General features: G+C 45.2%; 4 protein-coding genes and 1 long non-coding RNA gene across 25 annotated transcripts in view; 1 reads left to right on the forward strand and 4 right to left on the reverse strand.

Annotated features, from left to right (window-relative positions):
• Positions 1–4140: 4140 nt before the first annotated feature.
• Ephx3 (epoxide hydrolase 3) lies at positions 4141–9448 on the reverse strand. Its single transcript, NM_001108988.1, has 7 exons — positions 9017–9448; positions 8771–8856; positions 8384–8541; positions 8148–8276; positions 5025–5128; positions 4796–4932; positions 4141–4701 (listed from the first exon to the last, which is right to left on the reverse strand). The coding sequence occupies exons 1-7, from the start codon at positions 9422–9424 to the stop codon at positions 4476–4478; spliced, it is 1248 nt and encodes a 415-aa protein (NP_001102458.1). The 5' UTR covers positions 9425–9448; the 3' UTR covers positions 4141–4475.
• Positions 9449–13770: 4322 nt separating this feature from the next.
• Positions 13771–93349, reverse strand: Brd4 (bromodomain containing 4). 9 transcript variants are annotated; one of them, XM_063263751.1, is made up of 20 exons: positions 92786–92925; positions 47577–47895; positions 44166–44303; positions 42671–42806; positions 40157–40449; positions 39427–39789; positions 38477–38605; positions 33763–33972; positions 32722–32921; positions 31905–32200; positions 30838–30948; positions 22151–22203; positions 21632–21992; positions 20434–21024; positions 17934–18046; positions 17672–17834; positions 17447–17577; positions 17107–17312; positions 16784–17024; positions 14970–16517 (listed from the first exon to the last, which is right to left on the reverse strand). In XM_063263751.1, exons 2-20 carry the CDS (start codon positions 47859–47861, stop codon positions 16449–16451), a joined length of 4089 nt encoding a protein of 1362 aa, XP_063119821.1. In that variant the 5' UTR covers positions 47862–47895; positions 92786–92925; the 3' UTR covers positions 14970–16448. The 9 variants fall into 9 exon arrangements, with proteins under 9 accessions (NP_001094373.1, XP_063119821.1, XP_017450405.1 ...); XM_017594916.3 differs by having other exon boundaries at positions 21632–22016; NM_001100903.1 differs by lacking the exon at positions 92786–92925 and adding an exon at positions 93237–93349 and having other exon boundaries at positions 13771–16517; positions 17672–18046; positions 21632–22016.
• LOC134479823 (uncharacterized) lies at positions 54598–66587 on the forward strand. The gene is made up of 2 exons (XR_010053574.1): positions 54598–54752; positions 61700–66587. It is a non-coding gene; the product is annotated as an uncharacterized LOC134479823 (long non-coding RNA).
• A 20193-nt stretch (positions 93350–113542) lies between the features above and the next one.
• Akap8 (A-kinase anchoring protein 8) lies at positions 113543–129830 on the reverse strand. 4 transcript variants are annotated; one of them, XM_006241047.5, is made up of 14 exons: positions 129119–129395; positions 127644–127682; positions 126719–126751; positions 125778–126057; positions 124914–125397; positions 124406–124535; positions 124187–124233; positions 123034–123067; positions 121115–121202; positions 120064–120205; positions 119500–119593; positions 118431–118561; positions 116320–116415; positions 113543–115310 (listed from the first exon to the last, which is right to left on the reverse strand). In XM_006241047.5, exons 4-14 carry the CDS (start codon positions 125924–125926, stop codon positions 114864–114866), a joined length of 1842 nt encoding a protein of 613 aa, XP_006241109.1. In that variant the 5' UTR covers positions 125927–126057; positions 126719–126751; positions 127644–127682; positions 129119–129395; the 3' UTR covers positions 113543–114863. The 4 variants fall into 4 exon arrangements, with proteins under 4 accessions (XP_006241109.1, XP_017450062.1, NP_446307.1 ...); NM_053855.1 differs by lacking the exon at positions 129119–129395 and adding an exon at positions 129631–129674 and having other exon boundaries at positions 113545–115310; XM_017594573.3 differs by lacking the exons at positions 125778–126057; positions 126719–126751; positions 129119–129395 and adding an exon at positions 129631–129732.
• Positions 129831–129988: 158 nt separating this feature from the next.
• The window catches only part of Akap8l (A-kinase anchoring protein 8 like), a 29629-nt gene continuing 16672 nt past the window's right edge, over positions 129989–142945 (reverse strand). For 3 of the 10 annotated variants that reach the window (XR_010052950.1, XR_010052949.1, XM_039078627.2), the window contains exon 11: positions 142169–142219. Coding sequence is in view for 4 of the 10 variants with exons in the window: in XM_006241054.3 (XP_006241116.1) it covers positions 130057–130347; positions 130457–130552; positions 141550–141680; positions 141884–141989; positions 142078–142219 (766 nt within the window). In the remaining 6 variants the exon portion in view is untranslated. Of the gene's footprint in view, positions 130348–130456; positions 130553–131155; positions 137359–141549; positions 141681–141845; positions 141990–142077; positions 142220–142833 lie in introns of those variants that run through there. The other 7 variants (XM_063263156.1, XM_006241055.4, XM_006241054.3 and 4 more) reach the window with 6 other exon arrangements.

Here is a 142945-nt window from a genome sequence, read left to right on the forward strand (position 1 = left end):
TTTGCAAGTTGTCTTCTGACTTCATAACAAGCAATGTAACACTAGAGCACACAGAATAGACAGACAGACAGATGTAATTTTAAAAACAAAAGGAGGGTAAGTGAGATGGTTCATTGGCTAAAGTTGCCTGTCACCAAGCCTGATCTACATTCTGGTCCCAGGACCACATGGTAGACAGAAAGACCAATTTCTACAAGCTGTCCTCTGACATCCCATCTGTACAACACACACACACACACACACGCGCACACACACACACACACACACACACACACACACACACACACGGGCACATGAGATAAATAAATCAAATGTAATTTTTAAAAGGAGAGAGGGCCAGCGAAATGGCTCGGTGGGTAAAGGTGCTTGGTGCCAAAATTGACAGGCTGAGTTCAATCCCCAGGACCCACAGAGGAATTTTAAAAGTGTAAAACAGGCTGGGCAGGGTGACAAGAGCCTTTAGTCTCAGTACCTGGGAAGCAGAGGCAGAACAATCTCTGAATTCTAGGCCAGCCTGATCTAGAGTTCCAGGACAGCCAGGGCTACAGAGAAAACCCCTGTCATGAAAAACTGTTAAAACCAGAAAAGAACACCAAGTTAAAGGTAGTGCACAGCCATAAACCCAGCACTTAGGAGCACTTCTTGCTCTGGCAGAGGACTTAAGGTCCCAGCGCACACACGAAGACTCACAACCGCCTGTGACTCCAGTTCCAAGAGACCTAATGTCCTCTTCCACGGACACCAGGCATGCATGCATACAGACAAAATAATAGTTGGGCATGGTGGCTGTGTCTTTAATCCCAACACTCAGGAGGAAGTGACAAGTAGGTCCCTGTATATTTGAGGCTAGCCGGGACTACCTAGTGAGATCCTGTCTCAAAATAGATAAATACATCAGTTAATTTATTAACTATAAAGGACTAGACAATAACATTATTTTGACTATTACAATCAGTCTGGAACTGGTGGTCCACCTCATACTTGTTTTGAAAACGTTGTTCTAGTTTTCTTTTTCTTTTTTTTTTTTAAAGATTAAAGTTTTTTTTTTAAGATTTATTCATTTATTATATATAAGTACACTGTCGCTGTCTTCAGACACACCAGAAGAGGGCATCAGATCTCATTACAGATGGTTGTGAGCCACCATGTGGTTGCTGGGAATTGAACTCAGGACCTCTGGAAGAGCAGTCAGTGCTCTAACCACTGAGCCATCTCTCCAGCCCTTGTTCTAGTTTTTTTTTTTTTTTTTTTTTTCCGGAGCTGGGGATTGAACCTAGAGCCTTGCTCTTGCTAGGCAAGCACTCTACCGCTGAGCTAAATCCCCAACCCTTTGTTCTAATTTTCTAAGACTGGGTCTTACATGGTAGTGTAAATTAGCTTCCTTCTTACTGTATAGCTCAGGCTGGCTTCAAACCTGTGGTCATTTTGCCACAACCTCCACTGTCCTGGCCTCACAAGTTTGCACCATCTGCCATGCCCAGCTTTCACTGTCCATTTGTAACCCTACCATTGCAATGCTGAGTATACAGGCCTTTAGACGCACACAGCAGAATCTTGGCTAAGCCAAATATGTTAGCACATGCGTGTAACTCCGGCACTCAAGAGGCTTTGGCAAGAGGATTTCCAGTTCAACACCAGCCTGGCCTACTAAGTAGAAAAAAAAAGGCTTACTTGGAGCAGAAGATTCTAAAAGCTGGAGGCTGGAGGTCTCAAATCCCATTGGTGCCCATTTATTCGTATATACATACATACATACACACACACACACACACACACACACACACACACACACATATATATATATAAACGTGTATGTGTGTGTGTGTGTGTGTGTGTGTGTGCGCAGAAGTAGTATTATGGTGCGCATGCAGAGGTCAGAGAACAAGTTGTGGGAGTCAGTTCTGAGCTGTTGTGTGAGCCTCAGGGATTGAAGCCATCGGGTCCTCAGGCTTAGTGGGGAGCACCTTTACCTGCTGAGCTGGTTTTTTTTTTTTTTTTCTTTTCTTTCTTCTTTTTTTTTCCGGAGCCAGGAACCGAACCCAGGGCCTTGCGCTTGCTAGGCAAGTGCTCTACCACTGAGCTAAATCCCCAACCCCCCTGCTGAGCCGTTTTGCCTGATCTCAGATGTCTATTCAGGAGCTGGCCCTTTCTTGTGCTGATTCCAGCACAGCCAGCTTTCAAACAGAATTCAAAGCTGTTTCCTCGGGCATCTGAGGCAGGCTAAGAAAAGAGCATTTAACTTGACTTGAATCCAGTCATGATAGAGACCGGGATCTTCGGGATCTGCCCTCAGTTTGACTTGAGAGGAGTGGGCTCACTCGCCTGTTTCCTGTGAGGAACCTTACCTCCTGAGGTAATTAGGAAGCAGCAGAGAGGCTCCTCACTCTTGGATTGATTGATTGATTGATTTTTTTTTTTTGAGAAAACGAGGCAAAACTTATTCATTTTTTGCATTTGAAGTACTCTTTCCATAACCATTATTACAACTGCAAATTAGCTGCTTTACCCGGCTTCCCCTCTCCCTCCCTTTTGAGGCCTATCCATTCCCCTAGCTTCTTGTTCTCACCAACCTCAATCAGGTTGGTTTGGTGCCTAACACAAAATACCTCCACTGACTTGACATACGTTGGCTCAACACGGTTGGACGTAAGCACACAGATGGGCTTGGTACCAACAGAGGCCAAGCACTAGGTTATCTCAGAGGAGGGAGGTCTTTTTTTTTTTTTTTAAGATTTATTCATTTATTATATATAAGTACACTGTAGCTGTCTTCAGATACACCAGAAGAGGGAATCGGATCTCTTTACAGATGGTTGTGAGCCACCATGTGGTTGCTGGGAATTGAACTCATGACCTCTGGAAGAGCAGTCGGGTGCTCTTAACCGCTGAGCCATCTCTCCAGCCCTAGGGAGGTCTTTTGTAAAGCAGTATTGACCATTACACCTCAAGCAGCAGTGCCTTCCTTGGCCATGGTAGAGGATTGTAGGTGAGGCTGAATCTTGAATACACCTGAGTTCTTCACAACTCCATCCACAGCATGAGGGACAAGGCCGTTGCTATTTATTAAGACATGGTACTGTCACATGTCCCAGGGTGGCTCTGAATTCAACGGTATTCCTGTCCCAACTTTTCAAGTGCTGAGGTGACAGGGGTGCACCATTGTGACCACCGAGCACCCCCTTTCTTTTTTTTAGTATATGTGCTGCCGAAGCGAGCACACCCCCTTTCTTTTTAAAAGTTGATTTACTTATGTTGTCTATCTGTGGGTACATACACTTGAACCCTGACTGTCAGGTTTGGTGACAAAGTGCCACCATCTTTCTTAATCCAGTGATACCTTCATTGACAGTCCATTGCAACTTTCTGCACTTACGTGATTTAGCAGTCAGTACACAGCCATTGTGACCAAGACACTATTTTTTTTTCAAAGATTTATTTATTTCATGTATGTGAGTACACTGTCGCTGTCTTCAGACACACCAGAAGAGGGCATCAGATCCCATCACAGATGGCTGTGAGCCACCATGTGGTTGCTGGGAATTGAACTCAGGACCTCTGGAAGAGCAGTCCGTGCTCTTAACCACTGAGCCACCTCTCCAGCCCAAGACACTGTATTTTTAAAAAAGATTTATTTCTTACTGGGCAGTGGTGGTGCTCTCCTTTAATTCCAGCATTTGGGAGGCAGAGGCAGGAAGATCTCTAAGTTCGAGGCCAGCCTGGTTTACAGAGTGAGTTCCTGGATGGCCAGGGCTACACAGAGAGAGACCCTGTCTCGAAACACGCATACACAAAAATTCTTTATTGAATGTTTTTATATGTAGGGGTACTTTGCTTGCATGTTTGTGTGTACACTGAATGCCTGCCTATTGCTTAGGGATTCCAGGAGAGGGGGTCAGACCCCCTGGACATGGATTTATGGACGGTCGTGAAACTCCATATAAGGTGCTGAGAATGGAACGCAAATCCTCTACGAGAGAAACAAATGCTTTTAGTCACTAAGCCGTCTTCCAGGCTCCAGAGATGTCATATTTTCCACAGTGGTTCATCTTAGCTCATTAGCATTTCAATTGAAGTATCCCTGCGTGTTAGAAATATAATGGGTGCAATATTGAGGAGGACTCAAACTTCAGACTTGGGGTGGAAAACAAGACAGAAAGGTTAGGATTGATGTTCTGTGTAGCCGTTGGGACAGGCAGGCTTCGAGAAGGAGGAAGACAGTCCCAGCATCTAGCTCCACCGAGGAGAGGCACCCGTGGCTACCAGCATCAAAGTGGCTGCTCGAACAGGGCAGACATCCATGCTATGTGTGAGGCAAGATACCCACAGATGTTTTTGTGTGCAGTTCAGAGTTATCTGCTTCAGGTGATCTGGGAGGCCACCCTGTATGCACACACTGCATGGACTCCCAGGTATACATGGACGGGGATATGTGTTCCAACATATCATATACCTGTTAGGCCGGTGAACAGGAATTTCTAGCCCAGCAGGTCTTGCAAGAAGGCCCACATGTACTGATGCATCTCCTCAGGATGGCTCTGTGGAATCCAGTGCCCACTGCCTGGCAAAATGTGGCTTTCCAGCCGGCCTGGCACGAAATGGCTTTCGATGGCTTCCACCAGCCCCTGCTGCAGGGAGAAGTCTTTTTCCCCCCACAGCAGCAGTGTGGGTTTTGACAGTTCCTTGGGCTCCAGGGGGAAGTTCCTGTGGCCAAGAGAGACAAGTTGACAGAAGAGTGACCACTCTCATTTCCTTTGCCTGGCCCTTTGCTGGGCTTCTCTCCCCGGTAGAGGCTTACCTGAACACATTTCGGTAGTAGTTGATGGGCCCAGAGAGGCCTCCGGGATGGGAGAAGGGATAAAGGAACGCTTCAAGTTCACAAGGACTCAGGCGTGGGATGCCTTTCTTGTGGTGAGTGAATATGGATTTCAGAATCTGGGTGCACACAAAAACGTGCTGGTTTCAGTGCCTCAGTTGCTTACCCCCAATCTGTTATCCCCATTCCTAGGCTGTAACCCTCACTGCACCTGGAAGTCGGACAGAGACAGCAGTTTCTCTGGCAGCCAGGGGAGCTGAAACAGGAATATGTAGTTCGATCGGAATAACTGGCCAATGTGGCGGGTTGAGTATTCTGGGAATAAATAGATAACGGCTGTGAGGTCTGGGATTGGGGCAGTCCTATACGTCTACCCTCCTACACACAGAGTTTGGGCACATGGGCCTCTAGCACAGCACTACTGCCTGTCTGTGAAGGCAATGACCCCACTCTGGCTCCGTACTGCCCTGCCACGTTGTCTTCACAGCTACAGACCGGGCAAACTCAGTGTTTAAAAGTGCTTGCTGGGGCTGGGGATTTAGCTCAGTGGTAGAGCGCTTACCTAGGAAGCACAATGCCCTGGGTGGTTCGGTCCCCAGCTCCAAAAAAAAGAACCAAAAAAAAAAAAAAAAAAAAAAAAGTGCTTGCTGTCCCCAGCTCCGAAAAAAAAAAGAATAGAAAAAAAAAAAAGTGCTTGCTGCTTTCCCAGAAACCTCTGCTTCCCAGCACCTCTGTTGGGTGGTGCTAAGTGATGTGTTACTCTAGTTCTAATGATCTCCTCTGGCCTCCATTATACATGCAGCACAGATGCATACATATAAACATATAACAAAAAGAATTCTTACTGAGTGGTGATGGTGGTCTTTAATCCCAGCACTGAGAAGGCAGAGGCAGGCAGATCTCTGAGTTTAAGGTCAGCCTGGTCTAAAGAGTGAGTTCCAGGACAGCCAGAACTGCACAAAGAAACCCCTTCAAAATAAAATGGGAATCTCTCCCTTTGAAGCTCCCGGATGCCCTCAGGAGGCACCAACAAGCTTCTCCTACTTAGGCCTGCCATACTCCCCCTGCTTCAGGTAATAAACATTTATTGATCACCTACTGTGTACCGGCTCCCGCAGAAAAGGGTAGAAAGAAATGGATTTTGATCATAATGAAGATCACAATGCTATTCAGGTAAGCTATGAAGTGTAGTTCACTGACAGACTATGCGGTTGGCAATCTTGAAGTTCTAGGTTCTATTATCCACCGCTCTCATACCAGCTAACAAAGGTCAAGTGACAAAAGACACTAGATAGCCGGAAAGACCATCTGATTGTACTGTGGTGAGGTTCATTCGTTCCTTATATCTTGCTGTCAGTGCCGAGCGTAGAGGCACTGGATCCCAACATCCAGAAGGCAGAAAGCAGCAGACCTGGTACATAAAACAAGCTCTGGGCCAGCTCAAGTTTCATAGTGAGACTCGTCTCAATCAATCAGTCAATCAATCAATCAATCAGTCAATGGAAGAGGGAAGTAAAAGAAAGAAAACACAGACATCATTTCCTTTGCCTCAGTTTCCCTCAACTAGAACATGAAGCTAAAACTTTCATCAGCCCAAGAGCTCTGGATAATGGCTCACAGGCAAGTTTATTATAGGCAACTTGTAGGCGCAGGTTGACCACCCTCATCCATAAAATTTAAATGTCCAGAAATTTAAATTGTTGGGGTTTTTTTTGTTTGGGTTTTTTGTTTGTTTGGTTTTTTTTGTTTTTTGTTTTTTTGTTTTTGTTTTTTTTTTGTTTTTTTTTTTTTGAGACAGGGTCTCACTGTATTGCCCTGGCTAACTTGGAACTCACCATGTACACCAGACTGGACTTGAACTCACAGATCCATCTAGCTCTGCTTCCCAAGTGCTGGGATCAAAAGTATATGATGGCTGACCTCTGATGGTTCAATGTACACGTCTGTGTGTGTGTGTGTGTGTCTGTGTCTGTGTGTGTGTGTGTCTGTGTGTGTGTGTGTGTGTGTGTCTGTGTCTGTGTCTGTGTGTGATGTTATGTTTCAGACAAGAAACAATATAGCCCAGGCTGGTCTCTAACTCACGATCCTCCTTCCTCGGCTTCCCAAGTGTTGATTTATTTATTTATTTAGACTTAATTCATGTTTTAGTTTGATTTGGTTCAGTTTTTAATGAAGCAGGGTCTCACTATGTAGACCAGGTTAGCCTTAAACTCATGGAAATCTACCTGCCTCTACTTCTCAAGTGCTGGGATTAAAGGCATGTATCACAATACCTGGCTTCTTTTTAGACCTAATTGTTTTTTTTTTTTTTTGGTTCTTTTTTTCGAAGCTGGGGACCGAACCCAAGGCCTTGTGCTTCCTAGGCAAGCACTCTACCACTGAGCTAAATCCCCAACCCCTCGTAATTGTTTTTTTATTGATGTTTAATAGTGTCTACATGTATGTATTCATACCACATGTGTGCCTGGTATCCAGAAGTCAGTTTAGGACATTTAGAGTCTTTAGAACTGGAGTTACAGGCAACTGTGGGCTATTATCTGGGTACTGGGAATCAAACTTGGGTTCTTTGAATAACAAGTGCTTTTCCCTGATGAGCCTTTCCTCCAGTCCCTGCCTCTCAAGTGCTGATATTAATAAGTGTATGCTAGTACAGACAGCTTCCCAAACTTTTCTTCACACACAAAATCACTAAGACTAGGCTAGAGAGATGGCTCAGCGGTTAAGAGCACAGACTGCTCTTCCAGAGGTTCTGAGTTCAAATCCCAGCAACCACATGGTGGCTCACAACCATCTGTAATGGGATTCGATGCCCTCTTCTGGTGTGTCTGAAAACAGCTACAGTGTACACATGTACATAAAATTAATCAATCTTTTAAAGAAATCACTAAGATTATTGTATAAATTTCCTTCAATCTATTCAAATCTAGGTGTAGAAAATATATAGGAAGCACAAATTAGGCTCTAGCAACAAGAGGTCTATTTGATTATGTGTGTAAACACTCTAAAATAAAAGAAAACACAAAATCAGAAACAATCCTGACCCAGTTCTCCTTCTCTCTCTCTCTCTCTCTCTCTCTCTCTCTCTCTCTCTCTCTCTCTCTCTCTCTCTCTCTCTCTGTCAATGCTGGAGATCACATCTAGGCCTTCTAAGATATTAAACAACCACTTAGCTATCCCCTGTCCCCAGCCTGAAGCATTTTGTTATACTCACCTCCAACCTGAAAGTGCTCAAAACAATTTACGTCATTCCTAAGCGTACTATCATTTATCTGGGTCCCTGACACGGTGACAGGTCACAGATGAATACTCGGGCATTTAGCACATCCCAACACACCTTGGAATACTGACATGGGAGGTCCACTGACCACAATCATCCGATCCACTAGGGACGGGAAGTAGACTGAGAAATCCCAGGCAAGGGCGGCCCCCCAGTCGTGGCTCACGAGGATGCACTTGGAGTACCCTGGTGGTGGAAGGCGACAAACACAATGGTGTAATATGTTGTAGGGGTGAGGTAGGCGTGTAGGAGTGGGTACCAAAAGGAGCAAAAGTGAGGAGATGAGCTCATACCCAGGCCTAGGATGATATCCTTGATGTCAGTCAACAGCAAGTCAACGGTGTAACAATCTACATCCTTTGGAGCATCAGAGGGGCTATAACCACGCAAGTCTACAGCTACTACGTGGAAATGGCTCTGAAACTCCCGCAGCTGGTAGCGCCAGCTGAACCTGTCGGATAAGTTGGGAATTTAGTCAGCGTCCGCAGGATGCACCTCCTAAACCCAGCAGATACCTTGGGCCACCCCACATTTATGTTCTGGACTTTTGAGGAAGGAAGTAGTGGGATCCCAGGATTACTCAATCCTATCTATCGGTTCCCATTTCCTAAGTACCTCACAGTCAGAACTCTACCTTTCCCTACTCTAGTGAGCGCCAGGATCCGGGGACCCAGACATACCAGTTCTCTGGGAAGCCATGCAGAAATAGCATGAGGGGCCCATTGCCGCGACCAGCAGAGACGTAGTGCAGACGCAGGCCGGAACTCTGCAGAAGGACACAATCTAAGTAAGAGTTGAAGGGTAAGGAAATAATGGAGCTTCCTCCCTAGGCTTGAGCCCCCAAGGATGGTTCACACTCGACATTTCAACCTCCTTTCTTCATTTTGCATCCACCCTCAAGAAACCTACCTTTGAGGAACACTCACCCTGAGGGTTAGAAAACAATGCTCGCCCAGCGTGGGGTCTCTCAGGCACTCTGGGGCAGACCTCTGGCGGCCGCAGCAGCCCCGGCGAGGGTGGCACAACACATTGGTGAGCGCGACGCAGCTGTAGACAAACGCGGCTACCAAGGCAGCCAAGTACACCAGGATCATCACCAGCGCTCGTAGCAGCTTCAGCGACAGGCGTGAGGGCGCGAGCAGCGCGGTCACCACAAATTCCGGCATATCCTTGCGCTCCGGGACCACTACAGAGCCGTGGTCGGAAGACTGAGCAGGGGGCGCTGGTGCCGGCAGCCCACCACCTTTGTTTTGGGTTTCCACCGTGCTGTCTGGGTCCACTGGACCGGCCGAGGAAACAGATGCGCGACTCGGATAGAGACTGCCACCGCACATGACTCACTCTAAAGTGTCAGCTAAACTACCTGGGCAGAATGAGACACTTAAGCATGAGGAGGTGGGGCCTGCGAGGACCTGTTTTCTGCGGTTGGGGAGGAACTTTAGGGGAAAGAGGGACTGTGGGCGGAGCCCGAGGACATCTTGGATGGAGTTTAAGACAGAGGCAGGCAGGGAATTAAAATGATTTCTGTAGCAGGTGGCGGTGTTCAGGACCTAGAGAATGGCTGGGCAGATAGGAGCACTTGGCACCACGCCTGGCCACCTAACTTTGATCCCAGAGAACGCAGTGGAAGGAGAGGACTGACTCTCACAAGTAGCCCTCTGTTCAACACATAAACCCCTTGATGCTTTACTCTCAGCACTCGAGGGACAGAGGCAAATGGAGTTCAAGGCCAGCTGATTTTATATATAAAGTTCTAGACTAGCCAGAGTTACAAAAAAAAAAAAAAAAGGAACTGGTAAGGCTCGAAGGAGAGTTGAATCTAGAAGGAACGAAGGGAGGAACTCTGTGAGATGGGTGGACCCAGAGGCTGTGCGAGGGTTGAGGGGCGTGGTTTATGGAGGAAGGGGAATTAGGTGGAGTTTGTATTTGAATGAGAAAGACTAAGGCTAGGCTTGTTGGCTTAGGTAGAAGCTAGACCCAAGAACTAGTTTGTTCTGGAGCTGGAAAGGGGCAGGAAACTAACGTGAAAATGAGTGTAACAATCCCCAAAGTGGAAGACCAGGTAACGTTATATAGCTGGAAATTGTAGGTAGTCGTGAGCAGGAGGAGTCTCTTCGTGTGTCTTCCAAGACAGAAGGCTCCATCTAGAAGGCTCTACCATTAAATGAGACCCATTGTCGCTTTTACCCGGTCCTGGTTCCAACCCTGCTTTGTCCTCTCCTCTCGTTGGCTTAGGGGGGTCCATCGGCTCAACCCTACAAAACTGTGATTGGACAGCATCGGGCGCTGGTTTCTAAGGACAGGTGGGACCAAAGTGCTAAATCACGGGAGTTGAAGGCCAGGCTCGGTAGGTGACAGCCAACCTAAGGCAGACCCTGCCTCCTAGAAATCAGGCTGGACTTGAAACCTGGAGCTGGCCTGGGTAGATTGGGTTACTGAGGCTCTGGCTGAAAGAGGGAACATCCTGGGCAGTGCCCAGGATGATGGGGCATCGTGTCAAGCAAGAATCGCGTCTCGGTAAGAAACCAGCTTCTTTTGCAACCTTTGCCAAGATCTTTATTTCAGGGACACCCATTCTTTAATCCTTACAGCAGGTCTGCATTAGCATATCCTCACAGATTATGAACCTGAAATTCGGGGATGAGGTCATTTTGCCTGAAGTCATGCATCTGGCCTAGCAGCAATCCAGAACAACACCGAAGCAGCAATCCGTGCTTCCTCCAACACCGAGGCCACTGGCAAGCTTTCAAAAGCCCTTCTGGTGGTTATTTAGGTATCTAGAGAAATATTAGGCATTTAGAGAGAGACATTTCTGTAGCTGCGTCTGTCTATTTGGTACTAGTGACGGAGCCCGGAGCCTTGCTCATGCAGGGCAAGCACTTCGGCAGGGAGCATCACCCTTAGCCTTAGAACAAAACCATTACCGAGTTTTACCCAGCTGTTTTTAAAAAGTGACATCACAAAATTTGCAGACACATTAGTGGAACTAGGGAAAAAAAATCATCCTAAGGTAACCCAGACCTAGGAAGAAAAATGGGATATCCATTCGCTTACATGTGGATGTTAATAAAGCTCATGCATTCGCTTACATGTGGATGTTAATAAAGCTCATGTATTCACTTACATGTGGATACTAAATAATTCAATGACAATCAATCTACAACCTGTAGACCCAGAGAGGTCAGGTAAAGATGAACACTAGGAGGACACATGGATCTCTTTGGGAGGGATTTTAGAACAGATTTTACTGGACTCAGGGCAAGTAGGAATAGGAATGGGAAGACCAAGTGGGGCGGCAGGGGGAGAAATAGGGTTGAGATAGAAGTGGGGCATTTGAGGATGATATGAAATCCTAGTGCCATGGAAACTCAAACATATGAAGGTGATCCTAATGAGGTCTCCTATAATGGGGGATGTGGAGTCCCAACTGGCCATCTCTTGTCACCAAATGAGGCTTCCAGTACCAGGACTGGGGGTTCCCATGAAAATTCCAAAACCACCCAGGCTGTCGCTAAAACAATGGGTTGCTCTCCACAAACTGGCAGTGGTGGCCCACTGCGGAGGACGACACCCACACAGCTCATTGAACATGGAGAAGTAGAGCTGGTGTCTACTTGCAGCCTTCATCCCTATGTTCGAGTGTCTTCGGTATACGAAGGCACTCAGCAGGATACCAAGAGAAGCATAAACAGCAACTCAGCCACAAAACCTTTGCCCTCCAATCTGCCCTGCCTACGAGATATGCTAGTGCAACGGTGACGCTTGTGAGAATCTCTTACGGCCCACTCCACAAGAGAGAGCATACCCAGTATTGCTTGGGTGACCAAGAACCAGCGATTAGTCAAGACCTAGGGTAAAGTCACACTACTGACCTAAAAATGTATCTAGCAATAATGTGACTCTTAATGACTCTTTCTTTACTCAGCCATCCTCAGAGAAGCTTCCTCCTGCTGCACAGAGGCAGAGACCACACAGCTAGCTATTACATGTAGACTCCTTGGAACGCTCAGTCTATCAAACCCTTCCCCTTAGAGCGCAGGGAACCTGAGGAAGAGGCGGTGGGGAGTGTAAGAGCCTGAGAGAGTTAAGTATGCCAAGAGAACAAGGCCCTTTGAATCAACTCAGTGGGGCTCATTCCAGAGACTGAAGGGTAAATACATGGGTCTGCACTCTCCACACACACTATAGCTTTCAGCCTTTTGTTTCCCTCTTCCTTTTCCTGGTCGACCCCCACCAGTACCCCAGACAAGGTTTCTCTGTGTAGCCCTGGCTGTCCTAGAACTCACTCTGTAGACCAGGCTGCCCTTGAATTCTGGGCTTAAAGCTGTGGGCCACCACTGGCGGGTTTTCAGCTTAGTATTTTTATGGGATTCTTCTGGTGTGAACAAGTGTGTTTCTTGATTTTTGTGCTTGCTTTTGGGGCTCTTTTCCTTCTATTGGGTTGCTTTGTCCAATCTCAATGTGATAGTTTTTTTTTTTTTTTTCCCCTTTTTTCTTGTTTTCGGAGCTGGGGACCGAACCCAGGGCCTTGCGCTTGCTAGGCAAGCGCTCTACCACTGAGCTAAATCCCCAACCCAATGTGATAGTTTTTATCTTGATTGTATTTTGTCTGTTATCTTTTAAAAGCCTGTTATTTTCTCATGATCTAGAGAAGGAAAGAAGTAGGGAGGAAATGAGAGGAAGGGGAAACTATAATCAGGATATATTGTATGAGAAAGTAACCTGCCTTTAATAAAAGGGGGAAGAGAAAAGCAATCCTTATTTATTAGGATTTCCCCCACCAGACTGACTCTTGCAACTATGTAGCTCAGGATGGACTAGAACTAGCCTTCCCTTCTGGTTTGATGGGAACAAAGAAATAGGCCAACTGTATCCACATTTTTGAGACAAGGTTTTACTTGCTAAACTGCTCAGGATCCTCTTGTGCTTCAGCCTCCTGAGAAGCCACGTCGGCTGCCTGGCTGAGTGGCTAATTCTTTGAGACGGGTTCCCATGTATGTACCTTAGGGTTGGTCTCAAACCCTCTCTGTAGGGAATCACTAGCAGCTTTTGATCCTCCTGTTCCCTGAGTGTTAAGGAATGCATTACCATGTCTGGTTTCTGTGATGCTACAATTGAACTCAGAACCTCACACATGCTAGGCAAGCACTCTACCAGCAGGGCCACATCCCTTCCCAAGTAACTAACTATATGCCTTTGTACTACCAAACAGATATTTACTGTTGAAGGACCGTAGTAACACACTCACAGTGAATGGCCACACACATTGTTCTGCCTTAGTTAACTGGGCACTTGAATAGAATTTCACTGCCTTTGTTGTTCTAGGACTTAACCATCTTTCTTGCGTGATTAACCAGTATTGCTTTTCTTTTTTCTTTTTGGTGGGTGGGGCAGGGCTGGCTACCTCCTCAGAATTCTGCTTCCTCCATCCCTCCTGAGTGTTGGGACTGTGAACCACTACACCCGGCTAACTTTATAGTTTTAAGCTCATAAAAATCAGTTCTCTGACAATACAGTTCCCAGGATCTCTCCTGAGCCCCAGCTTGGCTCTTATGACTAAGAGGCATCTAAGACTGCCCTTTTTCAAACTCCACTATGCAATCTTATCTCTAACCCCCAACTCACATCCATTTCCCAATTCTACACTCAGAAAGACATCAGTAATCACAGGAGGGTAACTTTATATTCAGTACAAATGTTTATTTTTGCAATGAGAACTGCACAAAAAAAACCCCCTTTAAGTATATAAGTGAAAAGTCTATGAATTCCCTTCTACAAATGTCTAAAGTATTTTAATACAAGTCTCAGATTCACTGACATAATTATTGGCCGAGCGACCCGTGCATACAGTACAGTGGGGGCTTGTACACACCTCTTACTCTTGTATAGGACTAAGATGTCTAGTACTGCAGGAAGGATTTGAAAATGGTCAGAGAAATTAAATAGATCCCAGTTCTAATTACAACCCAGTTAGAGGAACACCCATGAGGAAGGTGCGGAGGCCATTCAAAACTCCAGCAAGAAGGTACAGCTGAAATGATCTCCCCACCTCAGAAGTGGGGCCCAGCGTGGGGAAGTATCTCAAGAGAAGACTGTGAGGGTCGGATGTGGTAAAAGCCGCCTCAGAGGACTAAACCTGCCATTGCTCCAGCACAGTTATGTACGAATCGCCTGGAGCAGGACAGGACCTTAAGGGAAGGGAGGGAGCATTGGCTGGGTACCTGAACTGTGCCCTGTACTCTGAGGTTCGGCCTTTCTGGTTGAGGGGGGAGATACGGATTAAGAGTGCTAGAAACTTTGAGTCAACGTGTCTCTGCTTATGTAGAATTACTTATCTTACATCACAGAGACTGTTCTTGGGGGCCAGGACATGTGTGAACAAGTGGGCACAAGGTAAGGAAGCCATCTGGGGGCTTTCTCAGTGGAAATGTGTTCATGTGTAGGGATACAGAGATCCTATTTGGAGGGAACGTACATTACCTAAGAGTATGTGGTTAACCCTGAGCTTAAATCAAATTAGGAGTTAGGTAGAGGCAAGCATGGTGGGAAAAGCAGCCCCAAGCCTTTGTGAAGAAGGGACTAGGATGATCAGGACCTTCAGGAAGAATGTGGTCTGGATAAGCCAAGTTTCAGTGAGCCTCATCACCACCCAGTCCAGGCAGTTACAGGGTGTCTGGCTCCCTATTAGAACTTCAGCTTGGGGTGGGGGCACTCTGAGCCCAGGCAGCTCCTGCCCAGGAAAGGCAGGACTGGCCAATGGAGAGTAGCTGTGTCCACTGTTGGTAAATCTTACACAAAGGTGCCTGGGAACCTGGGCCTAGCCTAAACAAACTAGAATACCTAGTTGGTTCACAAAGAAATTTCAGGGAGACACCAGCATTAAAAAAGAGAGATGTGTTTATTCCATGATCAGTACAGACCAAATGCATATTCACCACATGAAAGTCAAACCAGTCAGTGACTCCAGAGTTTGGCCAACACCGAGGCACCAGCACTGTGGTGTAGACTGGGTTCTCATGGCACATGTAACCTCACCAGGGGCTCCAATTTAAAAACAAAACAAAACAAAACAAAAATGCTAATGGGAAGGAAGGAAGGCCCAGCGCACTGGTCTGACCAGGTGCGCATGGGACCTCTGCCTCAGTTTGCAGCCCACCAGGGCCTGGAGCCCTCCCCAGGCTCTCCCTTTCTTGGTAAAAACAAACAGATTTGACATTAAAAAACAAAGAAGCCAACAAACAAGGGGTAGAGGGAAAAGAAATTGCAGCTTTCTGGTTTTATAATTAAAAATAAGACTAATAAAGTTTGAAACTGAATACAAGCAGGACTTTCTGTGTGTGTGTTGGGTGGTTTGTGGGGGTTTTTTGTCTGTTTTTGTTTTTTACACCAGTTTGGTGGAGTCACCAACAAACTTCAAACAAAGATATGCCAACTATGTTCACTATACAGTACAGCCACAGTCATACACTACCCACAGCGGGGGGGGGAGGGAGCTGCCGCTCATGAGGAGACGGTCACACCATTTGGAGATAAGCAGTGCCACTGTGTCTGAGGAGAAGAGAGAGTTAAAAATAAAATAGAATTCAACAACAACAAAAAAATATATATATAGGAAAAAAAATAAAATCAGAAACACAGGTGGGAAGGACTGACTTTGGTTGGTGGCCTTACTCCCCAGGCGAGGCCTATCCACACATGTGAACAGTCACCTCTGTCCAAACTGCCATGGGCACACACACTTCCACGGCACTATTCCCTTTTGCACAAGCGAACACTTATAGAGAGCGGCTCTCAATTAAAGGCTTGTGGGGGGAGGGGAGAGGGTCTGTTCAAGGCAAAGTCAGTGCCAGCAAGGGGTGGGCCAGTGCCTTGCTGCTCCAGTCCACACAGGCTTGCCCTGGCCTCCTGGGAGTGGGCAGCGATGGCTGGGGTGTGAAGGACTCCCAATGGGTAGGACGTCACAAACGTCATGTTCTCAGGGACAGAAAATCAGTCACGGTGGCGGCAGCAACAATGTCCTGTGTATACTGTGTAGACATTTGGCGCAGAGAAGGGCCTCTGCCCCGCACGCGGGGAAGCAGGCCTCAGGTCCAGCCGGCACTTGACTCAATATACTGAGACGTGCTCTGAACTGACGTCCACTGAGCGGGTGGCATGTGGTAGGACGTCTGTCCGGCTGGCTGTAAGGCAGATGGGCTCTGCGATCCTCAGCTGCCCGTCAGGCCTGCCCCGGGCATAGCATGCAGGAGAGCCAGGCCCAGAGACATCCCTGGCTGCTGCTACTGCTTCCACTGCCGCCCCTAACACTATGGAGAGTCAACATTTTTGCCAGAAAAGTCAGAAGTCACCTGGGTGCTCTCAAAAAAGATTTTCTTCAAATATTGACAAAAGATCACTCTGGAAATTCATGTCAATTGTAGCTGCCATCTAGAGGGGGAAGAAGAAGAAGAAAGAATTGAGTTTGGGTACCCTGCTCCACCTGTTCCCCATATTGCTTACGCACAGCTGCAACCCTCCTGGACCTTTTCAAACCCAGTTGTCAGTGAGCTAACTCCTCAGACCAGGCTGGTGGAGAGCAGCAGGCCTGGGCTCACTGCCTGCCCGTCCCTCCCTAAGTCCTAGGACCTTTATCCCCAAATCTTCAAGGTGAACGGACTCCTGCCCAAAAGTTCCCACCAGGTCCCCCTACTCACTGCCTCCCTGCGCCTCCGCTCCTGTTCTCGCTTTCGGGCCAACTCCCTCTGCTGGTCCAGCATAGACTGGGGCTGGGAGCTCTGGGCCTGGGGGGCGGAGGCAGCGGCCACAGCAGCTGCCTGCTGTTGCTGCTGCTGCTGCTGCTCCTGTCTCTGCTGCTGCTGCTGCTGCTCCTGGCGCCGTCGTGCCTCCTCATGGGCTCGACGTGCCTGTTCCAGCGCATCCTCATCCTCTCGGCTCCTGGGCAGAGCGGGGCCCCAGGTCAGCCTGGAGCCCAGTATGGCCCTGGGAGCCCCAGTGCCCTGCATGGACCCCAGCCCACCTCATGCGCTCCTGCCTCAGCCGCTCCTTCTCCTTCTCTGCGTGCTCAGCCTGAGCCTTCAGGGCCTTTTCCCGCTCCTCCTTCTCCCGAGCAGCGCGGCGGAAATGCTCAAAGCTGTCGCTTGAGGACTTGGCTGTGGAGGATGGGGTGGTCGGATGCTTCTGTACCAGGCTGGCCCAGGAGCCCATGTTCTTAATTTTCAGGTCCTATGTAGGCAGAGGTCAAGGGCCAGGTGAGGAGGGCCTGCTGCCCAGCATGTGGCAGGAGGCTTATGCCCACCCACAGGACTCTCAGTGAGATGCGGATGCAGAACACGTAAGCACCTACTATCCTCACTTACCTTTTTGGGCGCCACTGGTGTTTTTGGCTCCTGTTTCTGTTTGTCCTTGTCAGGGGCCCCTGGTGGGGGTGCACTCTGCTCTGGAGGCCGGATCACAGGCCTCCCTACATCTACAGGCTTCATCTCAGGCCCTAGAGTTCATAAACAGTGTGTGAGTCTGGGCACCTGGAAGGTGTGGTTCACGGTGTGTGGGTTACAAGCCAGGTGCAGGCAGAGGACACTCACGCTGAGGCAGGTGGACTGGGGCCTTCATGTTCTCTGGGTGCTTGGGCGGCTCTGGGCGAAGTGAGGTGCTAAAAGGCTCACTGCGGATGATTGGTGAGTGAATCTTCTCCTCCTTCACTACCACCAGGGGCTGGGGCTGGACGACTGACGGTGGGCGCAGCTCCTGGGACAGCATAGGTACGGCAGCCGGTGAGGCAGGTGGGCATCCCTGGCCTCGGCCCATGACTGGCCCTGGGGGCTGTGGCTCAGCCCTGCCCTTTACCTGCTTCTTGGGCTGGACGTTTTGCTGGGGTGGAGACTGATGGGTCAGGCTCTGGAACTGTGGCATTTGAGGGGAATGTATCATAAGCGGAGAAGGGGCTTCACGAAGATGACCTAGGAGATCAGACAAGATCTGTCAGGGAGCTGGTATATAGGCCACTAGGATCTTGAGAAGAGAGTAATTAAAGGTCAGGCTGTACAAGGGATGTCACATGGTCCAAACGAGCTGAAAGAATAGAAACGTATAGTATCTGCTCTTCCTGGTAAGGATGACACGGCCTTTCTTCCTTGAGTGATGTTAGAGAGCCTGTTCAGTTATGCCCCAGGCTGGAAGCGCAGAAGCTTTTGTGTAGTCCTGAGGTGCTGAGCCTCAGATTCGACCCTTCTGCACCTCAGCATTACCCAGGGAGCTTTACTAAACACGCATCGGGACACAGTGCATCTCATGTGGATGCCAGAGCTTTTTAAACAACACCGCTCCCCTGCCCCCACCCTGTGCCCAGAAGACTCTGAAGTTAACCTGGATTATTCCTAGGTTATTCAAGGGATATCAATAAATTCTGAAAACTGAACCAGATAATCCACCTTGTTTCCCTGTAGCCTGGATGGCTCTAGAGGCAATGCGGCTGCTTAGGCTCTGGAGGGAAGGCGGGCTGCTCCCAATGCCGTTTCCTAGCTCAGTCTGCTCATCCTACAGAATGCAGGGAAACCTGGGGCTGACCTCTACCTGGGCAAAGCAAGTCCAACGGGTCCCAGGGTTCACAGTCTCCTACCTGCATCTAAACAACAGGGCTAAGGAAGCTAGGTGGCCACCTACACACCCAGCACATGTTAGAAGAATTCCAGCAAACGAAATACAGAGCAGTCAGTTCTGACACTCAGCTGTACCAATGAGGAAACTGAGTCCTTAGCACAGTGAGTCAGAGCCTCGGCCCGGGGAACTAGAGAATCTGAGTTTGATCCCATGTAGTTTGCTCTCTACTTAAATCCCAGCTAGAAAGGGGTTTTGCCACCTGTTCTATAGCTCAGCTAGCTACAATCCAGGGTAGTCCTCCAGGTTCCACTTCTAGCCACCATGAGAGTATAGGAACTCTTACTCTGACAATATCCCCTCTCCTCCTGTCTAATAGACCTATTTTGGCAGACCCAAAGAAGACCATAATATCTTATGTGGACAGACCTTTGGCTCCACTGTGGGCCAGTATCAAAGTCCAGCAGGGTGAGTTCTGTCAGATTTTCTCTTTTCTTACAATCCAGCTTATCAGGACTCCTTTGGAAGTTATCACCCTGGTTCCATTTGTCGGTAGTTCACAGGAATTATGTCTGTGACAGCCCATTGCCTGGGTCAGTGCCACCAAGAGCACCTGGTAGGCTGATCTGAACCAGAAGACTCTCTGGCCTAGTAGATCAGGGATGGTGCTGGGAATTGGCTGGGTGCCCATCTGAGTCTCGACAACTTGGTTTTTGGCCCCCAGCTGTCAGCTAAGTTTCAACTCATATGACTCCTTACAGGAGCTTAGGTGGAACCCTAAAGACTCTACACATTCAGAGGGAGGTCCTAAGTTGTTGGCCCAGGCTGCCCAAAGCTGGTTCTCTTGCCACCCGTTCACCACCTTCCTTCCAAAGGGTGAGATCAGCATAGCTAGATGGGTGGCCATGTCCAACTCTAGCTTTTCCCAGACAGAACCAACAGCTGCACTTAGCTCAGGGCACGCAACGATTTGTTTGCCACTTGGTCGTTTGTGTTACGCATAGGTGCAGTCACAGCCCTGCTTTGATAATCAATTTGCAGGCAGCTCTCAGTTCAACCCTTGGGCAAACTACATGGCGTATGTACGGTGCTGAGCCCAGGAAGCACACCCTGGCCCTCAAATGCTACTGTAAGATGTTGCTGTAAGCTTTGACTGGGACATTTTCTAGCCAGGGATGGGCAAAGCATTTTGGTTATCAACAGCTGAAAGTCAAATGTGCAATAAAAACCCCAACACACTGTTGAAGAATGGAAGTCTGCACCAGGCTAGAGACAGACATGGCTCCTGAGTGGATTCTGCCTATGAGTCCCAACCATAGTCATCTACATGGTCTAATCAATGCCGCCTGGGTCTTGCAGGGCTCAGTGCGGAGATTGGCTGTTCCCAAACTATCCTCTAATTCCCAACAGGTTTACCAAATTATCTCCTGCTTAACTCATGGTCACCTCCAGGAACCTACCCTGACCCTGAATGTGTAGATATGGTGCCTCGACTGGCTCCTGGCTTCCATTTAGAAGGAGTTAAGGTCAAGGAGGTCTTTTTCTGAACTATTTCTGCTGAGAGCAAGACAAATAACATCACAAATATAAAACAGGGGCATGATACTCCAATTACACAGTGGCCGCCAGGGTTTGGCTCTGAACCCACTGAAGCCTGAAACACAACTGACAGTGTAACAGTCTTAACAGTTGTTAGAATAAACACAAACCCAGCCCAGACTCCCCTGAATACACAAGTAGGATTACTTACCAGCTGAGTAGGGGTCTGACTTGTGGTGCCGGGGTGAAGGGTGATGCTGGATGACTTGCTGAGGCTTGGCAGGCTGTGGTGGGGGTGGCTGCTGTCCTGGGGGTGGGTGGGTGGGTTGCTGTCCTGTGGGTGGTGGGGGCTGCTGAATGTGAGCAGAGAAGGGCATGGATGGCAAGTGAACTGGTCGTGGTGGGGGCTGGTGTTGTTGCTGGGGTGGTGGCTGTGGCTGAGGAGGTGGGGGTGGTGGTGGCTGCTGCTGGAGCTGCTGTTGCTGCACAGAAGGGTGGGGTGGAGGCGGCAAAGGTGGTGGGGGTTGGGACTGCACCTTCACGGAAGGGAGTAGTGGTGTGGGAGGCTGCACCTTCTGCAGCTGCTGTAGGTACAACTGCATCTGCATGGAGGTGAGGGGTGGGGCAGGCGGCTCTTCATCCTCCAGCAGCACTTGGGGGGGCTGAGCCATAGGTGGCTGTGGGAGCAGGGGGGGCTGGGCCAAGGCAGGGGACACAGCTGGGGGTCGGGCAGGCTTTGGGGGCAGAGCAGCAGCTCGGTTGCTGGGCCGAGATGGTTGTTGGGGCAGCGCATTGTGCAAAGCTGGAATTAAAAACAAACAAAACTGACGTGAGGCTTTAGTTACTTTATGATTCTGGACTGGCTTTTTGTTCTACCCTGACCTTGTCTAGACTATAGCGACCACCTTCTCTTCTTCCTCCACTCTATCAGCTTCTACAGCAGTACAATAAAGACAGCTTTCAGAAAGCCCACAGGAGCAGATCCCTTGTCATCTTCCCTAGATTCTGTGTCCCTGCTCTTTCCTCTTGTTTTCTGCAGACCTTCAGGCCTCACTGCAGGTCTTTGCTATCTGCTCATAGACTTTCATTAGCTTGCCAAGCGGGTAAGCATCCCTGTTTCTCTCTCTCTCCCCTCTCCCTCCCATCCGTGTTGCCCAAGTCCCACAGGATTAATTATGAGAATGAGTACGTCTCCTCCATGCCCTAAACCAAGGGCTGCAGACAGATCCAATTTTTTCTGATCTAACATAATGCTTGGCCCCAAAGAACTAAACTACAATCTCCTGACACACCAGTCATGTCCCAGAGAAGCAACTGACAATCAATCACTGAAGCTAGCAGGCTGCTCAGAGTAACTGGTCACGCTGCAGTAGAACAAGGTGACAAAGGGAGAGATAGCCATGGCTCACCTGGAGGAGAGACCACAGCATGCTGGTTGAGATGGGGTGGAGTGCTGTGCTCCGGTGGCTGGGGCAGGTGAGGAGGCAGCTCTGGCTGCGGCAGGTGCAAGATGGGCTGGGTGAAGTGGCCAATAGGGTCAAAGACACTGCCTGGTAGCTGTGGTTCCAGGACGGGTACCTGGGCAGTGATGAAGGGTGGGGGCGAGGACTTCATCGCTGGGGCAGTCTGCTGTGGCATGGAGGGCGGAGGTGGTGGGGGTGGGGGCTGCTGCTGCTGCTGCTGCTGCTGCTGCTGAGGAGGTGGGGGTGGAGGAGGCTGCTGTGGAGGTGGCGGCGGCTGCTGGGGCACAGGAGCTGGGGCTGGCTGCATCTGTGGGTGGTGATGGTGATGATGCTGAGGGCAGAGAGACACCCAGGCTGACGTCAGACAGGAGACAGGCCGATGCCTGCGTCAGACTCACAGTACCCTCTCAGCAGAGGAGAGGGGCCAGCTACCACTGAAGGAGTAGATATCCCTGAAGCACATACCTTTTTCTGGTCCCTCCCAGTGTGCCCCTTCTTTTTTGACTTGGGAGCCATCTCTGCAGAGAAAAGAAAAGGTAGTGAGACTTCAAGGAAGAGATTATGAACTGGCCTTGGATGCAGAAGACAAGGACATAGGGCATTTAGGACAAGGGCTGGTAACACTGAAAATGTCTCTCAACTGGGCCATCACAGGGAGGAGGAGCAGATGTGTGGCGTATCACCTACCCACCTACCTTTCTGTAGCTTTGCTAAGGAACTGCCTGAAAAATGCCTCGGCAAGCTCCAGACCACAGGCACAAGTAAAGGGAAAGGCCCTGGCTATCTATGTCGGCATCTGAGCTCTAGAGACCTTACCACCTCCCCATGTCATGAGTCACACCTGGGATGAGAGTGTCAGCACACTCTGTATTATAACCTGCCATGCTCTGGAGTAACTCGGGATACTTGCAATGATCCCAGGTGAGACTAGCTGAGAACAAGGCTCCAGCCAAAAGTGAGGACAACTATTCAGGACCACAATGCTGAGTCGCAGTTTAGGGCCTCTGTTTACTGAGGCAGTCCTTGCCTGACAGTAAGAAGCTGAGACTGGGACTGAGAAAGATCAGTGATACTGGCTGGCATTGAGCATAACTTTGACCAGCGCCAGAGCGGGAAAGGAGAGGGACTATGAATGAGAACGCAGAAAGGGACACCTTTTGGGAGTAAGGATTGGGCTATCCTCCCCAGAATGACCAGGAACAAACAGGGCAGGTGGTCACTGCCAAGAAAATGGCACTGGCACCCTTTCTCTTCTTTGGGCAAGACAGATGTCAGTCACCCTTCTCTGGACAGTCAATGTGCACAGAAGAAGGTCCTTAAGAGGCTGAAGATCAGTGCTTAATGTGTGCAAATGTGCCTTTCTCTGTTAAGCTGGTTAAAAACCTAAGTTTATACTTCTGCCTCCACCTTAAGAGTTTATAAGCAATTTTTACCAGTTGGATACTCCAGGAGAAGGAAGGATAACACCTTGGCCAGTATTCTTGGGCTGACAAATACTACAAATGCCAATCAACCAGGTTGGAGGCTGGGCCCATGGTATAGAGCCTTTCAGATTACTGTCACTAGGCATCACTTTTGTGTCCTGGTTTTGGCCTTCCCCAAGTGCCTTGTCAGAACACCAGTTCTTGCTGTTAAGTGTTAAGGTTCATAGCTGGGTGCAGTACGCTACCAACAGAAGATGGGACCTTGTACCCTGCAAGAGCTCACCACTCCATGCAGGACTACTGACAAAACAGACACAGATCTCAGCAGCCACAAACATGTCCTCACACAAATGACAAAGGGCAGCAAGTGAGGACACCTAGCACATGAGAACCCAAGGCTGAGCCCCAAATTTGGATGCCAGAAACAGAGCTCTCATAACTCCTTGGGTCAGTAGAAGAATTTGGTAAGAGAGCTTCTTAAAAGGAAGACCTTCAAAAGGAGGTTGTTGGAAAGACTTGTAGAATCAGGGCAGGGCATTTGGCTATTTAAAATGTAGAAACAGCACTACCTAGAGACCTCACATCAAAAGGACTTGAATGACAGGGGACACACAACAGCCAGAGCGCCAGTAATTCAGTAGTGGGGGAGAGAGAGGGGCTGGAACAGCCATTGGACAATCTCCTCTATTAGCTTTTCTGGTGTCATTGTAAGAAGCATGGAGTAAGCAGGGAGATAACAAAAACGCTAGGGATATTCTTGAGGGGATCTCAGCATACAGAGAAGCCAGGAGACGAAGCTGAAACCACTGTGTCCAATGTGATTTGGAAAAGCCTTGAGGGTGGCACCCAGACGCTGAACTGAGTGGTGAGATGTCTAGGAAGGAAGTGGTGCTTGCTTCCTCTTGTCTAGTAACATTGAACATTGTTTTCCTAACTTATATAAAAGGGACAAATGGCTCCTGCCTCTCACCACCTACCTCAAGTTATGGTCTACAAGACTAGGCTTAGGACCAAGAGCAGTGGGCAGAGGAGTTCTAGGAAATATCTCAGCTGCACTGCAAAGGTCACAGGAGTATTTGGGGATTCATCTTCAGAGTGGAAGTGGAGGTTACAAGGCAGCCGGCCCTCTGGGCCCCAGTGAGACTAACTAGTGGAGCTGAAATGTGTTGTGAGGCAGTCCTATGCAGCTCCTATAGCCCAAGCCTTGTGTTGGTTACCAGTAAGAAGGCAAGACAGTCAGTGCACAGCATCATTACACAGCAGCCCCAGACACCCCCACACAAAACTCTCTAGAAAGGGTTACATGGAGATGGCCTCAAATACTGTGTGATCTTTATTCCAACACAAATTTCATCTTTACATAGGATGGTATTGTACAAAGTAAAATGATTTCTGTAAACTCTGATTAAAACACTGATTTCTTCAACCACAGCCCAGCCCCACTTGAATGAAGGAGACAGGTTTGAGGGCAGGGCAATGGAGGACAGAAGCCCTCCACTGTTGTTGCTGGCTCCCCAACAGGATCCCACAGTCAGCTGGTACACTAAGGCTTTCCAAGGGACCTCCTCCCATTGCCCAGGAACAGAAAACTACCAACAAGGAAGAGCAGGTGGGACACTGTCCTTTCTGGCTGTATTCCCGGCGTACCAAGTACAATCGGTAGTTTAAGTCTAAAGATCTTTCAAGTTCAACAGGTCCTGAGTGTTCCTGCCACACAGTAGGCCCACACAGCCAGGGCTGGGATTCAGGACAGCAAAGAGTACTAGACAGGGCAAGATGCCTATATGTGTGCACACGTGTAGACAGAGTGTTGGGAGGGGCAGGGGTGGCACATAGCCAAGATACTGTGGGAATGTAGGCCATCATTTGGTCCAAGATAGCAAAATCTTCCCAGAAAGATAATGCCAACAGCTTTCCCAACTGTCCTGTGGGAATCTCTGGGCAAGAAGCCTCCCCTTCCCCCAATTCCAGCCAAGCCAAGTTCATTGGGAATACGTCAGGCACAGGCCAAAGGGCGGCTGAAAATAGTATGTTTGGCAAAAGGAGCTGTCTTGAAACTAGATACACAGAGGATTTAGAATGGTCTCTGTGCTCAGCAGCATCATCTTGGGGTCACTGGGTATTCTAGGGAGTCTGAGACCCAAAGGCCGTCGTATCAGATCTAGGATAGCCAGTAACCCTTGAGTAAGGGAAGTCTGGAGTCTGGGAAGGGGTACAGCACCACCTAGCTTCATCTTAGCCCCAGGGAAGACAGGCTCCAAGGTGTCCGAGACAGTCCTCTCAGAAATACATAAAAGCACGTTTTAAAAGAAAAAAGGACAAAAAGAGCCCATTAAAATGGGGCTTTTTATGTCAGGCAGTTTTCTGGTGAGATGCTAGATTTGTGATCAAAAAAGGGCCAGGGCCAGATTTTAGGGAGGAAAAACATAATAAAACAACAACAACAACAACAAAAGGTCTCAACCAAACACAAAAACAGCCTATTACGGTTTGTTTCTGGAAAGGTTTGGATGATATGGCCTGTTCTTGCCTGGTCTAGCCTCAATAGCTGCTGTCATTATAGGAAGCTAAAGATGAGGATGGCCGTGATGGTGGTGGGACTTGGAGAGGCACTGTATGTAGTTCACTAGCAGCCATGTTATCTTTCTTGCCCACTTCCCAGATCCTGACCTGGCTTGGCAGTGGGGCTAATGTGCCTGCATGTCCCTCACCAGCAACCTTAAAGGGTATTTTCTCATGTGACGAGAAGACCAAAGAACTCGGGGGAATGTCCACTAGCCACTTTGACTTTTAGTACTCTGTGGGGACAGCAGAGACTGAAGGAGAATTCAGGAGGCTGTGTGTCAGCTAAAGCTGACACAGCCTCCATCTGATCAAGCCAACCAGGGTGGCCCCACACAAGAGGCCAAAATGTTCATCCTCAGGGCGAATTAGTTTTCCTGGGCTAAAGTCACTGCAAGGTCTGGAGTCTCAGAAAAAGACGGAAGGGACGGAGAGAGGAAACACACTGTGATCAGGCTGTGCACACAGAGCAGCACCACATGTATGCATAGAGGAGGACAACCATCACCCTCTAGGACATGCCACCCACCCAGAGGACCCCAGATGACCAGGGAGGCTGGGCAGGATAGCCAGGCAGTCTTTGAACAGAGAGGCCCAGGCAGCAGGCCAGGCAGGCAGCCTTCCTGAAGGTGAGACTAGGTGTGTGCTGCTGGACATGACTAATCCACCCCAGGGGATAGGCCCAGGGCTCTGAGCAATTCCATAACTTGATGGAGTCCTGTCCCTTTCACAGAAGAAAATGGACTTAAGCTATAGCTCGCTGGGAAGGAATCTGGAACTGAAGACCGTTTTATTAAGAGTCCGTGTCCAATGATTAGGCAGGACCTACATAGAGGGAGAAAGAAACCAGTGTGAGAGAATGGTGTGGAATGTACCGTTCAAGTTATAAGAACAGAAGAATTGCAGACTGAGCCAGCTTCTGTGCCCTAGTGACTGAAAGGGCACAAGAGGACCTTGTTGGAAACCAAGAGCCCCATCCTCAACTGGCTTGCCACAGCAGGGATGGATAAATCTACACCATAGGAAGGTCACAGTATATAGAAGTCTCTAAAATTGCTTGAAGCTTGTCTGCATTTCTGAACAAACCTGATTTTGCTAATGAGTTCCATGTGCCCTGCCTGAGTGCACTGGTATTTTCTTTACTCCTGAAGTCTCTCTTACAGGAGGTGCCCCCCCACCCCCAAAGCTATCTCACCAGCCAGGTGTGTTAATAAAGTCACCAGGAACCAGCTAACCATTCTTCAGAAAAGCAAAATTACCTACCCTTTCTCATAGTGTGGTCAGGGAAGAAAAGCCCAGCAAAGGAGGCAGCACTTCCCACCGAGGAAGGCCAAGAGCAGAGCCATCTCTGTCTAGCTCCGAAACCAAAGTAGAAAACTATAAAAAGCAGAACTGGTGACAGTAACAATTGTTGAGGAAAGGCAGAGGCCAAAGAGAAAAGGCCTTGTCCTTTCCATCCTTTTTCAGGACATCCAATATGGCTTCTAGTCCAGAGAGGGGTCTGGATTGGTTCCCACATGTAGCAGAGTGGCGCCGCTGCTGGAATTATAAATGTTACAATCCCTACTCCCAGAACATGCCTGGGAAAACCCCGCCCACTCAGCCTCTTACTGTAGGCCACATTCCACAAAGCTGGCCCTCACCCCAGGGAAGCCCCAATCAATTCCTTCAAACTCCTGGGCTTCTGGAGATGCCACCTGGCTCTGCACATTTCCTACTCTCAAGGGGCTTTACCCCTTTCTGAAGTAATTGTCACAATCTGGCAGCAGGACCACTATAACCCTGAGATAAGACTGAAGGGGATCTCTCAAAGATACTGGGGCCAGAGAGCTGAGGCTGGCTTCCTGATCAGAGCCTCTAGAGTGTGTCTCATGGCCCCTGTCTGCACTTCCCAGCTCCAGCCTTTCCAAAACACCATGCATTCCTCTTTACCCTGGAGCTATTAAGGAACACCCACATGTTCCAATCCTGGGAAAAGGAAGTAAGACTAAAATAGCTGGACTGTGCTCTTGCATGAACAGGCTGCAGTTCCAGAGCCTTCTCTCTGTGTGGCTCCAAACCCATTCCAGCCCAGACAGATGAGGTGCACTATAGGGGTGGCTCCAGAGGGGATGTACACAATCAGCTATGTGGCTACTTATACTTAAAAAGACCTGTGAAAAACATTTGAGAAGAACCAAGACAGTCTTAGGACATCCCTTACCCCATAAGAGGGATGATTTGATCCTCTGCTGGTGACTGGGGTGTAACAGGAAAGGAGACCCATAGCGTCCACCCCTGACTTGCCTAGCCCAGGTTTGAAGACTTCCTAGAAGCTGAAGGGAGTTGCATCTGGGCCTTATTCTCTTTATTCTAACACTGAACCCCTAAGCAGTTCCAGACTCAAGTTAGAATCAAAGCTCAGTGAAAATCAAAACAGCCCAACTACAAATAACTGGGCTCAAGAGAAATGTCAAGAAGGGCCATTGGTGCTGCTGCAGGAAATGAGGGAATCACACAGTAAAGCATCACAGCCATTTATCTGCAGCGAGGTCTAACCCTATGCATCCCTGTATATCCTTCTAGCCCTGCTGAGTGCTGCTCTTCAGTGCTTTAGATGATGTGTGTCACTAGGGCCATGCCAGTAGACCTGACCCTTAGTACAAGTGACAAAAATAGGTCCCATGAGAAATTTTAGCTTCAAGTAAAAAATAAAAACATAAACTAGACCTAAAGACCAAAGTAAAACATGTTCTGTGTCTACTCCATCTCCATCACGGTCTCCTGCCATGGTAGCACTACCAGTGACTTGTTACAGAGGTTGGAGTTGCTGGGCTTCCTGGACCTAGGATATCAGCTACTAGAGGATATGTCCACTTCTGTATTCCAAATTCCACAAAGTGCAGTGTCTGTGTGGCATAAGGAGACAGAAGCTGTTTTACTGGTGTATCATATGTCCATGCACATCCATGTCCTTCTGTGTGTCCTATGTGTGGCTCTAGAAATGTTAGTAGGTCCTTCCTAAGTAGTCCTGTCAACACAGCACTCTGAAATGAAGACAAGTGGGAGCCAAAAATGGGAAGAGCATCATCTGGAAGGAAGGAGAGGCTCCGTCCAGGCGGCCAAAATGGTCAGGACTACATAGCCAAGGCCTAAAAGGCTGCAGGTCAGCAGCTCCATGACTTTAAATTCCACCCTCCTTCCCGCCAAGACAGCTGTTCCCAGGACTCTCAGATTACTTGTTGCCCAAGCTTTCTACTTAAGTGAGGAGGCCGGTTGGGGGGGGGGGGGGGGTCTTCTTTCTGTAACAGTAGCAAAAAGCTTCTGGAAATGTCATCATGACAGCCATCAGGGAAAGATAGATGCAGGGCACTCATGTAGGACCACAGGACCATGTGACTACCACCCAAAGAAGAGGGTTGTGGGGGCAGTGGCTCAAAATACTTGTGTGTGAGGGATCAGAGTCCCCTAAGATCCCAAAGGTAAGCCAGGATGTTTAGGTCAGGGTCAGTCTCTGGGTTGTAATTTAAACACTTGGATTTTAGAAAAGAAAGCTGCAAAATCTCAGGAGGGACAATCTAGAAAATACAGGACCCCCCCCCTCCCAGAAAGAGAGAGAAAGGGAGGGGGGAGAGAGAGACAGAGAGAGAGAGAGAGAGAGAGAGAGAGACAGAGAGACAGAGAGAGAGAGAAGGGGGGAGGGAGGGGGAAGGGGAGGGAGGGAGGGAGGGAGAGAGAGAGAGAGAGAGAGAGAGAGAGGGAGGGAGGGAGGGAGGGAGAGAGAGAGAGAGAGAGAGAGAGAGAGGGAGGGAGGGAGGGAGGGAGAAAGGGGGGGGAGAGAACAGAGGAAAGGCAAATCTAAAGCTTGGCTGGCAATGAAAGTGAAAAGTCAGTGCCCAACAAGAATGCTAATGGAGCCCCAAGAATACATCTATTCACCCCATTCACCCTGCTGAAGGCAGTGGCCCCAGTTCAAGGAATGGCTCAGGGCCAGCCTTTCCCGGCAGGCTTAGGATGCAGCTCCCCCTGCTGGTTCATGGGAAATTGAGGCAAGGTGTTTTAGAATGAACAGGGAAAAAGAAAAAATAGGGGAGGTTGTGAGACCAGCCAATTTGCACATACACACCATTTAGTAGATTACATTTTCTTTGTAAATACATTGCTCATCAAAACAAGGCAATACAGAGAACTGGGAAGGCCAAAGCCTATTCAAAAATGTCTCTTCCAACCTAGCTTCCAGTTTCTGTGTGTACAGCTTGAAATAACAAAGCTCATCCTCGCTGTTGAAAGGGAGCCTTGACTCTCCATGATCAGGTGATTACTCCACAAGTCAAAGATCCATGGAAGACTGCCAGGAGCCTTTTTGTCTACAGGCCCTATAGGCCCTCTGCTCACTATAGAACTCACACATCCTAGCCCATTTTCGTGAGGCCCCAGGGCAGGCTCATAGGTGGACGATATTCTCAGCAAATAGAACCTGCCCTGCCCACAGGAGCCATGTGTCAGACAACCTAGGTACAGCATACCTTTCCCTTGAGGCCAATGTGAGTACCTGCTCCTCTGAGAACAACAAAGAAGAGTGCACCTCTGGGAAGGAAACCTGTTCCCATCTTTACCGCAGGCTCTGTAACTGGTGCTCAGAACAAAGAAACTGAACACCACGATATAGGCCCACAGAGCACAAGGATCAGAGGAAGAGCAGGACACACATACAGTTAGAGCAATCTGGGGACAGACAACACAAAACAGCAGTGAGCACATTGTGAAGAAAACGGCAGCTTCCATAGTTCAAGGTCAGGCTCCAAACAGACTGATCATGCAGGATGTCAGATACAGGTGGCTTGGCTCTACTCTGCTAAAATGTGGCCAGATTCGTTTCCATGCCAACTGTAAGGCTAAAATACTGGAAGAGGAGTGGGGACATTCCAGCCCAATGTTGATGGGACCCCAACAACAGTCCTGCAGTCCTCAAGGTCTACCACTACCCAGATGGAGAGAATAGAGTGCTCCTACACAGGGCAGGGAGAGGGAAGGTTAACATGATGCACGGGTAGACAGGAGAGCTCAGGCAGTTCTCAGTGGCCATCAACTCTGGGCTCTTAAACAGCCTAGACAAAGGACTGAGAGAGTAGCAGGTATGAATGCGCAGGGTAGTTTGATGAGATGCTTGGACAGGAGCCAGCTAACCTGTTTCAGAGTCTTCACTGTCAGAGGAGCTAGATTCGCTGGTGCTCTCCGACTCAGAGGATGAGAAGCCCTTCATCTTGGAAGAACCAGCAATCACATCAACTTTTTCAGCTGCAACCCAAACAACAGAACTGTATCAGAAAGGATACCAACTCAGACAGTCACTGCTAGCCACAGTGTATTCCCAACTACCCAGAGGAAGGACCAGAGAGAAGCCTGTACCCCGCAGGCTTAAAGACTGCTCCTGAAGACGACTACCAGCCCAGATCCTGAGTGCAGAGGCTCTGACTGGTGTCCTACACATTCAAGGCCTTATCAAGCTCTTTTGTAATACCCTCTGCATGGTTTCTCCTGGACTCAGAAGACCAAGCAGAGCAGTAATGTCTTCACACAGGTTATCTGCTGTGTCCAGAGCACAGCAAAACAAGCAAAGGGCTAGCTCCAGGGCTCTCAAAGCTTTCCTGTTAAGCTGCAAGAGTAAAGCCCATATGATGTCACTGAACATCAGATTCTGAGGACCTAGAAGTTAGCATGGGCCCAGAAAGCAGTATATAAAAATATTTTGACACACACCCTAAGCTAAATCAACCCTCTAGTACTAAGGGGGAAAGTTACAAGCCAATGTAAGGCGTATATAAGATGGAAGAGAGGTCTGGAAGGCTGATGGCAGGGATGAGATGGGCATCACCTCTGCTAGCAAAGTGAGGCTTAGTACTGAACATCAGTACACATTAATAGGACATCCAGACACCTCTTTCCTCCTGGCCTCACCTCAACAGAGGTGGGAGATCATTTTTGGAGAAGACTGTATGGCTAAGAACTAGAGATGAAAACAGCTGCTGTTTAGAGCAAGGCTCAAAAGACAGCTGATTCAGGTAGGTTTCAGCCAGCCACCAAAGAGGTCCAGAAAGGCACGACAGGGTCCACTGCAGTGTCATTCTTGGGGTTTCCATGGTAAATGTGTGTGGGGTGGTGAGTGGGGCTTCACTGTAGAGTGCTGAGTTAGAAGAGGGCTAACTGAGGGTTTCCATGTGAAGGACCCCAATACCAAGAGTTCTCAACTATACCTTGAGGTTTCCTTTTCTTCCGCAAACAGGAGGTGACATATCGCTCCAACTCTCGTAGTGTAGATGGCTTCAGGGTCTCAAAATCAATCTCAATCTCATCAGGGTTGGAGTTTTTAAGTGATGGTTCCCTCGACTGAATTATGTGTACTACACGGCCTAGCTTCTCACCAGGAAGTTTGTTGATATCTAGACTTAGCTGTCGCTTCTCCTCATAAGACATAGGCTTACACTTGTCCTCTTCTTCTGATTCATATGTGGGAGGCGGCTTGGTCTTCGTGGGTGCTGGTTCCTTCTTGCTATGAAGGGATGATATATATATATATATATAGTTAAGAATGGGTTCTCCAGGGGTTGGGGATTTAGCTCAGTGGTAGAGCGCTTACCTAGCAAGCGCAAGGCCCTGGGTTCGGTCCCCACCTCCGAAAAAAAGAAAAAGAAAAGAAAAGAAAAGAAAAAAAAAAAAAAGGTTCCCTGATGAAAATTGCACACAACACTCAGAGTGTATGTGATTAGGTGTATGTGTGTGGGGAGGGGTGTTGTTTGACTTTGCACACCCAGTAAGTAGGGAATGGGATTTAAGGCTACTTGCAATCAGAAAGACCAGCAGTAAACTGTGGCAGGTTACAGAAGCTGTAGCTGCATGATGGCTGCCTACTGTACCCTCTCTGGTCAAGCAGTGAGTTACCAAAGCTCATGGGGGATGGGGGAGGTGCTTATGATAGGGCGCCAACCCAGACTGGAGACTGAAGCAAAAGGGTGGTCTTCTTCCCCACCAAGGACTTTTGGGCCAAAGATGGAGAAGCTGGGAAACACAGACCTCACATTGCTGTTGCTGCTGTTATTTTTCTTTGTCTTTTTGGGAGGAAGTTCCTTGGCTTTGCTTTTTTTATTTTCCTCCATTTCTTCTTTCTTTTTGTGCTTTTCCTTTTTCTTTTCCTTCTTGTCCTTCTCCTTTTTCTTTGGTTTGTTCTGTTGGGGCTGTGAGAGGGCTGCAAGCTGCTCATGCACGGCTTTGAGCTGTGGAGCAAACAGGAGACACAGACACAGACACAGACACAGACACAGACACAGACACAGACACACACACACACACACACACACACACACACACACAAACACAGAGAAAAAATAATCACAACCAGGCCAGGCCATGATGGCGCAGGCCCTATAATCAATCCCCTTTCCATATTTGAGAGGCAAAGGTAGATGGATCTCTTTGAATTCCTGGCCAGCCAGAGTTACACAATGGGAACCTGCCTCAAATGCAAACTAACCCACCCACTACCAGGACTAAATGTTCTTCTCACTACCTAAACCCTGGAGGACAGCTCTGTACCATGTTAACCATTTATGCTTGAGTGTTAAGCGGTAGGCATGGTAGAAGCAGACGACATGCTGGCTTCTAGCCATGGACCTACCACACCACATCAACCAGATCCCTACAGTGCTTACCCACTCCTTCATCTCCAAGGACTGCTACAGCCCTCCACAACAGACAACCTGAAGACCTCGACAGACACTAAAGCTGCTGCTTCTCTCAGTCCTAGGGTGTCTGAGGGAAGGAGAATTTTAAGGGCTAGGTAAAGGGGATACTGAGACACTGGGGCTTGGTGACTAACTCAAAGGTAAGATTATTGTAGGCAAACAGCTTCAGGATCCGGAAGCCTACTCTCACAGAAAATGTTCATACCTCATCCCTACTCAGAACACATAGCATATATATCTATAGGGTTATCATGCCGTTGAGAAAGAGGAAGTGCCTGCCACAAGGATCTTTAAGAGGTAGTGAAGAACATCTCTTAGATAGCAGTGAGACTACTATCCTGCTGTCTGCACATAAAAGCACAGATTACCTCACCTGCTCCTGGAGCTCAGCCAGCCGCTGGGCTCGCTCTTCCTCAGAGTCGTCAGTGGAACTGTCACTGTCAGAGGAACTATCACTGCTGCTGTCACTAGATGAGGGTGGGGCTACCACCTTTGTAGGGGGTGGCACTGCAGGGGAGGACACCGTAACAACTGGCTCTTCAGGCTCATCAGGCATCTTGGCAAAGCGCATTTCAAACACATCCTGGGGAGAAAAAGCCATGCTTATGTGGGTGCTCAGCCTCAGGAATGCCTGGGACCAAGTCAACAGGAAGTGGACAAGCTACAGGTTAGGTAGGTACATCTCTGTGCTGCATGTGGGTGTGCCTGATGTTACTAGGATCCACTCCCTGGAGAAAACAGTAACTAGTAAAAACTAGTCTTCTGAGAACGTTAGTGAGGACATTCAGTGTTAGGCCAGGAGCAAGAGCACCAGAGAACATGCCCAAACCTCCTGCCAGGTCTGCAGCTCTCTGACATGAGGTTCTGCTGGCCTCCTACACAGAGGAAAGAATCCTGGCATAGGCTCTGTGTGGAGTATTCCCAGTAGAGTGCACATGGCTATGTGTCTGCATCTGCCTCTTTACTCAGAGCAGTCCATGAGACTGAACAAGCCCATGGCGCACCCATCTCTAGAAATGCTGGCTAGTTAGGTGTAGGGTGCTTATGGCAGGCTTGGGGAGGGGATACCTTCTGAGGTGTAACAAACCAGAGCAGAAGCCACAGGGATTCTGGGCAGAGGAACACACTTTAAGAGCTGCTCAGACTAGCTGACAGTTACATGGAGTTACAGAACAGTAATCCCTGCCTGTGTTCCTAGGAATCAAATCACACATAGCCAACCAACTGGCTCCTGCACCTCCTTCCCCCATGGTGGGGACTCCACAGCTAATCCAACAACAAATTAAAGAACAGGCATGTAAGGAATAAGGCTGGCTTCCCAGAAAGATTTCTTTTTAAGACCTGATTTAAGAATAGAATACTCCTCCCCCAACCACACCTACCCTATCCCCTGCCCTGCCCTGCCCTGCCCTGCCTGCAGCACGTGGGAGAGCAGCCTCGACAGCACAGTGGAGCTGGCTCTGGAGTTGTTGGGTGCAAGTGAGCACCGGAGATCATGAAAGCTGACCCTAGCTCTCCTGCTGATAGAGGCAATGCGAGGCCTAGCTGGAAGAGTGCTAGAGAACTCACCCTGATGGTGCATGCAAATAAGGGTCAATCCTGCTGACCCAAAGCTACAGGATCTCCATGACACAGGGCAACAACACAATAACCGAAAGGAGTCCCAATGAGGATCCAATATTGGTTCACAGAACATATATGCAGAGGGTCTAGGTCAGTCCCATGTGTGTGCATGTATGACTAGGTTTGTGTATTAGAATACTAAGCAGGTACCTGGCCCAGGGTGTATGTGATATATGAAAAAAACATAAAAGTCTTTACAGTACAAATTCAGATGCTAGGAGGCCAGTGTCTATATAAACCATCTCAGATGAACATTCCAGAAGCTAAGGTTGAAAATCCATTGAAGATTTTGGGGTACAAAAATGGAAAGTTCAGTAGGTGGTGCCATAAGCTTGGGATGAAGCTTGAACAAGGCACACACGCATAGCGAAGCCTGCCTGCCTCTGGTACCTAATATAGGATCCAATTTCTTTCTAGTTTCTTTCTATGTAAACAATTACAACCACAAGGAATTTGTGACCACCCCTCAACAAATTAAAGTCCTGTAAGCCCAAGAGCTGAAGTTACTACAAACCTTCGGAAAGGAAGGTGAGAAGGAAGTAGACCCTTTTCTAACTTTCCCAAGTCAATTCTATTCTTGCAGCACAGCCAATTAAGAAACCTAAGTTCACCTCAATAATTTTTTTTCTTAAATTGTGTTTAGGGTTGGAGAGATGGCTCAAGAGGTTGAGAGAACTGGCTTCTCTTCTGACCCGCAGGCAGGCATACATGCAGGGAGGACATTGTATACATAATAAACAAACAAATAAAGGAATGAATCTTTTCTGAAACTTGGTTTTTTGGGGTTTTTTTTTGCATGTATGGATCAGTGTGGGTGTTGCCTATGGAGAGAGTAGGTGTGCATGCCTGTGTGCATAGAGTCCTGAACAGGGCACCAGATGTCCTCCTTTACCATGTACCTGATTCTTTGAGAAAGGTCTCTTTGGAATGTAGAGCTCATTTTTCTTGGCTGGATAGTAAGGTAGCAAGGACTAGCCATCCTACTCTCTCCATCTCCCTGGAAATTGGGGTTATAAGCATGTGCAGGATGCCTGACTTATTATGCCGGTTCTGAGATCTAAATCCTAGTCCTCATGATGCCTAGAACACACTCTTAAACACTTAGTCGCCTCTTCAGCCTCCTTTACACTTTTTAAAGGAGTAAAGACGGTAAGAGCTTTGTGTCCCCCTTTCTAGCTACTTATAGCATTTTGACAGGGGACATTTGTAGAAAAAAAATACAAAATCCAAAGATACTACAAACACTGCCTTCCAAAATAGAAACCTGCCTGGCAAGAGATAATGCTACAAAGAGTCTCTGCCTCAAGTGGACTGTCCTTGAGAACAGGCATCTCATCTAAGCCAAGCTTGTTAGGAAGTCAATGCCCATGAAGAACTCATCCCTGGAGGTTGCTAAGTGGCAGATGGCTTGGTGATTCTAACAATGAAAATGGCAGGCTTGGACAGATTCGTCCACAAGAAGAGAAAGGTACACAAAAGAAAACTTCTAAACAAGACACCAAAATGGAAAACCAAAGCAAACCCTCAAAGGAGGACAGACTGTAAAGAGGGAGTAGTGGCAAGGTATCAGGAGGACGGGGAATCAGACGGGGGTGGGGGAGGAGTGCTGTGCTAGGAACAGTGGCTTTTCATTCCCTTCTTTAATAATAATCCTTCAAGGGGCTGGGGATTTAGCTCAGTGGTAGAGCGCTTACCTAGGAAGCGCAAGGCCCTGGGTTCGGTCCCCAGCTCCGAAAAAAAGAACCAAAAAAAAAAAAAAAAAAAAAATAATCCTTCAAGATAGTATTTTTCCTTGCTGGCAAGTAACTGAATTGAACTTTATAGTTTCTGAAACGGGCAAAAATGGGCAGCTATTAAACGGGCAAATACTACCCTGGATCTTCAGGAAACTGAGCAAGAAGAAAGGTCTTGAGATCCAAGACTGAAGGCGCACTGCCACTTGGTGGACCTGTCTAAGAATTGCAGTCAGCTGAGTTTGTGTAGCCTCTTTAATTCCAGCACTCCAAATGCAGAGGCAGGACTAGGCAGCGATAGATAACAAGAATATAGCTCAAATACATTAATAAATAGAATATATTTTAAAAACTGTAGCAAAATTTAAAAGCCCAAATTCCACACAAAAACTAGTCAAAGCAAACATAAATGGTGAAGGGGCTGCCTTTTTTATGAAGCTGAAGGACAGGTAACACAAACTGGAGAGAGAGGGAGTCCTAGAGTCCAGTACAAGTTGGGAAAACAACAACAACAACAACAACAACAACAACAGAAACCTAAGGAAGATTTAAACAAACACCAAAATCCAACCACAAAAAAACAAAACAAAAAAGCCAAACCGAACCCAACCTTCTAGGTGCTGGAGGGCTAATACTGGATGTTCTTGCAGGGGATCCTGGGTTGGTCCCTAAGCGCCTTTCATGAGGCTGAAAGCTGACAAAGCCAGTCTGGAGGGTCTGCTACCCTCTTCCAGCTTCCACAGCCATCAGATATCTCAGTCGGACCACCCATGCATAAGTGTAAAAGACAAAACCAACCAACCAAAGACAATAGCAAGTGTGATCATGTATTTGAATTTTAAGAGCCAGGTCAACACTAACAACAAAGGACAGTCAATCCTGTCAAGCCATCCTTGAGACCCACAACTCATATACATACCCATGCTTCCTAATAGTAGGTTGCTCAGCAGACCACTGACCCAAGAGCAGTAGCAACCATGAAACTAATAAATGGCTAGGAATTGAGGTCTTTCCTTTAAGGCAGATCTGGGCGTTATAGGGAGGCTCAATGGTTAAGAGCACTGTGCACCTTACAGGTCTCAGATCCGTTCCCCACACCCTGTCAGGCAACTGACAACTCACTTTAATTCCAACCAAACCCAGGACATCCAAATACCCTTCCTTTTCTGGCCTCTATGGGCACCCACACACATGGCATACACAGAAAGTTATCTAAATAAAAATAAAATTAGAGTAAGTAAAAGGCGGGTCATAATAAGGTAATAAATATTGCCTTTATTCTCCAATTTTAAACATATTAATAAACCTTATGTAATAAGGGGGGTGGGGGTGGGGAGGACGACGACAATAGGATGGAGATGGCTCAGTGGTTAAGAGCACTGACTGCTCTTCCAGAGGTCCTGAGTTTAATTCCTGACAACCACATGGTGGCTCACAGCCATCTGTAATGGGATCTGATGCTCTCTTCTGGTGTGTCTGAGGACAGCGACAGTGTACTCACATACATTTAAAAAAAAAAAAAAAAAGTATCTTAAAAAAAAAAAAAAGCCTCCTCCAGGTTACTAGGGTAGGAGAGAGGAAGAGAGAAACAGACCCAACCACGTTTAAGTTGGTGATCCTAACTTAAAATGTATGTATTAATGTATTAGGTGAGTTGCGTATGATGCTCAGAGGAGCTGGGTAGGGGAATCTCTACTAGTTTGATTCTGGCCTGGTTAATTTGATTCTTACCTGGAGTTTTCGAGCCATGGCTACCACTTCATGGTCAGGGGGATTGTACTTGTAGCAGTTGGAAAACATCAATCGGACATCAGCACCAAACTCCTGGGCATCTCTGTACTCCCGGGACTCTAGTTTAGACTGCAAATATAAAATAAGTAAGTCCTAGTTAGATATTTGTGCGTTTTAATGGTGTGTGTGTGTGTGTGTGTGTGTGTGTGTGTGTGTGTGTGTGTGTGTGTGTGTGTGTACACACAGTGATGGCTACTCGTGGAAACACGATGGCCTCTTAAGAGGCTCTCATTTTAATCCGGGGCTAGAGTACGGATTATGGGGACAAAGAGGAACAACAGGATCACTCCAGTTCTCAGCATGAGACAGTTCAAGTTTTGGGGCTAGGAAATGATCTGTTAGTGCCAAGCTTACCTACTGAGGTCAGTACAATGTCTAAAGGGAAACTGAGCACATAGAGCCCCAGAGGAGATTATGCCAGAACTGATGAGGAAATAGAGTGGGGTCCAGTTCTGATCTTTCACGTACTGAGGGTACAGAAAAGAATATAAGTTGGACACAGCATTGTCTCCTGACTAAGCAATGCTATTCTACTTCCAAGGAGAAAAATTAGAAGAGTCCTTAAATAAAATACTTTGGTGATGATGCTGGTAGTGCTGTGTCTTCTACAGATCAAACAGCAAAGCCTTTCTTTCCCATCACACTGAACCCAGAGTAACCAGAGTCTCCTAGGCCACCTGCCAGGTGCAAGGGGGAACCACTGAGAAAGCCTCAGAGTATGCACCTTCTATCTCCTTACACCAAGGAACGAGGCAGTTATCACCCGAAACCAAGTACACTAGGTTAGTGATCATTTCAACAATGAAACTGCAGGGGGCACCCAGAACTTTATGGATTAGTCTAGGAGAAGTCCCATCTTTGACTACCATCCCAGGGGCCTAGTAGCTAACCTTGATTGTGCTCATGTCCATGGGGTGTTTAATGATGTCACAGTAGTCGTGCAGACCCAGTGCCTCCACATCCACGGGCTTGTAGAAAGGCCAGGCATAGGCAGCATGTTTCTTAGCAAACATCTCCTTGAGGATGCCACTGCAGCACTTCAGCTGCTCAGAGATCTTGCTGCTCTTCTCTGGCCCTGGGTGCTGCTGGGAGTCTGGTACATCCTTCTTTGGGGGCTTCACAGGTCTGCTGCTCTCCCGCCGAGGACCCAGCTTGGCGGTCTTGGGCTCCGGGGCCAGTGAGGGCGGCTCATGAATGGGGTCGATGGTGGTGGGGGTGGTGGTATCTGCTTTCCTCTTCACCCCTTTCTTTGTCTGCCATGAGCACAGGCACAAAGGTCTCAATCAGAGGCTCTGGCTGGTACAGTTGCTCTTCAGGATCACCTCTGAAACCAAGCCCTGACTAGGATCCCAATACTCAGGACAGGCCCAAAGGTATAACTGCATGGAGACCCTGTCATACCACTGTTTTCCACAGCTGGAATAGAACCAACCAGCAACAGGAGAAAAGCACAAAACTGAATAGAGTATTTGCTCCCTAGAGGCCACAGAACCTCCTGAAGAGGTTTCCTGCTTAATATCAATCAGGGCCTTGACCACAGAGCCCATAGAAGAATCAACTAAGAGAAGCCTGCCAGCCCGTCTCTGGTGGCAGCAGTCCACCAGTGCCCAGGATGCTCACCTTCACAGGCTGTGGGGTGGTCGCAATGATGGGAGGGTGACTCTGCACAGGCTGTGGAACTGGAGCAGGTGGGGGTGGTGGCTGAGGGGGTACCGGTGAAGGAGTCTGAAGTGGCTGGGGGGGCACCATTGTCATGACAGGAGGCTGGGCAATGAGGTCTGGGGTGACAGCAGGAAAGGGGTGAGTTGTGGCCTGCACAGGTGGAGGAGGGTTCTGCTGAGGCATCTGGGTCTGCGGAGAAGTTGATGCTTGAGTTGTGTTTGGTACCGTGGATACACCAGGCTTTGCTGTCCCTATCAATCATAAAAAGGATAGGAAATTTAAAATACATGCTAGCACACACTGGCTGACCCTCACAAAACACCCATACATATTTCAGATATCACAGTGCGGCAAACTTATCCCTGTGCCCGCAGGGTTGAGAGGGAAGTGGCACCGTGCTGCATTTCCTGAGGTATCCTGGTGGCAACTCCTCACTCAGAGTCAGGCTGTCAGAAGGGAAGCCCAGGCTAAAAAGTAGGAAACCTATATGCTATGGTAGCACCAGGGCTGCACCAGGAAATCAGAAATATGCTCCTTGGGGAGTCCAAACAGCTGCCTTCATTTCCTTCAGAGTGCTTTTGGCAGGACCTGGCAGCAGCCAACCTTGCAAGGTGTCTGAAAACTAGGATGATCTCAACTCTCAGAGCCACTGGAAACCAGTGGATAATTGTGGCCATTTGTGACTACCCTCGAGCTATACCTTCCAACACAAAATAGTCACATGGCGCAGCACTTCAGAATTAAAAACAAAGAATTAGGGGTTGGGGATTTAGCTCAGTGGTAGAGCGCTTGCCTAGCAAGCGCAAGGCCCTGGGTTCGGTCCCCAGCTCTGGGGGGGGGGGGGGGGGGGGGAAGAAAAAACAAAGAATTATAACTACAGCTCAAATGTGAATAGGTGGACCAGGGACATATCCTGTACTGCCAAATCCCTCTTATGCAGACGGAATGACATGGAAAGAAAACAGACCCAATACACTATAAAAGCAAGTCTTTAAAGCCTGCAATCTCAGCAGTGAGGAGGCCAAGATATAAGGGATTAAAGTTTTAGGGCCAGCCTGGACTGTAGCAATTAAAAAAAACCCTACCTCAGAAAGGAAGGGAGGAAGTGGAGAAGGGGGAGAGAAAGGAAGAAAAAGCATTCTATGTCTGTAGGCTGTCCTAGAGCACTGCCCAGGAACCATATGAGGAAGGGGGAGATTCTACTGAATTTCCCAATTTTCTTTCTAGTCTCCAAGCCTGGCACCTTCCAGGGCTGATAGAGAAGATGCCCATGCCTGCCCCACAGTCAAATAATCAAAACCGTTAGTCCTAGGAAGTGAGGAGTAGGCTCTGCGTGTACAGATAAGGGATGTGGTTTAATATGTGTGCCTGCTACAAGTTCTGAGTAGTTGGGAGTATCTGCAATACCAATACTCAAGAGCATGAAGATTTTGAGTCTGAGTCAGCAGAGGGAAGGAGAGGGAGAGGAAAAGAGGGAGGCAGCCAGGAGAATGGAAGGGAGAGGGAGGAGAAAGAATGGGAACATAACATGTGAATGACTGGCTTTCTTTGGTAATTCCAAGAGCTGCTCTGGATTCGGTCGTTCCATGTCTTTGCCACTTTAGAGCAAGGTGGGAGGCCATGATAAAAGCATCTCTTCAGGGGTTGGGGATTTAGCTCAGTGGTAGAGCGCTTGCCTAGCAAGCGCAAGGCCCTGGGTTCGGTCCCCAGCTCCAAAAAAAAAAAGAAAGAAAGAAAGAAAGAAAGGCATCTCTTTAAAGAAGCAAACAACTAAGAACCAGAAGCCACCTGAAGCTGTCACTTTTGTAGCTCAGAATCATCAAGTGCAGGACTTAGTACCCGTTTATAGCAACTTTGCCAGACGGCTGCTTGAATTTTGTTAGTAGTGGTGTAGGTGGGAACTGGGAGGCAGGAAGGAGTAATTGGCTTCAGATATGTGAGCAGAGGCAAGCATGACTGGACTGGCACAGTGCATTAAGGGAATTCAGATAATAAACCTGATTGGGACACTAGTTACAACAGCTTCTGTCTGAATAATTTCTTTATTCGAAAATGGAAAAGCAGGGCCGGGGGGTGTGAAGCTGAATGGTGTGATTGATACCTGCCTAACCATTGAGTGGTGCTGGATTTAAGCTTTAGACCACAAAACAAGTAATAAATAATAAAATTGAGAGAAAAGCAAGAAACACTGACAGCACCAAAGGGGAAGAATGCAACCACCAAAGTGCTTGGGAAAGCCATGCTTTCTTTTACACCTAAGTTTATCAACCACAACCACTCAGGCCCAGTGATTTTTGCCAAGGGGAGACTTCAGATCCATGGGACGCCCTGGGAGCATAGATAATACTGAAACTAATCCCACCATGTTCAAACAACAGCAATGAAACATTTGCTGTCACCACATACCCCTGTAATCCCTACCACTCTGCTAAACTTGGCAAACAGGCAAACATGAGGGAGAAACACAACTACCTGTTTCTTTCCTCCCTCGTCCTCGTCCCTTTGCCTGGACTATCATGATCTCGGTTTCTTCTGTAGGCAGTTCATTGATTTTCTGCAAGAAGAGCTTCTCCAGAGCTTCTGCCATTAAGACGATGTCATCTCCAGGCTGGATGAGGAAACAGGTGGGGTAGAGCTGGAAGGCCCCTTCTTCCCATCTTTGTGGATAGGACACCAAGGCCACCCGCATGCCCCAACACATGGAGCATTGCACCCAGGCTCCTTCCATGACATGGACTCCAGGGGCCACAATCATTATGCTACTAGGTAAGGTAATCCTAACAATACTGGACTCCAGGGGCCATAATGGTTATGCCACGTGGTATTCCTAACAAGACCTATCCACCTGAATCTCCCTTCAGTTTTAAGCTTCAAGAAACCATCCTTGTGCCTTATGTACCTACCAGCTCAGTCAATTTCCTAATGGGAGGCCCTCCTTTACTTTGGGATTTTTTCAGATACAACTCAAATGAATTCACTAGAAATACTCAAATTACACAGCTTTTTTTTTTTGTTTTGGGTGATGAATACTTTTTAGGGTTCCAACAGTGCTCCCTAATGTACCCCAATGGCAACTCGGTGAGGTTTGGACAAAGCCCTTATCACATTGTCTTATGGATCCCCACTCTGTCACCACATCCAGAACATGCTGTCCCCGTTCAGCTCTAAACTGAGGGCCTAGTCTGTACATTTTGCTTTCCACCTAAGTGGTGAGAACTAAGGCTTTACAAAACACAGTAAACTTCAAGAAACTCACCTACCCATCTCTTCTGGGCAATTTTACCCACTACACGAGCAGAGGTCAAAAGCTGAGTTCTGTATAGTGTCTCCCTCCAGAGTCGTTCTATTTGAAAGGGTTGGTTTTAATCACATCTGTGGTCTGAACTGTAAACAAATGATCTGGCTTCATGGCACAGCCGAGCCGAAAGGTTTGGCTACGGGGTTAGGAAGTGACCCATGGGTCTATATGTAAGACCAGGGGGACACTGGATTTTATGGCCATGTCCACAGTTCCAGGAGACTGTGACCCACAGAACAGCTGGGGTCTGCAGCTAGCCCCACTGTGCCCTCTCACATCAAGGTTTGTGCCTGAGCACACTTCTGCAAAACTCTAAGTTGTGCAGGCTCTTTTACCTGAAAATGTACACCATCCCAATGGACCATCTGGTGTCATCTGACCTCATACGTTCTCTACTAGACATGCTCAAGAACTAAAATAAAAACCCCAGGGTACTACAGGCAGATGCTTCAGGCTAACAAGGGTAATGCCCTCCTCCCCATAAAAGAAACACCCAGTCCTATGCACAACTACAGGTCCCGTTATCCTACTTCTTGGAGTCTCTCGCTGTCATACTTACAGCCCAACTATCCCAGCAGCCCTGCCCTTAAGGCTCCTGACAAGTATCCCTATTTTTACTTCCTCTCCTTCCCAAGCAAGGAAACTGGACCTCTGCCCCCAACATCTCACCTTGTTATAGATGTAACAATTTGTAAACATAGTGTTGAAGTCCTGGATACATTCCTGAGCATTCCAGTAATAGTTGTTTTCCAAGCGCTTCTTTATTGTTCCCATATCCATGGGTGTTTTAATAATCTTATAGTAATCCTGAGGAGCAGAGAAAGCAAAGGCCAGTGTTACTGGAGCAGTTAGCATGTGAGCCCTCTCATGGCTTAATAACTCCACAGTCAAAATTTTTCACACGGTGTCAGTGAAGAACTGAACATAAAGTGGGTACAGGACAGATTCCTAAACACTAGATTGCAATTTAGACGGAGAAAATATATAAGCTAACAGGTTGTCTTCACCGGGTGTGTGTGGGGGTGGGGGGTGGTGGTGGTTGAGATCAAATACTTTCTTTTTACATAAAAAAAAAAAAACAATAATTTAGTGTGTACACAATGTATTTTGATCAATATCTACCCTCATCCCCTAATCCCCTCATCTAGGGCTCCTTGTCTTCCTGGTTTTTTTTTTTTTTTTTTTGGAGCTGGGGACTGAACCCAGGGCCTTGCGCTTGCCTAGCAAGCGCTCTACCACTGAGCTAAATCCCCAACCCCTCCTTGTCTTCCTGTTAAACATTCCACTGAGTCATCGAATCACTGATGCCTGTCTGTGCATGGGTGGGTGGGGCTGTTAGTGCATCGGCAACCTCCCAGTAGACATATCCCCAAAGAAATCTGACTCTCCTTCCTCTCAGCGGCCAATTATCACTATCTCCTCAGGTAGGGTGGGGCCTTATAAGCTCCCCTTCCTTCTCTCTGGGGGATGTTAAACATCCCTTCCTTGTAAGTATCAGGGAAGGTACACAGTATTTTAAAAAGCAGTTAGGGATAGAGGGACGGAGGAAAGCACCAAGATACTGTTCCAAAATTAAAGTGAGCAATAAGGTTTTGAGATGTGTTGATACCCAGAAAGAAAGGGCCACCATTGTCTATGCAAGAGAAGCCACATACAGGTGGTCTTGCTCTGGTAAAGGCTGCATCTGTACAACCAGGCCGAAAGACAGAAAATCAGACCTTCTACTTGTTTCATACTGTTTCCTCCCTTCTTAAGAGAAGTAAAAACAAACAAACAAACACCTATAGAAATCTAAACATTTTTATTCTGTGGAGAAAACTCTGAGAACAGTGTTTTGACTTGTATTGGCTAGTATTTCAAGTGGCTCAAAGACAGAAGGAAAACATTAAAGGGCAAGCTGAGAGCAGTGAGATAAAAGAATGTTGGGGGAAAGAAAATAAGAGCTGAGGCAATGGGTTTAAGGTAGGACAAGAGGTCAAACTGCATGTGAAGAAGACATAAGGCCTCTAGAAAATACAAAAGGGGGACCTGGAAGGTGGCTTTCTAATAGTTCCTGAAAAGTATGAGCTCTTATGCCACCGGATGATTAGCCCCTAGGTCTATGCAGATTAAGGGCCTTGAGATCACCCATGTCCAGCAACCTTTCTTTGAAGACATCAGTGGAGGTACACACCTGCAATTCAAAAGTTAGGAGGATATACAGTCAAAGGACCAGACCTGGCTATGAAACAGGTTCAAGGCCAGCCTAGGACTCTGTCCCTTTATTTTTAAAAAGGCTGCTAAATGTGAAAACAAAATTTAGAAGAGGGGTAAAATTCACATCATACAAAAGAGGGAAATTCAGGTTCATCTTCAGGAATTCCAGTCTCTGCACTTGACAGATTTTAATAGATAGGTATTACCTACAATATACTTACTGGCCAAGATATTCCCATAACCTCACTTGAGTTCCTTAGAAATCCCAGTATGTTCCTGTGACCTCACCCGAGTCCCCTAGGAATCTCCTGTATTGGTTGGTCTTTGTCCCTGCAAAGGCCTGTGACTCTGCCCCTATTGAATCTTTCTATAAAAAATTCATATTCTATTCTAGCCTGGACATACTTTTCCCTCAAAGCCATGTTTCTTCAAATAGCAGTTTCATATCATTATTTCATTCACACTATCACAAATCTGGTTTTGACTTCTATGTCGACAACACCCTTCTAAAGTCAGTAGGATCATAGTGTAGGACTCTCATTATTTTCATTTTATGTTCTGTGATGTAGAAATCTGGAGACTACTGTTTGCTGGTGATTGTTTAGCCTCTCCAATAAGCGCTCACCTTGCCCCTCTTCTCATAAAAGTTTGGAAAGCTGCCTCCCACACTTCCAGCTCCTTATACTCTATTTGACCTAAGTGTGTTGCTGTGAGGTCTAGTGAGGTCAGCTGCCATGCGTTTATATACTGAAACGGTTGGCCCCTAGTTAGTGGACTGTTTAGAGCATACACCAGGCCTGGGGAATTTTACTCTCTCTGCTCATCAGGATATAATCTCGTAGCTACTGTTCCAACACCACACCTGCTCGCCAACATACTCCCATCTATGATGTCCATGAACTAACCCAATACTCTGAAACTGTAAGCAAGTCCCCCAATTAAATACTTTATTTTATAAGCTGCCTTGGCCATGGTGTCTCTTCACAGCAAAAGAACAGTCACCTGGTGAAAACCTGTTATAAACGATTGCCATTTATCTCCTCAAGCAGCCCCCCAAGTGACCTGCAGGTCCTACTGTCAGCTGCTTGTATTGCTTATCTTAGTCAATGGTGAGCACTACCCTCACAACATCCCTTCTAGTAAGTTTATAACCCAGATGTCTTGTCTCTTCTCCTAAGGCCAAAAGACATATATTTAGTGGACAACACAGTTATCAGAACTGTGATTTTTCAAGATAGGTCAGAGTAGGTTATCACATTTTGAAGAACTTGAACACCTATCAGAAACTAAGCCACCAACTCCACATGAAAGAGTTCTAGCCCTCACAGACCATAGACTACCACCAGATAACACATTCGCCAGGGGGAGCATGGAGCTTAACACATACCAGACAATAACTCAGAAACTATGCCTTGGCTTTTGAAGGAAACTATGAAATCACTTGTCCTAACCATTCACTGAGGGTCAACGAGGTAGTTCAGATTACTGAGTTGCCTGCTAGGGATATGTACAAACGGGACATTCCCCAAGAAAGAGAGATGCCCATGGGACAGTAGTGGTCCCCTGGGAACCCCAGAGCCTGTGTGGTTTGAAGTACTACTTGAGGTTCTGACATTAGCTTACCCTGTTTTAAACTTTCTCTAAACAACTTTACCTGGGGTTCCAATTAACTAAGAAATCAGTTTATGTCTAAGTCAGTTAGCTTCCTCTCTTTCTTTCCTATTTTGATTATTTTCAAGTCTACAATACACTGAAAGACCACTGTGGACACTCTTGTTCAGAGTTCAATGACTCCAAACCCAAGTGCACCCTTCTGCAGAATCTTCCTTCCTCAGGAGACTGGGGGCACTGGAAACCAGAGACCCTGTCCAGATAGCTACTCACAGGGAGGTTCAGCTTGACGGCATCCACAGGCTGCTGGAAAGGCCACGCAAACTGGTGTTTCCATAGTGTCTTGAGCACCACTCTGAGCAGATATTGCAGTTGGTTGGTCTGCCTCTTGGGCTTGTTAGGGTTGGAGGTCTCTGGGGGTGGAGGATTGGTGCTGGCTGCATTTGCTGACTGGGGTTGGGCCTGGGCCTGCGTTGTAGACATTTGGGAGGTTTCTAGTCCATCCCCCATTACTGGCAGATTTCTCAATCTTGTCCCAGGGCCGCTCTCCGTAGACATGCTAGTGATCCCATCACATTCTTCACCAGGCACTCTACACAGAAAGAAAAAAGTCCCATCAAAGACCAGATAGCACATAAAGCAAACTGGAAATGAGTAACCCTGGCTGCAGAGTCCAAAGACTGGGCTCCATCGGCATTAACTGGTCATATCCCACTCTCCAGCTAAGAGCCTTCTTCTAAGAGTGGCCACCTATCTGGGCTTAGTGATGAGGGCCAGTAATCCCAGGGATTTTGGAGGCTGAGAAAGGTGGTTTTGCTAAGTTTAAGACCTATATGAACAACTCAGTCAGATTATATCTCAAAATAAAATAAGAAGGGTACTGGGTGGATATACCTCAATGGTAGATAGAGTGCATGCCCACTATATACAATCCCACTAACCATCTAGCACAGAAAACGGTATTACCTATCAACAACCAGGGCAGAGCACTAAGTAAGAGCGGATCAGGAACAAGCGAATCCACTGGAAACTACAGAGTTCACAAGGGAGAAGTTAGAATAAAGCTATGTTTCATAAACTTGCATGGTTCTTTCCCTTACAGATCTCTAGAGGATGTTGGTTGTGTGATGGTGAGTTCAGAACGACTTTATTGGAGGGTAAACATGGTGGTAAAATACTGATTTAGTTTAGCTAGTATCATGCATTATGCTAGTTTCTTCCCTTTAAACTAGAGAAAGGGAGAGGGAGAAGGAGAGGGAGAGGGAGGGGGGGAAAGATAGACACAGAGACAGCGACAGAGAGACAGACACACAGACAGTGTCTCCAATAAAGCTGAAGGACAAACCTCCAGTTTGGTTGTTACAATCAGGTTTTTCCTAGAAAGCTTACGATATGCCTATAATGCCGAAACTTGAGAGGCTGAGACAAGATCACGAGTTCAGTGCCAACATGGAACAGTCAACGGTCTCAATATATTAACATGCACACATACCCTCCCACTCCTGATGCTGTACGCTGAACATGTGAGTGTCTCAATATATTAACGTGCACACATACCCTCCCACTCCTGATGCTGTACGCTGAACATGTGCCCAGTGAGCAAGTGGTGGACAGGCAGGCAACAAAGAGACAGGCTAATAGCCCAGGAGTCTCATCCGCACCGATAATATGGTTAATATCATTACTATATACAACCAGGGGAAATGAAATGCTCTGGGAATTAAGAATCCACCCCCCCCCACTGCAGTGACCCCCACTCTCAAACAGAAACAAAACAAAAACAATCAATAGGAAGGGCCTAGTGATTCCCCTTACAGCATAGAGGGTAACCTATTTAGTCCCTTGGTGAACTCTCCCTTTAATGTCATCCTCACTAGGCCTGAACTACCTATATTCCACAATATGACCACTGATAGACATCCTTGTTGCCATCAGACAGCTTACTGGCTATCTCTGCTAAAAGCACACACGCAGAGTCAGAGACTTACTTAGCTAGTGTGTCTCACCGGAGCTACATGAATTTTGCAACTGACAAGACATTCCGAGTTGGTTAAGCAACACTTTAGGCGATACCATAAAAAAGCCCGGGCTGCTGCTCTAGCCATGAACAGGGAGAGAAGATACTGTACCGAAGACAAGGTATACACATGTGCACTTACGGTGAGGTAAGCAGAGACAAGTCTTGTCAGTACAGTGACAACCGAGGCACTGATCCAGGCAAGAGAGACAGCAACATTTATGAGGAACAAACAGAATGGTAGCTAAGAATCTGACAATTAAGGCAACTGTTTAAGCCAACTTAGGGGCTCAAAAAGTTGCCTCCTTTCCACTTTTATTTCTGACCTGTTAGCAAGGGGCATAAGGCCCCCTATTTACTGAGATAAGAACTAAAAAATGGGGCTGGAGAGATAGCTCAGTGGTTAAGAGCACAGACTGATCTTCCAGAGGTCCTGAGTTCAATTCCCAGCAACCACATGGTGGCTCACAACCATCTGTAATGGGATCCGATGCCCTCTTTGGGTGGTCTGAAGACACCAACAACATCAGTGTACCTACATATATAAAATAAATAAATCTTAAAAAAAAAAAAAAAGGACTAGAAAATGGTCAAGGGGCTGGTAGAGAACTCCACATTTTGGTTTCAACCTTAAATGCTCATGACCTAAGTGAATATCCTGAGTCTGAATCTGTTCAAGAAGCAATCCTGCAATAACCTTTCTTGAGTTTAGAGGAATAGGGGGAAAGATAAAACAAGGGTGAACAGTGTGGCACTAACACCAAGGTGTCCCGAGGACACCATGTAAGTGAGAAGGTCACTGCAAGCACTATTAGCACAAAGCAATTGGTCTTTTATTAGACTCTAGTATATTCCTTTCAATGGTGCTATAATTTCTAAAGCTTAACACCTTGTTGTTACTGTAATAAAAAGCAAATATCACAAAAAAGTAAACATAAAGAGGGGAGTAGGTGGTGCCCACAATGGTTCTCAATCTGAGGTTATACCTATTGTATAGTTCTTGAGACAGATGGTCAATAAGAAGTAACTATAATAACATACAGATAAAGTAGTTCTCCTTTCAAAGAAATTATTTTTCCAACAGCAACAGAGCTTTTGGGGCATTAGTAGTTTCACAAAACTAGTGAGTGCTTCCTTTGGCCTGAGTCCATATGAAAAGAAGAACTTTGCCATTTCACACACAGGAGTGTTTGTGCTCAGTATATATGTTGCAATGTATGTAGGCAAGTGTGCCTGCTTTGTAGAGACCCTTGGGTAACTTGAAAATTACCATCACTTATGCATCCACCTTAATTCTTTGAGATGAAAAAAAATCTCCCAATCAAGCCTAGAGTTACCTGGTTTGCAAAGTCTCACTAGCCAACTTGCCCCTGTGGCCAATGTGCCCATCTGACATTCAGTTTCTGAGGATCTGAATTCTAATCCTCATGCCTGAGTACCAAGTACTAAGCCTGAGTTAGTGGGAATATACATTATTATAATAAACATTCTTGCACATGTACATACATATTTCCCAAAGTTCACCAACTCCTGATTGAGTATGCAGTCCTCTCAAGGACATCTTTTATACTGCCTTGCCTCTTATAATTGTGATAAGACTATTTTAGACACAGTTGATATGTGTATCCCAATGGATACAACTGTTGCACCTCATCACCATTGCCAAGAAGTTTAGTAGGTTGAGATCAGCCACATTTGGTTCCAGATCAGATTCCAGCCTTAGTCTCCTGAAGCCCAGTGACTCCTCAATTCTGCCTTGTCGCTTCAAACGTACGTATTTCTTGATATTATAACACATAAACAGCAAAATGCCAGAAAGATAAGGAACAGTTCTGAGTATTGGTTAGCTGGTTAATCGGCCCTAGAGCCTAGAAAAACTCTCCACTTCCAGGGCTGATGATACTTTATGCTCCGCATTATAGACTTGACCTATATTGGCTTGATTAATTCTCACAACAACCTCCTAAGTCATACAGTGGCATCATCATCTTCACCATGATACCCATGACAACACAAAGGCTAACTAGAGGTCATGTGGAGGGGTTGGAGAGATGGCTCAGCAGGAAGAGCACCAACCTCTTCCAGAGGTTCTCAGTTCAATTCCCAGCAACCACATGGTGGCTCACAACCATCTGTAATGAGATCCAATGACCTCTTCTGTCATGTAGGCTTACATGCAGACAGAGCACTCAGATAGACAGACAGACAGACAGACAGACAGACGGGGGGGGGGGGTCATGTAGAGTAGTACATACTTGGTACGCTCTGATCCAGAGCAGCCTCATCAAGCACAGGAGCAATAAGCACGAGTCTCTGCCTTGGCTGGCAGCAGAATATTTCACCCTCAACAGACCTGCACTCAGTGTAGATGTATCCAAACATCACACGGTTCAGGAGCTAGGGCTCCAGCACGATTCTAGTAGTGCTCTCTCCAAATATTTTCACTCCCAATAAGTCAGAACCGAGCCACTTTGTGGTAATTGGCCATCTGTTTACAAGGAGACTTGGATATCATTACAGGCAAAATCTGAAGCACAATTCCCAGTTGAAGCTTGGGATGTAAGAAGAGACAACGAACACAGGTCAAACTTGTTTCCTTCTGACCAATATGGCTAGCTCCAGGCCCATAGGGGAAAATACATTCAAATTTACATATATCCTTAAGACATGGAAAACAGACAGAGAATAACACCTTTTTACAAGTGCAAATACTTGAAAATAAAGCATTTGAGGAAGTGACCCAGTATTCCCAGGAATAAAGGGGGGTGGGGGGGACCCAGGATAATTGGCAAAATACAGTCAGAAAAATGAAACAAAGACTTTATAGGTAAATGAATGGAACTACAAAAGATCATACTGAATAAGGTAATAACCCAGATCCAGAAAGACAAACATCTTCTGTCTCACTGGAGGCTCCTAACTCCTAATCTTCAGATGTGAGTACATACACTGGAGTAACTCCAAAAACCAGGAGGAAAAGGACCATTGCCAGGGTAAGGGGTTGAGGAAACAGAGTGGTGAGTAACAAGGTATGAGTGATCTGATCTGGGTGTGTGTGTGTGTGTGTGTGTGTGTGTGTGTGTGTGTGTGTGTGTGTGTGTGTGTGTGTGAGAGAGAGAGAGAGAGAGAGAGACAGACTGACTGACTGAATGAATGAATGAATGAATGACTGAGGGAGGAGAAAAATACAGAATATGACAACAGTAAGAATATCTGAAAAAGCCATAAGGAATCAATCACAGCATTAACTCATTCAGTTTTTATAACTATACATACATAGCTTGAATCAAAGTTTCTCATTTGGGATGGCAGTGGTCCCTCCTACAGACTAAGACCATCTAACAGAAAACCCAACACCATGCAACTCTTCTGAGTTGTTCACCAGTGTTGTTTAAGAGGCTCTCAAACATGTATGCATGTTATTGCTATGCCTTGGGCTGCTCTAGAGAGGTGGAAGGTAAGTTCCTATTTCTGAAGACATCAAGCACTGCAGATACAGGGCCCAGAGGCCCCTGAACTGGAACTAACTTGAATGCCTCCTTACTCAGAACTAGCTTTTCATGGTACCATAAGGCACCATGCAAGCTTCCAAAGAAGGGAAGCAATCAACAATCCTATCTAGCTACAACTCTGTGAAAGCATCAATGACTGGCAGGCACAGCACACAAATCTTGGTAGTAATAGATAGCTCTATAATTGTATTCAGGAGGAAAATTATGCTTGGTATTAGAAAACTAGCCAAGAACCCAGGGCTAGGTGAAGTTATAGATTTGGGAAGAGAAGCTGACTAAAACAGCCCAATCCCTAACTATATTCTAAACCTTTTTTTAAATCTCTACAGATGAGTGCAGTCCTCACTTCTCATCAAGGAAACTTCTCTTTGCAACACAGATAGTAACAACCAACTGAAATGCCACTCCCAATTGGATCTATCTACAAAACACTCTTGCACTTAAAGCTCATGGGACAGTGTGGAAGAGGTAGCAAAAAGATTCTAAGAGCTAGAGGACCAGGGAGCTGGCTGTTAAGACTGTCTCCTGATAACGTCAGAAGCTATACCTGTAAAGTCTCACCAACATGACAGCCTAAACATGAGCTGAACAAGAACAAAAGACATGCTAACGGGGATGGAGGAGTAGTCATGTAGTTCAATCCTAAACAAAGAACTACAGGCAACTAAGAAATGCTCGGAGTGTTAAAAATAATCTTCTCCAGGGAAAAGGACACCAACTGGTTATCCAATACTCAAATGGTCAACCCTGAAAACATAAGAGTAAATTTACATACATTGAGTAGAATAAATATAAATATATGTGTATTAAATATATGCATCTAAACAATCAATTTTTTTAAAGGCCATTATTGTGAAAGCAAGGAGAGGTACACAGGAGGGACTAGAAGGAGAAAGGCAAAGGAGAAATGATGTCATCATATTATAATATCAAAAAGAAAAGAAAAAACTAAACATATAATTTCTCATTAAAAATCAAGTTGCAGCATCTTACCCTGTCCTAGGAACATCTCTGCTGAAGTACTGGTTACACAACAAGAATGAGAAGGCCCATTCCTCTCCTGGTCGTAGAGCAGTGTCTACTCCACACTCACGACGACAGCACTGTTTAGCTGTGCAGTATGTGTCAGTGGGGAAGCACAAATGGAATTACTGTTCCATCTGACTGGCTCTTGCAGCTGGTGAGAACAGCGCTCATGACAGGAGCAGACTGCACTGCCTGGAGCCAGGCCAGCGGCTATGTGCCAAGGCTGCTCTTAGAAGCCTTAATCCTTTATTGCTCAGCTTGTATATAACCTGCCCCCCACCCCAAACACATGACAAGTTGGGCCCCATTACCTCAGACTCTGCAGTACTGCAGGCTCTGTGTCTTCACTAGAACCAGATGAGTGAGGGTGGCGATAAGCCAGCCTTCTCGCTAAGGGAATGTGAGATACACTGAAGTTCTGTCTCCCAACTGTAGGGAACATGGGCCAACAAAGATCGTGCAGCCAGGAAGAAGACCAGAAGCCAGGCTGGGTCTGGCTGCAGCCCCATCAACTAGAGTTCCAGTGCTTTTCCCTCAAAAAGCAATAGGCAGGCCAGCTACACTGGGAGTGTGAGAAAGCTGAACTGTTTCCCTCTTCTCTGTAAAGGATGCCAGCAACTTAGAGGGACAAGCAGCAAATGTACAAATAAAAACAACAACTGTTACATACAAGTTACATCATAACTGTTAAATCTGGGCAGAAAGATGCATGAACTTAAAATGTTTAAGCAACATACATGAAAATAACGAAAATCAAACCAGACCAAGCACTGGTATGGACACAGTGAAGACTGCTGGGTAACTTTCCCTGTACAGAACCCTAAATAATCTCTCAAAGTAATTCATTCTTCTGTTGTTAACACAGTGGGAAAGCAACCATGGACAAGAAAACAGGTAAGCCCAGTCACAGAGGAATAAAACTCCAGGGCCAGTTTGGAGGCTCTGTTCCACACATTTCTAGACTTTCTGAAGAAAAGGAAAAGGAAAATATTTGGTTTTTTTTGAAACAGGGTTTCTCTGTGCAGCCCTTGCTATTTTGGAACTCACTCTGCAGACCAGGCTGTCCTTGAATCCAGAGATCCACCCACCCCTCCCCTAAGTGCTGGAATTAAGGGCAATGCAAGCTTCATTCCCGGCTAATAAAAAGTTCATTAAAAATTTTTTTTCAGGGATGGAGAGATGGCTCAGCGGTTAGAGCACTGACTGCTCTTCCAGAGGTCCTGAGTTCAATTCCCAGCAACCACATGGTGGCTCACAACCATCTGTAATGGGTTCTAATGTCTTCTTCTGGTGTGTCTGAAGACAGCTACAGTGTACTCGTATAAATAAAAATAAATCTTTAAAAAAATGTTTTCAGATGATGTTAGGTTCAGATGAACAGACACATGGAACAACAGAAAAAAAGCAGATGTGGTGGCAGGTCTGTGAATACCTATAGCTATTTACACTTAAAAAAACAAAAAAAACCTAACAACAACAAAAACCCACCACACATATAAAAACAGCAAGTTAAGCACCCATGCACTCTGCTGGAGTCCATATGCATGCCAATACTATTATCAAGCTCTTGTTATGAAGCTATTGTTTGTGGAAGGCAGAGTTGACACAAACAAGGTCTCACTATGTAGCTCTGACTATTCTGAAACTCACTATGTAGACAAGGCTAGCCTCAAACTCAGAGATCCACTTGTCTCTGCCCCACAAGTGTTGAGATTAAAGGCATGTTCCACTACACCCATGTTATATGGGTTGATTTCTAGGCTCTTAAAAAATACTTACTTTATGTAATATGAACGTTTATGTCTGCATCTAGGTATGTGTATCACATGTGTGCCTGCTGTCTTCAAAGGCCCAAAGGGGGCATCAGATCTTCTGGAACTAGAACCATAAATGACTGTGAATCCCAATGTGGGTGGTGTTATGAACTGAACCCTGACCAGTTTATCCTCCTAGCCCCGATTTCTAGGCACTTTCCTGACTTACATCTGATCATGAACTCCAACTATACAGGACGGAGAAGGAAGTAAAATGAACACAGGAAGTTAATACAAAATTAATGTCAGACTTATGAAGACTCCAGGCCTTCAAAGGAATAAGTGAACAGTAACCCAAAGCCAGAAGATCCCAGTTAGTCACAGCAGACAGTATCTAAAATGAGATGTCCATATCCAATACAAACCAGAGGATATAGAAAAAGCCAGTTCTAAACCCTCATAGATGCCTTTGAAGACAATGAAGCTCCTAAATATGCATACAGGTCAAGGAGATTATTGGCTTCCTAAAAAAAGGTCACCAGAGACCTCAGCCAGTGCTCTATTTTAGATCGTATAGACAATTTAATCAAGTCAGCTGGAGGGGGTGCTTGGATTTAAACTGATGCCTTCGCAGTAACTTCCAGCATGAATAGAGGCTAAAATAAACCCTATATCATTTTAAATGACAATAGTTAAAAGCAGAAAACAAAAAAAAAAAAAAAATCACTTGACTAAGAGCCATGACTTTGCAAGAAATAATGTTGCTACTTGACACTAATTCTACCTACTTCCACAAAGCAACCCACAAAAATCAAGGACCCCAATTCAACACTAGTAAGAGAGAGGATAGAAGTGGTACAGAAAAAAATAATCACGTTAAGGTAAGACAGGTCTCCTTTCCTCTTGGGGTTCCTAATCCTCTTCCTTCCTCTTGTCTCTGTGAGAGGGCAATGATAACCAGTCCCTCCCTGGCGCATCTAGGTATCCAGAGGCACCTCGGGAGCACCCAGGTTGGCATCTGAGACTCAGAATCCGTAAGTGTACTCCACTGCAGACTATCTGTCTTCTGGGTCTAATTAAGAAAAAGTTAGGCTAGAGACACAGTTCAGGTGGTAGTCACACCATTTGGACATGGCAGCACATGCCTCTCTACCTATAACCCCAAGACAGGGGTGGGTAGAACCAAGAAAATCAGAAGTTTAAAATCATCACCCAGTTTGAGGCCTACTTGGGATACACTAACTCCTACTCTAACCCCCCCCCCCCAAAAAAAACACACAACACTAAGAGGAAACCAGCATTCACTGACAGGGAGCTTTCAGCCAAAGCAAACTAAATCTAGGTACAGACTATTACACATATCACTCCCCAGATGAACACTTCATAGAACAACTTGTTGCTTCTGTATTGAACACTTTGGGGGGGGGGGGACTAATTTTCATAGAGGGCCAGGAAAGTGAAAGAAAATTGGCTGGGGCTGGGGGAGGCTCTATGTAGTCTGTCTCTAAGGATGGCTCAGCTGAGACTCCTAGTAGTGCAGTATACAGAGCCTGAAGTGGCCACCTCCTATGGCCAGGCAGGACTCCCAGTAGAGAGATAAAGAAACCAACCCACCCACAAAACCTTTCACCCAAAATTTGTCCTGCCTACAGGAAGTACAGGAACAAAGATGGAGCAGAGACAGAGACTTGGAACCCATCCCATGGGCAAGAACCAATCCCTGACACTATTAATCCCCGACAGACACTATTAATGATATGCTCGCAGACTGTCCCCTGAAAGGCTCCACCTAGCAGCTGACAGAAACAGATGCAGAGCTTCATAGCCAAGCATCAGACCTAGCTATGGAGTTGGGGCTTGTAGAAGAACTGGAAGAAGAACTGAGGAACCCAGAGTGGGCAGGGAATTCACAAGATCAACAGAGTCAACTAACTTGGACCTTTGGGGGCTCCCAGAGACCGAACCACCAACCAAGGAGGCTAGACCTAGACACCCCACATATATGTATAGCAAATGTGCAGCTTGGCCTTCATGCAGCTTACCCTGAATCTGTTGCCTGCCTGTGGACCTGTGCCACTACCCAGGCTGTCTCGCCTGGCCTCAGTAGGAAAGAATATAGCTAGTCCTGCAGAGTCTTGAGGTGCCAAGGTAGCAATAGAAGACCTCCCCTTCTCAGAGGTGATGAGAGATGGGGAAGGGGACAGTATGAAAGGGGACACTGAGAGGTGAGGAGGGGGCTGTGATCAGGACATAAAATGGACGGAAGGAAGGAAGGAAGGAAGGAAGGAAGGAAGGAAGGAAGGAAGGAAGGAAGGAAGGAAGGAGGGAGGGAGGGAGGGAGGGAAAAAGAATGAAACACACAGGGCATACACATACTCCAGAGGAGAAAAAGAAATAGAAAACTACCTTTGTTTCACTTTTATTCTCTATTTCATTATCTGTTTCCCATCTCCTGGCTAATAAAATAGTTCCTAGTATAGGAAAAACAAAAAAGAAAAAAAAGTTAAAAGATCTTAAACAGTCGGGTTTGAGTAGGAACAATAGTAGTTGTTAAAACTACTTGTTAAGGGGTTGGGGATTTAGCTCAGTGGTAGAGCGCTTGCCTAGCGAGGGCAAGGCCCTGGGTTCGGTCCCCAGCTCTGAAAAAAAGAAAAAAGAAGAAAGAAAAAAAAAAAAAAACTACTTGTTAAAATGAGGCCCACTTAGTTCTTAGTTAGGGTTTCCACTGCTGTGAAGAGACACCATGACCAAGGCAACTTGTATAAGAAACAATATTTAATTGAGGTTGGCTTGCATTTTTGGATGTTCAATCCATTAACATCATGGCAGGAAGCAAAGCAGCATACAGGTAGACATGGTACTAGAGAAGAACTGAGAGTTCTGCATCTTGATCCAACTGCAGCCAGGAGAAACTGACTCTTCCCCACTAGGTGAAGCTTCAAAGTTCACCCCAGTATTGATACACTTCCTCTTACAAGGCCACACACACCTCCTAACAGGGCCACTTCCACTTCCCAAGGGCCAAGCATATTCAAACCACATTCACCTTGATATAAAATGCAGAGAAAATGGAATCACACATTACAGCTTTTCCAGATAGATTTCCCGCACTCTTGATGTCTTACCCAGGGCAGGGAGGAGTTCTAATCACAGTAACCTGCCCTCTATGCCATGAGGTAAGAGATTTGGCTGATTCGCTGCCTTCCATGAGTTTACCTCAACACAGTGCTAAGAAAGCAGAGACTGGGTGCTCACCGCCTGAGATCTCATTAGGACACATGAAATACCAGCCAAGAATTCGCCCAAGAAGAAAGGCCCAGAGACTTCAGCATCATTTAGAAAGGAGAGTAAAAGGGTCTGGTGGAGTGCCCCCAAAATGGAAATTGCATCAATGACATTGTGTCTATGTATATCCAACACAAATGTGATAAGTCACGTGGCACATTAACATAAAAAGGGGAGATTAAAGTTAACAATTTGCTTGGTAAACCCCTACGCTCAAATTTTTCAATATATGATCACTTTTTATAACAACAACATGAATTACTGGCTAGGCTACGTTTTTAGGCCAGCCAGGTCTTCCAAAACAACAAAAGAGGCAGAGTTGGGGAAAGTAAGATCCTTCAGTGGGTAAAAGGGTTTACTGTAGAAGCCTGACAACCTGTGTTTGATCGATCCTCATAACCCACAGGAGGAAAACCAACACCCAAAAGTTATCCTCTGATTTTCACATAAGCACCTGCATTCTTTTGCAAACCCAAAATATAATTTTAAAAATCATTTAATATTGCAGACCTAATCTTTTTTTTTTTTTTTGGTTCTTTTTTTCGAAGCTGGGGACCGAACCCAGGGCCTTGCGCTTCCTAGGCAAGCGCTCTACCACTGAGCTAAATCCCCAACCCCCTGCAGACCTAATCTTAGCACTCCGCACTGTGCATCTTGACTTTGAGGCAATTTTTTCATTCGAAAATACATGATTGGGACTGGGCATATAGACCTTAGGAGTAGTTAGTTAGATGCAGAAACTTTTATTTCAAGTCCCAGCACTGCACACACTTAATGCTAGCAGTGCATGCCTGTAATTCAGAATGCTTCCTTCAACGAAAACCATGTAATAAGTGTAAATGGGAGAAGATATTTTTGGAAACAATCCAGGAGATCTCAATAAGTGATAAAAAATTTTTTTTCAGTTTTCCTGTTTTTCTGCTAAGGTATTAAGAGGACAAGGCCCAAATCTCATGCTTGGTTTGAGTCAGGATCTATCTTTGTATCCCTGGCTGGTCTGGAACTAATAACTCTGTAGACCAGGCTGGCCTCAAACTCAAAGAGATCCTCAGCACTGAGACTGAAGGTACGAGCCACACACAAGCCAGCTCTCCTTACCCTTTCAGAGATGTCACTGACACAGAGCAGCCTGATCTGGTCTCTAGGTGCCCCTGCTTTGGCCTCGGAGCTTTAAGTGCGTTCCTGTTACTATACAGTAACCACATTAACCACATTACTACACATTAACCACACCGCACATCTCTAGCTCTCTGCACTTCTCTCATTTCAGTTCCACCCAACTACATTCCATATCTACAAGCCTCACTTGAGTGGAACTTCATGGCTTATTTCATTTAAATAAATATGTATTTATGCATCCTGCATACATGCCTGGTGACAAAGAGGTCAGAAGAAAGACTCTAATCCCATGGAACTAGAATCACAGATGGTTGTAAGCCACCTTATAGGTGCTGGAAAAAAAAACAGGAGTTCTCTGTTAGATCAGCCAGTGCTCTTAACCATCAAGCTATCTTCCTAGCGCCACCCCAACTCCTTATTTTTACAGTTTGTATGGTTATTGTGAACCATGCTGTTACATAGGTAGGTATAGGTGTACAAATACCCATTTACATCCCTGACTACAAGGCATGTCCTCCTGTTTGTCTTCTGAGACAAAGTTGCCCAGGTAGGCCTTGAATTCATGATCATCCAGCTCTGCCTTCTAAGTATCTAAATTAGAAACATGCACCACCACACCCAACAAAAATGTCATTATTTTAGCATGCATGTGCAGACAGGTAGGGGGGAAGGGGCATGCTTATAGGCCTGAAGTTGATACTGGATATCTTTTTGCAATCTACTTTAAGATAGGATCTCTCTATTGAGCGCAGAGCTTGATGATCACCTAGTCTAACTACCCAGCTTATCCTGGTGATCCTGTCTTTGCTTCATTAATGTTAGAATAACAGATGGCGGCTACACCTCCATGGCTTTCACAAAGGTTCTGGGATCTCAATTCTGCTCCTCAGGTTTGCACAGGGAGTTCTGAGGAGACTAAAAAGAAAAGACCCTGCACCCACTAGGATGGCAATTTCTCCAGCTTACTTAGGGTAGGCATTATACAAATCCTTTAAGAAGCTTGTTGAGAGGAAGGAAAATAAGTTTAGCATAGAGGCTCCTAAAGGAACAAAACCAAACCACAAAGGGGAAGGAGGTGCTAAAGGCATAAATCAGTGTAGAGTACAGATTTATCTCGCATAAGGCCCTAGTATCCATCCCTAGTGCACACATCCTCCAAGACAGGTGAGAAAAGACTGGGCTAAGACTCAAAAATAACTCAAGAGCCTAAAAGGACTGGATTCAACATCAAGACCAAAGGCGACATAGCACGACAGGTTAGAAGTGGCAGAGAAAGGCTTTACCGTCTTAGGCTGTTGTAACTTATGTCCTCCAAAAGCCAAACTGTACATGCAAAGGGAGAAGCAGAAACCACTCTAAAAATATTAAAGTGTGATACAGAAGAGGCTTCCACACATGGCTGAGACTGAAGGAAATTTTTTCTTTTAAGGACTTATTTTATGTATATGAGTATACTGTCACTGACTTCAGACACACCAGAAGAGGGCATCAGATGCCATTACAGATGGTTGCGAGCAGACGTGGTTATTGGGAATTGGACTCAGGACCTCTGGAAGAGCAGTCAATGCTCTTGACCACTGAGCCATCTCTCCAGCCCCTGTCAGGCCATTTTCTACACATTTCTGCCCGTTCTGTAATGGAGAACCTGACATGCGCCTGACTCTGGTGTTTATCTCCTTACAGGGAAATCGGCCTTACCCTGGGCTGCAGCCGTGAACATGGAGGCTACCTTGGCTCTGCTGAAAAATGAAGCCAATAAGTACATGCAGTCAGTGTTCTTAATCACTCGCCATCTCTCTAGCCCTGACAGAACATCTTAGAACAAACAAGAAAAATACACTAAAGAAAAAGGGATAACCAATCAATCTAGAAAGTTTCAGAGTCTTTTTTTTTGTTGTTGTTGTTGTTGTTGTTGTTGTTTTTTTCGGAGCTGGGGACCGAACCCAGGGCCTTGCGCTTCCTAGGTAAGCGCTCTACCACTGAGCTAAATCCCCAGCCGAAAGTTTCAGAGTCTTAACAAGTAAATATATTTATACTATGATAGGCTTTTCAGCCCCTTAGATGGCTTTTCCAGGAGGATACAGAAAAGTTAGCATCCTCACCCACACCCCTCTCACGCTGCAATAGCTGAGCAGCTTGTGGTACATAACCCAGTGCTCTGTCACAAGTGAGGGGACATTCAGGACCCTTCACAGCAGTACCAAGAGCGGGAAGTTAAGGCACCTTCTCTAGCAGACAGAGAAAGTCAGACTTCTAAGCATACTGTTCTGTGAATGAGTTCTTTGATGAGCTGAAAAACATGCTTACCAAACCATCTGCTTAAAGAACAGAAAGGTTATAGGAATAGACTCCTGAGCCCTCCTAAGGTGGCAAATATGACCATGAGAATACCCATCTCCATCAAAGCAACTCCCACAGGCATGCACTCCAATAAGCCCCTCCCTCTGTCCAAAACAATCCAAAAGAAAACAGCCCAAACAAATGAAATGAAATGCTTGTGGGTCTGGAGAAATGGCTCAACTTTTCTTCCTAAGGAAGAACCAGGTTCTATTCCCAGCACCTACATGGCAGCTCACATCTGCCTGTAACTCCAGTTCCAGGGGATTCAATATCCTCACACAGACATATATGCAGGCAAAATACCAATGCAGGAAGGAAGGGAGGGAGGGAGGGAGGGAGGGAGGGAGGGAGGGAGGGAGGAAGGAAGGTGGTTCTAGTGTTCTACCTCAGCTTGTCTTTGTTAGTTAGCTCTCTCTCTCTCTCTCTCTTTTTTTTTTTTTTTTTCCGGAGTTGGGGCCCGAACCCAGGGCCTTGAGCTTGCAAGGCAAGCGCTCTACCACTGAGCTAAATCCCCAACCCCTAGTTAGCTCTCTCTTACCCCCACTCTCATGTCTAGGTTCAATTAACTGATGCTTAAGTCAAAAGCCGATCAGGAGGTGGGTGTTATCACCAAATAATTCCAGGAGAAAACTTGGTTTTTAGCTAGTGTTGCACATCTGTTGAAGCAAGTTCAAGGGCAGCCTCAGTCACACGAGACCCTCTCTCAAAATAAAAAACAAACAAAAAACCCTCCAAGATATATGTATTTGTTTTCGTGCCCCCAACCTGAAAATAAGAGCATTTTTCCTTACTCTGAACTGTTCCATGTAACTTAAATCTAACAAAATAGAACATGAGCTAGGAGACTGAAGCACCTTGTAACTGGGTCTGGACAGCGGGCAACCTCACAAGGTGACACAGGTGCTTACTTCAGCAGTAAGAGGCTTGGGTCAAGAAAAGCTTCCTGAGGCAGTAGGTGAAGGTTGAGAAGTAGTCACATTCTCAATCACAAAAAGGATATACAGTAGTCAATGGTAAAAATTTGTACTAGCCAAGCCTGAAGACATGCCTTTAAGCCCAGAAGCAGAGGCAGGGGGATCTCTTGAGTTCAAGGGTAGCCTGGTCTACTTCGAGTTACAAGCCAGTGAAGTTATACAGTTAATGAAAAAATGATTAATTTTTAAAAATTATACTGGATAAGTTCAAATCTCTTCAAAAAGTAGCAATGACTTACAACAGAATTTTAGATATGCCTTCAACTAATCCTGTTATCAAGGTAGACACAAAAATAGAATCTGCTCCCTTGGAGTTCACTAGTTGCCATAGAAATGGCATCAAAATGCATTACTTTCGGGGTTGGGGATTTAGCTCAGTGGTAGAGCGCTTGCCTAGGAAGCGTAAGGCCCTGGGTTCAGTCCCCAGCTCTGAAAAAAAGAACAAAAAAGAACAAAAAAAAAAAAAAAAAAGCATTACTTTCAGGTGAAGAAATATACTATGGGTGCTGAAAAACAAAAGCCTTATTAAATCTAGTATAAACTTACACCCTTTAATGATAAAAAGCGGTGCAAGAACAACCCCAAAACACCACCCAAATAAATAAATGCCCTAAGCCCGAGAGAAGACTTTTCCATCATTTTAACACAGAACACCAAACCATGGGAGAATCTACGCAAAGTGGACTGCCCTCTCCTCCAGGGCCCAGCCACCATATTCTGTGCCTCCAGGTTCTAGTTCTGTCCTACAGAGTCTGAATTCATAGAATCCACACACATCCCCAATACAGCACTTTTCATGTTTCTATTGTTCCTTTTTCATTCTAAGACATGTTTTTAAAACATGACATCCAACAACCCACAGGAGTCCCTCCTGGAGCTGGCTCACTTCCTTTCCTGTGTCCTCTTAGAGAGACATCTATTAAAGAGGGGAGGGGATCTTGAGTTACAGAGGTAAAAGAATACGTGACTACTGCAGCAGGACCTAGATGGAAAATAAGCACCATGACACAATGAATACCACAGAAGTGGGCTGGAGAGATGGCTCAGCAGTTAAGAGCACTGACTGCTCTTCCAGAGGTCCTGAGTTCAATTCCCAGCAACCACAGGGTGGCTCACAACCATCTGTAATGGGATCTGATGCTCTCTTCTGGTGTGTCTGAGGACAGCTACAGTGGACTCACATACATACAATAAATTATTCTTAAACAAAAACAAACAAACAAACAAACAAACAAACAAAAAACCACAAAAGCCCTCTCAATGAGTTAACAGTAAGGATGTAAAGTGCTCCTCCAATCCATCCACTGTTTAGAGCTACCTGCTCACTAACAAATATTTATAAGGGCTGCTTCTGAGTTTTGATTGCCTCTCTCTTACCCGCCCCCCCAAAAAAGTTGCTTGTAAGATAAAGAGGAGACTGCACACAAAGCAATAGTTGGCCTGAGGATGACTTCATCACCTCATTTCTGTCATTTGAAATGTGTACTACTGGATCTCTCACTCACCCACTCAACAAATAACTTATTTATTACATATTCTGTTGCTCTACAAGGCTTTTTAAAGATCTGATTCCAAAACATTTGTCCTCACGGCCCCAGACAGACAGCCCCTTGGGAATAAAGTAGATGCTAAGAAAAGAGGAAGAGGAGGAGGAGCAAAGGATTGAGAGCCAGGTGAGGTGAAATGGGACTTTTATACTGAGGCTCTGTGGTGTATCTTTTCTCATTCCCTCCACAGAATAATAAATGGAAATGGCACTACACAGTCCACCAAGGGGAAGAAATGTCCCTCACTAGAACATGCCATTCAAGTGCTAAGTAATCTAAACCTGATTTCCCAGCTTTAAGATAAGACTGTGGAATCTCAGCTACAGCTTCCAGTCTTCAACAGCTACAATCCCAAGTGTAAAGCTAAAGAAAAAGTAGTCAATCTATTACTTTGCATAAGACAATTCATTAAGCCAAGCCTACATTACAACTTTGGTGGTTCATTGTACATTTTGCTATTTTACCTACTAATTGCTATGCCAACAATAATGTGCGATCCTGAATCCCAACCTCTCAAGCAAGTTACAGTGAGCAAACCCAGAGGCTTATGCGGCTGCATTTTCAGATATACACAATTCCTTCTGTGCAGAGGGGCATCCTCCTAAATAGACCCTTTAATTAAGCATTGCTGAGTGAGAGGCACAGAACAACCCAGTCAGAATTTTTATCTCTCCAGTATGTTCTATATTTAGAACAAAGAGAAGTCAAAAAGAGAAGCCACTATGCATAAATTGATCTCACTCAGTTTACTCTCATTTTTTCTTTCTTTCTTTTTTTTTTTTTTTTTTTTTGGTTCTTTTTTTTCGGAGCTGGGGACCGAACCCAGGGCCTTGCGCTTCCTAGGCAAGCGCTCTACCACTGAGCTAAATCCCCAACCCCTTACTCTCATTTTTCACCCCAAAACTTGATCTTTTTCACTTTATAAATTATGGAACCAATAACAAGACCAGACACAAACTGAACAGTAGAGACTTAGCCTCAGCCAACAACAAAAGGGAGAAATTCACCTCCAAATCACTCTCAACTTCAAGGGATGGAGGTTACAGATGTAAAGTAAAATAAATGAGGTGGGATAGGCTAACAGAGGAAAAGAATGTTCACATCTTTTGGAAAATTTTTAGGAATTCGGGTGGCATCACTTTCTTCCATCTCAACAGAGGCCACGGTACTCATCAACTGTCATATGCTTAGGGTAGGGCACAATTCCACTCGGAGGGAATTATAAATAAGTAATTCCTTACTTAATCTTACTTAATCTGGCAGTCATTCTCACAGCCATTTTAATTATTTATTTTTATGTATATTGATGTTTTGCCTATGTGTAGGTCTGGGTGAGGGTACTAGATCTCCTGGAACTGAGGTCACAGTTTTGAGCTGTCCTGTGGGGGGTCAGGAATTGCACCCAGGTCCCCTGGAAGAACAGCCCATGCTCTTAATGAACTATCATTTATCTCTCCTGCCCCACTGAAAGTCATTTCCAAGTCTAGTTTCAGCTAGAACCTACTACAGAAAGACTTCTACACCATAGACATCCTGTCCCACAAAGATAACATTAAGGAAGGTAGGTGCTTCTCAACCTTGATAATGCTACAGCCTCATGCTGTGGTGACCCCCAATTAATTTGCTGCCAGTTCACAGCTGTAGTTTACTACTTTTATAAATTGCGTATTATTTTTTGATAGATGAGACCCCCATGATAGGGTCATTCTCTTCCTACCAGAGGGTCTTGACCCACAGGTCTCACAAACAAAACAAGTAACAAAACAGATCAAGATAGGATAAAAATTCAGCTAGATCACCTAGGCAGTACTCAAGGAAACAAATATCTAGAAACGAAACAAAGAGTTCTGTTTCACAGCCATCTGAGGCTCATATGAGTTATCTATACTGTGGAAGATCTCTTTTTTTGCTGGAAATGGTAAGCCAAGAAGCCAGTTGTTATTTAAACTATTTAGTGTAATACAGAGAAAATGGCTTATCCAAAGAAGGTTCTTTGGGCAAATAAAACATTTCTCCAGATATGAATGAATGTATTCTATTCCACAATTTTGGACTTGAAAGATTCTGGGAAGACAACTCTGCTCATGGCTAATGACAAGAATCCTTTCAAAGACCCTTGAACGGTGGATCTGACCAAGACCACATTGCTGCAGAAACACCTAAGAACCTGAGATCAACAGCTATCCACTGCCAAAGCCAACAACTCAAGGAGGCTACTACAGCATTGCCCAGAGAAATGACACACCCAACCAAAAAGATAAGCTGCAGTCTCCAGTCCCTAATACTTGAGAGCCTACCCTTCCCCTGCTCCTTGGGAAGTTTCTAAGACCAGCCTGGGCCTGGTCTCAAATAAAAAAATACCTTTAACTCAAAACAAAGTTTAAGTACCCATGAAAGAACAAGATTTATAAAGCAGACCTGAGGCTGGGCAGTGGAGGCAAAGGCAGGTGAATCTATAAGTTCAAGGTCAATCTGGTCTTCAGAACAAGTTCCAGGACAGCCAAGCCTACACAGAAATACCCTGTCTCCAAAAACAAAACAAAAACAAAAAAACCCCAAAACCAACAACAACAAAAAGAGGCCTGAAAATACAACAGTTCAACTTATTAATTACACCAGAGTGGGTAGTTTAAGAATTCCTGACCAATTGTATTTCACAACATTGCCCCAAATAAGCCACAGGAAGGTGGTACTTAGTAAAAATATGGTGACAACAAGCAACAAGTCAATACCAGCTATGCTGTTTCACAAAACAAAAATTCAGTCAAGACTTTATAACTGACAGGAGAGTGCAAAAGCCTATAATCCTTGATAGGTACACTCACCGACTATCTCAGAACACTGCACATCATCAATAGAAGGACCAAGGAGACAGAGGCAGGTATGTACAGGCCAGTCTAGGTTACACACTGAAAGCATATGACTCAGTAGGGCTAAGTACATTTACACTGTAATACAGTCATCATTCAGATTCTTCTTCAAAACTTGCCCATCACCCAACACAAAGTCTGCTCACAAATTATTAACTCCTTTCTCCTGTCTCTGGAAACCACTGCTCTACCTTTATCTATATGATTGCACAAATATCTCTGAGTAGAAAAACACCATCATTTATCTACTTGTCTCTGGATATTTCCATTTGGTATAATGTGATCTGGACCAACCCATGATATAACATGTGACGGTTTCCCTTTTAAGTCTGAAGGATACTACACTTCATAGGAATAATTATATTTTGCATATTTTTCACCTTTCCTACAGATGGACAGTTACAGTTGTTTCTGTTTTATTCTGTTAACAGGCTTTCATTATAAAGCCCATGCTAACCTAAAGCTTTTGAGCCTCCAGGAATATTGAACAGTACAATCATAGTGGCAAAGGTACTTTTACTCAATGTTAAAAAAAAAAAAAGTATCAAAAGTTCATTCATTGAAAACTTTCCATATCAAATGACAGACAGAAATAGCTTCAACATTGAGGATGGTAAGAATTAATTTCACCAACCAAAGCAGCCAACTGGACCATAAGAAAACAAACTATCATTATCTCTACCTTCAAATAACAAACTGATGCTCAACAAGAGAAATCTAGCAACAGGTATTTAAAAAAAAAAAAAAAGTCACACAAATCCAGAAGTACAATTTGCCTAGAATGTATCTCATCTCACAGACTGTGGGTTTGAATTTACAACTCAGCTCCTGACACAGTGTAGGACCAGAAAGTGGCAGTATGCAGAACTGCAGGACCAGCCACATCTAGGACACCTTTATAGTTTTTGATACTTGGCTCATCTCTACAGACTTCAAAAGGGGTCTCTAAGTAAGTACCAAGTGTTATTAGTTTCTAAACCTTCACTGATGACTCTAACCTTCAAATCATAACTCTGAACCACTGTACAATCAAAATCAATGAATAGAGCCATGTCAGACACACCAGAAATCTGTTGAGTATTTACAATGTAATTTGGCATCAATGTCCTCATAACCTAAAACTAAACATAAGTGGATATAACTAAGTATAATGTTCTCTTTCCCCACATTTCCGAAGCTGTAATAGGCTTGGATAGACAGTTCAATAGAGAAAGGATCAAGTCTCTAGACTGGAGAACTGTAGCTGTCTTTGCTACTTTGTGGGTTCTTTCTTTCACCCCTTTCCTCCAACCCTCTAACACCAGAAAAGAGAGGAAAAAAAGGATAGAAATCCCCGAAAAAGGGGTTGGGGATTTAGCTCAGTGGTAGAGCACTTGCCTAGCAAGCGCAAGGCCCTGGGTTCGGTCCCCAGCTCCAAAAAAAAAAGAAAAAGAAAAAAGGAAAAAAAAAAAAGAAAAAGAAATCCCTGAAAAAGTCAGGGGTAAGAAAGGGGGCAACATTGCTGCCAGATATCTAAGTTTGTCTTCTTTGCCCACAACTACTTAGACAAATCTTAACCAACAGTGACCAACCAACAACCAACCAGCCACCACATCTCTTGGGGGCCCTGGCATTTATATACCTTCTGAAAAGTTCAAAATTCCAAATGTCACACAATCTCAGAAATGATCTGCAACTGGCAAAATCACATCCTTACTAGAGCAAGTGGCAAATCATAGTCAGCTACTGTGGACAATCTGAAGCAGCCCTATGTCCCATACTGAGGATTAAAACAAAACGTCTTATTATTTTTCTGTTTTTAAAATTCCAGAATTCTCACTCACTACAGAGAACTCCAATTTGATTCAGGGGATACACCCTGGCAGGTTGATTTTCTTTGACCCAGTGTTGTATCCAGACTGAAAGCAAACATGGGAATGAGAAGAGACAAGGACTTTTTCACTACCAGTTTTGCACAAAACTGGCACACAGCTGGCTATCTTGTGGCTAGAAAACAAGGAGACTAGAGAGGCGGAATGACGAAAAGAATTGGCCTTGGAAAATCACCTCCACTCTCTCTCCTTCTACCGTTTTCAGACGCTTTCTCAATACATCAGAGACAACTAACAACCTAGGGCAGGCTTGTGCTTCCAAGGGCAGATTGAACCAATGTTTGAGGCTTCTCTGCCAGGTTCCCAGGGAAGGACACTGTAAATGATGACTGGATGCCAGGGCTAACTCAAAAACAAAAAACAAAACCACTGAGTCCCTCAGAGCCCACGGTTCTAGGTCTCAGCTGACATCTAAGCTCCTTGGTAGGCTGAGGCACTGTGGGACTGTGGGACCCTAGGCACCGGTAAACTGGCATGGCAGTCAAGGACAGAGAAAAGTGGACAAGCAAGTTCCATGCCAGAAAGGCCATTCAGAAAGCAAACTAGCATGTCTAACGCCAAAAAACATTCAACATCATACTTTTACTTGTGTTGAAGTTCCAAGAACGTCTTGGACAACAGTCAAGGAACAAATCATACAGTTAAATCATACTGTTGTGGCAGGCATAGTGGTGCATACCTTTAATTCCAGTACTCGGGAGGCAGACATGCGAATATCTATGAGTTTGAGACCAGCCTAGTCTACAAACAGATCCAAGACAGCCAGGGCTTACATACAGAAAAACCCTGTCTATGGGGGGAAAATTTTCATGCATGTCAACCTCAGAGAACCAACTTGCTAAAAAAGCTGTACAACAGCATTCTACTGCAGTCCAGGGATGCCAGCCTACCACTAGTGTCTGCAGACCATATGTCTAACACATCAGTACATCCAGTATGTTATAGGACCCGGGAACACTAAGTTTCCATAACTCTCTTGCTGAAATAGTAGACCTACGATTTCTTCAAATATACTAGGTTTTCCCATTTCCATAACCCCGCATCTGCCCTTCTCAAGTGATCTTCCAAAATGTTCTGAAGCGGATAGACTGTTGTATGGCACTCACAAAAACACCTCCTTAACACTGAGGAGTTAGAGGCTTTAACCTTTATGATCTGGAACAAGCAAGGCAGTCCTTTAACTTGTATGCCAGTCTTAACTAATCTAATAACAAAAGGAAACAAGAGAAAGACACAAGTGGGAGGGAATAACTGTTTTCTTTGCAGATGCTATGATTACCTCCCCTGGAATATCAACAGAAAGTTCTACACTAGAAATAAGGATGCAGATACAAAAACGTGAAATTACAAGCAATATCAGAGTGAGTGAGGGGCCTGGCAGGTTTGGAAGGCCCCAATGTGTTTGGAGCTTAAATTAATCACAAAATTAATTCATACACGTTGGAATAGGATGTTCAGAGACAAACCAACATGTCTTTTAAGAAAGCAAAAGCAGTATGCATAGTTAATTCAAGTGGAGCCCTGAGAGAAACAAGGCGAGCACGTGTGTGTGTGTGTGTGTGTGTGTGTGTGTGTGTGTGTGTGTGTGTCCGTGCGTGCGTGCGTGCACCAGTCTCCCTCACCTCCCAATCAGTTTCTAAAGCACCTTCCACCTGATTTTGAGTTGGGGCAGAACATTTTCTCTAACTCCGAAAAGCTAATGACAAGAGATTGCTCCGTCCTAAGAGCCACCTATTTCTCTGGTGGACTAGTGAATAATCAGCTGCACCTTTGTACTCTTGACAGCGGCTGCCCCTCGCAAAATTCTTCTAAACCAGCAAGACCTTCCTATAGACCATGACCTTTTGTGATCCTGAGCATTTATTTTAGCTCAAGAAGACGATTTTCGGGGTTGGGGATTTAGCTCAGCGGTAGAGCGCTTGCCTAGCAAGCGCAAGGCCCTGGGTTCGGTCCCCAGCTCCGAAAAAAAGAAAAGAGGGGGAAAAAAAAAAAAGAGATGACTTTCTATCACCAACCTCAGATTTTTTCTAGTTTTTAAAAAATTTTATGTGTGTGTTTTGCTTATGAGCATGAAAAGACAGGCATAAGTGCCTATTGCCTCTGATGCCTATGGAGGTCCGAAGAGGACATCAGATCCCCTGGAATTAAAAGCTACTGGTGGCTGTAGGTTAGCACGTGAGTGCTTAGAACTGAACCCTGATCTTCTGCAAGAACAAGTACTCTTAACCCTTCAGCCACCTCCTCAGACCCATTAACCTTATATAAAAATTAAACAAAATACATTATATTAAACTATCCAGTACAGTTATGCAAAACTAACTTTTATCAGGTTTTCTTTCTCTCTCTCAGATACATATATATGTAACTGTGAAACTTAAGCGCCCTCAACTTACATTTTTACCATTCTGACAAGAAAACAGCATGGTACTGTCTAGTTTGGTCTCTTTTATTACACCCTTAAATGTCAAGAAGGGAATGTAGAGATGGTTCAGTTGAGAAAAGCTCTAGCTTAGCAAAGCACAGGACTGAACTTCATTCTTTCTTTCAGATAGGTGAGGGAAAGAAGATGAATAACTACAGTTTCTTTAACGACTAAACTAAACCGACCTTGTCAGATATACATCCCACTACTAGGAAATCAGCTCCCTGAGAAAAATGACAATCATTTATCCACTGAAAGTAACCCAACAACAGCCACCCGAGAACCAAAGAAAGAAAACAGCCTGGAAGTGGTAGCCAACACCTTTAATCCCAGAGTTTGGGAGTCAGAAACAGGTGGGTATCTAAGTTCAAGGCCAGCTTGGTTTACAGACTGAGCTCCAGGACAGCCAGGCATACACACAAGAGAAGCCCTTTCTCAACCCCCCTCCATAAAAAAACCAACACCCCCCCCAAAAAAGAGAAGGGGGTTGGTTAATGTAGCTGGGATCTTGAGTAATGGAGTACTTACTAGTGATATGAAGGCAGAAAGATAAGTCATAAGACCATGTCACCCCACCCCCTGCCCCCAAAAGCCAACAAACAGCCAGCAAGCAAGCATATACAACATGAAGAGATCATGTAACACAGATGGGCTCAGAGGTTAAGAACACCGGTGGCTCTTCCAGAAGACCAGGGTCCAGTATCTACATGACAGCTCATATCTCTAACTCCTGTCTAATAGGATCTGCACTTCTTACCTCTGCAGGTACCAGGCTGACACATGCATACACACCTGGGGTACACAGACATATACATGGATGCAAAATACTCATACTTTAAAAAAGAAAAAAATAGGTCTTTATAAAAAATTTTTCCAGGCTGGAGAGATGGCTCAGTGCTCTTGCACTGATTGCTCTTCTAGAGGTCCTGAGTTCAATTCCCGGCAACCATCTATAATAGTAGCTGATGCCCTCTTCTGGTGTTTCTGAAGACAAGGACAGTGTATATTCATACACACGAATAATTAAAAAAAAACCAAAAAAACTGCTTAACATTCATAGACATAAATATTTTAATAAATGCACACATTTAGAAACTGAAAATAATTTTCAAGCTTACAATTTATACAATGTGTCACATGTTCAATCACAGAGACTAAAGGTCAATAAAAACAAAGCTCCAAACCAGACTTATTTGTTAAGCTCAGGCCAGAATTTTCTCTAAAACAAAAGTGGAGCATGGCTTGAGGAAGCAGAATTAACATGAGACTAAAAAAACCACCAGGCCAACCCACAACACACAAGTATCTTTACTAGAGATTTAATAAACACTTTAAAATGAAGCCAAGGTCTTTCATAAAGTATGTGAACCTTCTTCCCGCTTTAATTGGTCGATAAAGGTCTGTGATTGGGCAGTGGAGGGGAAAGGTGGGGCTGGAGGTTTGAGAGTGGAGGCAGGTAGAGAGGCAGAAGTGGATGAGAGGGGAAGGAAAGAGAATGCAAGCCAGATGGACTAGAATCACAGGCCAGGAGAAACCACAAGTAATAAAGGGTCTTACAGTTGAGGAATAAATTAGTATAGTGTTAGACCTGCCCAATCTAGATATATAGCTTATAATTATAATAACCAGATCGTGTGTTTTTTATATGAACTTATTGGAGTTGAAATCTCCAACAACACTTGTGTCTTCGGGAATAAGAAGGTGATAAAAATTCCTAGGCAGAGGAAGTGGCCCTACTGAACATCCTCACGTTTAGAGGAAAAAGCAACAATAAAAAGGACAAATCTGTCTCTGGAACTAAAACATGCAGCTGTCATGACCATAAGGTAGAAAAGGCTAATGAAAAGGCCACTTGGCATATAGCACCTATTTCTATGTCCAAGGTAAGCCATAGTAGTATTTAGATTCAAAACTATACTAATGCCAGGTGGTGATAGCGGTCATGCCTTTAATCCCTTTAATTTACTTGGAAGGCAGAGGCGTAGAGATCTCTGTGAGTTCCAGGCCAGCCTGGTCCACAGAAAAACCCATCTCGGGAGGAGGGGTGTAAGTGGGGTAACAACTGTACCCACACACACCTTACTTGTTATCTTTAACTATGGTGTGAACAAATAGATACCTGCTTTTCTATCACTATAGGCCAGTCTCAATTAACTACTCCCACTTAACTGGATGTTTCCACTTTTCCCAGTATGATCATTGATCATTAAGTGAAAAAGACATCTGATGGCTAATTATTACACTCTCTGTGAAAGACACAGGACAAAGCCCCTGAACAACATGCAACAAGACCAGGCATAGTGGCAGGTACCTAGAGTTCTCACTATTTAGAAGGCTGAGGCAGAACAATCATTTTAAGGCCAACCTGGGCAATATAATGGGACTCTGCCCACCCGCAAACATTCTATCAAACACTCCTTGCACAAGACGCCCCATCAGCAAGCCAGGCAGAGATTCAATGACCTCTGAATGTGTGATGCCCTCGCTCTGACATCTAAGAGTACAACTTATAAAGAAATGTCCACTAGCCAGGCAGTGGTGGCGCATGCCTTTAATACCAACACTGAAGAGGCAGAGACAGGTGGATCACTGTGAGCTTGAGGCCAGTCTAGTATACAAATGAAATTCCAGGACAGTCAGGGCTGTCATACATGGAAAGCCTGTCTCGAAAAACCAAAACCCTACAGGGGCAGGGCTCCCTACCTTCCTCCAGAGAACACTTAAAGCTATTCTCACTGCCTACATCTTTTTTTTTTTTTTAATACATTTCCCCCCCCCCCCCCCGGAGCTGAGGATCGAACCCAGGGCCTTCGCTCTACCACTGAGCTAAATCCCCAACCCCAACTGCTTACATCTTTAAACCTACCACACAATTCCAATCCATTCTATCTCTTCACAAATCACTCAGAGAAGACATGTTGTGGCACAAGTCACCAGCTCCCCTGCTGTCTGTTTGCCCACAGGAACACTTAGTGTGTGTGGGCACACATGGTTCTCTCTAAACAACCATTTTTGCACCAGAAGGCTTAGCTCAGCTCAGTGCTGCCGGGCTTCCTACCACAGTTATAAGTAGGTTGTGACCTAAGCAGGGATACAGGAAATTGTAGCTACAGTCTCATTCATTCATTCTCTCTCTCTCTCTCTCTCTCTCTCTCTCTCTCTCTCTCTCTCTCTGTGTGTGTGTGTGTGTGTGTGTGTCTGTGTGTCTGTGTATCTGTGTGAGCACGTGTGCTTGTGCTTATACTCGAGCACGCACAAAGCATGGTAGCCAGAGGACAACTGTCACATCTTTCTTTGGGATCAACCCACCTTGTGTGGTTGAGCTTTTTTGACACTATCTCTCACCAGCCTAAGGCTTGCCAAGTGGGCTAAGCTGACTGGCCAGCAAGTTCCAGAGAATCCCAGAGAATCCATGTGTCACCACTTCCCAATACTAAAATTACACATAGATGCTGCCTTGTCTAGACTTTTAATTTTTTTTTACATGGGTTCTCAGTTTCCACAAAGGCAAATCAAGCACTTTAGTGATTTATCTCCTTAGCTTCTTTCCCAGAAGGCAGGGTTGTGCTTTCACTTCTAAACTGCGTAACTATGATGAGGCAAACTGTAACATCGGGTGGGAATTAAGCCCTTGTACCTGCAAGCCAACAGTGCCCTACAAGGAGATTTACTGAGTTGTCCTAACTGTTTACCACACGTAGCAATTTTCCCAGTTAAGTGCCAACTTTCACTGAATATCCACATGCCTAAAGAATAAGGCTGTCTGTCCACAGATCAACAAGCAATTACTGATAGTCTACACTAAGACTTAAGGTTCACAGCTAACTGTATTCCAACTTCATGAGGATCTTGAACACAAAAGAATACAGGACCTTGGATTTATAACCAAACAAACAAGCTCATTAGTTACGACGACGACAACAACAACAAAAAACCCAGTCCATTTAGAATCTGTGTGACCCCTTTACCTGTACCTTAAATTGACACAAACGAAAGGCAAAACTTACAACATTTTAAAAGGCATTTTAAGTATTCAATAAGATTTATTTGATAAGGGGATGCATATGTTGCTTACTTGTAGAGGTCAGAGGACAACTTTTTGGTGTCAGTTCTCTCCTACTGAGTCCTAGAATCAAACTCAGGTCACCAGGCTTGATGGTAATAAAAGCACCTTTTTATAACTTTTTCAACAAAGAATATAGCTGGCATCAGAGCAGTGCTCTTGCCAAACACAAGGGAGAAGTTAATAAATTCACATACATTAATCAAAAGATACTCTAAGTGACACGCAGAAGGGCCACCAAACTTTACCCACAAAGATGTAATGCTCAAGATCTTTGTAATTGGGGTTGGGGATTTAGCTCGGCAGTAGAGCGCTTGCCTAGCAAGCGCAAGGCCCTGGGTTTGGTCCCCAGCTCCGAAAAAAAGAAAAAAAAAAAAAAAAGATCTTTGTAATTAAAGTCACAATGGCATTTCACATCCATCAAAATTAAACCTGTTGATCTATTGATAGAGAAAATGTAAATAAACATTTTAAAACTTGGCCAAGTCAAACTGCTAACAATTGTTTTGAAAATACTTGGTGGGGTTGGGGATTTGGCTCAGTGGTAGAGCGCTTGCCTAGCAACCGCAAGGCCCTGGGTTCAGTCCTCAGCTCCGAAAAAAAGAAAAAAAAAAAAAAAAGGAAAAAAAAAAAGAAAATACTTGGTAATTTTACAACAGCATCCCTACTGACCCATGCTGAGAAACTTGTACATCTTACATGTGGAATGCTCACGACAACACTACTCACTTTTTTAACAAGTCTGTATCTTTTTTACTAAGACTTAAGTACACTGTTGCTGTCTTCAGACACAGCAGAAGAGGGCATCGGATCTCATTACAGATGGTTGTGAGCCACCATGTGGTTGCCGGGACCATTAGAAGAGCCATCCGTGCTGTAGTCAGTATTCTAAACTACTGAGCCATCTCATCTCTCCAGTCCAACACTACTCTCTCAGTGTGCCTGTTCTGTACCCTCAATAAAAACAATTCTGATGGGGTTGGGGATTTAGCTGAGTGGTAGAGCGCTTGCCTAGCAAGCGCAAGGCCCTGGGTTCGGTCCCTAGCTCCGAAAAAAAGAACAAAAAAGAAGAAAAAAAAATCTGATGACAAATGTAGATAAATGTCTACAAAATAAATTGAATAAGCGCACACATGTGCACAAAAAAAAAAAAAAGGAAAAAAGTTCCAACACCTTGACTACATCATGCATATACAGGCATTCACACAGGCCACCGCAGTAACTGGTGTGTCACATGACAAGACTGAGAGACAGTATCCACCACCAACACAACTACTAGCTGGGTATAATGACACAAATCACTAATTCTAGCATCCAGAAAAACCATAGTAGGATAGTGAGTTTGACACTAGCCTAAGTTATATAAGGAGTTCCAAGCCAGTCTTGAGTACTACTACACAACACCTTTTGGACGGCTGTCTGGCGGTTCCCTGGGAACTACTTAAACACCAGTATTACAAAACCTATGCTTCTATCCATACATGTATACATCCAAAAGAAAAAGAAGCACATCTATACAAAACCAAAACACCTCATGTATGAAAATTGACAGCATTACTCAGAAATTACTCAGCAATACTCAGAATTGCTCAAAAAAAAATGAAACAATCCAAGTATCCATCAACTGATTTAAAAAGTGGTCTTTATTATATTATTGGAGGGGAGGCACTGAGGCACTTTTGAGAAACAATTTGTATAATGTAGCCCTCAATCCCAAGGCTCTATGATGGCCTTCTGAGGACTACTGTTTCATAAGCTTATCTACTGCTCAGTTCTCACATCCAGCACCTGGATGGTTCCTGGTGCTTAACTGCCCAATGAGCAGACATTTAAACACCAGAAAACTCTCCAAGCGTGCACAAGGTCCAATTCTACAACTTGGAAGCCATCTTGCATGAACCATCAGGTAAATCTTTCTTCTCATCTTGACTTCCGTTGCCTCCAAAGTAGAACTTCCAGCAGCATTTCTTAGTAGTATAGTTCAGTTTTAGTCCCGACTTGACCATTGTTCATATTCTCTCCATTCACAAGACTATGTGCCAAAATGGGTAGTCCTGCTCAAAGCTCCACTCACAAAATGGGGTTCAGGGTGAGCTGGGTGAGAGTCTCTGTTCTGAAAACTAAAGAAATAATACATAGCTAAGTACTAAATAATTTGTATGATAACAGGATGAATAGATGGGGTGAGGGCAAGAAAAGCCCTTCCAATGAAGCTGCATTTACTACCAGTGTTCTCATTCCAATCTGAGTCTGGCTTTCTCAAGCCAGGCTCTCATTTTTAACTTTAGAGTAAAGATGCAGCCATGCTCAATATTATTATCTTTGTCACCTTAAATGCTGGCCTTCTCTTCTCTCCCCAGAACCCTGGCACCTCTCACCAACTTCTGCAGGCAATATTGAAGATACTAGGTCTTGCTTACATCTCCCCTTGCATTAGCAGTATGCATCTCTTCCTGCCTTCAGGGCCATGTCCACAAGAAAACAGTGACAAGACTCTAAATTGAGGCCACTGTTTCTAAAGCCTGTCAAAGTAATTCACAACAGCACTAACTGAATTCTCCAGACTATTTCAAAGCCTCATTTATGCACAGGGTAGTATCTACCAGGCTAGATAACCCACTGAAGTTCTAGAAACTTGGAGAGTTACTAGATACGATAGCACACACCTGTAATTTCAGCACTCCTCTAAGTCAGAGGCAAAAGGATCACAGCAGGTCAAGGCCAGGCTGGTCTACACAGGGAGTTCCACACCAGCCAAGGATACAAACAAGATCTTCCCCATTTCACAATACAATAAACACAAAGTGAGAAATGGCTAGAGAAATGAATGAATGATTTACTAAGTTATTTGAGCAAGTGCACTGTGAAGTCCAAACTGGCCCAGGAAGAATGGGGTGTGTGGCTGGAAGGAATGAGAAATCACAGTAATGAAGCATGACAGTAGCCTGCCACAGAAACCAGGATCCACTAAGAAGGGAGTATGACTTTGGAGGCGGAGAAATAATTATGTTGCAGCAAATTATATTTTGATCATGAGTTAGTTTAAGAGTAAGTTTTGCCTGGAGCTTACTTAACCACTTCTACCATTTTCTCTGAACTAGGTTTTTCTTGACATATTCTTGAACCAAACTCTTACTTGAGTAGGTTACTGCTATCATTTTTTTTTTAATTTTTTTTCGGAGCTGGGGACCGAACCCAGGGCCTTGCGCTTGCCTAGCGCTTGCCTCTACCACTGAGCTAAATCCCCAACCCCACTGCTATCATTTTTTACAGTCAGGTAAGTTTTTAAAAGTAAAATGAGAAAAAGGAGGAGTGATGGTTCAGCAGTTAAAAGCACTTGGTCTTTGTAGAGTACCTGGATTCATTTCTAGCACCTACATGGGGCTCAATAAACACTTGTATCTCTAATTCCAGGGGGCCTGACACTCTCATCTGGCTTCCATGGTCACAAAGACACACAGAAATGCATGCAGACAAAATACCCATACAGAGCCTCTCTACCTCTGGCTGACCAGAAACTCGCTATATAAAGTAGGATGTAAACCCAAGGATATATGCCTCCCTCTACGTCCCAAGTGCTAGGAATAGGAATAAAGGTCTGTACTGCCACAGCTGACTACAAAATAACAAAAACAAAAAGAAGAAAAAAAGTACAATGAAAATTGCTCTATCTCCATACAGCCATGGCTACAGTACCTGCCCATCACATGCAAAGTCCTGGTCTCAATATCCAATAGCACCACCACCATCTAAAGGGGGGATGGGGATGGAGCTGGGGGTGGGGGAGTGAGCAGCCAGAAAAAACTCAGCATCTCATTAAGAAACTATACTGGGGGAGGGGGGTGAGGTCGGTAAGGGAGGGTGGATGGGGGGGGGTGGCCACTCTTATAGGGGAGGGGGTTTATGGACAGGAAACTGGGAAAGGGAATAACATTTGAAATGTAAATAAAGAAATATATCCAATTTAAAAACAAGGAAAAAAAAGTTATGCCTTTACACTAAGTATAATTAAGCTAAGAAATTCGAGTAATTAAAAGCTAAAAATAGTAAATGAAGGCAGGAAAAGTCACTAGTGCATACATACAGAAAATTACAAACCTTAGAAATTAGGGAAGGATAACAGAGTTTATAATAGACACTGCACTGTTCTTAATAGTAATGAGTTCTTTTCCATTCTAACCCAATTCTGCCCCAATTACAGAAGTATTAAGTTTATGGTATTATATTTCCTATTTCTTCCACTAGGCAGTGATGTGGGGAAGGAGAATAGAGTGACATCCCAAACAGAGCCTGGTATAGTGTGTTTGCATACCTCATGTGCTGTGCTTTCCCACAAAATGCCTCCTTTACCCTGTATGTTCAAGTACATGGCTCACCCACTGTCCTGTAACTCAGAGCAGGCACTAAGCCACATAAGACACCATAGCTATGCATATCTTCTAAACCTACCTATATTCGACACCACCAAATAAATCAACAGGTTGGCTAAGGCCATTAGGTTACTTTCTACAGCAAAGGCTCCATGACAATACCAAAACCCAGCAGAGATGTGGAAATCAGAAGTTAGGGCAGAGTTCTGAAAAAATGACCTTGGTTCATTTATAGATTATATTATACCACCCTGAAATTCTCCATCCCCGTTAAAGTATACAGGTGATAAAGTGAGGCACAGGGCACCCAGCTGCAGCAAGGCAACACTGTTGACACAGAGGTAACTTGAGGACTCTAGAAAACCCTCCCATGGACGTTTGAAAGGACAACTACGGAGTGCTCAGACTGATTTAGGGTCAAAAGTCTGTAAATCTTTACAAGTGCAGGATGTATATATAAGCCTCCAAAAAATATCTTAAAATAAAAAGAATTTATCACTGCAGAAGTAAACACAGTAAATCCATCCTAAATGTGGGTCTCTGTTTTTAAGGTCCATAGATTACATACTTTTTTTTTCTTAAAGAACCAGAACATTCTTCAAATTCTAAAAGGGCTCTCCAACCGTGCCTAGGCTTACTGATGCTTTAGCAAAAAGTATGACTGGTCTAATTCTTGGCCAATGGTCTTTTAATTTTGACAAATCTTTCAACAGCAAGAACCATAGGGAAATGACTGTTCTAATGGAGCTTATTTTGATAAAGAAATCTAAATAAATTGTAACACTAGAAGAATGGTAAGCAGAAGACTTTACAAAAGCTTGGTTATAGAAAAGTGTAGCCAATCATGAAACTGCAGTTGCTTCTTTCTACAAGCATGGAAGACAGAGTTAAAACATCTTTTAGCACACTGTCAATACTGTAAGTCTACTGAAACTTACCTATCTGGCTTCTCAACAAAAACTTCCTTCCAATTCTTTAACAGTGTATGCCTCTCACCCATGTTTCCTGGGGGTTACTTCCAGCCAAACTGAGAACCCTATATACCAGCAGCCTGAATCCTCCTGCCCACTTTGAGATTCAGCTTAACTCCTCCCTTGAGCAGAGTCTCCAAAAAAACCTCTGTACCCGTATAAAGTACAAACCATGTCTTTCACTTCTGCTACTAACAGACTTTTCTGATATTTTTAATCCCATTATCATCTTCATTTTAATTTTAAATCTCTTTGGGTTTTTCTGGCAGGAGGGGAAGAGGATAATATGGCACACTTGCTATGTAGCCGATGTATGCCGGGCTGTATGTTCATCATATGTTATCATATGTTATTCAGAGGTCCTGAGTTCAATTCCCAGCAACCACATGGTGGTTCACAACCATCTGTAATGGGAGCCGATGCCCACTTCTGGTGTGTCTGACGGCAGCTACAGTGTGCTCATATATGTGAAATAAATAAATCTTAAAAAAAAAAAAGACATGAGGAAAGTACTAAAAATAGAAGACAAGTAGCTTACCACACAGCACAACCCAGCACACATAGAATACATAAGCAGTCTATAAACACTTGCTTCCAAACACTTAGCAGGATCTTTACTACCTGCTTCCTCAGCCCTTACCACACACAAACTCCTACCAAGCACTGAGGACAAAGAACAGAAACTGCGTTTCACCTGCTGCTAGAAAGCATATCCAAGAACACACTTGGGTAAGTGGGAAAACAACAACACTAAGCAACACAAACTAATCAAAAAATAAAAACCAAAACCAGCAGTATGGTGATGCCACCTGGCCTTTAATCACAGCACTCAGAAGGAAGAGGCAGGTGGATATCAACTTCAAGGCCAGCCTGGTTTACAGAGTGAGTTCCAGGACAGCCAAGACTGAACAGAGAATCCAGTCTCCAAAACAACAACAAAGTCCCTGTCTAAAATTAAAAAGGAGAAGAGGGGAGAGAAGATAAGAGACATTTCAATAAATAAACTCAGGCAAAGGTTTTATGAACTAGCCTTAGAATGTATGATATTCTTTGTCCTATCTTAACCCGCTAATCCATTTTATGACCCACTGTTTGAAAAAAGATAAAGAATTACTGTTGGGTGAGGTGACTCAACACTTGTCCCTGCACTCAGAAAGCTACTGAAGCATTGACCAGTTAGATGCAAACCTGGGTTACAAAGATCACACCACAAACAAAAAAACAAACAAACAAACAAACAAACAAACAAACACACAGTCTTTCCCTCAATCTCCAGATTCTACAACCTAATCCTTTCACCCTATTTTATATACAAGAAACTGAGTCCTGGGAGATCACAGTAGCCTAAGGGCAGACAGCCTTATGCCCTGTATGACCACCCCACCCCACCACTGAACCACACGGACAGCCCCTATATTCCATGTGGTTCTCATTTCAACCACACAATGATGATCAGCTGCCAGAAAATACACTCTTCCTCAAAGTGAATGCCAACCATTTCACATAGAAAGTCCTCGAATTTAAGTCTCCTTTAACTAGTCCTCTTCCTGTTTTTTTTTTTTTTTTTTTTTACATCTGTAGTCTTGTCTCATTGCCTGAGGAAGGACAACTGGGGATACTAACCATACTCAAGGACAAAAGAATTACTAATTAGTATTTCTGGAAATTGCATAATACCAAGCCCAGCAATACCTCTCCCTTGGCACTATCTTCACAAGGTGCACAAGTCTCTTGATGTAACAGCAGCTAGAAACAAATAAGCAATTTCGACCTTGAGTGGAAACCAAGAAGAGTGGCCACTGCAAAGTAGAAAAGACCTGGACAAACAGTCCCAGTTCTTTCCAAAACAAATGCTACTGGTTTCCCCCTTTCACACCCAATGGATAGCAATACAGCACAGTAATAATACAGTAAGATGCACCCTCAAATTCAGCCACACATAAGAGTGCCATCCTTTTCCACATCAAGGTTTAGGATTATAAGCCATTTTATAAGTCAGAATTGTGGCTTACAGAGAGAACATGATTTGGACAGGAGTAGGTCTGAACCCTGACAGTGAGCTTGGCTATCTCCTTCTAGTACACAGTGCAACCCAACAAAGACCACTGTTTCCTGCAGCAAAGTTCCAGGGCCTTTGTACACAGGAAGGACTAACATGATTTTCTTTATGGAAGGAGGTGGGGGGTAAGACCATTTAGATGATACACCATTAACCCTAGCACTCAGGAGATGCAACATTTACTCAGTTTCTCTTACTTGGTCAATTGTTTTGTTTTTGTTTTGAGACAAAGTCTCAACTATGTAGCCTTGATTGGCCTGCAGACCAGGAAAGTCTTGAACTCAAGAGATCTGTCTCTGCCCACCTCATGAATTAAAGATGTGAACCACTACACCCAGCAATTTCTCTTAATTTGGGGTTAATGTTCAAATTATCTGGCCTATTTGTATTTTTAAAAATTATACATTTTGTTTGTTCATACAAACAAAATGGAATTTCCTAAGAAACTGGATCTTGTGGTCAAGACCCAAAATCCAAAAGCAAGACCCCAGCATAACATTGAGGAACTACATGTACCTACTTATTAGCCCATCCAATTGCCAGCTACATCCTACCAATCCCCTGCAGGGAACCAGAATACTCTCAACCATATCTGGACATCCATACAGTTTAAATGAGAGCCAAGAGGCAATGACGGTCTGGAGAAACGACCGTGCTGTGCCCTCACACTCCAGCAGCATTTTCTGGCTTTCATAAAGTCACATCACCAGAACTGCTTCTGCTGGATGGATCATTTCCCTAAACTCTAACAAGTATCTCAAAACAAATACCTTTATAAGTAGTACATTCAAGTAACCCCATTGTTCTGCCCTTAATCTCGCTATTGGTAAGATAGACAATTCCCACCTTTATATCATCTCCTACATTAGTGTCTACTGAAATTTGCTAGGTAGGAGGGAGACATAACACCCTTGGAAAGCACTTGGAGAAGAATAATGCTATCTATATCATCTGGTGACTTGCCTAGAAAATCAAGTCCTGCTCATTAGGGTACTTATTCCTAGCTGTGGACATACCCTATGCCTGCCTGGTATCCTCTTCCCACCTTTCTTTATCCTACATAATGCAAGCAGACAGCATATACCTTAAGAGGGTAGTGGAAGGCTGCAGAGATGGCCCAGCAGATAAGAGCACTGACTGCTCTTCCAGAGGTCCTGAGTTTCATTCCCGGCAATCACATGGTGGCTTAAAACCATCTGTAATGGGATCTGATGCCCTCTTCTGGAATCTGAAGACACAGTGTACTCATATAAAGTAAATAAATTAATTTAAAAAAAAAACAAAACACTGGATTGGTGACAAGATCTATGCCATACAAGACACTTATTTTAATACAAAATAGGCAGAGACAGGCTTCTTGAAGGGCAGGGACAAATGAGGAGAGACTGAAAGGCAGTAGCACCAGAATCAAGATGACACGCTCTAAAGTCTTAGGAGTAGAACAGCAAAACTGAGCTGTGACTGAATGACCAGAGGCTGGCTGCTTAGATCCCTAGAGTCACCATCCAAAAGCATTCAGATAGCAGGGGCTTCAGGACCAGGAGACTGGATTGGGGGTAGGGGCTTACTATGGGCAAGTGGGGAGTAAAAAGATCAAATGCCAAGAACATTTTCTTTTCTCAACAGCCTTGAGAACACATCTAAAAAAAGATATTTTGTGTTCACACAACTGTCATTTATGAAGAGAAAATGTTAAAACCTCACTTGTATAAATAAGATTGCTAAATTCTGCCAAAAGAAATGGAAATGAATGCAATCTTTCTAGAAGAGTAACTTACAGAAAAATTTCAAATACACATTTTCTGATCTAGTGGTCTTATTCCTAGAGATGAAAGAGAAAATCTGAAAACCACATCCAAAAATAGAAATTATGGTAGACTTACATGGTACTTTAAAGTACTTACTTTTTGAAATGCCCACCTGTATAGTAATTTGGTAAAACAAAAACTAGCCAGGCTCTGCTGGTGCATAGCAGTAATCCCAATAATTAGGAGGCAAAAACAGGGTTGATCATGGATTACAAAAGCATCCAGGGTTACTGAGGGCATTTGTCTCAAAAACAAAAATTCAACCAGAGCAGGTACTCAGTAGATCAAAGAGTTTTAGACCAGACAAGAGATTGCCAGAACCTACATAAAGGAGAAGAACCAAATCTAAAAAGTTGTCCTCTGGCTTTCACTTGTGCACCAAAACTCACATATTCTCTCACAATTATAAATAAATACAGGGGTTGGGGATTTAGCTCAGTGGTAGAGCACTTGCCTAGCAAGCACAAGGCCCTGGGTTCGGTCCCCAGCTCCGAAAAAAAGAAAAAATAAATAAATACATACATACTATACATACATACATACAAACTCCACAGAGCGAGGGCTATAGGTCAGTGGTAAAGTACCTGACTAGTGTGTGCAAGTTCTACAGACACCCACTCCTAACAGAGTCCAATTCAATTATGCTATAAAAGTATAGGTAAAACAACTGAAAAGAAACAAAGATAGGATTAAAAGATAAATTGGGGGGGGGGGGTTTTAGTTTTCTTCAAAACAGGATCTCTGTGTAGCCGTGGCTGTGCTCAAACTCAGAGATCTGCCTATCTAGTACCTTCCAAGTACTAGAACTAAAGGCGTAAGTGTACCATCATCGCCCAGCAAAAGAACTTTCAACCTTAAAAACATCTTAAACTTAACTTTCCAAATTCTTTAAATGACCACATATTACTATTGTTCAGATAAAATGAAAAATGATGTGGTGTGGTGGTACACACCTTTAATTACAACACTTAGAAGACAGAGGCAAACAGTAAGTGGCTAGCGGGGTCTGCACAGTGAGACAAATGTTACAAAAAAGTGAAATAAAGGGCAAGTCAAAGCTGTAGCAGTTACAGCACTGGAGTAAGCACCTGGCGAGTGTCTGTGAAGCCCTAGATTCCATATTCCCTTGGGCGTGGAGTTGAAGAGAGGTGTATGTCTACACTGTTTTAAACCTAACACTAGACACTCTCTCATCAATTTATTCAGAATAAGATATGTTCTGTGGTGTACCTTGGGAGATGCACATACAGGTTTTATTAAGATTGGCATGCTGTTTAGATTGGGAGAAAAAAAAATCTTCAAAAATAAAAGCTGCCAGGTGTGGCGGCACACACCTTTAATCCTAGCATTCAGGAGGCAGAGGCAGGACTTCAAGGCCAGCCTGGTCTATAAAGGGAATCCAAAACAGCCAGGACTACACAGAGAACTCCTGTCTCAAAACATATGAATGGATGAATGGATGGATGGATGAATAGCTGGGTAGTGATAGCACAACACATTATCCTAGCACTTGGGAGGCCAAGGCAGGCAGACCTCTGTGAGTTTGAAGCAAGCCTGGCCTATGGAGTTGAGTTCCAGGATTGCTACGGCTCTCCAGAGAAATCCTGTCTTAAAAAACTGAAACAGCAAAGGAAAAAGGCCAAACAGAACCGGCTCAGCAGTTAAGAACACTTGTTGACCTTACAGAGGACCAAGGATTAACCAATCCCAGCACCCACACAACCATCCTTACTTAACCCCAGGCCTGAATGTAGTACACAGATATATACAGGTAAAACATACATGCACATAAAATTAGTATACTCTATACATACTTCACACACGCAGGCAGACACACACATATGCCCAAATAAATTTAAGAATACAAAATGTGGGGCTGGAAGTGGTGGTGCTCAAGTTTAATCCCAGCACTCAAAAGCAGAGACAGGCAGATCTCTGTGACTTTAGGCCAGCCTGATGTAAATGAAGAGTTTTCCAGGACAACCAGAACCACCTAGTCTGAAAAAGCAAAACTAAAAAGGGGTAAATTTTGGCTACTTCTTCCAGACTTTCACCTATATACACACGGGTATCACACTGATGTACAAGCACTTACATTCTTGGACTTCCGAATCTCAAATGTTATTTCATTTCAACACTATGATACAAGCACTAGAAAGGCAATGCAGTTGGTCTCTGCAGGGCTGGGAACACAGCTCAGATGGTACGGTGCTTGCTTAACATGAGCAAAGCCTAGTATATGATCCCCAGCACTATATAAATGATGGTGGTGCACACTTATAATTCCAACATTCAGGTAGAGACAGGAGGACCTTGGCTATGTGAGACCCAGTCAGTCTCAACACCCTCCACTGAAAAACAAAAACAAAAAATAAAAATAAAAAACACCAAAACAGTCTCTGTACATCTTCAAAATAATGAAAAAGATTACCATCTGACCTATCAAATCACTCCTAAAGATCTGGCCCATAAAATTCATCCATATCCACATAAATACTTGTATACAAACTTTTTTGCTTATAAACAGAGCCTCAAAATGTAGCCCAGGCTGGTCACCAATTCTCTACCCTGTCCCTGACTCCGAAGAGCCACCATAACTGACCTTGTATAGAAGTGTTTATAGGCTGGGGATTTAGCTCAGTGGTAGAGCGCTTACCTAGGAAGCGCAAGGCCCTGGGTTCAGTCCCCAGCTCCAAAAAAAAAAAAAAAAAAAGAAGTGTTTATAAGGAGCACTATTCCCTCCCTCCCAAAAGTGAAAACTATTATTCAAGCCCACGATTTTATCCATTAAGACTTAATAAATAGGACAGGCTGTGGTGGTGTACACTTTTTTTTTCTTTTTTTTTTTTTTCTTTTTGGAGCTGGGGACCGAACCCAGGGCCTTGCACTCGCTAGGCAAGCGCTCTTTCGCTGAGCTAAATCCCCAACCCTGGTTGTGTGGTGGTGTACACTTTTAATCCTAGCACTTGGCTGAGAGGCAGTTAGATCTCTATGACTTGAAGACAACCTGGTCTGCACAGCTAGTTCCAGAACAGTCAAGGTTACACAGAGAAACTGGGGGGGTGGGGGGGGGGACCAGAACAAACAAAAGAATGAATGAATAGGGTTGGAGAGATGGCTCAGTGGTTAAGAGCACTGACTGCTCTTCCAGAGGTCCTGAGTTCAAATCCCAGCAACCACATGGTGGCTCACAACCATCTGTAATGAAATCTGATGCCCTCTTCTGGTGTGTCTGAAGACAGCTGCAGGGGCTGGGGATTTAGCTCAGTGGTAGAGCGCTTGCCTAGGAAGCACAAGGCCCTGGGTTCGGTCCCCAGCTCTGAAAAAAAGAACCACCAAAAAAAAAAAAAAAAAAAAAAGACAGCTGCAGTGTACTTACATATAATAAATAAATCTTTAAAAAAAAGAATGAATGAATAAATAGAAAGTAACACATGCTATGAAAGAAAATAAAGTAGTGACTGAGGATGAATGAACATAATCTAAAAGCACACTTAATGAAAGAAGACAGAGAGTAAAGGTTAAAGTATCTGGAAAGAATCCGTGTACAGAATAGATTATAGTTTCTAGGGGAGGGTAGAGTAGCTTCCAGAATCACAGTTTCTTTGTGACTGATTACAATTAATTACAGTGATGGATGCACAATTCTGTGGCCACACTAAAATTTGATATACTTTATTGTGTAAATTATGTATCACAAAGCTATTCTTTAAAATAAAAGACATCTGATAAAATTTTACAGGTAACAACCTCAGATTACACAAAATTTTACTCAAACACTTGGAATACCAAAATTAAATCATTATAGAAATTGAGGGATGAATTACAGAAATGTATACTTATACATGAAATCATAATAAAAAATGTGTCCAACATTTTCTAAAGTAGCCAGTATTTTACTAGCAACATGAAAGTTCTGTTTATAAAAAAAGGGGGGGAAGGGTGGCTGGAGAGAGATGGCTCAGTGGTTAAGAGCACTGACTGCTCTTCCAGAGGTCCTGAGTTCAAATTCCAGCAACCACATGGTGGCTCACAACCATCTATAATGGGGTCTGATGCCCTCTTCTGGTGTGTCTGAGGACAGCTACAGTGAACTCATATATAATAAATAAATCTTTAAAAAAAAAAAAAAAAAGGTAGCAGGGCAGGAGGTGCGTATCTTTAATCCCAGCACTGGTGAGGCAGAAACAGGTTGATCTCTGAGTCTGAGGCCAGCCTGGACTACACAGCTAGTACTAGGACAAAAAAGTCCTGTCGACAGACATGAAAAATGCTGCCCATACACATTTAGTACCCACTTCATCTCCCTTTTAAAATACTTTCTACAGGTCAGGGTTGAAACAGCCCACACCCACTCACCACATTTGCAAACTGCTAAATAGGAAAGAAAGTCGAAGCAGTACACTTAAGCAACTGTGTGCCACACTGCTCAGACTCACTAAGTTTACCATAATTACTAGAGACTTCAATGTTATTATCTTAGTTAAAACTTACTTATAGGGGCTGGGGATTTAGCTCAGTGGTAGAGCGCTTACCTAGGAAGCGCAAGGCCCTGGGTTCGATCCCCAGCTCCGAAAAAAAAGAACCAAAAAAAAAAAAAACCTTACTTATAAATCACAGTATTGTTTTAATAAACTTGCATTCAGTACTATGTACGGCAAATTCTTGTCCAATTGCTAAGATGTCCTTTTAGGTACCAAGTCCACAATACAGAACAAGAAAAGCAAAGCCAAACAAACAAGCTCTTGTAGAACTTAAAAAATCTGCTACATGTGCATACCACATGTACTAAGTGAAATAGCAGCAAAAGGATTTTCTCACAACTCTCACTTTGCAAATGTCCAGTGTTTCTTACTAGAGTAAAAACCACAAGGACTTATCAGATAGTACTAGCAAGGGTTTTTGTTTGGTAGGTTGGTTGTTTTTTAGCTTTTCTTGTTATCTCCATGTAGCCCTGGCTATCCAGCAACTTGCTCTGTAGATCAGGCTGGCCTCAAAAGATCCCTCTGCTTCCAGAGTACTAGGGAGTAAGGGCCAAAGTCACCACACCCAGCTCCATTAGCAATTTTCAATGACAAACATTCCTTCTTGAGCACAGAATCAGTGGGTGGCCCAGGTTATTCTAGAACTGGAGATCCTCCTGCCTCTCTAGCTGCTGAGTGCTGCGACTAAAAGGCTATGATACCATGCCCTTCTTTCCAACCAACAGTGTCAATCTCACAAGTTCATTCAAACTTAGACATCATAATTTTAACTTTTATTTTGCATGTGTGTACACTGTGCCTGCATGGGAGAAGGAAGTTATAAGACAGTGTCAGTTCCCCAAGAGCTGAAGTTACAGGTCATTCCCTGTACACTGCCACTGTAGTACTCTGGAAGAGCAGCTGAGCCATCCTTCCAAACCCTAAACAGCAAACATAACCACAGAGACCATAACAGTGGCTTGTTGAAACTGACTGCCCAAAATGGCTTTTCTTTAAAAACGACTCCAAGCAGGACACTGTGGCCCCCAGCACTTGGGAGGCTGAGACAGGACGACTGCCAAGTTTGTGGATAGCCTGGACTCAACCTTGTCCCAAAACACTGTCTCCAGTCACAAGAGAGAACTCACGTAACTGTAACTGCAGTTCTTGCTGAGGACCCAGGTTCTGGTCCCAGCATTCTCATAGCTACTCACAACCATGTGTAACTCTAGTTCAGAAGGATCTGAGGCCCTCTTCTGGTCTCCAAAGGCAGAATATATATGGTGCACAAATATTACTAAAAATAATCTCCAATCTACAGAATTTCTAACTCTTAAGTCATTCAGTAGCCTGAATTGTATAACTTGAAAATACTGCCTTGGTCTGTATTTCTAAAAGGGAAAGTGTAATTTGGTACAAAGATCACAAAAACTGGCTCAAAAGGATTATCTTTTGGAAACAAAGTCTAAATTCCTTTAAACAATTCAATAATTTAGTGGAAATTTTACTTAGTGTTCTAAGGTTCTCCAGCAATCTTTAGATAATTCCCTCCCCTTACATCCCTCCAAACTAGACACACATTCAGAACATTCAAACTGCCCCAGTCATTTTTGTATCCTAGCTTTCTCTCATCAGTAGGCAAGATCCCTTATCTTTAGCAATTTGCATGTGCAGAATGCTACAAGATAGAAGAGGTTTACTTCCAATTAAGACCAACTAATACCACTTAAAAAAACTTGAGTCCTTAAATACTTTATCAGCTACCAAAGATGTGACAGAAATATTTGGGGCTTTTCCTTCTAGATTTGATTAATTCAATTCGAAGTATTTGACAGTGTTACCTTCTCCAACCTTCCTGATTGAAGCTTTGGTTACCTATAAATAACCTCCGTCGAAATATCATTCCCCATCCAAATTAAAGTGAAAACAATGTTCTTATAAATTATTGCAAAGCCCATAAAACAGAGTGCCATCTAAAGACTTCTTCAAATTGTTAACACGTCCACAATTCCTTTTAAATTTTGTGCATGACATTCTTTACAACTTCTAACTCTACCAATTCCAGGGACTAACAATTTAGGAAAGTTGACATCTCCATACATAAAAATTTTTCAACTTTTTACTATTGCATGGAGGAGCACACTGACTTAGAAGTACACTGCAAGTTGGCTTTTAGTAACCAGGGATTATTAATACCCCCCTTGATGGTAAGAAAACACATTTCGATCCTCAAGAGGGCTGCTGCAAAAGATCACTAGCATCCAACATGTATACACACACAGAAAATAATCTCACCAGATTTCGAAAAGCATAAACAAGTAAACAAGCAGGCTAAAACACTTTAATAAAAAAACCAAAAAACAAAAAAACCTTGTCTTGAGTAACAGGGAGGTCAGCCACTAAGCAGAAGCACATGACTCATCCACCAGCCTGAGCAAAAGTATTCACACTGTCCACTACACAACGTGGGATTTCCCATCTCCAACCTAGCTCGGCCTCGGGGGCATCTCGTTTAAATGTTATTTCCGTGTTTGTGTGTGTGTTGGGGGGGGTCATTTTGCTGAATCACAACTCCCCAACATCCCCACCCTTGCCTGACACACTCCTGCAAGTAAGAAGCCATTGCAAGGAACGTCAGCAAGCAGAGATCCTTCAAAACAAAGCACCCAAAGAGTGGGCTTCCAGGGTGCAAGTGAGTGGGTGGGTCGAGAGGGACTCCTGGTCCTTCGTCACCCTTCCTGTCCCCTGGGTCCCGCCTGGAGCAGGCGTGTGGTGGAAGCCCTCTCCCTGTGGACAAGATCTTCTACCTCTTTCTAGGCAGAGCTCCAGGGACAGCCGGAAAGGTGAGACTATGGAAGCGGGAACTCGCTATCCCAGCACTGGCAGGAGGACCCAGCTGACGGAAGGAGAGCGCGCCAGGGCAAAACGCGCAGGAACGGCCCGCCCCAAGGGGGAACCGCAAGCAGAGAGACCAGCAGTACCCGCGGCCAGCATCCCGGGCCCGGACTTACACGGGCCGGGCGCGCACCGCAGATCCCGCGGCAGCAGCTTCCTCCTCCTCCTCCTCCTCACTTGACAAAATGGCGGCGGCAGGAAGTGCCGGGAGCTTGGCCCGCCCCCCGCCCGCCCCCGGCCTCCCGTCCCGCCGCCCAGCGCGCCCGCGCCCCCGGTCCCGTTCCCTGCTGCAGCCCGCGCCAAGGGGGACAGCGGCGGCCGCAACCGCCCCGATACTTAGTCCACGAGCCCACCCGGCCGCCGCCGCACCAACGGCGCGGGCGGCCCCGGCAGAGCGCGAGCAGCAGCAGGCTCCGGGCCCACGAAACTGCGGCCTCCCCACCCCCGCGCCGCGCCGATGGCGTAGGTGGTGGCGCACCGGCTCCATTACGCAATGCAGGTTACGCGGGCCGCGCCGTGGGGCCCCCGGCAGCCCGCCTCGCGGCCGCGAAGGACACCGGTCCTCACCTGAGACGCTAGGCCGCACGCCGCCGCACGCTGTCCGGGACGCCTGCGCCAAGCCGGGGCCCGTCCGCCGCGCCTGCTGCGCCGCTGCGCTCACAGGCCCCGCTTGCCTGCGGGCACCGCCGGCAGCCGCCGCCGCCGCCGCCGCAGCCGCCGCCGCCACTGCTTCGGTTCCTCGGCTGCGGGAGAGCAGAACAAACAGCCCTGCCGCCGCCGCCAGCGCACTGATGTCATCACGCACGCTGCGCGCGCGGCCCCGCGTCATCGCCGCCGCCCGGCGTGCGCGTCCCGTCGGTCCTCCCAGGACCAGAGAACTTCGCTAGAGCCCGCGGCGGTTGTAGCGGTGAAGGCGGGAGACCGAAACTCCCGAGTGGGGACTTAGGGGGCTCTTGAGCACAATCGAGGGTCTCTGCGGACTGAGGGATGAGGCTGTGTACCCGGCAAACAGAAGATCAAGAGAAGAGAGCCCTCAATACAAGAGGAGTCAGTCTTCAGGGCCACCAGAAAACAGAGCTTTTTGGAGGAAGCCGACACGCAGATCCAGGGAAGGAACCTTGCAGATGAATGGGGATGGTCACATGGAAGGAAGAAAGAAGAGAAAAGATCTTAAGCCTAAAACAAACATCCAAAAACTTAAGTGATCGGATGACAAACTGAAAAGAGCAGATGGCGGAGACCTCAAAGACAGATGATAGAAGAACGTTAAGGTCGGGGGATTGTGGTTAGTAGTACTGCAGTGTGAACTGACAGTTGCTGAAAGTACATTCACTACACTCGACTTAAAGAATCAACTTAAGGAAGATATACCTCGTATCACTGTATCGATATATCTGAAAAAGGAGTAAGCCAGGGATTTTTCTTTTTCAGAGCAGGATTTTAAGAATTCTTAACCTTCTTGCCTCAACCTTCCAAGTAACGAGATTACGTGTGTTCACCACACCCAGACCTTCATGACTGGCCTCTGTAGATCTGAGGACTGATCAGTACTGATCTCTAAGCCTAGGGCACTCTCCTTGTCCTCCAGATTAACTTTAATTCTTTTTTTTTTTTTTTTTTTTTGGTTCTTTTTTTTTCGGAGCTGGGGACCGAACCCAGGGCCTTGCGCTTCCTAGGTAAGCGCTCTACCACTGAGCTAAATCCCCAGCCCCAACTTTAATTCTTGAAGACTTAAATCAGCTCTCAGCATACTCTGAACTAGGTATGTGACCCCTTCGGGGGTTGCAAAACATCCCAACCTGGAATACAGAAGATCTTTGAGATTTTTCGAGACATTGTTTCTCTGTATAGCTCTGGCTATCCTAAAACCTGTAGATCAGGCTGGCTTTGAACTCAGATCTGTCTTTCTCTGCCTTTTGAGTACTGGGATTAAAGGTACGCCCTACCACCGCCCAGTGAAAAAAATTATAATTTTTTTAAATTAGAATTTTTAAGGTTCTCCTTACAAATATATATATTTCAGCACTAAGAAGGCTGATAGGAGAAAGAAAAAAGTTGGCTGAGGCAGAAGGATCATAGGTTGAAAGGCAGACCTCCCTGCATAGTGAGACTGACAAAAACAAATGGGTTGGTGAGATGGCTCCAGTGTATCCTCCGGCACTTGCTGCCATTTCTGATCACCTGAATTCAATCCCTGGAACTGGCCCTCTGACTTTCCAACATAAATAGTCTTTTTTTTTTAAAAAAAAAAAAAAAAGCAACACAAGAAAGAACAAAAATATTCCCTGCCATTGTGTTTTCCTCATGATTAACCAACAGTAAATCATTGGTAGATTCTAAGCCAAGTAAAAATTAAATTTTACCTTTAGTTATGATAATTATGAGAAACAATTAGTTACAAGAAATAAAGAAGGGCTGGAGAGATGGCTCAGTGGTTAAGAGCACCAGACTGCTCTTCCAGAGGTCATGAGTTCAATTCCCAGCAACCACATGGTGGCTCACAACCATCTGTAAGGAGATCCGATGCCCTCTTCTGGTGTATCTGAAGACAGCTACAGTATATATAATAAACAAATAAATCTTTAAAAAAAAAAAAAGAAAGAAATTGTAACATTTGTTAAAGCCTCTAACCTTGGGTTGCAGACCATTGAAACTCAAAATATCTTCCAATTTTGCATGTTCTTTACAATAGACGCTCAGAAGGGGGAAATTACCAGTAAGCCTTTATAATTCCGGGAACAACCCGAATTTTCTTTTTTTTTTCAATTTTTTTTTTCAATTTTTTTTTTTCCGGAGCTGGGCACTGAACCCAGGACCTTGCGCTTCCTAGGCAAGCGCTCTACCACTGAGCTAAATCCCAACCCCCCTGAATTTTCAAGCTTGATGATATCCCTGACACTTGGTGGAAGGTGAGAAACAACTCTTCAAAGTTGGCCCTGACCTCCACAAGCTTGTGTAGTCTACACACAAAATGAGTCCATGTAATACCTTTTGAAATTAAAAATAGTCTGACCTATAGGTGCATGCCTTTCATCCCAGCACTTGGGAAGTAGAAACATCCAGATCTTTTTGAGTTCAAGGCCGTCCCCTTCCACGTAGGGAGTGTCACGCTAGGCAGAGCTACATACTGAGACCTTTTCTCAAGACTTTTTTGTTGTTTTTTGTTTGTCCGTTTGACACGGTGTCTCCCTATGTAGCCCTGACTATCCTGGAACTCACTATGTAGACCAGCTGACCTTACAGAGATCCACCTGCCTCTGCCTCTGCCTCTGCCTCTCCAGCACCACAGGGCTGGGCTTAGTATGTTATGGTTAAAGGAACCACATAGTATCAGCTCTAAGCTGAATTGACCCTACCCCCACTTCTCTTGTGTTACTAATTTAATTTACTAGTGTTACAGGCAACAAACGCTTTTGAAAATAATTTGGAGCTGCCGGTTTGCAAGGCTTAATAAAATCTGACTCCCCACCCCCAGGGTAAAAATAGAATACTACTGAGAAATACAAAATGCCAATTTATACCCTGGTGTGGTGGTGCCTGCCTTTAATCCCAACACTCTGGAGGCAGAGGCAGACAGATCTTTGAGTTCAAGGCCAGCTTGGTCTGTAGAGAAAATGCCAGGCAGCCAAGGCTATGCAGAAAAACCCTGTCTCAAACAAACAACAAAAAAGGCAACTTAGAAAGGAAAGGAAAGGAATGTAGCAAGCGCTAGGATGAAATGCTATAATGCTATGTAGAAGTTTTTCATTTGTTTGGTTTCTTTGCTTTTTTTTTTTTTTTTTTGGATACCAGGTTGCTCTATGGCCCTGGCTGTCTCTGCAATCCAGGCTAGACTCCAATTCAGAGATCTCCGCCTTGAAGTTTCATTTTATTAGTCATACTTCTTAGAAATTCAATCCAGAGGCTGAAGAGATGACTCATCGGTTAAGAGCACTGACTTCGGGGCTGGGGATTTAGCTCAGTGGTAGAGCGCTTGCCTAGCAAGTGGAAGGCCCTGGGTTCGGTCCCCAGCTCCTGCTCTTCAGAGGTCCTGAGTTCAATTCCCAGCAACCACATGGTGGCTCACAACCATCTGTAATGAGATCTGATGTTCTCTCCTGGTGTCCGAAGACAGCGACCCTGTACTCACATACATGAAATAGATAAAATAAGCCTTGTTAAAAAGGGGAGGGGCTTACAACTCTACAAACAAAAGTTTAAAAAAGAGAAAACTTCAATCCAGTCAGAAGAGACACAGTAAGTAGCTCTTGAGGCAGCGTCTCAGAACTCCTTTGACAATGTCCGTCTGTCTTCTGTAATCTACTGAACACAAGTCTTAAGTTTGCGTATGAATGTGTGCTGAAGTGAAGTATACACAAGTCCATGTATATAGGCTTCCAGACCAGCGGACAGCTAATAGGAGTCCATTCCACCATCAGTTTGTTGGCTGAGCTAACTCCTGATACTATTTATTTAATTTTGAAGTACTAGTGATTGAACCCAGAGCCTTGAACAAGTCAGGCAAGTGTTCTACCACCAAAATAGACTCCCCAACTGCACAATTTTTAAAGTTTTATTTTATTATTGGTTATATTATTTATTTTGGTTTGATGTTTATCCCAGGCTGGTCTCCATATCCTAACAGCACTCCTGCCTCAGTCTCCTGAGTACTGGGATTACAGGTGTGTGCCATCATCTTTGTACCTTTTCCCATCACTGTTGTGTTTATTTTTTTAAAAATATTTATTTCATGTTTGTGAGTACACTGTTGCTGCTTCAGACACACCAGGGCAGTCACGGGATTAAAAGCACGTGCCAGCATGCCTGGTGATGCAGTACTGGGGATCAAATGGAGGGCTTCATAAATGCCAGGCAAGTGTTCTGTCAACTGAGCCTCGCACAATTCTAATGGCTGATTTTAAATACAATACGGTACTCAGTTTTAATAAGTGTAACAAATCTATTTAAATTGAACAATACAAAATAATATAATAGAAAGATAAGGGCTGGAGAGATGGCTCAGCGGTCATTGACTGCTCTTCCAGAGGTCTTGAGTTCAATTCCCAGCAACCACACGGTGGCTCACAAGATGGCTGCATTTACAGCCCCTAATGTTACTACACTGATGTTTACTTTTTGTCCCATGCTGTATCTAAGGCGAGTAATCCCACATGCCAATTGAATGCTTCATATGAAGCTGCCCTGAATTAAGAATTGTTGTAAATGCAAACTACATGCTTGATTTAAAGCATTTTAGGTGATGGCTAGATAGATAGCTTAGTAGTTAACAGTCCTCGTTGCTCTTGCAGAGGACCTGGAGTTCAGTTCTTAGCTTCCACATTGTGGTTCATTTAACTATCAATAACTCTGGTTCCAGAGAATCCAATACATTCTGACTTCAAAGAGTACCAGTCACGCATGTGGTACACATACATACATACATACATACATACATACATACATACATAATACATAACAAAACATAAATAAATCTTGATGATTTTTTAATTAATTTTAGAATTAATGTTTTAATTTCATCTAAAAATGTAACATATATCATTCACTTTAATTTTTATTTGTAATGGGCTATACAAAATACAATATTTTTTTTTCTTTTCTTTTTTTCAGAGCTGGGGACCGAACCCAGGGCCTTGTGCTTGCTAGGCAAGCGCTCTACCACTGAGCTAAATTCCCAACCCCCAAAATACAATATTTAAGGGACTGTGAGATTGCTCAGCTGTTCAAGGTGCTATCCACTGAGCTTGGTCCGATCTTTGGCTCTTTGACAGTATGAGACATGAACAATATGCACTCATCTCAGATAGGAACTAATGACAAACCAAGGTGAGGCTATTACCAAAGTGCAACTGGGTAAACAATGAGTTTTATCAGAGTTACTAACAAGAGCAAAAACGACTCAGATAGCTGCTTCAATAAAAGCCCAGCCCAGCTTGAGTGACAGCTCACAGAGAACTGGAAGAAAAGAGAGTTATATATGACTTGTAGGTAGATCGACAGGCCAGAGAGTATGGTAGAATCACTGGTCTACTCTGGTCTGAGAATGTCTTAGTAGTTAGTCTTCACTGCATCTGGTCAGTTTCAGAAATTTCCTGAAACTTTTCAGTTGTTGATTTCCTCATTGGGCCACCCTTTAAAATACCCTGAATTTTGTTTTGTTTTGTCTGAATAACCCTGATTGCCCTGGAACAGGCTATGTAGAACAGGCTGCCCTCCAACTCCCAGAGATCTGCCTTCTTTTGCTTCCTAAGTGCTGTGTGTCTTGAAGCACTTCCCTGAAGGACAGAATGTATCTATTCTTTGGGAAACTGTAACAGAACACCTGATTTCAATTCTAGGCGAAAGTGAAAGGAGCAAAGAACTCCTGCAAGCTATACAATAATGTCTGTACTCACATTCATACATTAAATAAATGGAAACAATATTGTGTTTAATTTCGTGTCTTCCTTAATAGGACTATGCATACTGATCACATTCTATTTCTTTTTCCAAGGTCCTCACACATTACCTTTAAGCTTACCTCCACCACCTTGCATCACATTCCCACTGAACAAGGCTGGTCTAAGTAAGAGAGGGATAGAGAGGGGGCGAGAGAGCTAGCTGTGTGTAAGCATACAGGTGTACTAGTTGATGTATCTTCCTCTCTCCCTTAAAGTAAGCACTTTACCCACTGAGACATCTCCCCAGGCCTAGGTTGTTTTGTTTTTGTTTGGGGGGGGAGGGGCATTGGTTTGTTTTGGTTTTGGTTTCTCTGAGATGAGTTTCTCTATGTAGCCTGGGCTATTCCTGGAACTTGCTCTGTAGACCAAGCTGACATTGAATTTGTAGATCTGCCAGCCATTGTCTCCGGAATGCTTTGATTAAAGGTGTTTGTCCCCACCCCAGCAAGGCCTAGGATTTTATTACTCGTATTTGCATGGCATGTGCATATGGTAAGCTGGAAGAGGGCCTCGGGTCCCCCTGGCGCTGGGAATAACAGGTGGTTGTGAGGTCCGCAGTTAGGATTCTGGGACCTAAATGCTGGTACTCTGCAGAGCAGTTTTGGAGTTATGTGGGAATTGGGAACTGAACTCTATCTTCTGGAAGAGTAGCAAGAGCTTTTAAATGCTGAGCCATCTCGCCAGTCCCCCTCCTCCACCGACAGAGCATTTTCAGTTTTCTTTTTTGTTGTTGTTGTTTTATGTGCACTGGTGTTTTGCCTCCAAGTTCGTCTGTGTGAAGGTGTCAGATTTTGGAGCCACAGACAGTTGCGAAGTGGAAGTGAGGTGCTGGGAATTGATCCCAGGCCCTCTGGAAGAGCAGTCAGCATGCTCTTAACTGCTGAGCCAAGTCTCCAGTCCCCTAGCTTTCTTTTAAGACAAGTTCTTTCTATAGCCCTGGCTGTTCTGGACTTGCTCTGGTCCGCTCTGTGGACCAGACTGGTCTGGAACTCAGATCTGTCGTCCTCTGCCTCCCAAATGCTGGGATTAAAAAAACATGTGCCACCACTGCCTGGCTCCATCCAAGACTTTGTACTCACTCAGACTATAGGCCTGAGATACTGGGGACAGGGAGGGAAACTAGGGCTTTGCACATACTAAACATTCTACCAATCATAGTCTTTATATATTTTCAAGTATTTTCTTGCATTTGAGCTGGAGAGGGAGAAATGGTTTGTTGTTGTTTTTGCTGAGTCAGGGTTACCTATAGCCCAGGCTAGCCTCCAACAACCTGTGTAACTGAGGCTGACCTGAAACTACTGATCTTCCTGTCTCTAATGCCCAAATGCTAAAATTACAATTTTTTTTAAAAACATCTATTTCTTTTTTTTATTTATTTATTTTTAATTTATTTAATGTATAAGTTACTCTGCTGCATATGCATCTGCCTGCCTGAAGAGGGCATCAGATCCCCCTATAGACTATAGATGGTTGTGAGCCACCATGTGGTTTCTGGGAATTGAACTCAGGGCCTCTGGAAGAGCAGTCAGGGCTCTTAACCGCTGAGCCATCTCTCCAGCCCTCATGAGTTTTTCTACATTAAAAATGTATCTGGGGGGGCTGCCGGTTGAGTGCTGGGATTAAAGGTGTGCGATTAAAAGTATGCGCCACTGCTCCCCAGCTCTTCCAGAGGTCTCGAGTTCAGAATTACCCACTTGCCAGATTAAACCAGCTAACTGTAGTCCCACGGGATCCCATTTGTCTGTCGCTATATATTGTAATGCTAAATTCCTGAAACCCAAGGTCAAGTTGGGATGCAGACTAGAAAATTGTCCCGTATACCAGCTTGGTTGAATAAAACAGCTACAACTAATTACTGGAGGGAATAAAGGTAGGCGGGTTTTCAGGTACCTGGCTGGGGTTGCGGGTGGAGAGGAACACATGTGAGCCAGTGCAGAAGAGAGGAGGAAGCAGCCATGATAGGAGGTAGACCATGAGTACATGGCCTGGAGAAACAGCAAGTATCTGGGGTACCCTGCTAGGGAAGTGGTCAATCCAGCAGTTAGAAAAGTAGATTAGGGGTCACCACCCAGTAATTGTCAAAGCCAGATAAAATAACCATAGTCTGAGTCTTATTCATTTGTAAGCCAGACGGGGACAAACTTAAACCGATTCAACTACATTTTCTCTTATAATATATCCTGATTATAGTCCATGGAATCCGGAAGAGGGTTTTGGATTTCTCGACACTAAAGTTACTAATGTGTTTGGGGGGATATGAACCCCAGACCTCTGTAAAAGCAGCAAGCGCTTTTAACCACTGAGCCATTCTTCCGGCCTCAATTATTAAAACCGTGTTGAGCACGTGCACGTGCACACGATGCCTACAGAGCCCAACAGTGTCGGAACCCTCTGTGTCTGGAGTTACAGGCAGTGGAAGCCACTTGACATGGATACTGGAAACTGAACTGGGTCTTCTCCACAAGCAGCAAGTGCTCTTAACTGAGCCTTTGATGATCCAGCCTCCAGCCCTTCCCCTTTTCTATGAAAGAACTTCAGTTTCCTGATCTTGAGGACCTTTCGCGAGTAGTCACAGCTGCTCTGATGAAAACAGTACTGGCCATTGTCACAGGCCAGCGTTCTGCAATAATTTTGAAAAAAAAAAAAAAAAGCAAAATGCTAGTGCTTATTACGTTAAAAAAAAATCCATCTATTATGTATTTGAGTGCTCTGCCTTCATGCCAGAATGTGGTTGCTGGGAACTGAACTCAGGACCTCTGGAAGAGCAGCCAGTGTTCTTAACCACTGAGCCATCTCTCCAGCCCCTTATCTCGTGTTTTTCTTTCTTACGCAACACCTGACTTGAAACTATGGGGCTGGTGCTACTCATCTCTGGGTATGACTTCCCTCCTCAACCAGACCTTTCTGGAAACATCTCACAGACATATCTAGATGTTGTTTCCACATTATAATTTAAACCACTCAAGTCCGGTGGTGACCATTCAACACTGCAGTGAGTCATCAGATCTCTAAAATACTGCCAACCCTTATAATCAGCTGTAGCATAAAGCAGCCATGCATGACACCTAGTCAGATAAGTGTGACTATGTTCTAATGAAGTTTTATGGACAGGTAAATTAGGATGTCAGGCCCAGTCATGGTGACACATGTTTTTGGCCTCAACACTTAATAGGCAGAGGCAGGCAAATTTTTGTGAGTTTGAGTCCAGCCTGGTCTGTGCAACAAGTTACAGGCCAGTCAGGGCTACAAAGTGAGTCTCAAAAAATAAAGGGAAATAAAATCAACAGACATAGTGGCACATGCCTTTAATCCCAGCACTCAGAAGGCAGAGGCATGACGATTCCTGTGGGTTCGAAGTCAGCCTGATCTTTATTCTTTTTTTTTTTTAATTTTTTTTATTTATTCATTTATTATATATAAGTACACTGTAGCTGTCTTCAGATACACCAGAAGAGGGCATCAGATCTCTTTACAGATGGTTGTGAGCCACCATGTGGTTGCTGGGAATTGAACTCATGACCTCTGGAAGAGCAGTCGGGTGCTCTTAACCGCTGAGCCATCTCTCCAGCCCCAGCCTGATCTTTATATTGACAATTCCAGGACAGTCAGTCAGGAGTACATAGAAAAAAGCTTGTCTCGTATCCCCAGTAAAATAATACTAATACTACTAATAATAACAATAACGATAATTTATAAAATCATGAATCAGGAAATAACTTTATTCTTTTTGTTTTGAACGTGCATGTATGTACATATTCATGTGTCTGTAGATGTACTTGTGATAGGATAGAGGGGCGTTCGTGCTCGTGCATGTGGAGGACAGAGAAAAACTTAATGCTACTATGCCCAGCCTTTCATTCAGTTTCTGGGGATGGAATTCAGAGCCTCGTGATTATAGAGTGAACGGTTTCCTGACTGCGCTATGTCCTCCAGCCCTTCAACGTTCTTTTTCTTCTTCTGAGATGGGATCTCATTGTGTAGACCGAGCTGTCCTTGTATTTACAGACACACTTCAAACTCAGCTCGGTTACAAGCTCCTCTACCCACTGAGCCATCTCACAGTCTTAAGGTTCTTCGGTGTGTGCATTTGGTGGTGGTCCTAGATAACAAGTGACTAGAGTCCTGCCGGAGTCTAGGCAAGCACTCTCTCTACTCCTCAGCTACACCCAAAGTGTTAGCGCTGGAGAGACCTGAGTTCAGTTCTTAGCGCCCATGCGTGGTGGGTCTCAATGACCTGTATCTCTAGATTCAGGACATATCACTCCAGCTGCAGGGGATCCAACACCTATTGCTTAGGAGCTTATGAGGACTTCCACACACACACACATTGCATCCCCTCGCACACATATAATTAAACAATCTTTTTTGGGAACAGGGTTTCTCTGTGTAACCTTCACTGACCTGAGACTTGCTTTGTAGACCAGGCTGGCTTGGAACATGCAGAGATCAGCCTGCCTCTGCTTCTTGAAGGCTGGGATTAAACGTGTGTGCTACCAGCGCCTGGCCCTTAAAAATACATTTAACAGGGCCGGAGAGATGGCTCAGCAGTTAAGAGCACTGACTGCTCTTCCAGAGGTCCTGAGTTCAATTCCCAGCAACCACATGGTGGCTCACAACCATCTGAAGTGGGATCTGATGCCCTCTTCTGGTGTGTGTGAAGACAGTGACAGTGTACTCATATAAATAAAAAAGATGAATAAAAAATTCTCACTGATTTTGTTATTTAAAAAAACATTTTGGGGTTGGGGATTTAGCCTAGCAAGTGTAAGGCCCTGGGTTCAGTCCCCAGCTCCGAAAAAAAAAGAAAAGAAAAAAAAAATTTATACCATATACTGTGGTGGCTAAAATACATAAATATATATATTTGAAATGAAAATATTTGGGTCTGGGGAGATGGCTCAGCAGTTAAAAGCATTGACCTCGGGGTTGGGGATTTAGCTCAGTGGTAAAGCGCTTGCAAGACCCTGGGTTCGGTCCCCAGCTCCGGAAAAAAAAAAAAAAAAGAAAAAACAAACAAACAAAAACCAAAAAGCATTGACCTCTTCTCCCAGAGGAGCCTGGTTCAATTCCCAGCACCCAAATAGCAGCTCACAAACCGTAACTCCGGTTCCAGGGGATCTGACACCCTCACACGGACACACATGATATGCATGCAGACATGTATGAAAAATTCCAATGCATGTAAAAAAATTAAAAAATAACTAAGTTATTGGAAATAAATAATTTTGGTCCCCAGCAAGCATGTCAGGTGACTTATAACTGTTTGTAACTTCAGTTCCAGGGTATCTGAGGCTTCTGACCTCCAGAGAGAGGCACTAGCATACACGTGGCACATAATACAGATACATAAAAGTCTTTTTAGATAGAAAGTTTCAGCTGGACCAGAGAGATGGCTCAGTGGTTAAGAGCTCTGACTGCTCGTCCAGAGGTCCTGAGTTCAATTCCCAGCAACCACATGGTGGCTCACAGCCGTCTGTAATGGGATCTGATGCCCATTCCTGGTGTGTCTGAAGACAGGTACAGTGTACTCACCACATACATAAACTAAATAAATAGTTCCTTGGGGCTGGGGATTTAGCTCAGTGGTAGAGCGCTTGCCTAGGAAGCGCAAGGCCCTGGGTTCGGTCCCCAGCTCCGAAAAAAAGAACCAAAAAAAAAAAAAAAAAAAAAAAAAATAGTTCCTCGAAGGAAAAAAAAAAGGAAAGTAAGTTTCAGCTGATCTATTTATTCATTGCAACACTTTATTTAAAAGAAAAAAGGAAATGAAAAAATTAGCTTTGCCCTGATGACATTGAGATTCTGTGGCCCTGGAATTCCAATTGCCCAGCTTGTTGGGACACTTAAGGTTTGATGAACACCTACCCTGGAGTCAGCCCCGATGTTGCCAGCAGTTTCTTAAATGGTTCTCCACTGCAGAATAGCCACATCGAAAACGCGAGCAGTTCTTATCAAGAGGAAGCCTAAGAGAGAAGGCATGTGTGCTCATCTCCTTTTCGTGCAGACAAAGTGGATGGAATTTTCTAGATTAGTGCTACTCATGCTGGTGCGTAATGGAGTCCCTGACCATGGCAAGCAGAGGCAGGACCCAGGAGGGCACCCCAGACTACATGAGACCCTGTTGCAACACCAAACGGACAAGAGATGTGGCTCAGCAGTTAAGAACACTTGCTGCTCTTCCACAGGACCCAAGTTTGGTTCCCAGCACCCACATGGCAGTTTACAAGCATCGGTAATCCCAATTCAAGGGGACCTAATGACCTCTTCTGGATTCTCTGGGCACCAGGCACACATGTTGTTAACAGACAAGGGCAAATACTATAAATACTATAATATAATATGCATATATATCAAAAACTACATTAAAATGATAAAATAAAATTAAAAGAAATTAAAGAACAAAACAACAACAGAAGGGACTGAAGACTCGTGAAATTAAAGGCCTGTGTCACCAAACCTGGTAAAATCAACGGAGTTGTGGCGCTCATCTTTATTCCCAGCACTAAGAAGACAGGCCACCTGATCTTCTAGTTCTAAGTCAGCTTGGTCTACAGAGAGACAGTTCCAAGACAGCCTAGGCTACCCAGAGAAATCCTGCTCAAAAAAACCAAAACCCAAAATTGAAAAGATCAAATCAAACCAAAACAACAAAAGGAAGCCATCAGGGCTTTTCTCCAGTTGTTTTCCTTTGGGGTAGAAGCAGGTTCTTATTGTACAGCTCTGAAGGGCTTTAGTCTCACCGTGCCAAGTGCTGGGAATATTAACATGTGCAACTACATCTGGCTTCTGCTCAGTTACTGCTTTAAGAAAGAGGAAAGGGGGCTGGAGAGATGGCTCAGAGGTTAAGAGCGCTGTCTGCTCTTCCAGAGGTCCTGAGTTCAATTCCCAGCAACCACATGGTGGCTCACAACCACTTATAATCAGGTCTGGTGCCCTCTTCTGGCCTGCAGGAATACACGCAGGCAGAAAAGCTGTATGATGTATACATAATAAATAAATAAATTAAAAAAAAAAAAAAGAAAGAGGAAAGGAGGGCTGGAGGGATGGCTCAGCGGTTAAGAGCACCAACTGCTCTTCCAAAGGTCATGAGTTCAAACCCCAGCAACCACATGGTGGCTCACAACCATTTGTAAAGAGATCTGATGCCCTCTTCTGGTGTATCTGAAGACAGCTACAGTGTACTTATAGAAATAAGATAAATAACTCTTTAAAAAAAAGAAAAAGGAAAGGAAACTAAACACTGGCGTACCTCAGAAACCATCCATGCCAATCCATTATCCTTTTCAGATCATCTTGATAATCGGTGGTAATTACTAAATGTGTGTTATTGTTAACTTTTAAATTTTTTTTATCTATTTATTTATGTATGGGGCAAGTTCTCACTATGTAGCCCTGGCGAACCTGGAACTTGGTATGACCTAGACTGGCTTGGAATTTACTGAGCTCCACCTGCCTCTGCCTCCTGAGTGATGGGATTAAATGTGTGCACCAGCATGGCTGGTGGTTGTTATCGTAGGGATTTAATTTTATTGTGTGTGTATGAACATGTGTATGAGCATGCTTGTGTGAGTGCCTGTATTAATCAGGGTTCTCTAGAGTCACAGAACTTAACAGGTAGTCTGTCACCCCCACTCCAGTGGAGCCTGTATGACATGAAGCTCTTGTGCTTCGTTTCTATCCAGACAGAGGCCTGTACCTGGAGTGGCTTGGCCTCCTGGAGGTCCTGGCCGTCTCCCTACAAAAAGATGATGACCAGGGTCTATGCTTGCGGTGGAGGTGCCTTCTGTGTTCTAGCCTTGGTGATTTAGCAACTTTAAGCCTGTCAACAATATCTGATTTTAAGAATATAGCAGTGTGGGAAGATGGTCATGGACCTTTAGATGTCTCAGGAACTGAAAGTTCAGAGACGGAAACGTCTCACACCACCATGATCCTGATGAATTCAACGGCTGCGATGAATTCAACTGCTGCAGCCATTAGTTCCCAGCAAATAGGAGAGAAATCAATTGCAGCTACTAAGAACATGACTGTTCCAGAAAAGCCTTTTCCCCCTTTTGGGAAAGTTTTGTTTAGCATGATTCAGAATAGTAGTGACTCTTTTAGAAAGATCGTGGATAAGTTCCAACAGGTTTAACAAACTTATCAAGAGTTAACTAGAAGGGAAAGAGAAATTGACATTGAACAAGAAATGAAATTATAGAATGGTTACAAAAGTTTCCATATTATTCTGAGGTGCCATAAACATAGAGTTTAAACTTTATTAAAACACAGGTAAATGTTGAATACATACCTGGTGCCCACAAGTCTGGCAGTATAACTGCAGTTTTCTAAACTATTGTTTATGGCTGAGAACTGTTTCCTGGATTGTACGTTCTGCTTTCCTCCTTGTAAGGGACATTTGGTGGGGTGATGAATAAGAGCTGGATGACTGCCAATTATGATGTACCTGCTCTAACTGCTGAAATCTATGCCAGGAAGTAAAGCTTTTCGCAGCAGCACACACCTCGAGTTTGTGTCTGTCTGTCACGCCGAATCCGTTCTCTACCTGAAATCCAAGCCTTGGTCCCTCTGCTGACACATTCCCCTGGGTGGGCTGCGGCAGTAGTCTCCATATAGTAAGGGAGTTTGTCGGTGGCTTACAGTCTGTAGTCCAACTCCCCAACAGTGGTCAGCAGCAGCTGTGAATGGAAGTCCAAGGATCTAGCAGTGGCTCAGTCTCACAAGGCAGGCAGAAGAAATAGAGAGAAAGAGAGCACCTTCCTTCTTCTAATGCCCTTATGTAGGTCTCCAGCAGATGTGTCCCAGATTAAAGGTGTGTGCCACCATGACTGGATCTGGAACTTGCTTTGTCCCAAATGATCTTGAGCTCAGAGATCTCCTCACCTTACTCTCCTGGGATTCATAGCCACTATGCCTCAAGATCCACATGCCAAGATCAGGTCAGAAATTTGTATTTCCCAGACTCAAGATCAGGATCACAGGCGAGCCTTCCAATTCTGGATTGTACGTCATGTATAGTCAAGTTGATAACCAGGAATAGCCAGTACAGTGCCCATCGATACCAGAAGACTTCAAAGCCATTGGCCAGAGTTACAGGTATGTATGAGCCATTCAATATGGGTGCTGGGAACCCAACTCCAGTTCTCATTTTAGAGCAACCAGTGCTCTTAATTATTGAGCCCCTGGTCTTGGACTTTCCTGCAGGCCATCAGCCCTTCTTCTTGACTTTATTTGCTGATTTTGTTCTTGTTTACTTTTATTTTACATGTTATGAATGTTTCTCTTAATTTGTTTGTGCACCAAACAGTGCCCACAAAGGCCTGAAGAGGGTAGCAGATCTCCCCCAACCCCCAAACTGGAATCACAGATTGCTATGAATCGATATGTGGGTACTGGGAATTGAACTTTGTAGGGATCCTTTCTACACGTATTCCTTTTTATTTTAATTTATTTATTATATATAAGTACACTGTAGCTGTCTTCAGACACACCAGAAGAGGGCATCAGATCTCATTACAGGTGGTTGTGAGCCACCATGTGGTTACTAGGATTTGAACTCAGGACCTCTGGAAGCCCCTCTACACTTATTCCTTTTTTTTTTCTTTTTTTTTCTTTTTTTCAGAGCTGGGGACCGAACCCAGGGCCTTGTGCTTGCTAGGCAAGTGCTCTACCACTGAGCTAAATCCCCAACCCCTCTACACTTATTCCTTAGGCCTGACTATTTCCTGTGTCATACTTCAACATTTGAGTTTGTTGGAACAAGGTATCCCTTTTGTTGCCCAGGTTAGCCTAGGGATGTACTACCATGACTAGTACAATTCTTTTCCTTTTTAAAAATTACATTTTGGGGGTTGGGGATTTAGCTCAGTGGTAGAGCGCTTGCCTAGCAAGTGCAAGGCCCTGGGTTTGGTCCTCAGCTCCAAAAAAAAAAAAAAAAAAAAAAATACATTTTGTCTATTTTGTGTGTGTCAGGGCGAGGGATGCCCATGCTGAAGCATGTGGGTGGCCGTCAAAAGGGCATCTTTCAGGAATCAGTTCTCTTCTTCTACCACATGTCTCCCAGGGATGGAGCTCAGGACATCAGGCTTCGGTGGCTAGTGGCTTTACTCCTTGAGTAACTCACAGTAGATTACTAAAATGAACGTGACAACTGGAACTCTGGTTCAAGGCCCAGAAAAAATAAAACAAAACAAACGAATAATAAGATTGATTGAGGTTACAGTGTAAGAGAAGCACACACAAAGCTAAGAATGAAATGGACAGCTTGTGAGCTTGTGAATGTGCAGTTACACACACACACACACACACACACACACACACACACACACAATTGAAATTTATTTTGTTGAAATAGGGTTTCACTAAGTAACTGTGTCTTGGAACTTACGCTGTAGACCAGGCTGGCCTGGAACTTGGAGAGCCTCCTGCCTCTGCCTCCCAAGTGCTGGGACTAAAGGCCTGTTAATGTTAAGCTTAAAACTCCTCTACAAGGGGTTGGGGATTTGGCTCAGTGGTAGAGCGCTTGCCTAGCAAGCGCAAGGCCCTGAGTTCGATACCCAGCTCCAAAAAAAAAAAAGAATAGAAAAAACAAAACAAAACAAAACAAAACTCCTCTACAATCTTGTAGGGCAATAGTGCTCTAGCCTTTAATCCCAGCACTCAAAAAAGCAGAGGCAGGCGGATCCCAGAGTTTGAGGCCAGCGTGTGATCTACAAAGTGAGTTCCAGGAAAGCCAGAGCCACACTGAGAAACATTGTCTTTAAACAAAGATTTAGACGTGTTTGTATATGGGATGTGCACTTGAGTGCAGGTTCCCATGGGAATCTAGAAGACAGCTGAAGATCCTGCCATCTGCGGCAGGAGTGCTGGGATCTGAACGTGGGCCCTCCTTCATCCCTCCAGCTTGATATTTTTGTTTTATTTTATGTGTGTGAGGATTTACCTGTACGTGTATCACATGCATGCCTGGTGTCAGGGACAGAAAGGGGTACTAAAAAGGACCAGTATCAGCACAAGACACCCCAAGGCCAAGTTCTCAGCACAAAGGAGATACACTTGCCTCAGAGGGACAGAAGACATGAGAGAGAGAGAGAGAGAGAGAGAGAGAGAGAGAGAGAGAGAGAGAGAGAGAGAAAGAGAGAGAGAGAGGCAGAGAGAGAGGCAGAGAGAGAGACAGAGAGAGAGACAGAGAGAGAGACAGAGACAGAGAGAGAGACAGAGACAGAGAGAGAGAGACAGAGAGAGAGACAGAGACAGAGAGAGAGAGAGGGAGAGAGAACACAAGGGAGAAGGAAATAAAAACCAAGGGGTTGGGGGGCAGGGAGGTTGGGAGGCGTTTGCTCCAAGGGACAAGCCTCTGGGCAAATGGCAGTTTATAAAGGGAAAGGGGGAAGCCTGTTTTAAAATGAGTTGGTTAATTTTGATTGAGCATGTTAATTACGGCAATCAAAGGCGGGTGTTGATTGCTAGACTTCAATGCTTTGATAGCTGGACTCTGCTGGTCAGTCTCAGGAAGAGGAAGTGGCCAAATAAGGGAATTGATCCTGGTGACTAGTTTAGGAATGTTATCTAACAGTTGGGCAAAGTAGAGGGAATGGAGGAAGGGCAAGGCCTGTCAGAGCCATGCTTGCTGTTCTTGGGTCTGTGTGAGCCCCTTCAGGTACCAGATCCTCTGGAGCAGGTACCCGGGTGGGAACAGAGCAGTTCCAAGGGCTTTCCCTTGTCTTACAGGGTTCTGTGGGGTTTTTGTTTGTTTCTGGGACAGGTTCTCAGTTGTGGCCCCGTTTGGATTTGGCTCTGTAGACCAAGCTGGTCCCACATTTACAGAGATCTGCCTGCCTCTGCTTGCTGAGCGACAGAACCCAAGGCATGTGCCACCACTGCCGGCGTCAGGCTTATTTTTAGAGACTGTTTCCCTTTGTAGTCCAGACTGAAATCCTACTGGGGTAGCCTGAGAGTTCGAGGGTGGGCCACCACATCTAAACAGGAGTCAACGTCAATGTGAATGAAGGCTTTAAGGATGAACATATCTTGAACTAGGTAAAAGTCATTATGCAAAACCGCGATTCCACTCAATGCCACCGCCCATTTTAAAACAGGCAATAGGCCAAGGGTGATGGTGGATGCTTGGGTTCCCAACACTTAGGTTGAGGAAAGAGCAGGTCTAGCTTGAACTACAAAGCAAGACTTAAAGCCCTGTTTGACCCCAGAATCCCATAATGCTTAGTCAGCTGCAGCTCAAAGCTATAATCCTAGTATTTAGAAGGTCTCTGTAGGTTAGCTATACAGTGTCAAGATGCCAACATCTTAACATGAAAACAAGGAAACATGAGACCCTATCTGAAAAGAAAAAGCTTTTAATTCTAAGTGCAGGGAGTAAGGCACTCTAGCAAATGTATACTCTTGACATCCACTTGCAATCCCAGATCCATGAGCCACTCTTTCAACAGTGCCAAATGACTTTTTTTTTAAATTTTTTTTTAAAGATTTATTTTATTTATTATATATATAAGTACACTGTAGCTGTCTTCAGATACACCGGAAGAGGGCATCGGATCTCCTTACAGACGGTTGTGAGCCACCATGTGGTTGCTGGGAATTGAACTCATGACCTCTGGAAGAGCAGTCGGGTGCTCTTAACTGCTGAGCCATCTCTCCAGCCCTTTTTTTAAATTTTTATTTGAGTACACTGTTGCTGTCTTTAGACACACCAGAAGAGGGCATCAGATCCCATTACAGATGGTTGTGGGCCACCATGTGGGTGCTGGGAATTGAACTCAGGACCTCTGGAAGAACAGCCAGTGCTCTTAACCGCTGAGCCATCTCTCCAGCCCCCTAAATGGCTTAATAAGAAACTGTGAGGGTGGATTTTCTTTACTCAATGTACTCAACATGGTTTATTTACTTCTAATTAAGAATCTTATGCAGCCAAGCTTGGCTTTGGAATCTGTGCAATCACCATAATGACCTGACCTCCAAGTGCTGATATTAAGGATACCCAAACTTGGCTAATAGTGTTGTCACAGACAAAGTATATAGTATATAAATCTGGGGCTGAAAACCAGCTACCCTTGTCCAAGTTGCCCAGCATCTTTTCTTTGTAGCTCTGCTGGGGATTAATCCTAAGACCTCACATATGCTAGACATGTTTCTTTTATATATTGAATGCGTACGAGTACTCTGTTAGCTGTCTTCAGATACAGCAGAAAAGGGCATCAGATATCATTACAGACAATTGTGAGCCACCATGTGGTTGCTGGTGTTTGAACTCAGGACCTCTGGATGAGCAGCCAGTGCTCTTAACTGCTGAGCCATCTCTCCAGCCCTAGGGATGCTTTCTAGCAAAGCTATTTATCTCATCTTTTGTTTCTTTCTTTTTTCTTTGGGACCGAACCCAGGACCTTGCGCTTCCTAGGTAAGCACTCTACCACTGAGCCAAATCCCCAACCCCTATCTCATCTTTTTAAATTTTGAGATATAGTCAAATTGACCAGGCAGATCTCAACCTCTGAAGTAGCTGGGATTACAGGTCAGACTTTAAAATGTTTGTAGAGGCCTGGAGAGATGGCTCAGTGGTCAAGAGCACTGACTGTTCTTCTTAGAGGTCCTGAGTTCAATTCCCATCAACCATATGGTGGCTCACAACCATCTGTAATGGGATCCGATGCCCTCTTCTGGATTGTCTGATGACAGCGACAGTGTACTTATACATATTAAATAAATAAATCTTTAAAAAAAAGTTGTAGAGCTGGGCAAGGTAGTCCACATCTTTAACTCCTTACTGGAGAGGCAGGGTCAGCTGGAATTACGGTTGAGACCCAAAACAAGAAAGCCTACTTTTAAAACAATGTGCCCTGTGGAAAGCTCATGGTTATCAGCATCTGTAAGACTCACATATCCAAGTACTTTTTCCTCATCTTGGAGAGACTTAACTCCATGTATAATAAAACAATCCATATACTTTGAGATTAAGTGGGAGATCATGCACAATTAAGATGAGAGGTTTCTCAATGGCAGGCCTACTTAAAAGATTCTTAGTCTCAAAAGCCAGGCAAGGTAATGCACGCAAGAGGCAGGTGAGTGCGTGAGTTTGGGGCCAGCCTGCCTCATCTACACAGGTAGTTCCAGAGCAGTTAGGCTACACAGAGACCCTGTCCCTGAACACAGAAATTCTCAAGTCTCTTTTCATTGCTGTTTGTTTTTTTGTAATCCCAGTATCCTGGAGACTGTCAAAAAGAAAGCTGGAGAGATTTCGCCAGGTTAACGGTGTTGGCCGCCAAGCCTGACGACAGGAGCTGGATCCGTCTTCTGGGTGGCATATCTATGTGCACACACTAAGTGAATGTAAAGAGCTGCTTGCCAGAAGGGCCTGGGCTTCACTCTCAGTTCAGAAACACAGACACACACAGTCTAAACAACAGCAACTAACGAACAGCAATGTCTCCGTGGCATCAATTTATTGCTTGTTTTGACAATGATATTCCAAAGTCCCTATCACATCCCCAGTAATGCTCCTTAACAGACAGACGTGCTGATGAAATTGCTGTGATGGTCTACCATCTCTTCCGTAGTCCCTCACTGGCTCATGTTTCCAAGATGTGAGCTGTGTACAAATGGACACAGCACTGTAACTTCAAAACGGGGGAGACCCATCATTCTGAGCCTGTAAAACCTTAGCACATGCTGCTTTAGAGACATGCTAAGCCTCCCTTGCTCGGACTACTACTTGCTTTAGTCAAACACTTTTACTTAACGGTTTGAGCTTTTGACAGACAGATCCCAACTATGAAGTCCACATTTGTTTTTCATCAATGGAGTAATTCCATGGTTTTCTAAATACCTTTAGGTGGAAATAACAAAAGGAAAGAGAGCAAACAACAAAACATCCACTAATAGAGGTGGGAGACGAACACCAACTGATTAGCAAGCACTGAACAGTGAGAACCAAGGCCTTAGCAGTGTCTTCGATCTACAGGCTCAGGTGCGGGTCCTTCCAGTGGAAGCCTGAGGGACCATCTCAAACACAGCCAAGTCACTGCCATGTCATCTGTCTAATGCTGCCACAGCTGGAGAGGAACATAGGATACAGTGTATTGCAAAACCAAAGCCCCACTGAGCATGGCCGTACACTCATGGCCCCAGCACTGCAGAGGCTCAAACAGTAGGATTGAGTTCTAAAGCTAGCTTGGTCCAAGCAAGATGCTATTTCAATGCCGAAGGCCTTAGGAAATGGCCTGATGTTTATTGAAACAAGACTGTTTATTGGTGGAGGGCACAATCTCAGCTCTTGCACACATGGATGGTTGAACTGTGTATGTCCCACATCAACCATGCAGAGGTGAATAAGGGAATTCCCCTAAATAATTTTTTTCTCAAGTAAGCTATGTTCGTATCAGATTGCTTCCCAAGAGAAAAAGCAAAATAAAGTGAAACGAAGACCAAACAAAAACACAACACAAAACAAAACAAAAATCCTCACATTCTGTCCAATTCAGGACTCAACAAGTGTCAGGAAGATCTACTCTTACTATTCTAGCTGCAGTGCACAGATAGCCATCAAAGGCCACTTGGGAAAATGGTTTACCTCTTTTTGTATTTCTAACAGAGGTGGGAAGCCATCTACTGTATAGCATCAATCCTTGAGGTACACTGGGAAGGAAATGGCCCAGTCTTTCCACCGAATAACACACACCCCAGTACAGCTTATAAAACAAAGAACACATGATATAACACGTCCCTTGAAACAGGGAAGAGAAGATCATTATTCTGTGGGAGTATCTTTGGCCTCTGCATCAGTTTGTTCCAGCTCATCTTCCAGGATTCCTGGGATGGCTATGACAGGTACTGGGCTTCCGGCGGCTGCTGCTGGCACAGCTGCTTCATTTCTGGCCTCAGCAGCCTCACCTCTGGCCATGTCTTCCATGTTCCTGGTTTCAGATGCTGTTTCACAGGTCTGTTCTTCTAGCAGCTTTCCAGTGTGGGAGTCACTACCAGCCTCGGCGGTGTCCACAGGCCCTTCCACTTCAGCTAGGACGTCACTATGCTCTGCAGCTGGTTCTCCATCCCCCTCTACAGCCTTCACCGCTGCTGTGATCACCTCTGCTAAGACTTCCGCAGCTACCTCCTCTGGTGTCTCCTTCTCCTCTCCTAAGTTCTCATCTCCTTCTGTCTCAAGATCAGCAGTTTCATTGACAAAAGGATCCTCGCCCTGGACAAAGAGGAGACAAGTCCGTGCCACAGCCAGGCGGAGGCCCAGTTTATGAGCGCTTGTTTTTTTAGGGACAGAGTCTGCAAAGCAACATACTACACCGATAGACTGCAGCCTTCGAAGCTGGGTAAATTTACTTAGAATTTCACATGTGAGTCCTCTACTTACGACATTTCCCCCTCCCTCTCCTTGCCGCAACTCTCCTTCATCCTTCTTGGATCCACAGCGTGATCATGTTATCTACCACAGCACTAGTGCCACCCACAGATCCTATCTGCACTGTTTTTAGCCTTTTTTTTTTTTTTTTTATGGCTCAGGCTGGCTTCAAATTCAGTAATCCTCTAGCACCTGGCTCCCGAATGTTAGTATTACAGGTGTGTGCCGTCACACACTTTTCCTTCCATGTAGTTTGTTTCATTGTTTTTAACTATTTATTTGATGTCTGTGAGCACACTGTAGCTATCCTCAGACACACCAGAGGAGGGCATCAGATCCCATTACAGATGGGTGTGAGCCACCATGTGGTTGCTGGGAATTGAACTCAGGACCTCTGGAAGTGCTCTTAACCGCTGAGCCATCTCTCCGGCCTTGCTTCACTGTTGAGCCCAGGTCTTGGTATGTGGCCATGCTAACCTCAATTTCTGGGGCTGAATGGATTCCCCCATGGCTCCAGAGTAGCTGGAACTACAGGTCCGTGTCATTAACTCACCACAATGCTTTCTAGTAAGCCTATCACCAGCATCTGCTCAGTACTTTACAGCTAAACAGTCATGTTTTTGGGGTGTGTTGAGTATCATAGCACAGTGATCCGCACACAGCACCCGTATCCAAGGTCACAGCTAAGTACCAAGTTCCTAAAACCTGAACTCACAGGTCCAAACCTCATGTCTTCCCATCTCCTTCAACCTTTTCAAAACTCAAATGCTGAGCACTGCACGCTGGCTACACATATCATACAAATCTTCCACCCCCAAGGCTTTTCTGGCCCATCAGATTCCAAAATACAAACCTTGAGGTATTTTTCTAACATCTTCACTATATGCTTGTTGTTCAGAACACTCTTAGCCACATGGAGACTTGTTTTCTTGAATTGTTCAGCAGCCAACTGCAAAGGCAACCAAAAATAACCTTGTTAAAATAGCCAAGAGAAACCAGAAAACTAGTTTAACTGTCAACCTGACACGACCCAACCACCCGCAAGCTTCAACACTGCACTGTCTAGATCAGGCTACCCTGGATCAGTGGTGGGGCAGAGGAGAGAGAGCCAGCTAAACACTAAGCACGCATGCGTTCATTCTGTCCACTCCTGACGATGGACATGACACCTTGATTTACTTCCTCCAAATGATGTGGTATAACCTGAAATCAGTTAAACTCTTTCCCCACTACTCTAAGCTGCTTTTGGTCATGGTATTTTGTCACACACAGTAAGAAATGAAACTAGGATACTGCCAAGCTTTCATGACATGTAACCGCCATTAGATGGCTAGTTTCACACCAGCCAAAGCTATTTAGTGACACCGTATCTCAAAACAAACAACAGACACACCAAAAAGTAAGATGTGTGGACTAAACAGGGAAAAAGGGCAAACCTTTTTAGTTTTGGGGATAATATTGCTCTCATAGTAAATCCCAGCAGCATGAACCAAAACTTTAGATTATGCACACATGGTGGTGCAAGCCTTTGAGCCCAGCCTCTATAGGGTGAGATCCTGTCTCAAAAAAGCAGTTCATGGGGCTGGAGAGATGGCTCGGTGGTTAAGAGCAGCAACTGCTCTTCCAGAGGTCCTGAGTTCAATTCCCAGCAACCACATGGTGGCTCACAACCATCTGTAATGGGACCCGATGCCCTCTTCTGGTGTGCCTGAAGACAGCTACAGTGCACTCATATACATAAAAGAAATGAATATATTTACAAAAAAAAAAAAAAAGAGGCAGCTCTGCAAATTTCTGCAAGCCCTAGAGGAACTGGAGAAGATGACAGTTCATTGGCTAAAAACACTTTTTGCTCTTGTAAAGGATCCAGTATTCATTCCTAGCATCCACATGGCAGCTACCAATTGGGAGTATCTAACTCCAGCTAAAGGGAATCTGGCACTTTTTTGACATCCATAGGTACCAGACACTCACTTGGTCCACAGGTATATAAACAGGCAAAACAATCATACACTTTAAATAAAAACAATTTAAAAGAAGCAAGCACTAAGGGATGAGACGGAGCCAGGTGGTGGTGTATGCGTTTGATCCCAGCATTCAGGAAGCAGAGGATCTGTAAGTTCCAGGACAACCAGGACCACACAGAAACCCTGTCCCAAAAAACCCAAAATAAATGAAGAGATGGGTTGACAGTCACTGGTGTTCTACACTGAGATGTGCTAGCAATGTAGCCAACACCCGCTCTATCATCTGTGGCTACTTCTGCATATCTACAACAGCTGTACCATACAATGGAGATCAAATGCTCTGGGCCTAGAGAGCCATCCTAATTGCAGAGAACTGACTTCATGGTCCTTTCAAATAACAGAGTCCAAGCACACTCACTTCTCCTATAAAGTGGGTTGGTATGTGCATACGTTTATGCCTATCCCCCTACAAGTCCCAGAAGCCCAGCAACAAAACCTTGCTAATCCCCAGGTTAAATCTGTAGCCTCAGCCTCATCATCAACGGAAGACCAAACCAATACTAAACAGAGGTCAGTTCTCCAAGCCACTGAGTTCTGAATAGTTCTGGTCTCACCTTACTGAAATCCAATTTCTTAGCACCTGGGAAACTTACTCTGACTTGTAGAAAACAGTTTTAATTCAGAATTTCAGCTACTATGCTATACAGCCAATCTGCACACCAAATTTCTGTGTTTTTCTCCCCTTCTCTTTTTAAAAGAAGGGGCCAGGCTGGGTGTGGAGGCAGAGGGAGAGGCCAGCTAGGGAGACATAGTGAGAATCTGTCTGAAACAGAGGAGAGAGAGAAGAGAGGATGAAAGCCTGCCTTTCAACTTAGCATCAAGTAGGCAGGAATTTAGAAGTACATCACACCAAGTCCAACCAAACTTTAACAGACCTCATCCAAGCGGCAGAAGAGGAATGATGGCCCCAGGAGCCAGCCTGCATCAGAAGACTTACCCTTCGATTATGGTTATGGTCCACAGAGTGCAGATGCCGCTGCAGGAGCTGGTGCTGTGCAGGAATCAGCATGTCACAGGCCAGGCAGTGTGCGGCTTCAATCCTTTTGAAGAAATGCTCCTGGCCAATCCCTGGAATGGAACCCAAAGAGCTTTCTTCCTCCTCTCCAGCATTGTGTCCGTCCCTGTGCTACCCTCTAGGCTATCTTTAGGACAGGTGACAAGGTAGAGCTCACTCTCCTATGTGCACGCCTCCTCCTTCCAGCTGTCTACACCGGGAGAGAACCATTCAGTTGCTTTACATCCCTCTGATGAGCTGCTAGCAGCTGTGCTCTCATCTCACCGCCCTGCTTCTTTCCACTGAGTGCTTTTCCACAGCACTTGGCTGGCACTGCACTGTTGTTCTTGTTTAGTGTTCTGAGACATTATGTAGCCCTGAGTATCCTGGGACTTGCTCTATAGAAGAGGTTGTCCTTGAACTCAGACTGAACTGCTTCTCCCTCCCAAGTGCTGGGATTAAAGGTTTGGGCTGTTTAATTTTTTAAAAAGTCTTATTTTATATGTACAAGCAGTTTGCTTGCACATGTCTATTTATCACATGTGCCTGGTGCCCCAGGAAGCCAGAAGAGGGCATCATATCCCCTAAAACTGCGGTTATCGACAGATAGTTGCTACTATGTTGGTGCTGGGAATCAAATTCAAAAACTGTAGACCAGCCAGTGCTCCTATGTGCTGAGGCACTCACTTCTTTAGTCCCTGGGCTGTTTTTTATAGGTGGGGATTAAACAAATTCTGACCTCATACATGCTAAGTACCATAATAGAACTACATAAACTTTTGCATTGTCTTCTTTTTCAATCTATTTTACGTGCTGATATTTTGTCTGTATTTGTGTCTATGTGGACAGAAGCCAAAAGAGGGCATTGTATTCCCTGGGACTGAAGCCACAGAGCTGCGGTGTGGTGGTAATAATCAAACTTGAGTCCTCTGGAAGAGCAGCCAGCCTACATGAGTCATGTTCTGCACCTTTAAGAGCATCTAACAACCTGGACAATGGGATCACAACTGACCTTTGAATGGATCTGGTTTGGGTTTAGGGCTTTCCTTCTCCAACAACTCCTGACGCCGTTTCTCAATTTTCTTATTCCTGTTTATGATATACTCCTAGAAGGATTGAGAGATGCCACCAAGTTAAATGACAGCACACTATTCTGGGCATTTCTCAACTGTAGAGTGTGATAAAGTGTTACTGTGGCAGCTCTATGGGCAAAACTGGCTGTGGTCAGAGCTATTATCACGTTGTGACACAGGAACACGTACAGTAGTTTCAATTTGGGAAAATCAATTGTAACATGTTTAGGTCTCTCATTCTTAGTCTTTAAAAAAAAAAGATTTATTTTATCTTATGAGTACACTGTAGCTATCCTCAGGCACACCAGGAGAGGGCATCAGATCCCATCACAGATGATTGTGAGCCACCATGTGGTTGCTGGGAATTGAACTCAGGACCTCTGGAAGAGCAGTCAGTGCTCTTAACCACTGAGCCATCTCTCCAGCCCCCCTCTCATTCTCCTCAACCCCTCAAGGGTTCTCATACTTTCAGGGCTGTCTACAAATACTGTAGCATACTTTACCTGGAGAAATTCTACTGTCTTGTCAGGTAGTTTGGTACTTATAAACCGCAAGGTCTCTTTATGAAATTTACTTTGCAGATGCTTTTGGATTTCTTCATCTTCAAAGCTACGAAATTTGCACACAGAACAGGCAAACTGAATCCTAGAGAGAGCACAGAAAGAAGTGGTAACAGAGATCGCCAGTTCGCCAGTTCATCTGTGGGTACAGAAATGCAAAAGAAATAGGATTCATCCTGTTCTTGAAAGAGCTAAGGAGAGCCTCTTCCAGTTTCAGTCTCTCAGGTTTTGAGCCACGAAGCCCAGCTAGGAAACAGCATCAGATGGTACTATCTAAGCCTTAAGAGCAGGGGTTATAGTCTGGAAGAACTGCTCAGCAACTGACATCAATCTTCAGTAGGAGAGCACTCCTACAAACTGCGTTCTGACCTTCACAAGCATGCTGTGGCACTCACACACACGTGGTCCCAGGAGATGGCTCTATAGGTAGAGGACTTGTTTTGTAAGGACGATGACGACAAAAAGCAACAGGTTCTCATATAGCTTAACTAACCATGAGGGGTGGTCAGAGAGATATTGTATGGGCCTGGCATTTTAGCATTCTTGTTTGATACAAAATCGGACCAGCAGATCACGTGCACACGTATTCTCACTCTGCTGAATTCCAGAGATTGTCTATATTTGGACAGGGGAATCACGACCCCCTCCTACCAGCTCTATTGAATGACGGCCATCTTCTGTCTAGGAGGTTTAAGGCCAAGTAGGATTAGACATCCCTTAGGCCTGCTGAAGAGTCAAGAGGGTTCTCACAGTCCTAGCATCCAGGCTCTAATGCAAAGGTCTCAGAAGTGGACTCTCCAGTAAGACAAAGATGACGCACTACCCCCATCTTTCTTACACTTCTCACTTGTATCTTCCATTAACCTGGCTAAGATTTCTTGCAAAACCAAACTCCTGTGCATTACAGGAGGACATGTGACTTGGAGTCTGAGAGAGCCGAGATCCAAGTGCATCACTGGCCCCAACGACCTGCCTCACCTTAGCAGCCCCTCACCTGTCAGCTGCTCGGTCCCGCATCCGATCTCTCCTCCTTTGCTTCTCCCGTCTCTTCTTCACATCCTCATCCTCGTCCTCCTTTTCTCCTGCAACAGAAAAGTCCCCTCGAGACACTGAGGAGCCTGCAGGAGGGGTCAGCTCCAGGGCCAAGTTGGATGCTGCAGCTTGGCAGCCATACCTTGTGCCCAGCTTCCATTACTTTTGTGGCAGGGCTAGGATACCCCAAGGCACCAAGGTGTTGTTGTTAGAGGTTCCTGATGTACCAGGACCTTTGATGAGAACCCAGAGGAGTTGCCTCACTCCTCCCATGGCCTGATGGGCAGAGGCCCATCTCACTCATGGCCACCTACTACTCTGTTCTGTCCTAGGCTGCGTGTCCACTACAGTACTTTGTTGTTGGCTCTTCTCCCACATCACTCAGAGAGCTGCAAATATCCCCACACAGGCAGCAGCTGGGAAGCCTCAGGGAACAGCAAGCTGCACTGCCACCCTCCATCCCACCTCCAGGTGGGGTGCGGTGACTGTCCTGTTGGCTTCACCTCAACTGGGGACTCAGCAGGTCTGACAGTCCTTGCTGGCCCGATCTCTATCTTCCACTCACAAAACCAACAACCTTGGACTCTCCCAAGGCGGAGTGGGAAATAATCCTAGACACAAAAATGGGAAGAGACCGAATGGTCCTCCCGTCCATTCCCTGGGGCTGGCATAGCTCCCAGGAGAGCCCTGTGGCCAGCATCTCAGCATGAGACCAGCCAGAGCCCCAGGGTCAGGGCCAGGGCTGGATGCTGAAAAAAGGTTGGATAAGCATCTGAACTGTAACCCCTACCCCTGATGCCAGTCCCGAGACTGTCCCACGAAGATGGCGACCGGCGTGCGCTGCTCAGAAGCCTCTCAAAAGGACGTGTGGGACTTTTGGCAAGAGGTCACTGCCTGAAACTATGACTGCTGTTTAATAGCAAAGTCATCCCGGTTGGGTAGCAGGACCTGTGCGCAACAAACATGTCACCTTTGCTTTAGCATTTACCCGGCTGCGTGAGCTGCTCAATGCTGGGGGTTGGGGAGTGGTCCGCGCTGTGGACAAAACTTTAATGTGTAGGATGAGGGACACCTGAGGGTTCGATAACCTGAGAACCTTAGAGGAGCCATACGCCTTCTGACACTAAGGGATATGGGCTAGCCTGTGAATCTTGAGAGGAACCAGCTAGAACAGGTCTACACCATAGGGAAAATGACAAGTGGCTGCTGGGTGAGCCTAAGGCCTTGCTGCTCAGGCTGGTTCTCACCCTTGGGTATAACCTTTGTTGGGCTCTTAGGTCTCTTGCCTTTAGATATGGGCCTGAGTACACCTTACAGGCTATCCTCCCACGACCTCAAGATCAACCATAGTAGGTATTTGCTCTCTGTGCACAGGTACTGAAGATGCCAATATTTCTTGCAGAGGCCAGGGTACAAATTGAAGCTCACAACAGAGAGAGAGAGAAAAACAAAAAAACAAAAACAAAAAAACAAAACCAAACCAAAAAAACAAAAACAAAACAAAATAACAAAAATACCCCTGGTGGGAATAAAGATGGGCCAGAATACGGGAATAGAAAAGAGGCCTCTTTCTCTTCAGACTTCTGAAACCTTTTTTCCGAACATGGGTATCACAGATACCCAGAGATGGGTTTCTACCTCCTACAACTTGTATCTAGATCTGAGGCAAAGGAGCTCCTCCTTTCAGGCAAACCTTGCCCCAGACACTGGAACCACGCTTTGGGGATGGCTCCCACAGTGTGGGTCCACTGACGGCTGCAGTTCCTCTGCCATCAACCATGGCGTCTCCATGACAAGTCTGTTTTGCTCAGAAGCTGGCCGGGAGCTGGGCGGTGAGTGTGGGTCAGATAAAGGCTACAAAAGATGCTGGGTGACACCTACCTCTCTGCTTCCGGGAGTCACAGAGGTCGTCCTCCTGAAAAAGGGCACATACAGTGTCAGGCTGTGGGGTGGGGTCCAGAAGTCTCTCTAACCAGCCCAGGCCATACCTAGGATGTGGTCTTACCAGACCTCGGCCTGCTGTGGTGTGGGAAATGAGCAGCAGGAAACCTCAAGAGTCAAAGAGGAGAGCTCAAGTGCCCCGTTATAATTCACTGCTATTAGAAGACCACAAAGGTATTTCCTTTCCTACAGTGACCAACTCTGTTCTCTCCAAAGTGACAGAACCTGCCCAGTGGCAAACGTAGCCCATGTAGTTCTACACCACAGAAAGGCTTATCCACCGGCAGGGGAAACACCCAGTCTGGGGTATTCTAACTAGCACTGATTGTAAACAGGCTTCCCCAAGCTTCTTAGGATATATTTAGCACTCTAACAAATTAGTGTAAATACAGATCCTAGGGTTATCTAGGCAGAGTCAGTTCCCTGGGCAGGTCTAAGAGATGTACAGAGACCCCCAGCCTTAAGGCTACGTCACCTGAATGGGGAGCAAGAAAGAGTCTTAGAAAAACCTCAGTTATTGGTGGTAGGTGGGTGGAGCACTTGGGAAACATGGTTTAAGCCTTGGATTCTACCACCTGCTGGCCATAAGAAGAAAGCTGTCGCCCATCCTCGCTTGGCTCTCCACCCGACCATCAGAAGTACCCAGAGCAAACTTTCTAACAAACACCTTGTGCATTCCTCAGCAAGGTGGTGTGGCCCAAGACTGGCCTCTGCTGACACTCCCCAGTGATTGGGTATCAGGTCAAGAGGCTAGACAAGGTGAGTAGCACCCTGCAGAGCCCCACAATTAGAAGGCTGAAGGTTAAGACTCAGCACTGTAAGGCAAGGGAAATGAAAGAGGACAGTGGATGATCTTCCTGGGAGACCTGCTCTTTTCAGAAGGGAATAGGAGCAATGGATCTAGGGAAGAGGCCAGGAGGTTGGGGAACAGAAACTAGAATTAAAGACAAGCAAACACAAGAAACAGTTGTTACAGGCCACACACAAAAGATATATGCTTGATTTCAGCAAAAACAGCTATTTTCACCTCTGTGAGGAAAAAAAAGACAGAAGAAAACAAGGCCAAATCAACAGTCTGTGAAGGTGAACTTACCCCCCTAAATTCTTCATCTCCTGACCGTAAGTCACCAGCTCCATCATCTGCCAGACACAGGCAACAGAAGTGTCAGTCCCTAGGTGGATGGGTCTCAGAGCGCTTTCACATTCCCAAGCTCAGGGACTAGACTAGCAACAGGGCTCAGCTAAGGCAGTGTGAGCCAACAACGCCACCTCATTCCAGAGCGGGCAACTGACTCTGATCCCCAGAGCATACCGTTTTCAGAGAGGTCTCCTTCACTGTCAGCACGGGCCAGCTTGGCATCAGGTTCTTCATACAATGGAAACGGCTTCCGCTTCCTGCCCATGTTGTCTGGTCCAAAGCGTTCAAACCCCCTCCTTCTGGGCTACAGACACAAACACATGTCATGTACCTGGGCCTATAAGATGCCCCAGCATTTTTAAGGACAGAAAACAAAGGCAGGAAAAAGCCTTCAAAAAAGCAAGAGACTATAACAGAAGTCAAAAGCTTGAGAGGGAGCCAGACACACAGAACCACATGTACAACTCCATTGCTGTGAAATATTCTACAACAGGCCAACCCAGGGACAGAGAAGGGATGAATTGAGGGAGACATCTAAAACCAAGTGGCGTAAACTCACTGAAAGTGGGACTGTTCCCTGGGAAATAGGGGCATCTTACAGTAGACAAAGGTACACAACTTTCACCTCAACTAAGTTTTAGGAAGAAAAGGCAACAGGCCTGACAGAACTTGGTAAACTTACCCAATCCCGTATCCGAGTCTGGGACCGGCCACATCCATAAGGCATGGTGCCACCAAAACCGCCCACCCCCTGCATGCCCATCATGCTGTAGTCAGGGGCCATGGACTGGGAGAAGAGGGAAGGAGGCGGCCTGTTGGTGGAGGGCCCACCTAGACCACGTCCACCCATGTAGTTCAGCTCACTCCAGGTGGTGGATAAGGGCTCTGAGGAGGCTGAGGGTGGCATGAAGGGGTCACTACGTATGAAGGTGCTCGAGTTGCTCCGGTCCTGGAAGCGGCCCTGGCCCCGGCCCCTTAAGAAACCATCAAGGGCGCCTCGCTCTGGGGTTGGGTCCCGACAGTCGTTGAATGTCCCGCCAAAACTACCATTGCGGTCAGTTCCCAAGTCAAAGTCATAATCGTAACTGTAGCTGGGGCGGTAGGGAGTATGCTCAGGCATACAGGGCCTGGAGTCGTAGGACTCATATGGCTGGAAGCGGAAGGAGCTGCAAAGGAAGTAGACAACCCATCAGGAGCAGCCTACGGCACCCAGGCTACCCAACAGTCTGCCCTCTGCTAACTTTACACTGAGCTGACCCCCTTACATTCAGAACAAGAAACCAATCCACCCAGTATCTACCTAAATGCCCAGAAAGCAAATTGGCCTCAGAACACTCATTTAAACATTGCTAACAGAGAAGAGCATGAAGCCCCTGCCAGAAGAAAGAATCTTCGGTTAACTTAATTGGCCAACAGTTTAGGAATCCTCCCAACAGGGTCTAGCTCCTGCCTAAAACAGGAACAGGAAAAGAGGGCTAAGGCTTGGTACCCATTTTCATGATTCTAGAAAGGGATTCTACCAGGAAAGGTTGAAGGCCATAATCACCTGTCTCGGTCCTGCATGCCCTCCCCACCGCTGCTGATCCCACCCCTGCCTCCTTCCTTGGACAACATGTCCAAACGTTGATTGATCTTGGCAATGAGCGAGTCAGAGTTGTCGGTGCATGGCTCTGGGGCAAAAGAGGCCACATGCATAGCAGAACTCCCAGCTGCCAGGCCACCATCACTGGCCTTGGTGGCCTCCCACGAGGCTGGGCCATAACTATAGGGTGTTCCTGTAGGGACACTGGTGTTCTGGGCATTGTAGTAGCTGTAGTTTTCATAACCTATCAGAAGAAAGAGGAACTGGGTTAGGCCTCAGCACATGAGGCTAGCCATGACATTCTTGTCTGCAGAAGCACTCTCTGCCACCAAGCAGGAACCAAGCATCACCAACATCATACCACAATACGCAAATGATCAAGACCAGAGAAACAGCTGGCCACAGGTTGTAGTAGCAGTTTTTCTTTTTCTTTTTTTTTTAAAGATTTATTTTATTTATATGAATACACTGTAGCTGTCTTCAGACACACGGGAAGAAGGATGGTTGTGAGCCACCATGTGGTTGCTGGGAATTGAACTCAGGACCTATGGAAGAGCAGTCAGTGCTCTTAACCTCTGAGCCACCTCTCCAGCCCAGCAGTTTTTCTTTTAAAGACAGAAGGACTTGTTTCCTAATCAAAGCCAGAGGAGGCTAAGTGCCTCGGAATAGCAATCCAGACTGACAAAGACATTTGAAAACTGTTCCTGCACTCTATCCACGATCCCTCAGGAACAAGTTCAAGTCACCTTCAGGTCAGCCTAGCTTGGGCATGACTCGAGGCCCAGTGCCCAGCAGCCTCTATTCCCCATGCTATCAACAGAGATTTTGGGCACAGCCAGGATGGAGGGATAGGACCTGTACTTGACTCACTTGCCCACCTCAAGATCCCTTTCCAAAGGTCTTACCTTGCCAGCTGGCCACACCACTTCCATATGTACCTTGAGGAAAAAAACAAAAACACATAAGCACTTCACTGCACCAGAGTTACCTAAGGACAGCTGCTGCCTCACTGCACCAGAAGACAGAATGGGTACAAAGCACCATTGATATTTCTCTCTTGGGGCAAGCCTGACTTCTCCCAGGAAAGAAAGGTACAGTAGTCCCTAGGACGGTGATCAACTGAGTATCAACTGAGAGGACAGTCTGGCCTGGACCTTAGAAAGATCCCCTACATAAGCTCAGTTCTCATCAGGAGCCCAAACCTAGTTATTCCCGATCATACCTAGGGCATCAGTGGGGGAAAAAAAAATCACATTTTCAACCGAACAAGAGCACATTATGTGGCACAGGTATTGAGGAGACCTCCTCATGGGACCTCAATGATACACAAAAAAAAGAGTGGCTGGCCTCCAATGGTGCTAGGGTGTGACCTGGGACTAGAAAATTGGGGCCTCTTGTATGTTAAATACACAATCCTTTCAGAGTTCCTCTCAGATTTTAAAGATTTATTCTATGTAAGTACACTGTAGCTGTCTTCAGATACACCAGAAGAGGGAATCGGATCTCTTTACAGATGGTTGTGAGCCACCATGTGGTTGCTGGGAATTGAACTCATGACCTCTGGAAGAGCAGTCGGGTGCTCTTAACCGCTGAGCCATCTCTCCAGCCCCTCTCAGATTTTAAAAATGGTGGTAGGGTAGTAGAGTGATACAGGGAGTTTTCTATTTACTAATCAGCCTCTGCTCCCTTGTAGCACTCAATAAACTATTTTTCCTTAAGATAAAGAAAAAAGACAAACATACTCCAGTGAAGGCAGATGCTGGGCTCTACTACAAAAGGGCATGCAGTGGAGAAAACCCCAATTAAACCCATTAAACAGGAGCCACTTACCCTGGGTGTTGGCAGGTCCAGCACTCCATGCCCCATAACCTGCGAAAAGATCATGTGTCAAGATTCTATCTTACCATCAAGAAAACGAGGGTTCTGATAATACCCAAAAAGTCTGAAGGGATTTCTCTTTTCAGAAGTGTTAACTTACAATTAGGGAATGTAAATGTAACCTAGCACAACTCCATCCTTCAAGAACTGCCTCAGCCCCCAAATGCACGCAAACCACCACACTTTACCTGGCTGAGCTGACCAAAGCAAAAGAATTGGGGAAATGAACCAAATTTAGAGGATACAGCATTATGTTACAGTGTCTACCCTACTGGCCCAGCCGCCACATAACTGAGAAGACTCAAGAGTGCAGGCAGATATGCCACAAAACTGAAAAATGGCAACATAAACGTTAGGGTTGATTCCATGTAACTAAACACTCAATACCCTAGCCTCCACCTGACCTAGGAAGCCATCCCCATTCCCCTACTACACCCCTGTAAACATAAGGGGGAATCCCATTCTTCTCATTTGTGTTCCTGGAGCTTAGAACATCGTTAGACAGAGTGGCACAGCCCCAGGCTGTCAAAAGACTTCATTTTGACAAAATGAATGGTTATCTCCCTTTCCAGAATATCCCAAATCCACCACTCTAACATAGTCCCTTAAATGTGTAGACAGGTACTCAGCGAGTACCGCCATACATAATTGCTACTTAGAAACCAGGGAGGCTGCAAATACTCTTAACTGCGTCTGTAAAGTTATTGGAAGGTAGAAGAAAGTGGGAGTCACCATGAAGTTTCCTAACCCAAGAAATAAAACAGGGTTGTGACAGGTTATCTGGTGGGAAAACCTCAGAGTGGAAGATGCGGATCTAGGATCCTAAAGAAGGAGCGCTGTGCTGTCCCTGAAGATATCCAAGCACACGTGTTCATCACACCTCAGGCCTCTCTGCTAAGTCCAGTTCTAGGGATCTTGTTACTCTGCTGCCTCTCAAGATCCCTTCCTTAGCGGCCAGAAGCCAATAACCACTCCTATGCCCACTTCGAACCCCATTCCATATGTTTCAACTACCTCTTGTAGATAAATTTCGGTACAGAGTCAAGGCCTCCCAGGAGATTAAAAGCATATAGCTCGGGGCTGGGGATTTAGCTCAGTGGTAGAGCGCTTACCTAGGAAGCGCAAGGCCCTGGGTTCGGTCCCCAGCTCCAAAAAAATGAACCAAAAAAAAAAAAAAGCATATAGCTCGAGAAATGAAGTCTAAGTGCAAAAAGATGCTGAAATTTAGGTTGGGAAAGGTAACGTCGCGGCTTCCGCAGACCCTTTGGTCCCTCCAGGCCACCGTAATGTTACAGTCAAGAGTTCCAGTCCCTTAGGCAGCACACTTCCCCTGGGCACCACACGCCGCGTACACTGCAAGGACCCAGCCAGGTTATCCCGAGGAGCTTCACGAGCTTCACCGGGTGCTGCCGCAGTGCATAGCTTACCCGAAAGTCTTCAGGAGAGCGAGCCCAGGGACAGGCGTTCTCAAGAACGACCTGCTGAGGATGAGCTCTGAGACTCTCCTCGCTACAGCCGACGCGGACCCGGACGGACCTCACCCCCTTCTCCCGACACTCGCTTTAGCCCCACCCCTGGGGCCGCCATTTTGTGGCGTCTTCAGAAGATAAGGCGGGACTGAGACAGCCCAAGTCCTAGGGTCCCCGCCGCAGTGAGAGCCACTGGACCTGCACGGTGAAAGCGGCCCAAGGCGCATCCAGAAACCCGCCACAGCGTCGGCGTCCGCGCCTCATCCGTACCCCCCCCCCCGCCCCGAGTCCTACCGGCCAATCCACACGCGGCGCCGCGGGAACGATTGCGCAGAGGCCCAATAAGGGAAGCGCGCGCGTCCGGGCCGACTACACAGAACCAGGCTGCGGCAAGTGCGTTCCGGCTGCAGGCTAAGCCCGAATACCACATGCAGCAGAGTCTCCTGTAGTGGAGAATAACCCATACTAACCTCCGTAGCTTTGCTCCATGTCTTCGACACGACCCGCCAGCAGCTCCTTTTCTTAGCTTTCCTCAGAACGCATGCGTTCAACGTGCCGTCTGCTACTGGAAGACGAAGAGCGTACGTCTCTCCTTCTGGGCGCTACTATTGGTTGCTTAAGTAGGCCCGCCCCCACCGACCCTCCTAGCCTTCCGGGTTGCAAATCTACAGCATCACGGGAGTTGTGCCTCAAGGGTAAGCTGGTGCGCAAGACCGTTCGGGTCGCGCACGCGTGAACTGTTCTAGCGCGTTTACTCGCGCGCAGGCGCACTTGGTGTTTGAACACTTCCCGGGGCCCGCCCTCATCACTCACAACACAAACGAAGGCCTCGGTGGGAAAGCACTTTATTAGGCTGGATTTCCAGCCTCGGCTACGCGAGCCGTGCCCGGTAAGGGTTAAGGACCCCCACCGCCCTCCTCGTCGTCTTCTACGTCGAGCCCCGGGATCCCGCGGATCTGGCACTGTAGCGCCCCGCCCAGCAAGGGTACTGGGTTCTCCTCCTCTGGTGGTGGCGGAGGTGGCGGTGTTGCAGTCCCCGGGGTGGGCTCCAGGGGCACCGGGGGCTGGACCGACACGCCTTCTGTGAGCCCTGTCGCTTCGCTTGGTGCCCCTTCTTCCAGAGCGCCAGCCTCCACCTCGTCTTGTTCCTTCTCCTCCTCCGGGTTGTCAGTAAAAGGATTCTCGCCCTGTAGAGAATTGATAGAGACCTTAATGGGAGGAAGGAATCAGAGACAGAATGGGGGTCAGGTTCACACAGAGGTCAGGACTAGGGCAGCACCTTTGCCTTTGCCTCACCTTAAGATATCGCTCCAGCTTCTTGCTAATGAGCTTGTTGTTCAGAATACTGCGTGCCACCATAAGCGAGGACTTCTTGGACTGCTCCATCATGAGCTATAGGCAGGGCAAACAGAGCTGGTGAGGTTGCTCTAGGAACCCAACAAACCGAGCTGAGGCTCAGATTCTGGATAACTAGATAACTCAGATTCAGATAACTACACCTAGTGTCTGTAAGTGCACCTTGGGCATAATTTGTCCAGTCACTCTGGACAAGCATGCAAGGAACTAGGATCTGATCATCCATACCATATTTGCTGTTTGAAACCTGATTTGCTTACATAGACAACATAGTAAGTGCTGGACTTAGTGGCACAGGTCGTACAAATGCAAGGCCTACTTGGACTACAATGTTTAAAGGCAACCTGGGCAACTTTGATTATGTCTCAGAAAATAAAAGATGGCTGGGGGCTAGAGAGATGGCTCAACCGTAAAAGTACTTGCTAGTATTTCAAAGACTCAGGTTTAATTTTTGCCACCCAAAAGATGGCTGACAACAATCTCTAATGTGGTTCCAGGGAATATGAGACCCTCTTCTGGTTACCAGAGGCACCAGGCACGTGCATAGTGAGCATACATACATACATGCAAGCAAAACATACAAAAAATAAAACGTAAGAAGGGAAGGGGGCCAGCTGGAGATATAGTGCTTTCTTAGTATTCTTTTTTTTTTTTTTTTTTTTTTTTTGGTTCTTTTTTTCGGAGCTGGGGACCGAACCCAGGGCCTTGCGCTTCCTAGGTAAGCGCTCTACCACTGAGCTAAATCCCCAGCCCCTTCTTAGTATTCTTAAAGTCCTAGGTTCAATCCCCAGACAGACACAGACACAGACACAGACACACACACACACACACACACACACACACACACACACACACACACGCGCGCGCGCGCGCGCGCGCGCGCGCGCACATACCAGTTGTAAAATATATTACAAGTAAAACGTAGGGCTGGGCTTGGTGGCACACACCTTTAGGCTGAGGCAGGTGGGTGGATCTTCGTTGAGTTCAAGGCCAGTCTGGTCTACAGAGCAAGTTCCAGGACAGCCAAGACACAGACCCCCCCCCCCCCCAAAAAAAGAAAAACCACCCCACGGTTACAACAAAAAAAGTAAAATATAAAAACAGTAATAGGTCGCCAAGATGACTCAGTGGCTTAAAAGCACTTGTTACCAAGTTTGGTAAATTGAACCCAATTCCAAGGTCACATAGGATAAAGGAGAGAACCAACTCCTGCAAGTTGCCCTCCATTGACTTCTACACACATGCTAACATACACGCGTGCGCCCACATGCAGGCACCTAGGAGCAAATTGCCCTAGCATGCAAGGCGATTGTTTAGAACCGATAAGGAGGGTATAAATCGGCCCTAGCAATGCACACCTATAAGCCCAACACTAACGAGGAAGAGAGAACCACTGCAAATTCAAGGCCAGTCTGACTTATAGAGTGAATTCCAGGACAGCTTGGACTACATAAGACTGCCAAAACAAAAGGAGAAAACACACGAAACTATATTTAAATGGTGTGCATCCTTTAACTCCCAGGATTTGAACATGGAGAAATATATAATGGAAAAGTTGAAAAGAGACACTTCTCTACTGGTAGAGCAACTGGCTACAGACTTGAAAAGCTGTTTGATTGAATACACCAGAAATACAGATTAGCCTCAGTAATCCCTATCCCAGAGTTTAAGAATTAGAAATAAAACAGCTCCTCCTATCAAGGCCTGCTGGCAGAGTATAAAAGACATGCGATGAGGTGTGAAGCCTGGGCCTTTTGTTTTGTTTTGTTGAGACAAGGTCTTGCTGTCTTTCTGGGACTTGTTTGGTTCTTTTGGAATTATTTTTTGCTTGAGACATTTTGTAGGTCAGGCTGGCCTGAACTCACTATAGTCCATGCTGGTCTCTCAAATTTGTGGCAATTTTCCTGCCTCAGCCTTCCAAGTGTTGGGATTACAGGAACATTAGACTAGGCCTGGTTTATAAACTGGCTCTGAACTTGTGATCCTCTTGACCTCCTAATGCTGAAACTACAGACCTGTACTATCATATCCCAGTCATTCTGTCTGGAAGACTTCACATCAACACGCTGGGTCATTTTTCAGTCATAAGAGTACAGACATGACTATGAAACCAGAGAAAGAATGAAAGGGAGTTGGTTCTCTCTTTCCAGCACGAGTGTCCCAGGGCTCAAATACAGGCAGTCAAGCATGGCAAGTGCCTTTACCACTGAGCGCCTCACTAGACTTCAGTTTCCTTTAGACATTTTATCTACTAACAGACTAAGTATACTCAAGTAACAGGTTAAGGTAAAGAATTGGACTACTACTACAGTTCCTCAATAATTTTCACTGGCCAACAGTGTCCTTTCTTACCCCCTCTGTGTGTGCAGAAGTTGAACACAAATAACTGTTCAGCACAAGGACCAAACATCTGAAATACTCAAAAACAAGAACAAAGCCAACGGACATACTTTCAGGCTGGTGCTTTTAACTTTAACCAAGTAGTATCTACTGTGACAGCTTAGTTATCCCGTGCTTCCTTGACCTTGATCCAATAGTGACTTACACTTACTGTACTAGCATTAAAACAGCCAGCTATAGAGCTCCCAGGCAGAAAATAGGAGCACCTGACCTGCTTAGTTAGACCACATCTATAGTAATAGCTACTGCAGAGGCAGAAAGATCAGGTGAACCCGAAGGTTCAGGTCAGGACAGGCAAAACAGATAGATTCCTCTTACCTGCCTCTTCTCAGCAGCAGTTGTTACATTTTTGCCTTGAGATAAAAGTTTGTTCTTCTGGTGCCATTGCCCTGGCTGTCAGCAACCCTGAGTGCTCTGATGTGCACACTGGAAATAACTGCTCAGAATTTCTATATGCGAAGCCCTCTTGGCTTCTAGATTGCCTGGCCTGCTCAGGAAGATTTCTTTGAACAGTAAAGTAAACAAATGATTTAATTTTCTTCCTGGTCCTCTTTATTTTTTAATTTAAAATTCCTAGAATTTAATAGATGGTATGTTGCAAATTTATAAAATATACCAGTATTTTCCTACTAAACTACAATAAAAGGCTATAATCCTATCTATATAATTTTTTGTCATTTTGGTTTGGTTTTGGTTTTTAGAGACAAGGTTTCTCTGCATAGCACTGGTCATTTTAGAACTCTGTAGACCAGACTGGTCTCAAACTCAAAGAGAGCTGCCTGCCTCTATTTTCTGAGTATTGGGATTAAAGGCAAATTATTCAGTATTTAACTATAAAGTACTTTCCCACATCCCAGTGGAAGTTCGTATAATACCAGATTGGCTTTCTGAAACCCAAACCTCCTGCCCTACCTATACTATCACCAAAATAAGCAGATGAGTTCTGAGACATACTGGGATCTTTCTGGACTGTCTGGCTACCCTGTTTTTTGTGTGTTTTTGGTTTCTCGAGAAAAGGTTTCTCTGTGCAGCTCTGGCTATCCTGGAACTCACTCTGTAGACCAGGCTGGGCTTGAACTCAAAGATCAACCTGTCTCTGATCTAAGTGATGGGATTAAAGGCGTGGGCCACCACTGCCAGGCTTGGTGGCACTGTTTTATCAATGGTCAACATCAGCTTTTTTTTTTTTTTTAATATTAAAGTATATTGGCTTTGCAGTAAGTTTTAAATATCTGCTAAGCAAGTTCCTGAACTCAAAACTGCTCTTTGTACAGTATTTTTGGCCACTGTTAGACATGCCATTTTTTTTAAAGATTTATTCATTTATTATATATGAGTACACTGTAGCTGTCTTCAGACACACCTGAAGAGGGCATCGGATCTCTTTACAGATGGTTATGAGCCACCATGTGGTTGCTGGGATTTGAACTCAGGACCTCTGGAAGAGCAGTCAGTGCTCTTAACCACCGAGCCATCTCTCCAGCCCGACATGCCATTTTTTTGAGTATCTTAATTCCTATCCCTCTTACTACATTCACTAACTTTGAGATCATTTTGCTATAATCATTCAGCTTCTCTAAGAATGTTACTACAGAGCTGGCAAGATGACTTCAATGGGTAAAGGTACTTACTACCTGCCAAATCTAGGGACCTGAGTTCTATCCCCCGGACCTATGATGAAGGGAGAAAGCCTAACTCCCAAGAAAGTTGTCCTCAGACTTCCACATGTATAGAACATGCATGCCAGCACATATAAACAAAAGATTAAATGTAATTTTAAAAAAGATTGTCACTTTCCCTCCCAGTATTTTATGCTAAGAATGTTGCTAGATTCTTACTGAGTCATTCTTGCAGACCAGATATAAGACTAATTATAATTTACTGTGTTTACATTACTACTAACTTGATATTTTTCTTTTCACACCTTCCTATTTTTAATAGTAATCTGATCTATAACTTCATTGTGGTATTATCTTTTTCTGATCTTTGGAATTAAAGTTTAAGAGGCTTTGTAGATGGGTTTAGTAGGCAGATGCCTGTAATCCCAGCAGTTAGGAAGTAGAGGCAGGGGCACTGAGACTTGAAGGCCAGCCTAGGCTACAGAGAGATTCTACGAGTCAACCAAAACCAAACCAACCAACCAAACAAACAAGCAAACAAACGAGCGGTGGCTGGGAGATGCCTCAGTCAGTAAAGTGCCTGAGGCATGAGGACCTGAGTCCAACCTTCAGATACCATATAAAAGGTGTTGTGGTGGTATGTATTTATAGTCCCAGCACTGGGAAGTAGAGGCAGGATGGTCCCTGGGGTTTGTGGGCCATCTAGCAGACTACTTGGTAGGTTCCAGGTCAGTTAAGTGAAGATTAAAAGAAGGAGGGGGAGGGAAGGGGTCATAGTGACTGAGGAATGACATCCTATGGTTGTTTTCTAGCCTTCAGCACATGGAATATATGTGCAAACATATCCCTATCTACACAACCCTCCCTAACAGGCACGCACGCACGCACGCACTCTCTTCTCTTTCACCAAGAAACAAACTGGAAGCCTAAAATTTTACTTAGAGTAGATAAGCTTCCAGCATGGTAGTCTGAGTTCCATTCTCTAATGAGATTGATAAGACTTAAAAACAAAACCTACCATTTGAAGTACCTGGAAATGTTCCAAACGACAAACAGTAGATGAAGAACTGCTTAATAAAGAACAGATACTTTGGCCCAGTGACAGCAACAACTGCATTTCTCCTCCTTCCCCTGCTGCCTGTGGAGAGGCTCACTTCACTTCCAGATGCAGAGATAACAGCTCAGCTGCCATCCTAGAGCCAGGTGTGCCTTAGGGCACAGTGTGCTAAGCATACAGGGCCCACATACTCTTGTTCATAAAGGGGGGGAGAGCGAGGGAGGAGGCAGAGTGGGAGGAGGGAGAGGGGAGCAAGGGGGAGGGAGAGAGAGGGAGGGAGGAGGGAGAGGGGAGGGAGGGAGAGGGAAGGAAGAGGGAGAGGGAGGGGAGAGGAGAAGGTGGGGGGGGGGGGGAAAGACCAAGAGAATGAGATAAGAGCCCAAGATAAGGAAAAAGCTTGAAAGCAAATAAAACCTCCCTTACAAATGGGTATCTCCTCAGATAGGTGAAGCCAAAAGACAGTAAAACAACACACTAGAAATGCTTTAAGAAAACAACTGTCAAACTGGCCCTGATTGATCCTGGAACTCACTATGTAGACCAAGCTAGCCTTAAACTCTGAGAGCTCCACCTGCCTGTGCCTTCCCAGGGCTGACTTAGATAAGGGGCTGTGCTACCATACCAGGCATAAACCATACTCTGAAAATACTGGGGAAAGGAGAGAAGGATTAGAAACAAAAAGCCCAAAATAAAAGAAAAAGACTCATAACCATTAATTAGAAGACAATACTACAAGACTAACACTCTATTCACTGCACCAAGAGGCAACAAACACAATATTGTAAGATAACAGGACTTCCCCAAATCATCTAAAAACACAACATAATTTTATCAGAACACCAGTTTGGTTTTTCAGTAAAAATGACAAGTTAATACTAAAACCAAAGAGCATACAACTGATACAAACAGAATCAATATTGAAAACAACGTTGGACACATCACACATTCTGAATTTAATTATGAGGCTACAGTACAAAGAATAAATTCCAGCACATAGGCAGAGACACAAAGAATAATTCCAATTCAAGGCTAGTCCAAGTTACAGAGTAAGAACTCTCAACAACAACAAATTAGTCCCTTATCCCACCTCCCCCAAAAAGGACCAAAAACAATGGAATGGAATTGGAGTCCAGAAATAAACATAGTTATTGTCAACTGACTTTCTACATGGAGCAATGGTCATTTATTGGGGATAAGAACTGTCTTACAAATGGTATTGGGATTACTGGATATTCACATGCAGAAAAATGAAATTAGGTCCTACCCTCATATGATAAAACAATTAAATGGGTTAAGGCCTAATTGTAAAAGATGAAACCTGGAATATGAGGCAGAGGCAAGAAGACTGCCATAAGTTCAAAGCTAGCCTCTCTATATAGCAAGTTCTAGGCCAAGCATAGACACATACATAGTGAGACTCCCATCTCAAAAAGGAGGAGCGGGAAGTGGTGGAGTTCCTACATGACCTTTAACACATTTTCATATAATACACCCTAAGCATGAACAATAAAAGGCACAATAGAGAGTATTTTATTAAAATTAAACTTTTGGCAGGCTATGACAGTGCCTGCCTATAATCCAAATACTCAGGTGGTTGAAGCAGGAAGATCGTCAGTTCTAGGCCACTTAGGGGCAGCCAAGCAAGTGTCAGGCCAGCCTGACCGACATTGTGGGATCACGCCTCATAACAGAACAGCTGAGAATGTTGCTCAGTGGCTAAGTGCTTGCTATATGTACAAGCTTGTAGGTTTGTCTCAACTCCAGTACTACAAAACAAAACAAAACAAACAAATAAACAAACAAAAAACCACAGAGGAGTAAGGAAGCAAAAAAAAAAAACAAAAAACAAAATAAACCCAGCCCATACATTTGTGAGGGGCTGGAGAGATGGATCAGGAGTTAAGGGCATGCATTGCTTTTTCAGAGGACCTAATCCAACTATTCATATCAGGTAGTTCACAACGACTGTAGCACTAGCTCCAGGGGACCGGATGCCCACTTCTAGCTTCCACAAACACCTGCATTCACATGTACACGTGCACACACACACCACACACACACACACACACACACACACACACACACACACACACACACACACACACGCTTAAAAATAACATTTAAATAATTAAAAACAACAACATTAACAAATCCTTTTGTGAAGTAAAAGACTTATCAAGAAAGTGAAAAGCAGTTGGGCACAGTGGTGCATGCCTTTAAATCTAGTACTTGGTAACATGAGGCAGGTGGAGCTGAGGCCAGACTTGTCTACACGGCAAATTCAAGAACAGCGAGAACTATATAATGAGACCCTATCTGGAAAAAATGAAGTGGAAAACCCCACAGAATGGGAAAAATACTTGCAATTCTTATATAAGTGACTTATGTCTCAAATATAAAAGAATTATAAGATGGGGGACATAGCTTCGTAGAGTGCTAGCTTAGCATGGACAAGGTCCTAAGTTCAATCCCCAGCAATGTAAATAAACAAAAAACATTAAAAAGCAACATAAAACTCTAAATAGTTGAAGACAGCACAATTCTTAAGTACTCTGGGAATCTGAGTAGACTCTCCCCCAAGAACAGCACTGTTTACTCAGTGGGATGGCTAGACTAAGTGTTAGGTGGTTAGACATAAAGGGCTGTGGGTATAGCTAGGCTGGCAGACTGCTCGCCTGGCATGCATTAGGTCATGGCTCTATCTCCAACATTACATAAACTGGGCATGGGGACATATGTGTGTAATTCCAGACAGGAAGAACAGGGGTTCAGCTGCACAGAGAAGTCATCAGTCTGGGCCTGAAGAGATGGCTCAGCCATTAAAGGCTAGGCTTACAACCAAAAAATTTAAGAGAGAAAGATCAATGTGGGCTACATGAGCCTGTCTCAAACAAACACTAGTGGGAACAGACAGAATCTTGGACATTCCTATACTGCCTCTGAATATATAAAATGGTGTAGCCACTTTGGAAAACAATTTTATAGCTTCTCAAAGCAATTAAGAGTTATGTTTTAATGCAGACATTCTATTTCTAGATATATACTCGAGAAATAAAAATAAGCCCATATACTAACTTATAAAGCAATGTTCCTAAGAGTGTTATTATTATAGTCAAAAGGTGAAAAAACCCAAGGGCCTAAGAGCAGCTGTTCTCAACCTGTGGGCTGAGACCTCTGGGAGTATTAAGTGACTCTTTCACAGGGGTAGCATATCAAATATTCTGCATATCAGATATTTACATTATGATTCATAACAATAGCAAAAATACAATTATGAAGCAACAGTATCAGTGTAAGAAGCCAAGATTGGCTGTTTCCATAGTGTTATGCAATGTGACTAGCTGTACCATGGTTTCCTCACCATAATGAATTGTACCTTTGAACTAACCTAAAATAAACTGTACCTTCTTTAAGCTAAGTGGTCAGGCATTTTGTCATGGCAATGGGAAAAGTATCTAAAAACCTAGGTAGCTGCAAAATCCACTGACAAGTGTCCATATAAAATCCACTGACAAGTGTCCTTATAAAATCCACTGACAAGTGTCCTATAAAATCCACTGACAAGTGTCCTTATAAAATCCACTGACAAGTGTCCTTATAAAAGCTACGTAGAAGAATCATATAGAAAAGAAAGGCCTAGAAGAAATGGCCTCAAGGTAAGTAAGCCAAGGAATGTCCACCGAGAGTGATCTGATACAAGGATACAGGTCTGCATCTTTGCACATCAGGCAATTCATCAACTAAGCTACCTTTGCCTTTGCAGTCCCCCTCCCTTCCCTCCTTCCTTCTTGTCTTCTTTCTGATACTGTCAGTACAGTTCAGGCTGTATTTGAACCCGCACTCCTTCTCAGTCTCATCAGCACTAGGATTACAGGCATGTACCAACAACTTAGATAAACTGTTCTTTTGATTCAGTTGTGACAGGGTCTCACTCTGCAGTCCTCAATAGCGTAGAACTCACAGAGATCCACCTGTCTCAGCCTCCCACGTGCTGAGATGAAAGCCAGCATGGCTAAAGTGTACATTGTAAATGAATATATTATGATGCTATGATTGTTACTGATATGTCAATTACAACTTAGTAATCAGTTACCAAAATAAGTCTATGGAAGCTTTCTAGTTCTCTAGTTTGAAACATACTTTTTGGTTTTGTTTTTGAAATAGAGCTTTACTCTGTAGCCCAGCTGGGTCTGGGACTAACAGCAATCCTTTTTCTCAGCTTCCCAAGTGCTGGGGTTACAAGTGTGAGTCACCATCATGTCTGACTCATCAGGAACTTTCAAATGAGTAGCATTTAAACCACATTCAAATCGCCTCACCTGTAATTTGATCAAACGTAAACTATGTCAATTCTGACTTTATATTTTCTTAGCTGAGCCAATTTTCTCTACATCTTAGCAATGACTTATTTTATCCTACATCTTAGCAATGTCCTATTTTATCCATCTTCTACCATCCTTTCTCCCTAACTGGACCAAAGGCCCATTCATCAAGAGGGAAATCACGCCTGGCACTAGAAACCTAGCCAACTACCCAGGGAGCGCAAAGTCATGGATCTTGGAAGAGAACCCACAACCACCACTTTACAAAAACAGCATAAGTCTGAGCTATATTAGAAATATTTGTTCTTATCCCCACCAACATATGTAGTCCTCACTCCTCATCATGTAAGTCAGGGACCATTACAACAGACAACCACAGCCAGTCAAAATGCAGAGCTGTGGGGCCAGCTCCACACGCTGAGAGAACACAGCTCTTCAGTCTAAGGCACCTTAATCATTGAGACAAAAAGAGTTAAGAAGATGGTAGGAGCCAGAGAACGGGGAGTCTGCTGTGAGATAAACATCGCAGCCACATCCACGAAGTCTCCTAACATGGCTGCCTAAAGATTATGAACAAGGAGGGGACGGAACCAAGAGACATGCTAATGCACAAAGGGAAACTCAAAGGCCTCAGCCTAGACAAAGACCCACCAGCAGCCAAGGAATGCGGACACTGGGAGAAAGTCTTCCCCAGGGAAGAGTCCCAATTGGTTGTCCAGTCTTAGACCAGCCAGTCCTGAAAACATGAATCTGAAGCAACAGTATACAAACTGAGCAGGTGCAGCATCTATTTAGGGACACACAGACATTTGTTCTCACATGTAACGAATAAAGAAAAAGAGGCCATAAATCTGAAAGAGAGCAAAGTAGGGGAGGCACATGGAGGATTTGTAAAGAGAAAAGGAAAGGGGAAGATGATGGCATTATAAGCCCCAAAAATACCGAAACAAACAACCCTACATATACTTTGACCTCAGACAGGCCTGGGACACACTGGAAGTCAAGAAAATGTAATTTTCCGGGGTTGGGGATTTAGCTCAGCGGTAAGGTTCGGTCCCCAGCTCCGGAAAAAAAAAATGTATTAAAAAAAAAAAAAGAAAATGTAATTTTCCTACCAAATATGCTCCCCACCCCCGACACATTAAATATAAACTCCTTCTGTGCACAATCAAAACAGCACCACTGTCTACTCAGTTCCTAGGAGTGAGACTCACTCGAGGCTCCTGGTTCCTCCCACAGGCCATTGTCCTGTTCCTATATTTCATCAGCATTCCTCTTCCTCATTCCCAAGGTCATTCTTTTCCACATGGCCCGAGACCAGCTCTCTATATTCTTCATGGCAGATGTCTCTGGTTCCTCATTACCTCTAATACTTCTACCCGACTACTTGAACCACCAATGACAGAAGCAAACCTTAAGTCTAATTCCCTTCTCTTTTCCAGCCATAGCAGTACTGTTTGTTGGCCTCTGAGTTCTGAAACTAATTAAGCTGTTAATCCTTAAAAGTCCAGCTCAGCGTCACCTCTGTCAAACGGTCTGCATATATCTTCTTGCCCCTGCCTGCCTTCCTCGCAGTCCCTCATTGGCAAGCAGAGGCTACAACTGCAGGAAAAGAACAGCCGGGCCCCAACTCACCCTGCGGTTTCGGTTGTGATCCATAGTCTTGAGATGCTTTTGGATGATTCCAAACTGCATGGGGATGAAAAGGTCACAGGCTGCACAATGGGCCGCCTCCACCTTCTTCACAAAATGCTCCATAGCAATTTCTGTTGGGGGCAGAAGAGAGCAGTCATCACTGGTCTCAGGTGCCAAAGACATCACGCTAGTTTCTTAACTTTCCCTGCCACTTCTACATGAGCCTGAGGCTGGGTGAACAGTGGAACATCAAGCTACTACACCAAGAAGCAGAAAAGGGCAGGCTAGGGGCCTACCTGGTGGCAGCCATCCTGGTGGGATGGAACCTCCTCACCTTGGGTCAGATCTTGGTCTCTGTAGATTTGTTGGATCAGACCATCAAGGTCCTCTACAGTTTTTCGGAGCTCCTCTGTCTTCTTGGTCTTGTTGGTGACATAGTCCTATCAGAGACACAGATGTTCGTGTCAGCTGCCTGGCGGTCCCAGAGACTAGAGAAATCCACAGCAGATGTCCTGCTCAGAAGCTTACCTGCAGAAAGTCAGCTGTCTGCTTGGGAAGCTTGGTGCCTACATATTTGAAGTGTTCCTTGTGGAACTTGCTATCAAGGTGGCTACCCATCTCGTCTTCATAGAAGGTCCGGTATTTGCAGAGAGAACAGACAAACTGGATCCTGCCACAGGAAGGAAACAAGAGGCTGAGGCTGCAAGGGTCCCAGAAAATGTCACTGCTACCCCAACCCAGGTGCAGGCCTTGAAACAGGCCTTGCTCTGAAGTGCAGTCCCAGCTGAGGGGTAGATTGGGACTGGTAGGGTTGGGAGCAGAAGGGGATAGTCTGTAGGCTGCAGTTACAGCACCGTAGGGGTTAGGGGAAGAACTCTTCCTTCCCACAGGCAGGAGACTGAGACCCGAGGCAGCTACTGCTGCAACAGACAAAGAGTCGCTGGAAGGTTGTCGGAAAGCCTCTCTACCAAGGCTAGGCAGGAGCGTGTGCATTTGGCCCAGTTGGGGACCGGAAGGAAGAATGCCCTGGCGAGAGCCAGGAGGGCCTGAGGTGCAGAGGTGGAGTACGCAGTCCCGAGGCAGGGCCTGAAAAGGTGCTGCATCTTCCTTCTCAGGTCTGGGGGACTCAATGGCCCAGCCCATCCTCTGCTCAGAATGCCTGGGGGGTGGTGTCAGGAGGGATGGGAGGCAGCAGGCCTGGGCACCTGCTGCCACATCTTCCTTTTCCAAGAAGAGACCAGTCTGAGCTGGAAGGAGGGCGCCCGCCTGGCCTGCCAGAGGGCAGCCTGGAATCACTGGGCGAGGTGCTCTCTGTCTAGGCCTCTTGTCCACAGCAGAAGCCTGGGGTCTAGGGCCTGGGCTGGAACAGGCCGCCGTGGCAAGGGGCGGAGGAGGC

The sequence above is a fragment of the Rattus norvegicus genome, chromosome 7, assembly GCF_036323735.1.
Source record: "Rattus norvegicus strain BN/NHsdMcwi chromosome 7, GRCr8, whole genome shotgun sequence".
In the NCBI taxonomy this organism is placed as follows: Eukaryota; Metazoa; Chordata; class Mammalia; order Rodentia; family Muridae; genus Rattus; species Rattus norvegicus.

What these genes read in the sequence shown, in the direction of transcription:
- Ephx3 (NM_001108988.1), bottom strand. Translation starts at nt 9,424, where the DNA reads ATGTGCGGTGGCAGTCTCTATCCGAGTCGCGCATCTGTTTCCTCGGCC. An exon ending in CATGGCTTCCCAGAGAACTG is followed by an intron (nt 8,542 to 8,770) that starts GTATGTCTGGGT and finishes CTTATCCGACAG; the next exon opens with GTTCAGCTGGCGCTACCAGC. An exon ending in GGATATCATCCTAGGCCTGG is followed by an intron (nt 8,277 to 8,383) that starts GTATGAGCTCAT and finishes TTCCACCACCAG; the next exon opens with GGTACTCCAAGTGCATCCTC.
- Brd4 (NM_001100903.1), bottom strand. Translation starts at nt 47,861, where the DNA reads ATGTCTACGGAGAGCGGCCCTGGGACAAGATTGAGAAATCTGCCAGTA. An exon ending in CCACCCCACAGCCTGTGAAG is followed by an intron (nt 39,790 to 40,156) that starts GTGAGCATCCTG and finishes TGCTCATGGCAG; the next exon opens with ACAAAGAAAGGGGTGAAGAG. An exon ending in CACCAGTGGCGCCCAAAAAG is followed by an intron (nt 17,313 to 17,446) that starts GTAAGTGAGGAT and finishes CTGCCTACATAG; the next exon opens with GACCTGAAAATTAAGAACAT.
- Akap8 (NM_053855.1), bottom strand. An exon ending in TGGACCTGCCAACACCCAGG is followed by an intron (nt 126,752 to 127,643) that starts GTAAGTGGCTCC and finishes TTTTTCCTCAAG; the next exon opens with GTACATATGGAAGTGGTGTG. An exon ending in CGGGACCGAGCAGCTGACAG is followed by an intron (nt 120,206 to 121,114) that starts GTGAGGGGCTGC and finishes TGCTCTCTCTAG; the next exon opens with GATTCAGTTTGCCTGTTCTG.